This window comes from Halichoerus grypus, chromosome 9, assembly GCF_964656455.1.
Source record: "Halichoerus grypus chromosome 9, mHalGry1.hap1.1, whole genome shotgun sequence".
NCBI lineage: Eukaryota > Metazoa > Chordata > Mammalia > Carnivora > Phocidae > Halichoerus > Halichoerus grypus.
Genome location: NC_135720.1, coordinates 45,133,927 through 45,253,169, shown reverse-complemented (window position 1 = coordinate 45,253,169; position 119,243 = coordinate 45,133,927). Strand labels below are relative to the sequence as shown.

General features: G+C 39.3%; 1 protein-coding gene across 3 annotated transcripts; it reads left to right on the top strand.

Annotated features, from left to right (window-relative positions):
* The first annotated feature begins 40,494 nt into the window (after positions 1-40,494).
* DSE (dermatan sulfate epimerase) lies at positions 40,495-118,519 on the top strand. 3 transcript variants are annotated; one of them, XM_036082237.2, is made up of 6 exons: positions 40,495-40,709; positions 66,925-67,393; positions 107,063-107,316; positions 110,928-111,167; positions 114,455-114,662; positions 116,737-118,519. In XM_036082237.2, exons 2-6 carry the CDS (start codon positions 66,978-66,980, stop codon positions 118,493-118,495), a joined length of 2,877 nt encoding a protein of 958 aa, XP_035938130.1. In that variant the 5' UTR covers positions 40,495-40,709; positions 66,925-66,977; the 3' UTR covers positions 118,496-118,519. The 3 variants fall into 3 exon arrangements, with proteins under 3 accessions (XP_035938130.1, XP_035938129.1, XP_035938132.1); XM_036082236.2 differs by lacking the exon at positions 40,495-40,709 and adding an exon at positions 63,440-63,526; XM_036082239.2 differs by lacking the exon at positions 40,495-40,709 and having other exon boundaries at positions 67,258-67,389.
* The last annotated feature ends 724 nt before the right edge of the window (positions 118,520-119,243 follow it).

The window sequence follows — 119,243 nt, the reverse complement described above, 5'->3', positions numbered from 1 at the left end:
AACATGGCCTGTAAGGCTCTGCATGATCTGGCCCTTACCTTACAACCTCAACTTTTGATTCTTTCCTTTTCAGCTGCTTCACACAGACATGTTGGGGAACTCTTAGCTTCTTGAAAATGTCCTTCTCTTTCCTGTTCACAGGCCTTTGCACTTGATGTTCAGTTCCTACCTTCCCATAGAGCTAACTCCTACTCTACCTTCTCATCTCAGTTTAACCATGATTTATTCTGGGTAACTGTCCCTGACTCTCCAGTAAGAGTTACCCTGTGTACGAACTCAGTAGTCAATAGATTCCCCTTCCACTCCTCACCTCCAATCCTCAAAGGGATTTTCTTATATACAGGAAACACGGGTCCTAAAGCCATGTCTGCTGTTGGCCTTCCCAACTAATTCCACCATCAGTTCAATGTGACTTTATTTATGTCTTACTTAATCATCTTGCCAGTGGTAAATGGGCAGATTTTGGCCTGACTCCAAGGTACAGCAGTAGGCACAATCAGGGAAATAAAGATATTTTGCCTATTTTCCCTAGACTGCTTTAATAGCTTAGAATAAGTAACCTGCTAGGAGGTGATGGCTTGAATTTGTGGCAAGAATATGAGCTTGGGAGTCAAACTCAGGTTATAATCCTAACTCCACCCCTGATGAGCTGTCTGAGTTGACTCTGTGAGTCTCAAGATTTCATCAGCAAGAGACACCTGGGTGGCTCAGTCTGTTAAGCATCTGCCTTTGGCTCAGATCGTGATCCTGGGGTCCCTGTATCGGGTTCCCTGCTCATCGGGGAGTCTGCTTCGCCCTCTCCCTCTCCCTCTGTGCTTTCTCTCTCTCTTCCTCTCAAATTAAAAAAATAAATAAATAAAAATAAAAAAGATTTCATCAGCCAAAAGGGCAGGGAAATCAGGGTGGTTGCAGGCCTGTAGCTTTGGAACCTTCATGAGATTGTGAGGATTGAGGATTACATGCAGTGACATAAATATATGTAAAGCACAAAAAGAATCTGGCTTTGTTGGACACCTGCCAATTTGTAGCTCAATCATCCTGAGCTCAAGGAAATAATAAGCTGATAATTCAACTAGGTCCTTACATAGATGTTCCCTATCAATGGGTGGTAGATTATAGGGGCCAATGCCATCCCTTCTGAGGGTGCATGCAGTCCTTGTATGCCTGACCCAAATTGTGGGTAATGAAGGCTCAGGCGATTGTGTATGCTCTCCTATTTGTCTGCTTTTAAGTTTTCTCTTAATTCATTCTATTTCATATTTGCACCATGAGGCAATGAGTGCCCATTACCTCTTTGCATAACAGTTGGAGACTAAGTAGGGACACATACCACCTATTCCAGTGTTATGTGGTTTTGTAAACAGCAGAGTTTAACTGGCCCACCTAGGGCGGGAAACAACCCTCTTTGGGGGGCCAGTCACCTGACAGTCTAGGGCTACGTGTTGCTAGCCCATGATGATGTTCGGTGGCATCAGAGGAATCTTCAGACACCAAAGCTCCCAAACTCACAAGTCACTGGAAAGAGGTGAGTTTTCTGCAAAAAGAAAACCCAGAAGACTGAGACACTAGTTGCATGACTTCTGCTAAGTCCCAAGGCCTCACTCTTAGACATTATTTTACCAGGTCTGGAGTAAGGCCAGGTGTATTTCTGAAAATGTCTCTCACAAGTTGTAATGTGTCTCCCTAGATAAGGACTGCTAGAACAAGCCATCTCCAAAGTTCCATTAGCTTTTAGTTCCAGAGGCAGGCTGAATTGTCAACATATGGGTTTTCTCTCTTGTTTTATTGGGTAAATTGTATAAAATAATTTGTACGTTCTACCTTGCCTTCAACCTCAAATGTCTGGTACCTTTTATAATTTTCATAGAACCTAGTTGCATGTTTAGCAACAGGATAGGTAGATGGTCTCCTGCAAAGTTAAGATGTTTATACAACTTTTGTTTGTCACATTGTGATGCTCTGATGTATGTTGCGTAATTTTCTTCTGCTTTCTATGTAAGGACCACTACTCTCTGGTTTACAATTCTGCCTTTTTACATCAATAGCCCATTTATAATTTACTGACTAATTTTGCAGCATGCATTCAGATATTTTCCTGACCCATCACTATAGTAACAGGGAGAGAGGCCTCATCTTGGAGGAGATGAAAGCTGAAGCCTGAGGAATAAGAGCCTACGGGGAAAAAAGGAAAATCTGAGGTAAAGGTTCCCTTCAGCTTTTTCTTTGAAAGAAAGACCTTTATGTTTGAAATATCGTAGGGGCAGCTTGTGCCAAGAGTGATGAAATCTTTTGGAAGTTACTGTGTTCTTCATGCCAGGTTACCTATTTAGATCTTGCTGATAATATGTAAATGATGCCAACATAACACCATCTGACCATTGTCCCTCTTCATTGGCATGTACTTTCATCCAGGGCTGTGGCACTCGCTGTCTTCTAGCTGATGCTGAGGAGGCCAAATCCTGACTCACGACAGTCACTCCATGTCTCTTTTACTTGGCCAAGAAAACTGTTACATTCTCTCTTTATTTGTCAAAGATATTGGGTCCTCCCTAAAACTTACTGCTGAGCTGCAGAGCATGAACACTTCAAGGAAAGAAAAGTAAAATATATCGAAATCTAAATGAGGAAAATAATGTATAAGAGCAAAATGAAGCAGAAAAATCTCTGAAGAGATGAGAAAATAATTTCCTAAATTCATTCCATTGGAATAGTCTACAAAGAGGGAAAGCCCAAATCAAATTATTACTATAAGTAAACTTTGCAAAATGACTACAGTCAGGCAGTTAGATTTTCATGACATTTCATATTTACTAAACTGCAGCCTTGAGATTGATGTTGGGGGTCATTTGTGTGATCTTCAAATATGCAGGCTTTCTGCATAGGCCTCATAACTCCCAGGAAAATGGATAGGTTTCCCCAAAAGGGAAATTAGTGGATTCTAAAGGGATTTACAGTGTAGACTGTCAGGAAAAAGAAAGAACAGGGAAAAGTCAGGGGACGGTCTCTTTAGCTGATATAGCGCCATCCTTCTCCAGAACAGACTCCATTTTTCTCAGTTACTTAGTTACCCAGCATATCACAAAATCTATTGGCCCTTAGGTACAAAGAGGGGTGAGTCAGAGACTTTACAGGATTATTTCCTAGTAGAAAATTATAATAAATGTATCATGGATTTCTCTCTCTCTTCCATCACAAAGTGAACAAATACATAAGGGAAAAGAAGGGTTAGGTTAAGGGACAAGATTAAAATGAGCTTTTGAGCTCTCAGATGTGCCTTAGGGAGGTCATAACTGACTCTGAACTGCCTCTTATCATGTTGGGGCTCCAGAAAATGTAGAGTTGAAGGAGGATGGATTTTCTTGTAAAGATCTCAGGCAAATGATTTGCTAGAACCATAGCTGGCATCCAAGGGATAGAAATCATTGGGATTGTAGTGTATTTAAAGTTCAAAACTTTATTTTTTTTTTAAAGATTTTATTTATTTATTTGACAGAGACACAGCGAGAGAGGGAACACGAGCAGGGGGAGTGGGAGAGGGAATGAGGGAAGCTAAAAAGAAACATCCATTTCCTTTTAACCAGCAGGCCAAAGAGTCTTCTGGAATTAAGAGATTCCAGGTAATTATAAGAATAATGAAGTGGCTTGTTGATTTATTTCTGGAAATATTCATTAAAAATACAAATTACATTCTCTTTTGCTCCTTCACTAGGCTTGTTCAAGTCATTACAATGTGCCTCATTTTTGCTTATCTGCTATCACTGGCAGTGAAGTAAAAGAACTCGCTCTGATGTAATGGAGTGGATAACCAACTGATATACCAAGATTAAAAATTTTGGTAAGGCAAATAAACCTCTGAAGTACCATTTGAGATATTTCCTGGCCGTATCTGACACGTTTAGCACCTTATCATAAAGTGAAGGGAGGCAAAGTTATTCTGTTCAATAAATGTGCATCCTCATGGATCTGGAAAGAAAATATCTGAGAATTTAACTAAGGTCTAAGTGAATCATAACGTGAATCTTAAAAGGTTGCAGCAAATGTTAAGTTTCTTGTTCACAGTTTAAAAAGGGAAAAAATGACTCCAGATATGGTAAAATTCCAACATCCTAAGAATGTAGTATTGCATAAATCGTAGTAAGTAAAATAACTGGAAAGCAGCATTACATCTTCTTGAAATCAGAGTCTAAACTAACTAAAATGACTACATCTTCTATGTTTTCTGTGCTTTTTTGACAAATCTGGTTGAATGAAATAAACTTCATCTTTCCTAACAGACACAAAATAAATAGGAGAAATGCCCATTTGGTGTTTCCTGTTTGGTTCTGCTGATCGACTAATGTTTCCTCCTGCTGTAGCAATTGAGGATGTTTGTATTCTTGAGCCCTCCACAGGGAAGCAGGAAAAAATCTGAACTCTGATGACTGTGTACTCTGGCTTTGATGCGCTGCTCTGTGCACTGGGCAGAGGAACTGCGCTGAACTAGCATTAAAAGCAGCGAAAATGCCAATTAAGAGTCTGATGTTTAGCAGCTGCATCTGTAAGTTTACTTGGGTAAGAACATAATTTCTGTAGTAACACACATAATAGCTTCAACTGCTTTCAAAATTAGGCAGATGAAATATACAATAAGTCATTTTCTAGAAGATATGTAAAACGGCCAATGAAGTAGGAAGCATACAGCAATAATGGGCCCATTGGTAACAAACAGAATAGTTCCAGGGAACACTTTAGAGTCGACTATTATTACAATGCTTTAAAGTTTTGAACTTTAGGGGCGCCTGGGTGGCTCAGTCTTTAAGCGTCTGCCTTCAGTTCAGGTCATGATCCCAGGGTCCTGGAATCGAGCTCCCCATCGGGCTCCCTGCTCCGCGGGGAGCCTGCTTCTCTCTCTCCCGCTCCCCCTGCTTGTGTTCCCTCTCTCGCTGTGTCTCTCTCTGTCAAATAAATGAATAAAATCTTTAAAAAAATTTAAAAAAAAGAAAAGATAATTTAAAAGGAATAAAATAAAATAATAGTAAAATCAGTCTGCTTTTTATTATCACTATACACTGACAATTCTAAGCAATGGCAATGATTCTACTCCTCTCTGAAAAAAACAATCTTTTGTTGGTCTAAGTTCTAAACAACTGCTGCAGTTACTGAAATTTAATAATACATATGTAAGCTGAAAATTACCATGTTTTCCTATCACTTATTCTTTAATAAACATTGTATTGCACACAGAAGTAATTCCAGCTCCCCTACAGGTGGACTCAGCTACACATATTTATTTCAAGAATAAGCAACCGACTTCTGTTTTTTCGTTTTCATAATTGCTCTAGTATAATTATTTATTCTGAATCTGTGTTTAAACACAGTATTACGTAGTACCTCAGGGGCTAAAGATATGAAATGAGCCTGAAGCAAGCTCAAATAATTCGCAACCATTACAAGCTTTGAGAATTTTACCAAATAAAATAAAAATTTATGAGGAATTTTCTGGTGAAGGTATTCTTGTGGAAAATTTCAACTGCAGAAACATATGAAAGCTGCTATAATGAATCCCAGAGAACAAAGACATGGACAGTATTGCAATTTCTCAAATCTACTATGAAATGGGATATTTATGAATCTCTGATACACATCCTTACTTTAAAGCTTTCTATTTGTATATCTGTTTCTTAATGTGAGAGAAACATTTGAAATTAAAATAAAAAGTGTTCCTTAGTCAGCTATGAGTCAGGATAGATTGACAAATCTGATATGTACTATATACTGATTCTGTTGACCATGAGTATATGAAGATCAGGTTGACAAAACCATTGGCAAATTTGCAGAAGTGAAGTTTCAAAGCCAGAAACTGCAGTGGAATTATTCATCACTGTGGCAGACCATTATGTAGGCATAAATATTTTTCTCCTTTTTTCAAAAAAAAATTAAAGTATTTTAAAAAGTATTAGAACCTTATTTCTCGTATTTTATTATTTTTTTAAAAGATTTTCTTTATTTGAGAGCGAGAGAGAGAGAGCATGAGCAGAGGGAGGGACAGAGGGAGAAGCAGGCTCCCTGCTGATTGAAGAACCTGACTAGGGACTTGATTCCAGGACGCTGGGATCATGACCTGAGCCGAAGGCAGGTGCTTAACCGACTGAGTCACCCAAGTGCCCCACATTTTATTAATTTTTTACTAGCAATATTTTATATGCAAAATTTAATAAAGGAAAATTGTCACTGTCTGAATTGCTTTTCTGGACATAGTAATTGTTATTTGTTGCACTTCATGATTGTTGCTGAAAATACTTTTGTCTGTAAGAGAAAGAAGTTAAAATGGTCCCTTTCAGGTGTCAACTCACTAGGTATGCCTAGTTTAACTCAAAACAAATAAAACACATTCTGTCTTTTTAGTTCAACTCCGTTTTTGAAAATTATGCTAATAGCAATTCATTTTAATAAGGCAGACTCTTAATAATCAAGAAATAGAAGAACTACCCTTAAATACAGCTCTCATGTACCATAGATTTTACTTATATATAGTTATTAATTTTAATTAATAATTATTATTAATTACATATTATATATGCTATATATTACCAAAATATATGCCAACAATAAATATATGCTTTGTGTCTTAACTAGTTTGAATAAGCTTAGTAGGATGAAAAAAACACAAAAAAATACAGCCTGCTGAAATTTAGACATGAAGAAACAGATTATGAAGATCTCATAATAGCTAAAAAAGATGAATCTCTAATTTAAAACCTTCCACTGTAGGTGATAGTTTCACTATTGAACTCTAGAAAATGTTTAAGGAATAAATATCTTTATGACTTTATAGAAAACAGAAAAAGAGGGAAGGCTCTCCAATATAATTTACGAGGCCAGCATAACCTTGATATCAAAACAAAAATAGGAAATTATGAGGAAAAAATTAGGGGGCAACTTCAATCATGAACACAAATAACAAAATTCTTAATTTCAGCTAACCAAACAATATGTACAAATGATAATATGTCACATATAAGTTAAGTTTGCTGTAATGATGAAATATTAACATAAGAAAACCAAATCAGAATTTACCACATAAACAGAATAAAGGGAAGAAGTTGTATCAAAATCTTTCTGGAAAAGCAGTTGATTCAAGTCAGCATTTGTCTATGATTAAAATACATCTTTTGGCAAACTAAGAATAGAAAAGAATTTCTTTCATAGAGGATATCTATAAAACACCAATAGCAGTCACCATAGACATATTGAAAGCTTTCCTTCTGAGATTAAGAATAAGACACATATGAGAATTATCACCACTTCTAGTCAGCCTTATACTGGAGGTCCTATTCAACGTGGTAAGGAAAGAAAAGAAATTTTTTAAAAAACCATAAAACTGATATTATTTAATGTGACTTGTCTATGTGGAAAATCCCAAAGATTCTACAGATAGGTAATTAGAATTAGATGAGTTTAGCAACTATATATTTTTTAAATTGCACTTCTGTGACAGGTTAACAACAGAAAATAAAACAAAAAAAATTTACAATAGTATAAGAAATATTTAAACCTAGGAATAAATATCTAAAAATTGTGAAAGAAACATAAAACATTTCTGTGAGACATTAAGAGACATAAATTAATGCAAGCTGATACCACATTCATATACATTGGAAGACTCAACATTTAAAATGTTCATTTTTTTGAAACTGAGCTATAGATTCAATAAAATTACAGTCAAAATCCTACTAGGTTTATATGTGTGCTTAAATGTGTGTGTGTATTTGTATGTATCTGTGTATGAGAGAGAAAGGAACTTGAAAGCAATTATGAAGAAATTATGAAATATATATGTAATATTTTCAAGTTCACTTCTTTGCTATGTTGTTCTCCATCCCAGCTGGTTGGTTTTAACTTGTTTTACTTTAGTGAACATTAGTGTACTAATCTGTTTACACATTTGTCTCTCACTTTTAGATTCCAGTGTTTTAGAGGGCTAGCTCTTATATTTGTGTCTGTGTTATTCCCAGTATATCATATCACACACATGTCTGTTGAATGAATGAATGAGCTTTTCTACTCAACATCTTGACTCAGTGGGTAAGTTCCCGTTTTAACCTTTTTAAAGAAAGCTTGAAATCACTCTGCTACCTTCCAGCAGAATTAAAGCCAAATCACATTCTTTTTTTTTAAGATTTTATCTATTTAGAGAGCACGAGCCCAGGAGGAGGGCAGCAGAAGGAGAGGGAGAAGCGGACTCCCCACTGAGCAGGGAGCCCGATGTGGGGCTCGATCTCAGGACCCTGAGATCATGACCTGAGCGAAGGCAGACGTTTAACCAACTGAGCCACCCAGGCGCCCCGCCAAATCACGTTCCGAAAGGTAAAGGATTCTACTTTATTTTTCCATTTAAAGTAATTCACAGTTTCATTTCCTGTGGCTCTCTTAATGCACACACTGCCCAAGTTTCACAAACTATATCCAGAGAATAAGGCTCTCTTTGCTGATATTGTTTTCTGTTTTCTCTGTGTGTACTTAATCATAAACATCTCTCTCAGAATTATGTTCACGATACGAACATCCCTGCTGTACATTTATATTTAGATGTCAACTTCTTTGGAATCTGAGGGTAATTTTATTTAATAATAAATCTGTGTTTTATAGAAGAAAAATTTAAAAGTATATATCTTGCAGTATATCAACAGAAAATGCACCCTCTTGAAAAGGATCATGATGACCTAGACAGAATCTAAAAAGTTGTATGAAAGAATGGTATACAAGCCTGCAAGATGCTAAATAATGTGATAGAGTTAATTTTAGCTAAAGACTTGCTCATCTGAATGTTAGTTATAATTTCTAAAACATGTTTTAAAAAATACACATTTATTTTATTTATTTATTTTTTTAAAGATTTTATTTATTTATTTGACAGAGAGACACAGCGAGAGAGGGAACACAAACAGGGGGAGACACAAGCAGGGGGAGTGGGAGGGGGAGAAGCAGGCTTCCCGCTGAACAGGGAGCCCGATGTGGGGCTCGATCCAAGGACCCTGGGATCATGACCTGAGCTGAAGGCAGATGCTTAACGACTGAGCCACCCAGGCACCCCAAAAATACACATTATTTTAAAAATAATACAGAATGTCACCTACCTGAATGACATGTGGTCTGTTGTGTTTGTTTGCATGTTTTGAAGAAAAACAATAACATTGAATTATTTTAATGTAATTATCTTGTGCCCAAAATATCTATATATATATATTTTAGGCTAAGTTCATAGTCTCTGTTGCAAAATATTAATGACTGATATATATGTATTAATATTTATGACTATAAGGAGAATAGCTAATAATAGTGATATACTGATAATGCCCATGTTTACACTTTATCTTTTTAAAAGCAATAACCTTGTGAGTTATAAGTACTATAACTACCCCTGTTTTACAGATAAGGAAACTAAGGCACAGAGAATACATATTTGCTCAATGTGACACAGTTGGTAAGTGGTAGAGCTAGTACATAAATCTAAATGATCTGGCTTCTGAACCCTTGCTCCTCACTGCCATCCTATAGTACCTTGTACATATGAGGAAAACATATATAAGAAAAGTTGTTTTGTGCAAGATTTCCTTTAGCTAAATTTTGCAATGGTATTCATCATTTAAAATTAGAAAATCCTAATTGCAGAATTAATCTGCATTAGTATTGAAAAACATTAGTATTACTGGTGATTACAGAGGGTCCTGAGGTCAAATAAAGACAAAAGATTTAGAAAAATTATGTTCTGATGAAGTCTGAGATTTCAGAAATATAGAGTAAAACAGTTTGACATACTTCTTAATGACTACTAGCAAAAATGACCTGTGTGATTTGGTTTTTTAGAAATGACTCTGAGAACCTCGAATATAAGTTAAGTCTGCTCTGATTTATTTTATTTTATTTTTTTAAAGATTTTATTTATTTTTTGATAGAGAGAAGGAGAGATAGCAAGAGAGGGAATACAAGCAGGGGGAGTGGGAGAGGGAGAAGCAGGCTTCCTGCGGAGCAGGGAGCCCGATGTGGGGCTCGATCCCAGGACCCTGGGATCATGACCTGAGCCAAAGGCAGACGCTTAACGACTGAGCCACCCAGGCGCCCAAGTTTGCTCTGATTTATATAGACTTTTTACTCCTCTATTGAATAACACTTCTGGCAGTTTTGTAGAACATTCTTAAATTTGGTATAACTACGAAGATTACACCTTCAGAAACTCCAGCAGAAATTTTGCAATTACCATGATTCTGTCAGGTAAGAGAAACGACAAAAACCACAAAAAATAAACTTCATCAGTTCTTTCCTATAACAAGAGCTTTGTTATTCTTCACAACTCTGTTTGGTGTCCTGATTAACCTTATTTTTTTTGGCTCTACTTATCTTTAATTAATATGCATCCTTTCATAGTGAAATGTTTTAAATTTGGATCATATGAATTTAGAAATTATTATAATTAATAGACTGAACCAAAGATTACCTTTGGCATAAATTCAGAGAGAGTGGAAAGCTCAGCTAAACAATTCGACCCACACCCAAGCAGCATCTGCAGAGTTTTGTTACCTAATTTGCAAAATCTGTGCAGCTTATTCCATTCACAAAGCTGTAGAGTGATAGAAAGCTTTTTCCATTTTCCAGCAAAATACTGTTCAGGCAGCAACATGTTTATAAAAACAAAGCAGCTTCATGCCAGTTCATCAAGATTCTCCAGCTTCTGTAGTCAAGGGTCTCTGGACCTCTGAGGGCTTGCCCAGACATCCTTGCTCAGGACCATCTGGAACTACTGTGGTTCCAAATAGCAAAACTGAGTATTTCAGAAATGTTTGCTGTAATCTTTGTTTTATTTTTCTCATGCATCCTGTGCTAGAATCTCTATTCGTCTGTATCCATTTACTAGTAACATGGTTTTTCTCAGTAGATAAAGTAGTTTGTCTTCTTCTTGTCTTTAACTGGCTGAAAAAGTCCAGAGTGGGATCTCCTTCACCCCAATCCTGTCCATCTGCTTACCATATTCCATGGCCACGTGTCCTGAATTTTTCATCTCCCAAAGCTGATGTGGCCACTCTACACTTCCAAGAACTTACATAATGTTAAATCTAAGAACATTTACAAGTTGTCAGGGAACATGTAACGCCCACAAGTAATTATCTTTTTTTCCATTTTTTCCTTTTCTTTCTTCTTTTTATTTTTTTTTTTTTATTTGAGAGAAAGAGAATGAGAGAGAGCAAGCACATGAGAGGGGGGAGGGTCAGAGGGAGAAGCAGACTCCCTGCCGAGCAGGGAGCCCGATGCGGGACTCGATCCAGGGACTCCAGGATCATGACCTGAGCCGAAGGCAGTCGCTTAACCAACTGAGCCACCCAGGCGCCCATTCTTTCTTTCTTCTTTTTAGAACTTACTTCAATTGACGAAAGTCTCTAAATTTTTTCATGACTAGAATTTTAGGTTGATGAAAGGAAGTGCTAAATATAGTTTAAAAAGCAATGTTCTGGGGGCACCTGGGTGGCTCAGTCGTTAAGCGTCTGCTTTCGGCTCAGGTAATGATCCCAGGGTCCTGGGATTGAGCCCCACATCGGGCTCCCTGCTCAGCGGGAAAGCCTGCTTTTCCCTCTCCCACTCCCCCTGCTTGTGTTCCCTCTCTTGCTGTGTCTTTCTCTGTCAAATAAATAAATAAAATCTTAAAAAAAAAAAAAAGCAATGTTCTGCTAACAAACTCAGATTTTATTTTTCGAGCCATGGGAAACTATCATTTTGTTGTTGTTTTAAAAGGGACTGTAATGATCAGAGCTAAGTTTTAAGAATATTAATCTGAATACTATGTTTTGGACGGATTAAAGAGAGAAGAGGACAAGGTCATGAAAACCAGTTATTGCTGTAAGATCAATCTGGGTGAGAAAGTAATGAAATCCTGAGCTAGGGAAGTAGTAGTGGAAATAAATAGGAAGGAGAAAAGGAGGAAGGCAACTGAGGTTTCAGGTTGCCTATTTCCCTGTTTCCTACTCTTAGTGCTAATACTATTATGGAAATAGGGAACAACAGAAGAAGAATTGTTCTTCTGCTGTTAGTGGGCTAGTGAAATAAATATCCAAGAAGAGGTATTGAACCAAACAACCTAGTTATAAAATTTGAAAGTCTTTTTACTGATAGTCTGTGAAAATGAATGGAATTTCTACGTGAGAGTATGTGGTATAAAAGATAAGAGTTCCATGGGATTTTAAAATATACTCACTGGGAAAAAAGGGATTGAGAAAGAAAAGTATACAAGGAAGGAACAGTCATGGAGGTGTGAGGGGACACATGAGAGTACACAATCACAGAAAGCCAGGAAGGAGAGTTTCATGCACGTTTATCTATTTGGGGTTCATTGAGTCTCTTGGATAAGCAGATTAATGTTTTTAATCAAATTTGGCAAGTTTTCAGTCATCATTTTTTCAAATATTTTTTCTGCCTCCTCATGCTTTTCTTGGGTAACTCCCATTAAATGGATACTGGTACATTTGATGTTGTTTCACGGTCTCTGTTCTTCAGCTTGGATCATTTCTACTGATTTGTCTTCAAGTTCACTGATTTTTAATTGTCATCTTGAATCTGATTTTGAGCCCTTCTAGTGAATTTTTCATTTTGGTTTTCAAATCCAGAATATACATTTGTTTCTTTTTTCTAATTTCTACCACCTTACTGAGAATTTCTGTTTCTTGATTCATTATTATAATGCTTTCCTTTAATTCTTAAAACATGGTTTACTTTTGGGACGCCTGGGTGGCTCAGTCGGTTGAACATCTGCCTTCAGCTTGGGTTGTGATCCTGGGGTCCTGGGATCGAGTCCCACATCAGGTTCCTTGCTCAGCGGGGAGCCTGTTTCTCCCTCTGTCTGCCTCTCCCCCTGCTTGTGCTCAATCTCTTTCTTTCTCTCTCACAAATAAATAAATAAAATCTTTAAAAAAAAAACAACATGGTTTACTTTAGTTCTTTGAACTAAATAGCCAATTTTTAAAATAAGTGCTTTGTATTTTTTGTCTACAGAATTCAACTTTTGGGATTTAGGAACAACCGGAGACTTTTTTTTAAAACCAGAGACTATTTATATTGACTGCTTTATGTTCTGAATATAGGTCACACATTCTTGTTTCTTTGCCTACCTCATAATTATTTAGTTGAAAACTGGTTAGACATACTAGATGCATATTGTAATGAGTCCAGATTTATTTATTTACTTACTTACTTATTTTTACTTCTGAAGGTTATTGCTGCTGTTGATTCTTGTTTGATAATTTGATAACTTGCCTGGACTAAATTTGTAAAATTTTTCTCTCCTGCCATTTGCATGTGCTGATGTCCCCACATATGTGCATAGATCTATATGTATTATATATGTCATATATGTGTATATCTCTATTTCTTAAACTGAGCGAAGTTTTATTTATGTACATATATACATGTATATCTGTATATAAATAAATATATGTATATATACAGATACACACGTATTTCTGTATATAAATAAATATACATATATAAATAAATATATACAGATATACATGTATATATAGTATATCTACATACACACACATATACACATACGGTGTTTTTTTTTTAAGATTTTATTTATTTATTTGACAGAGAGAGACACAGCGAGAGAGGGAACACAAGCAGGGGGAGTGGGAGAGGGAGAAGCAGGCTCCCCACTGAGCAGAGAGCCCGATGCGGGGCTCGATCCCAGGACCCTGGGATCATGACCTGAGCCGAGGGCAGACGCTCAACGACTGAGCCACCCAGGCGCCCCCACACACATGGTTATTTTTATTTTGTTTCCCTGTGTCTGCATGACTTAGTGATTTGACAGGTTGTGCTCAACACATTGAGCCAGTAAGTTCTCTGTCCTCTGCCAGTGAATCTCTGTGAATATGGGAGCTCATTGAAAGTTCAGGCTATTTTTTCTTAAGTGTGCTCCAATTTCAACTTTTACTTTCCAGTGGGCCTTTTCATATTTCCCCTATGCATGCACATAGCTCCAGGGTTGGCCTGGAATGGGTGACTAGCTTTGGCTCCCTCTCGTCTCCACATATACACAGACAGGAATATGCCTCAACCATGACCACAACCTCGGACTAGTAGAGCTGTTGGCTCTCTCTGTTCACCCACCTAAGAGTGCATTACTTCCACTAAAAATGTTGGGAGTGGTTGTCTCCCACCACTCCAAACCGAGTGAGCTCACACTTACCATGACAGAGAAGCTGCCAGTTTTTATAGCCTACCCTACCTCTACCAAACCTCTGTCCTTACTGAAGAGGCAACAGGGGGTAGAGAGCAGCTCCAGGCCAGAATGCCACAGTCTCTTTATTCTTACTCAAAATTCAACAGTTTTTCAAGCCTAAACACTTCTCAGATTGTTGTATACCTTTGGTCGATTTTCAGAGTATTGAAATTATTGGTTTTGTCAATTTTATCTAACTTTATAACTGCATTTTAGAAAGAGGTTTTACACTTTACTTTCAAATTTTATACTTTATTTTTTCTCTATTTCAAAGTGATTTGTATGTCATAAAGGAATAGGATAATAAGAAAATTGAAAGTGATCAGGCCATTTCAAATGCCTTAATAAAAACTGTTCAAGAGGATACGGTGGAGGAATGATATAGAAAGTCAATGTACTATCCTTCTACATTATTCTAGGATCTACTTACTTCCTCACAGAATAGAAATCTTTGACTCTCTAACTCCTGTGGCAATAAACTTCATTTAAAGAAGCATACTTACAGGGGCGCCTGGGTGGCTCAGTCGTTAAGCGTCTGCCTTTGGCTCAGGTCATGATCCCAGGGTCCTGGGATCGAGCCCCGCATCAGGCTCCCTGCTCTGCGGGGAGCCTGCTTCTCCCTCTCCCCCTGCTTGTGTTTCCTCTCTCGCTGGTCTCTCTCTGTCAAATAAATAAATAAAATCTTTAAAAAAAAAGAAGCATACTTACATTAGAACTCATTCTTCAGGGGCATCTGGGTGGCTCAGTTGGTTGGGTGTCTGCCCTCGCTTGAGTTGTGGTCTCAGGGTCCTGGGATCAAGCCCCAAGTCGGGCTCCCTGCTCAGTGGGGAGTCTGCTTCTCCCTCTCCCTCTGCCCTTCCGCCTGCTTGTGCTCTCTTTCTTTATCTCTCTCTCTCTCAGATAAATAAATAAAATCCTTTAAAAAAAACAAAAAAACCTCATTCTTCAGAGAAAGGAATTTACATCTCTCCTTTTCATATCAGAAAAGTTTATGCCAGAGAACTCAGGATAAGCCAATCTGAAAATTACATTTTGAGCTTCCATCCAAATTTTCTCAGGGACAAACCCCTGACACAATTGTTTATTCTTTGAGGGTGCAAAAAATTCAGTGAAGCATTGTGTTCTATTCAGTTGATCATTATGATATTTAAAACTATTCCTTAAAGAGCAAAGTATATGGTTCTCTAAACATCAGGCAGGTCCTCACTGCTTTGATGGTATTCTCAAAGAGGAGTTATGTGCCAAACATGTATTTTCACTAAACCTGTATACTGCATGTACACATATAATCGGCTTCCAAGCAAGGAAAAAAGCTAGAGCAATTTTGGGGGGAGGGTTTAATGAAATTATACATGATGAAGATAGATTTTCATTGTATAACAATTTCCCTGGCACATGTTCCTTTCAGAAAAAAAAAAGTCTTGAAAGTCACTCTGTTTGATGAAACATTCCAGTCACTGTTCTGCATTGTATTATTTTACACAGAACTTAGAGTCTTAGAAAAGAATGTTTATTTGTTAAAAGCTACTGAAATTGGCTAATATTATTGATACTATAGTTTGTTTTTACATAGAGTTTAGTAGAAAATTTATTGTGATTAAGTACAAATGTCTACCTTTCACCTTTTCCTCGAAATAGTCAACACCGTTAATAACTTTCCTACAGTAGAGATGTGAATGTTTTTCCTCTTGCTGAGTCCCCAGTCTCATGAATCCATAATCTAGAATGCTTATTTTATTTTATTTTTTTAAAGATTGATTTTATTTATTTATTTATTTATTTATTTATTTATTTGACAGAGAGAGACACAGTGAGAGAGGGAACACAAGCAGGGGGAGTGGGAGAGGGAGAAGCAGGCTTCCCACAGAGCAAGGAGCCTGATGCGGGGCTCGATCCCAGGACCCTGGGATCATGACCTGAGCTGAAGGTAGACGCTTAACGACTGAGCCACCCAGGCACACCTAGAATGCTTATTTTAACAGAACAGTCATCTGATCTCAGTTTGGCTATCCCATACCCAGATCTCCTGGCAGCCACAGAATAACCCTTGCTGGTACCCATGAGAGAAAACAGAGGTTCTGTTTGGGTATGGTAGAAGATAAAAAAAGGAACCTGGTACTTCATTTCACATCTTAAAATTTTTGGTTTTTATTTAAGGAAATTGGTAACCTTATTAACATTTAAAGTCTTAGGAACTATTTTTGTAGCTAATTATAATATTACATTCTTAATGACTAAATATATCACAACTACATTCTATTATAGTGGTATTTGTCATTATTAATAACTCATTATTTTTACCTCATAAAATAGCTATATATATATATATATATATATATATCCTGCAGTTTTTAATAACATTCCATAAAAAGAGAGAAAGAATAAGGTATTTGACCATCTTGGATTGTTTTTCATAAATCCAGTGCCCTCAAGTATATAATTTTAGAAACTCAGGTTTTATCAGTTTAATTCAAATGATCAGTCTTTGCTGATTAGAATAGTATTCTCTATCATCCAGTGTATTACAACTCTAATTTTAGGATATTTAGGAATTTGAGTTTGTAATCAGAAAGCTCCCTGGTGCTATGAATGGAGACAAAGGTCTTGAGGAATGTTTATCTCAACTCAGGTAGAACCTGGAGAGTTGTCTCTCATGTTTTATAATACATCTTTCTAGTGGCCTCAGTTCTCTCATCTCAGAGTGCTACTTTTTAGCTTATGAGAACTTTAAATCCCATCATTAAACCTTTACTAATTGTGTGTAACCTCCTTGGTTACACTTAGTTCCCACTGGGCTATAACCAAAATTCATTCCAGTCTCTCCCATCATCTGGAAAAAGTTAGTTAAAATCTCCAGACCTCAATTCTGTCTGTAAATATGTAAAATAAAAGAGTTAAACTAGATGCCCAGCTACAACATTTTATGATTTTAGGTGTTTATATATTCTTGGAATCAGTATCAATACATAGTGATACCTTACTGAATGTTAAGTGAGTGAACCTACTATTATCTGTCTACACATAGTTTCCTTGGACAACCAGTCCTTTCAGACTTAGCTTATCCTGTTACGATGTCTAATGATTAGTTCAACTAATATGACCAGTCAGAACCATTTCTTTTCTCAATCACAAGGGCTCACCAAACACAGCACTATTTCAAATGATTAAGTACCTGCCCTGGAAGAATCTCTCAATATGGTGCTGAATTGGTATGGGTCATTGATCTTAATTTCTACACTCTGCATGGAGATAGATGTGTTTGGGATGGTTGTTCTTAAAAGCAAAAGACTTAACATCTGGGACGCCTGGGTGGCTCAGTCATTAAGCATCTGCCTTCGGCTCAGGTCATGATCCCAGGGTCCTGGGATCGAGCCCCACATCGGGCTCCCTGCTCAGCGGGGAGTCTGCTTCTCCCTCTGCCTGCTGTTCCCCCTGCTTGTGCTCAATCTGTCTCTCTCTCTGTCTGACAAATAAATAAATAAAATCTTTAAAATATATATTTTTACAAAAAGGGTTATCCATAGTGTTAGCATTAGGTAGAGCAGAGGTCCATAGCTCTTGAATGGGTTAGTAAATACCAAAGAATTGAGAAATATAAAGCAGGAACTTTGGGATGCTTTGAGGAGCACACATCAAACCACCACAGCCTCAGACGTTGTGCTACAGAAGTAAGAGGGCCAAGAAGAAAGCATTAGTCAGGTCTGGAACTCCACTCATCCCAATAATATGCCTGGCAGAGAAATTACTACCTGTTTTGCAACATAGCCTTAGGGCAAGTCTGGGCAAGCTTTGGGTGGGCAAAAAATTGGCTTCCCAAAACTGACCTGGTTTGCCAAGCCAACCCACGTACATGCCTCACACATGGAATCTTCCTTTTTCCCTCTTCTCTTTCCTTTTTTCCTTCCCACTTCCTTCCTTCCTTCTTCATTTCCTGCCTCTCTTCCTCCTCCTCCAACCTCTTCCTTCTACTTCTCTCCCCTACCCCTGCCCTATCTGTCTGTTCTTCTCTTTCTTTCTTTTTCAGAACAATTTGTGGAAATGTGGAATGTGTTTGTCAGACAACTGCATCAGGGACAGTTAAGCGGAAGCCAGAGGCATGAGTGTTGTGGTCATCATAAGTGCTTGGGCTTCCCCACCTCCTCATTTGTTTATGTTAGCTAAGTACTAAAATCAAGGTCTTTACTAATTTATAGTTCAAGTACACATGTGAGTAAATGTGTTTGTGTGTATGTGTGTACGTGGAAGTATATATGTGTATGAGTCTGAGTTTGTTTAAACACTAACGGATGTTTTTCCAAATGAACTGATGATGACCTCTAAGTTGTGGTTTAACAGAAGGAACTTTATGTCCTACTTTTTCTCTGGAGAAATTAAAAGATTACTAAGGGTGGTGGTGGGGCAGCACTGTGCATATTTGTGTGTGAGTGTGTGAGTGTTAGGTAATATTGGGTGGAAAATTTAGGGATATTTTCCTTTGTAGTATTCCAAATAAATCTGTTTATGTCGTGGATAGTTACTGGGAATAAATATCTTTCTTCATGAAGGCCTTCTTAATTTCCAGAAAATCTTATAACTGTTTATCAGTAAGGTCTTTAAATAGACTTTGTTTCATTAACAGTAATAGCTACCTTTGCGCATTTACTCTGTCTGGCATTGCCCAACACTTTACATTCTCATATTTAATTCTATAGATGGGCATTAATATCCCCAGAAAAGATGACATTTGGGGAGGCTAAGCAATTTGCCTGATGTAATAGAGCAAATAAGTTGTACTGCTGTTACTTGAATATAGAGCTGTCTCTAGCCACAGGACACCCGCCATTGTGCCATAAAGGGACTCAGATAAATATGGCATGGCTTATTTTAGAATTTTTCTCCTTTGAGGAGAGCTTGTCTGTAAAGATGCCTGCTTTTTGTGAACTTTAAGCTAATGTAAAATAATTTGATAATTATTAGTTTAAATTTTAAAAAATCTTTGGGCGCCTGGTGTGGCTCAGTCATTAAGCATCTGCCTTCGGCTCAGGTCATGATCCCAGGGTCCTGGGATGGAGCCCCACATTGGGCTCCCTCCTCTGCGGGAAGCCTGCTTCTCCCTCTCCCACTCCCCCTGCTTGTGTTCCCTCTCTCGTTGTCTCTCTCTCTCTGTCAAATAAAATTTAAAAAAAAATCTTTAAAAAATAAAATAAATTTTAAAAAATCTTATAGTCAGTCTAAACATACTCATATGCCATGTATAGAAATTCTTAGAAAATGTTTTAAAATAGATGTAAGCAGGGGCACCTGGGTGGCTCAGATGGTTAAGCGTCTGCCTTCGGCTCAGGTCATGATCCCAGGGTCCTGGGATCGAGCCCCACATCGGGCTCCCTGCTCAGCGGGGAGTCTGCTTCTCCCTCTCCCTCTGCCTCTCCCCCTGCTCATGCTCTCTCTCTCTCTCTGTATCTCTCTGTCTCAAATGAATAAATAAAAAATCTTTAAAAAAAAAAAAAATAAATAAATAAATAAAATAGATGTAAGCAGCCTTCAGATGCTGAATCATAATCATAATGGTTATCTGCTTTTAAAGTGATGTAGCATCATTTTCTAGACTTAAGAGAACTTTCAAATATACACCTAAACCTGCAGCAATATTTGGAGGTAATATTTCCTGATATATAGTCCTCTTAAAGAGAATGAAGGTAATAGTGTAGGCTACACAGGAACAGAGTCTCCTTGGGATGCCTGGGTGGCTCAGTCAGGTTAAGCATCTGCCTTCGGCTCAGGTCATGATCCCAGGCTCCTGGGATCCAGTCCCGCATCAGGTTCCCTGCTCCGTAAGGAGCCTGCTTCTCCCTCTCCCTCTGCCTGCCACTCCCCTTACTGTGCTCTCTCTCTCTCTCTGAGAAATAAATAAATGAAATCTTTAAAAAAAAAAAAAGGAGCAGAGTCTCCTTCCTCACATTTGTCTTTGAGATGTAAGGCGAGGATTAGGGGACTCACTGAGTAAACGTTGACCCAAACTGTATGAATTTAATGATCAAAATCCTTTTAAAAAAATGTTTAAGGTTGGAAAACATTTTTATTTCCAACCAATAAATAAAGTTTTATCTGTTGAAAGCCTGTTGTGTGCTATGTGCTGCTTAGGTCTTGTATCACACAAACCTGATGCAAATCTTAACAACCACTCTAGGGACTGGCCTTTATTCTCGTCAGGTTCTGTTGGTTGCGAGAAACAGAGTTCCTCCTTTCATGCTGTCTCAAAAGTGGTGAGTTATTTTAAGGGTAGATGGGGGGTTTGTACATTAAGGGAACCAAGAAACTCATGGTATTGCTGTACAGTAAAGCCTTACAAGAACTGCAGTTAGAACTTTGTCAGAATGCAAAGCAGTGATTCCAGAAAATCACTCTTTCCACTCCAGGAAAGAATGATATTTTGCTGGCATTAATTTTTCTTTAAATGTTTGGTAGCATTCACCAACGAAACAAACTGGCTCTGGGTTTTTCTTTGTTGAGAGGTTTTTGATTGCTGATTTAAACTCCTTACTCATATTGGTTTATTCAGATTTTCTATTTCTTCATGATTCAGTCTTGGTAAGTTGTAAGTTTCTAGGAATTTATCCATTTCTTCTAGGTTATCTAATTTGTTGGCCTATAATTGTTCATAGTTGCCTTATGATCCTCTCTATTTCTGTTGTATCAGTAGTAATATTTCCTATTTCATTTCTGACTTTATTCATTTGAGCTTGATCTCTCTCTCTCTCTCTCTCTCTTTCTCTCTTTCCTTTTCCCCCTCCCTCCCTCTTCCTACTTAATCTAGTTTGTTGGACTGGTTTCTTAATCTAGTTCTTAGTTTGTCAATTTTATCTTTTCAGAAAACAATTCAGTGTCATTGATCTTTTCTATTGTTTTTCTGATCTCTATTTCATTTATTTCTGCTCTTTGCTATTTCCTTCGTCTTACTAATTTTGGGCTTAGTTTGTTTTCCTAGTCTTTGAGATATAAAGTTCGCTTGTTTATTTAAGATCTTTTTTCTTAATGTAGGTTAAAACTACTTTGGCAGTATCCCTATAGGTTTTGATATATTGTATTTCCATGTTTGTTTCAAGATTTTTTTTTTTCTCTTTTGATTTCTTCTTTGACCCATTGGTTGTTCAGGAGTGAGTTATTTAATTTCCACAAATTTGTGAATTTTCCAGCTTTTCTCCTGTTATTCATTTCAAAACCATTATGGTTGGAAAAGATACTTGGCATGATTTCAGATTTCTGAAATTCACTAAGACTCTTGTGACCTATCGTATAATCTATCCTGGAGAAGCTCCTGTGTGCATTTCAGAAGAATGTGTGTTCTGATGCTATTGGATGGAATGTTCTGTATATGTTATTAGGTCCATTTGGTCAGAATTATGGTTCTAGTCTAATGTTTCCTTGTTGATTTTCCATCTTTAATTTATCTATTGTTGAAATTGGGGTATTAAAGTCCCCTACTGTTACTGTGTTATTGTCTACTTCTCCCTTCAGATCTGTTAGTATTTCCTTAATACATTTTAGTGCTTCAATGTTGGGTGCATATATATTTATGATTGTTATATCTACTTGATGAATTAACCCCTTTATCAGTATATAATGATCTTGTCTCTTGTTACTATTTTTGGCTTAAAGTCTTTTTTGTCTTGCGTAAGTATAGCTGAGCTACCCCTGCTTTGTTTTGGTTTCCATTTGCATGAAATATCTCTGTCCCTTCCCTTTGAACCTACATGTATTCTTAAAGCAGCTGAGTCTGTTGTAGGCAGCAAATAATTGAGTCTTTTTTTTTCTTAATCCATCCAGATTTTGTATGTCTTTTTAAATTTTGTTATGTTTTATTTATTTATTTTATTTATTTTCTTTTTTTAAAGTAGTCTCCATGCCCAGTGTGAAGCCCAACACAGGGCTTGAACTCACGACCCTGAGATCAAGAGCTGAGCTGAGACAAAAGTCAGACGTTTAACTGAGAGCCACCCAGGCACCCCTGGACAGTTTTATTATAATGTGCCTTGGAGAAGACTGTTTTAGATTTAAATTTTTGGGGTGACCTGTTAGCTTCATGAGCTTGGATGTGCAAATCTCTTTCCAGGTTTGGGATGTTCTCAGCCACTATTCCTTTAAATAAGCTTTCTACCCCTTGCTTCCTTTCTTCTTCTGGGACTCCAGTGATGCAAACATTATTTCTTAGAATAGTTCTCTATAAGGCCCATAGGATTTCTTCATTCCTTTCTTTCTTTTTTTATTCTCTGATTAAATCATTTGATTGATCTGTTTTCTAGATCATTGATTCTCTCTTCTGGATTAACTCTGCTGTTGAAGCTCTCTATTCAGTTCTTCAGCTCAGTCATGTATTCTTCACCTCCAAAATTTGGGTTTTTTTTTTTTTTTTAATGTTTTCTATATCTTTTTTGAACTTCTCATTTTATTCTTGTATTGTTTCCTGATATTGTTAAATTTTCTGTTGGTGTTCTCTTGTAGCTCTCTGAGCATCCTTAGGACAATTATTTTAAATTCTTTGTTGGGAAATTCTTTAGGGCCAGTTACTAAGGTTTTTTGGTTTTTTAAAATATTTTATTTATTTTTTGACAGAGAGAGAGAGAGAGACAGTGTAGAGGGAACATAAGCGGGGGAGTGGGAGAGGGAGTACCAGGCTTCCCGCTGAGCAGGAAACCTGATGCGATGTGGGACTTGATCCCAGGATCCTGGGATCATGACCTGAGCGGAAGGCAGACCACTTAACGACTGAGCCACCCAGGCGCCCCACTAAGGGTTTTACTGTATTCCTTTGGTAGAGTCCTGTTTCCCTGATTCTTTGTGATCTCTGTAGCCTTGTGTAGGTGTCTGTGCATTTGAAAAAAGTCACCTCTTCCAGATTTTATGGACTGACTTCACTAATGAAGACTTTCACCTATGGGTGGGGCACAGTAGAGCATACTATGACCCCAGGTCTGGGGTACTGGGCACCGACTGTGAAGGCATGTGGCAGCACCAGGCTGGGGATGGGAAGGACATGATATCTTTTTGGCTCAGGCTACTGGGATGAATAGCATTGACAACTGTGTGGTACCTGGTGAGCACAGTGGGGGTCCATAGTGGCTGCAAGGGCTGTTGGGGTTCTCAGTGGCCTCCAGATCCAATGGCTATGGAGCAGGGCAGGCAACAGTGGCAGCTGGAGCTGGTGATATGCACGTACTGTGCTACTGGGGCCAGCTGCAGGTGCCTGTGTAATGGCAGGAACTGGTTGCACTATACTTAGTGGGGGGGCGGGGAAGGAGGGACAGGCAACATTGGCTGGGGCATCTGCAGGGGCCCTGGCTATTGGCATGTTCTTCCATGGCTGCACAATTGCCCCATAGGCTTGTGCATGCAGGGGCATACAGGTGTATAGCTGTAGGGACTAGTGGCAGGTAAACACAGTGGTGCAGGCTAGGACGAAGGACAGGGCCTGATCTGGGCCCACAAGCAGGTGGGGAGACCCTGGCTGTCAGTTTATCCTCCTGTGGCTCCACAGTCTCTCCCTGGGTATGCACACTGCCGTTGAGGTCAGGGACAGTTGTCAGGCCATTGGGTGCAAGTGCACAGAGCGGCTAACTTTGCATATGCACACAGCAGTGGGGGTCAACTGTGGGGCTTTGTGCTGGTGTCTTGCACTCTTGCAGCTGCAGAGGCCTGGGCTGGTTGCTGGTGAAGTTCCAGTCTCTGATGGGGGGTAAGGCGGTGGGCGGTGGGTGGGGGTGGGCAGAGGGACTCAGGTGGCTGGCATCACCAAATGAGAATACCTGTGGGGTAAAAGTTGGTGAAATCTGCAGGGGTTCTGTTGCATCTGTGCTGACCACTCTGCTGAATTAGTCTGGGGATCAGGCCCCTATGAGCCGTGATCGGCCCGGCTGCATGGCTGCGGTTGGTAGCACCTGCATTCCCAGCTGCCTCTGTCTCTGCTGTGCTGGTCTGGGGAGCGTGAAACCAAAGCAGGACCTTTGTGTAGTATCCCCAAATGCTGGGTACACTGATTGCTCACCCCACTATTCTTTTCCCGTCAAAGGGAACTCTTTCTACCTGTGAAGTTCCCTCTTGGCTAGAACAGTGCCGGCTGGGGATGGGATGATACAGGAAAATGAAGCTGTCTTCACTCCCTTCTGGTGAGATTTCAGGTGTTTTGTTCCATTGTGTTGCTAAAGTTTCTTAAGTGGATGCCAGAACTCTGCTGGAGCTCATTTTGTTTGTGAATAGCTGTCTAATTTGTTGATCTTTGTTGCAGGAGGAAGGAGGCCGCATTCTCCTATGTCACCATTTTGGGCTCATCTGTTGTTTTGTGGCTGATACTTTTCAGCCTTCTACTCCAGTTAAGCCACAAATACCCTCATCTACATTTAAGACTCCTTTCTTTTCCCTTTGGGATAACACTGGCTAGAGCTTAATCAACCTAATTTCAACATATCTGTTTTTTGAAAATTCCCTAGTAGCCTCTTTTGTCCATGCTTAAATGATTATGGAAGTCTAGAGACTTCTAATACATTTACCCATTCTTTTCATGTCAGTAAAATGAAAGTATTATGGGGCTCTTCCCTTTAAACGTTTTTTCAGGGGCGTCTGGGTGGCTCAGTCGTTGGGCGTCTGCCTTCGGCTCAGGTCATGATCCCAGGGTCCTGGGATCGAGCCCCGCATCAGACTCCCTGCTCCGCGGGAAGCCTGCTTCTCCCTCTCCCACTCCCCCTGCTTGTGTTCCTGCTCTCGCTATGTCTCTCTCTGTCAAATAAATAAGTAAAATATTAAATAAATAAATAAATAAATAAATAAATAAATAAATAAAAGTTTTTTCAACTGCTCTGTTACCACTCTACTAAGGACATCCGAAGGTGAGAATCAGTCCTAGATTGAGGGCAACTAGTGTACACAGAAATGTTAAACAGGCTCAGAAATAGATTCATAGTTACAGCTGCAGCTCCAAGTCACCAGCTGGATGTGTCCCGGCAGAGTAGAATCTGGCCTTTTTTGTTTTGCAACATCAGCTAATTGTTCTTTAATACCTTTTAACTTGAAAAAGTTAGTCTTCAATAACTGAAAGCACCCTATGCTCTCAGGATTAGTGTTGAAATCTTCCAGCCCACTGAGTAGACAGCAGATAGTCCTTTGATAACTATCTGGGGGCGGGGGGGGGGGGTGGGGGGAGGACTAACCGCATGACCACTGCTTCCCTTATTTCACTCACCTCTCGAACAGCATGAAGGCTTAATTCGGTCAGTAAAAAGACTTTCAAACACTTCCCTGCAGATTGGTATGAACTGGCTGCTCATCAGATTTATCTGGTGAGATTTTTCTAAGATATGACCCATGCCCGAGGAACTGGGAGTGTTCAGAAATAGATATATTTTTAAGTTCCTCCAGTAATTTTGGTGACTAGCCAGGCTTTGGAACCATGGCCCAGAGCACCAAAGAGAGATGTAGCTCCTGCTTTTATCTTACGAACTTTACACTAGAGCAGTGCTGTCCAGTTTGGTAGATGGTAGCCACTAGCTGTGGATGGCCATCAAGCGCTTGAAGTGTGAGTAGCTGCTTGAGATTTCAAAGACACCTTGACACACAGTATTTTGAACATATTGGGTCATGCAGAAATTTTATAAAACCTTATTTTTTTTTTAAAGATTTTATTTATTTATTTGACAGAGAGAGACACAGCAAGAGCGGGAACACAAGCAGGGGGAGTGGGAGAGGGAGAAGCAGGCTTCCCGCGGAGCAGGGAGTCTGATGCGGGGCTCGATCCCAGGACCCTGGGATCATGACCTGAGCCGAAGGCAGACGCTTAACGACTGAGCCACCCAGGCACCCCTATAAAACCTTATTTTACCTGTTTCCTTGTACATATTTATTTGTTGTATATAGATGATGACGTCACAAAAGTGTTGTGATCTTTTTTTTTTAAGATTTTAAGTAATCTCTACCCAGTGTGGGGCTCAAACTTACAACCCTAAGATCAAGAGTCACATGCTCTACTGACTGAGCCAGCCAGGTGCCCCCCCTTTTATATATTTTAATGTAGCTACTAAACATTTAAAATTACATATGCAGCTTGCATTATATTTCAGCTGGACAGTTCTGACCTGGAAGGCATTTGTTCCATGGGTCAAGAATTTTGAGTCATAAAGTTCTAAAGTTCAAGGAATCTTGTAGATGATACAACCCTTTCATTTCATATATGAGGATACTGGCACCCAGGTGGGTGAAATAACTTATTTTCACAGGAATTGATGGCAGAGCCAAGATGTCCCTGAATCGCATATACTTGGATCCCCATCCAGTGCTAGCCTCTCTCGCGCATGCTGCCTGCGTTTGGCTGCAGTAGCTGTACTGAGTGTTTCAGGGTTCCTACAAGTCTGGGGCATAGAAAGTTTCATCACCTACAGCCCCTACTGCAGTTTCTGCTCACGGGCTCCTGTCTGCATAGCTGGTGCTTCCAAAATTCATTACTAAAGAGCCATCTTTGGGCCTTAAGCTGCTGTCTTCCCTTTTCACCATCTCACACTAATTACTAGCTTTGACTCCGCACAGAGCTGTGGTTTTAGTGAAGTCTTGGTATTTTTCCAAAGCATGGCTCAAAAAACTAACAAACAAAAACTGTCTAGCTAATTAAGAAGTGTGAGCCTTAGAAATTCCTTAATAATGCCCCTCCCCAGAATAATGCCAGAAAAAAATTCTGGTTTTCTCTGGCATCTACCAAACAGTGTTCTTTCTCTTCCCTTTTCAGAGTACTAGCTCACTCTTCAGAAGGATCAAGTGCTGATGGGTAGCGAGCCACTCCCTGGCTCCTGCCCTTTAACCATAAAAACAAGTTTGTTTGTTTTTTTTACATGGCATCAGCAGAGACTTGCTTATATCAGACTTTTTTTTGTTGTTTTTAAGATTTTATTTATTTATTTGAGAGAGAGAGAGCGAGAGAGGGAACACAAGCAGGGGGAGTGGGAGAGGGAGAAGCAGGCTTCCTGCCGAGCAGGGAGCCCAATGAGGGGCTCGATTCCAGGACCCTGGGATCATGACCTGAGCCGAAGGCAGACGCTTAACGACTGAGCCACCCAGGCACCCCATCAGACTTTTTTAAAAACCAAAAAATATTTTTCCTTCTCTCTCATCCTTTAATAAACCATTTGAGATTTTTTATAGATTTTATTTATTTATTTATTTATTCATTCATTCATTCATTCATTCATTTACTTGCTTATTTAGAAAGTGCGTGAGCAGGGGGAGGGGCAGTGGGAGAGGAAGAGAGAGAGAATCCCAAGCAGACTCAACGCTGAGCTTGAGCCAATGCAAGGCTCAATTTCAGGACCCTGTGATCATGACCTGAGCAAAAATCAAGAGTTGGACATTTAACAGACTGAGCCACCCAGGTGCCCCAAACTCTGTGAGAATTTTAAGAAAATAATGTTATCAGTAGCATCCAAAATATTTCTAGAATCCTCTCCCTACCTCCATAGGAATATTTGCTATTCTAAATGGTGCATTCCAGGAATCTACTTCCCTGGATGATTCCAAGTCTGTTAAGATCCATGTATGTACGTGTCTAAAATGTATGAAAATCCATTTATGTGTGTCAAAGTCAGTGAAGACACAGAAATATCAGGCCAATGTCTTTGCATTTTGATGTATATCCTTCTGGATTCCTTAGATTTAATCTGTCTTTTTAAATGAAATAGACTAAAATGGAAAATGTAAATATCGTTTTCTGAAACTGTCTTAATGTATCTATTTCTGTATCTTTCTCATCTATCGATTATCTGTTGTCTGTCACCTATATACCCATGTTAGTTTTTAGTTTTAAAAAAGTTTGAAGAAAATATGCTTTAGGGGAACTGTCAGAAACAGATCATTAGACTTTGTAGCAATTTTTACGATTTCATTTTTTTTTTTTTAAGATTTTATTTATTTATTTGACAGAGAGAGACAACGAGAGCAGGAACACAAGCAAGGGGCAGTGGGAGAGGGAGAAGCAAGCTTCCCCCGGAGCAGGGAGCCCGACGCGGGGCTCGATCCCAAGACCCTGGGATCATGAACCAAACCGAAGACAGACGCTCAATGACTGAGCCACCCAGGCACCCCACAGTTCTTACGATTTCTTGGTATACTGAATAGGGAACACTTCCTCTAAGTTTGCAGATGTGATGACATCCTTCTTTCACAACTTCTTTTTCCCACAACTCCCATATTGTTTTCTTGCCTTTTAAAACTGTGGGTAGAGACATAAAAAAATGGGGAGGGGGATGATACTAAGTCTTATGGACATCTTGATAAATTATCAGAGGCCTTTGCTTGGATGGCTCCAAGCTCTCTGGGCCAGACCTAGCTGACGTTCCTCCTCACTGATGCCATTCAGCAGAAGAGGCAGATGGAATGTCAGCTCCTCAAAGGGCTTGCCTTGATGGGACCAGACTATCAAGGGTGCATTAAATGAAGGAGGTTGTAGAAAAGTTTGGGCACCTGTTCAGACACATGTCTTCCATGCGTTATGCCTCAAGCACGTACTTGGAGGTCCGTAGCCAATGAGACTTGTTTATACTTCTGAGCCGTAGGACTACCAAACCAGTAACTGAAATTTAAAATGAAAACTTTACAGTGATATATAAAAGCAGAACACAATTCTGAAGGAGAAGGTATCGTGAGAAATATTGCTTCCCTATACAATTCTGACACTTTAGTCACCCAGGATATAGAATGTGGCACTTTTAAATTGCTGATCCAGAATAATTGAGCCACCATTTGCCATTTCAATGTCAAAGCAACAAAAGTCACCTGCAAAGATTGAGGCCAAAAATAATTTACATTTTCTGATTTATCCTTCATTATACCTATTCTGCTTATTGGGGAAAGAAGGACATGGACATATTCTGCTTCAGTTTTTGGTAAAGCTGGCAAATAAGACTTGCTTATATATTTCTGAACTAAGAAAATACAGATAGTTCTAGTTCTGATAATGCTTCTTGCAACAAAAACAAAATTTTATGTTTAGAATGGTATTTCAGCAATTTCCTGACTGAAAGTGAACAGTGTATTTTGTCCAGCTTCTTAATAGTAAAATGCAATTAAAAAATAACCATTGTTATCATTGTTTATGGATTTCAGTAGTCATTGTCAACCATTATGATCAAATTTAAATTAAATATATCTTTCTTCCTATTTATAATTTTAGCTCAGCTACTATAGTCATATGTCTTGTTTCCTATATGTACTAAATAGTGTTTTCATATTAGAAGAATTCAGAAGCTTCTTAGCTTTCAGAGAATGACATCTGATTGATCAGGGACATGCGAAATTCAATGCTATTCTTTCACTCTCAAAATAGAAACTGTAATACGGATCTTTCATTTCAATACAGTATATATAACAGGTGTTGTGGTTAAGTGGAAACAGCTGGGAGTTTTACAGTATTATTACAAATCAGAATTCTATAATATTTCCTTTTCCCTTCAAGCATTTGTTAATCTCAGTTCATCTGTGGTTCTAACTATTGACATAGCTTGCTTTCCTCATAAAATGGTATCGTTGACTTGTGAAGCAAGATCTCTTAGGTTAAATTGCTAGGCCATGGTCATTCTTAGTGGCATCCAACAGAAGCAAAATTCATATGGCAACATCATTTTCAAACAATTCCCCACCAAGTTATGTTTTACTTATAAACTTGCTTACAGAGAAGAAGTATTATCCTATATCTGCATATGGAAAGAAAGTCACATCTTTTTTTAAAAAAATGATTTTATTTTTTTGTCAGAGAGAGAGCACAAGCAGGGGGAGCAGTGGGCAAAGCGGCAGGGGAAGAAGCAGGCTCCCCGCTGAGCAGGGAGCTCCATGTGGGATTCGATCCCAGGACCCCAGGATCATGACCTGAGCCGAAGGCAGACGCTTAATTGACTGAGCCACCCAGGTGTCCCAGAGTATGGATTTTTGAGTAGATGTACCAATTTGATGTTAATTCTCCCATTGCTTTGTGACCCCTAGTATGGATATTTAGCATGTTCGTATGTTTGAAAATGTTGCCACCTTGGCCTCATTAGAACAGAATTCTAATTAAGCCAACTGCTCAGATACTATTCTTAATAACTCTATTAAACCCCAGGACTATTAAGGAGATTGTTAGTTTTTTCGTTTTTGTTTTTTTAAAGATTTTATTTATTTGACAGAGAGAGACATAGCGAGAGAGGGAACACAAGCAGGGAGAGTGGGAGAGGGAGAAGCAGGCTTCCCGCCGAGCAGGGAGCCCGATGCAGGGCTCGATCCCAGGACCCTGGGATCATGACCTGAGCCGAAGGCAGATGCTTAACGACTGAGCCACCCAGGTGCCCCAGATTGTTAGTTTTGATTTGTTAGTTACTTGTTCCTCTCTGATGAGTTCGAGGTTTTTTAATTGTTGAGTTTTTAACTGTTTCATGTGCCTGGGAGAGAAAAGAAAAAATATCAAGGGGTTGTGTTTTCTACTCTCATGTGCTAACTTTTGTGCTGACAGTATTACAATTAAATTCACTGGTCAGACCTCTGGTAATTTGAGATGTTTTAAAATTTCATTTATATACAACTGTTATATTTGGGTGAAGTGGCATCTACAGTTTTTATCCTAGAGTGATTTATATTCCTGGTATTGAAAGAGATTTTGAAATTATGTAACTTAGAACATAAGTTTTAATACTAAGAAATACTAGAAATACTTCTTTTATTTATATGGTTGAATGGCATTTTTGAGATTTACAAAGTAATCATATTATGTTTGTCTTTTAGAATTACCCCTGGACTGTAAATTTATAAGATTCTTCTTTTTTTTTTAAGATTTTATTTATTTATTTGAGACAGAGACAGAGCACAAGCAGGGCGAGGGGCAGAGGGAAAGGGACAAGCAGACTCCACACTGAGTGCAGAGCCTTTACGTGGGGCTCGATCCCCAGACCCTGAGATCATGACCTGAGTCGAAGTCAGAAGCTCAACTGACTGAGCCACCCAGGCACCCCTGTAAGATTCTTTTAAAATATCTCATAAGCATCTGGCTACTATTCAAATCCTCATTTAGTCTTATACAGTGGAAAGACACTGACCATCAAATAAATCTTTAATTTTTATGAAGAAAAGAGAACCATGTATCTAGCAAATGTATTCTCAAAATAACAATTCTAAAAAAAAAAAAAATCCCTATTTAATGCACTACATCACCCGATTAATGAAAGGGATTAACAAATGTGTTTGTATCTAAAACTATAAAATAGAGCTATCCTATCACTTTCCTTTTGATGTACATTATCTAGATTATGTACACTATATTAAAATCCATACTGTTTTAGGACTGAAAGACCCTTTAGTGATCTTCTACACTAGTGCTTCTCAGATTGGATTTACCTGCAGCACTTTAAAACTTGCTTAGCATGAGCATCCTGTAACAAATGGAAATCTCTAAAATTGGACCCCAGGCATCAAAGGTTTAAAAATTCCCCAGGTGATTCAATGGGCAGCCTAGTGTAACAATAAGTGGCCTAGGCCAGTGATCCTCAAATTTGTACATAAGAACCACCTATAGAATTTGTTACAACATGGACTCTTAGTCCTTACTTCCAGAGGATCTAATTCAATACATCCGGGTTTGGGTCTGAAGGGTTTCAAAATCCCAAGCTATAAGGACTGAACCAAACCCCACCCCCCATTCATATGTTAAAGATAGGGCTTTCAGGAGGTAAAGTTACTTGAGGTCATAAAGGTGGGGTCATAATCCTGTAGGACAGGAGGCCTTATAAGAAGAGAGAAAGATCCTTCTCTTTCTACACATGCGTGCCCAAGGAAAGGCCATGTGAGGACACAGTGAGAAAACAGGAAGAGAGCTCCCCCAGAAACCGAATTTGCCAGCACCTTGATCTTGGACTTTCTAGCCTCCACTATTGTGAGAAATAAATTTCTGTTGTGTAAGACACTCAGTGTATGGTATTTTGTTGTGGCAGCCCAAGCTGACTAATATGCCAAGTAATGCTGATGCTGGTGGTCCATAGACCACATTCTGAGTACACTAGCCTAAGCCACATCCCCCAGGAATTCTGTTTCAATTTGTCTGAGGGTAAATGCAGGGCATCATTATTTTTTAATGTTTCCCGGGTGATGTTGATGTATAACCAGGACTGAGAACCACTGATCAAGGGCAATTGCTTCAACTTATAGCTAAGGACACTGAGACTCAAGGAGGTTAAGTGGTTTGCCCTAGTTATCATGTATGCTATTGCTGAATTTTCCAAATTTATAGGAGGAGAAAAAAATTCTCCTGGGGCCACACACTAGTATGTGAAAGATTTAGTCCTAGAACCCAGCACTCTCCATTTCTAGGATTGACCCATTCATTTCTCCCCAAACAACATTAATTTGTTTAATTCAGGTAGATTCACTTTAAGTGGCTTTTTCACTATAGTACAATCCAAGAATATTGTATTCTGTGTTCTAGGTCTGCTCCAGAATTGTTGCTATTTGTTGTCACATGCTTAATGACTGATCATAAAGTGAGATTATACACACACACACACACACACGTATATGTATATATGTGCATGCGTGTGGCTGATCTTCACACTGTAATAGTAATGTGCCCACTATGAATAGAAACACTGCCATCTAGCATTATCCTTTTTTTTTAATTTAAATATTTTTATTTATTTATTTATTTGAGAGAGAGAGAGAGCACAAGTGGGGAGGAGGGGCAGAGGCAGAAAGAGAGGGAGAAGCAGGCTCCCCACTGAGCAGGGAGCCTGATGTGGGACTCGATCCCAAGACCCTGGGATCAAGACCTGAGCCGAAGGCAGAGCTTAACCGACTGAGCCACCCAGGTGCCCTAGCATTATCCTTTTTGCAAGTAGCAGGAAATGTAGAAAATTGATTCATGCAATAAAAATGTGAAAATTTGTTGAAACTTTTGAATGCCTTAAAAATCCCAGGTATAATGAGGATAAATGACTCAAGGAAGGTAAAAGTTTATTGAGGATTTCACCTCAAGGACAGGAGCTTGGTTAGGTGGCAATTGTTAAATATGTAGTGATGAGCATACTTTGCCCACATGTCAGTGGAAAATTATATGTAGCATTTACTATCGAGTTTAACAATGCTAAATGAAGGGTGCCATCAATTTACATTTTGAGTAGGCATTTGATTTCCTTCCAAAAATAAAGCTTACTTCTCCTTACGCATTGATATTTTGTTAATGGAAAGAATGCAGATTTACATTTTTAAATAAATTACCACAGTTCATGTAAAATACGAGAACCTCAAAAGGAGAAGTTAGTTAGACTTTTTTGGTCAATGATGCAGCATGGAGAAGTGGGAAAAAGAACATGTAGCTAGGACCCAGTCTTCCCGTCTCTACCAGTAATTAGCAGCAGGAACTGGCCATCACCACCTAGGCTAACCTCAGTTTCATAGGAAAATGAAAGGGGTTGGCATATGATTATTCCAAGGTTTCTTCTTTCTTCTTTCTTCTTTCTTGCATAGATGAGAAGTGCTTCTAAGAAACGCTGTTTTTCTGTTAGACTGTAGTTGGGTTTTTATATTTTGCTGCTTTAGCATTTCTTTTTTTCCTTTTTTAGCATTTTTAAAAACACCAGTGTTTTCCATTTGGCCACGAAGAGCAAAAATGGCCACCCCAAAATGGAATTATTTATAAAAATCATAAAAGCCAGAACGCAGAAAAAGCAATCTGTATTCTTTGGAGCTAGTTTAGAAAAATGGCATTGGGTTACATACTTAGGTTTAACATCAGCAAACTAGCAGTTATTCCTATCTTCCAAAAGATCATCTAAAAGACAATATCAATGCAAAACAGCCAATATTTTCTTTGCTTAATACAGTTGATCTCATTGGCAGAAGAAAAAGTCCTGAGTAGCCTAGCTGTTAAATGTTTCATTGGAGTTTATTATTTATAATACTTGGGCAGCAGAAATTTGAAGTGAAACATTAACTACTGAAACAACTTCACTAGTTCACCTAATACTAAAATCAAGTATTACTTCCCCAAACTGCATATCCAACAATAGTACTTAGAAATAAATATATTAGTGAACTGGTGTAAATGAAAAGCAATCTTCACAATATTGTATATAATTATTAAACCAGTACAAACATGGTAAATTAACATATTATCTAAATCCAATGCTTCATTTGGTTCAAGTGCCCATTTAGTAACACTTCTACAGATGTTGGTTCCCAAACTTTCTGTATATTGGAATCACAGGGCTTTAAACACCCCAGTCATATGCTTTGATTGGCATAGGCCGCCAGAAGCTGGCCACCAGAAGCTCTGAAAGCTCCCTAGATTGTTCTAATACTATGGACCATTGGTTCTAACTATGGCTGCACACTGGAACCATCTGGTATCTTTAACAACATATGGGATGCCAAGACTCATTTTAGAAAGAATTAAATCAGAATTTCTGAGAGTGAGCCTAAGCATTGCTGTGTTTTAGGTACTCCCCCCAGGTGATGCTAATACGGGATTAGAATTACTACTACAGAATATTGCCAAAGCAACTCCTTATCCTCCTAAATACATTAGCATAAAGTCCCATAAGGCTTGGCTTCCAGACTAATGCAAACCTGACCTAATCTCAACTACTTTTAGCAGCATTGTGAGTGAGTAGGGTGCATGAAGACAGAAGTTGGGCTATTTCTTGGAATAACACACCATAACAGGACATGGACATTGAGCAGTCAGATTCCTGGGCCATGAACCTGTCCTCAGAATCTTCTTAAGGCAATTCTTCCTTAACTGCACTTTTCTGGAAGAAGCCAGAATTTGGTAAAAAGACGAGGATTAAGTACTATCCAAGCACCTGTCATAAGGAATCACTAAATTAAATCACACCTCAATGAACATCCATTTCTTTTCTTTTCTTTTTTTAAAGATTTTTTATTTAAACATTTGACAGAGAGAATCACAGCGAGAGAGGGAACACAAGCAGGGGGAGTGGGAGAGGGAGAAGCAGGCCTCCCGCTGAGCAGGGAGCTCGATGCGGGGCTTGATCTGAGGACCCTGGGATCATGACCTGAGCCAAAGGCAGATGCTTAACGACTGAGCCACCCAGGCGCTCCAATGAACATCCATTTCTTAACTCCTCAGTGATGTTGACAGTTCTTTACAGTTCTCAAAAGCCAGATTTAAGAAAAATATTAATATTAATATTAAACATGTTTAAACTACTCTCGGTTCCTTTCATGACTCAAAAGAACAAACAGTATCAGTCATTCATGTTGGAAATATCAATAATCATTTGTTTAATTTCAGAGAATAGTGCTGTCACTTGGTAGGTGTATGGGACACCTTGGATAGTTTATTTTATTTTATTTTGTTTTGTTTTCTCAAGAGGGGGAGGCAGGGGGAAGTGGCAGAGGAAGAGGGAGAGAGAGAATCTTAAGCAGGCTCCACGCCCAGTGCAGAGCCCGACACAGAGCTCCATCTCACGACCTTCACGGCCCTGAGATCACAACCTGAGCCAAAATCAAGAGTCGGATGCTTAACACACTGAGCCACCCAGGCGCCCCCACCTTGGGTAGTTTTAAAATAAACCAGTGATATAAAAAGCATCTATTTCAAAAGTCAATTGAGAATAGAGAATAACTTTCACCTGAGGACACTCAAACTGAAAGTGGGGGTTTTAGATATGAAGTTAGTATAGACCAAGTGATTTAGTGGAAAGAGCCTGGATTTGATATCAGAAAACGTAATCCTATGTGGTCTGAGCCACTTATACCTTGGGAAATTCACTTCACCTTTCTGAGCCTGTTTCCAGTCAAATGAGCATAGTAATGCTGACATCAGTGCCCGGCATACTTGATCTGTTAGAAGACTGTAAGGCCAGGAAATATGTACCTGAAAAAGAATTATATAAAAAGCCTTAAATTGTGGGCGCCTGGGTGGCTCAGACGGTTGAGCGTCTGCCTTCGGCTCAGGTCATGATCCCAGGGTCCTGGGATCGAGTCCCGCATCGGGCTCCCTGCTCCTTGGGAGCCTGCTTCTCCCTCTGCTTCTCTCTCTCTCTGTCTCTCATGAATAAATAAATAAACTCTTTAAAAAAAAAAAAAAAAAGCCTTAAATTGTGACTGAGAATGGAGAGGGTACAATTCAATTATGATTAATAATATAGGTAAATGTTTTCTTTTGTTTTAATGATGAAAACTAAGTTCAGAAAGCTTGAGTCATCTGGAGATGAAGCAATAGCAACAGAACAGTCTGGGCAATGGAGAGGGGCCGGTCGGTGCTAGACAAGTCAGGGAGGCTGCGGGTCTGAGTCAGGGGTTGGAGAAGCCTGTGGTGAATGTCTGAGCAGGGCTGAATGCTCAGAAATGTAAGGGAAACTGAAGACTATCACTGAGTAAGTACAACTCAAGTGAAATCAGGCTTGAGCAAACCAAAATATCATACCTCTTCAGTGACTCAAGGATGAATCTTTTAGGTGTAGGGTAAAGCAGTTTTACAAATAGACTATTTGGCCTGAGGTAGACAAAGAAAAAAAACATTTCAAGGATGGAGGCAGTTGTACGGTCATGGACCAACTGGCTGGTTAGTAAAACCTAAAGGGCAAATTTGAGTTTAATGAATTAAACAAGAGAACAGAAACCATGCACTTTTAACAGCCCTATAAAGTTGGGGTCCATTAGGCTAGAGCCAAGAATAAACCAGAAGGACAACTAGATAGATAGATAGATAGATAGATGATATAGATATATAGTTTGTTTTATTTATATATACATACATATTTTTTTGTTTTGTTCAGACCAAAAGAGCATAGAAGGGATGCTTCTATTTGAGATAGATGACAAACAGAACTCATTCCTTTTTTCTCCCTTATCATGAAAAATAACCCTTCAACTGAAAGCGTAAAATGAAATTTGCAAGAGCTAATTGCAAACTTAGGTGAAGAATTTGGAAGAAAATAACCTAGCTCTCTAAAGCTTAACTTCTCTTATCTACAAAACTTACATCTCAGCAAGGAGAGTTTGCAAGTAAGGACTTTCATCTCAAATCAGCATAGAGAGAGATGAACACTAAAAGACCAGAGATGGACAAGTAGAGTTCCAATTTTCAAAAAAGCAGCACCTAGATTCCTGAAACCAAGACAGAGGGCTTTTTACAGATCCTGAGCAAAATCAATAAACCTATTCTTACAGTAATATCTGGGTACTTAGAAAAGGAAGAAATCCAGAGATTAACAAGAATTCACTAAGTAGTCATTTCCTTTCTTTGACAACGTTGCTACCCAGTAGAGCAAGGACCTCTCATAGACAACACGTTTGTTGTTTAAGCTGTATCTGGGAGGAAGAAGTTGCTTTTTCCTAATCCCTTGGCCTGGGTATGGGTGGGTAACTTTTTCTCATTTCCACAAAGATGCCAAGTACACATGCACTTTAGCTGCTACTCTGGGACAAGAAAAGAAAATATGACTAAGTAACACGTGAGTCCTTCGTTGATGAGAATATTCATCAACAGTGTGCTAATTCAGTGTCAGTTGGCAGTGGAAAGTGCCTGAGAATGAGGACTTGAATGATGACATGGCATACAGACCAAATTTGCAGAAGACATAAAATTGGGAGGTAGAATTACCCAATTAATTATATCAGTGACATTCAACATGTCAATGAGCTAAAAGAAGAGGCGTGACAGCACAATCAAACTTAATAGAATCATGTTAAGGGATGAACACCAACTAGAATGAGTGTAGGCTGGGAAGGTGTGTTTCGGAGTAGTTATGAAAAACACTTGACTACTTCAGAGTTTTAGGAGATTGTAATCCAGGAGTCATTAGGGTAATACTGCTGCCGTAATAGCTCACAGGATTTACTTGAGGAAATACAGTAATTAGAACAAAGCAATTAAACATCTTTTTACTCTGTTATTTGGATGAAACCTTGAGTTTATTACTGGGGTCAGATTGTAAGAGGGACAATGGCAAAGGAAACTGCCTTCTAAGAGCTTTTCAGAAAGGATGAAGGAAAGCTGATAGAGTTGGTAAGTACGGAGACAAACTGAAGCACTCTTCAGTGGAATTAAGGTGCCAGATGCTTCCTGGAAGACTCCAGAGGTCAAAGTTGCCGATCTTTGAGGCCTTTTGTATATAGGGCTTTTGCAAGATGTAGATGTTATCCAACAGCAGATTCTAGATCAATTGAAGGCAAAACTGGGGATGAAGGGAAGCAAATGACAATGGGTATGTCACCTTTGAAGAGTTCTAAATCCCGCTGCACATTATGATCACCTGGGAAGAGATTTTAAATGCTAATGCTTAGACTCTAGCCCTACAGATTCTGATTTATTGGTCTGGTGTGGGGCCCTTATTAAAAAGTATTTTATCAAAGTCCCTCTGCTGATTTACTGTTCTAGGTTGGAAAATCACTGAGCTAGATGCCTACTTGTTGAAAAGTTAAATCAAACCAGATGCTTTTTCTAAGGTGTCTTCCAAATTCGAGAAGATCAATGGAAATTAACACTTCTGGATTACCTTCTATAGCTAGGCACTTTCACAATTAATCCTCTCTAATAATTGAATTAATACATGTAAATCCCTTAGCACAGTGTCTGGCATGTAGTAACTCTCAAATATTAGCTATTTTTATTGTATAACCATTCAATGGAGGTACTGTATCTCTACATTACCAATGAGGGAACTGAGACTCTGCAGTTAGTTTTCCAAGTCCTCTAGTAATAAATTGCAAAATAGGGGGCGCCTGGGTGGCTCAGTTGTTAAGCGTCTGCCTTGGGCTCAGGTCATGATCCCTCGAGCCCCCCATCGGGATCCCTGCTCAGCGAAGAGCCTGCTTCTCCCTCTCCCTCTGCCTACTGCTCTGCCTACTTGTGCTCTATCTCTCTGTCAAATAAATAAAATCTTTAAAAAATATATAAATAAATAAATTGCAAAATAGGGATTTAAACCAGATTAAAGCCAGTTCTAAATTAGAGAGCCCTTTCTTCTCTGCTCCACAGGTCAGTGGTTTACCTGAGTGAACATTTAAAAAATTTAATAAAACCACTTCCTGTTGACCTGTTTGTAAGGAATCTCTCTTCAAATGCATTTTTTTGAAAAAGAGAAGCAAAAAAGTAGACATCCACATTTTTTTCCTAATGTGGCCTAACGTGGAAGGTCTTGAGAACCTCTGAAGACAAGGGAAATGCATGGAGGTGGCCCTTTAGAACTCCCAACAAAGCACTTTGAAGCAAAACGAAGAAAAACTCTGCTCTCTGGTAAAACATCTCCAATTCTAATGAATGGGTAAACATCTGTCACTTTTGTACCTCTAGCTCTGGTAGGTTTGATTACACGCTAACACGGAGGGAGGCGAAGTCAGGCCTCAGGTGATGGCCTGGTCATATAGGACACCTCCCTGGAGTCAGGATGGACCAGGCTGCGTGCAGTGGCTGCTTTAAGAAAAGGGAGGAAATCTCTCCGAAGGGGTTGTGACTACTAAGGTTGTAAATCCTCCACCTGGAAAACTTTGAGGGATCAGAGGTCTCCTCTCCCTCCTCCTCCCTCACCCTTCTCCCTACACGGGCCTAGGAGCTAAGGTAAATGAAATTTCCTCTTGAAAGTCGCATACACCAAATGTTCTGTCCCTGGCCCCTTTACCTTTGATGATTAAAATCCGTTGAGTTTGCAGGGTTCAGGGCTTTTGGATTTAGTGATCTCCTTAGTGCAGTTAAGGGGAGAACTGCTTCTAAGTAGGTGATTTCCTCCCTCCTCTCTGAGAGTACAATCGAACACAGGAGAAAAAGAGGAGTAACTATTGTGGAGAAGGGGAGGGGAGTGGGCAACAGCCTCGGGAGCAAGGTTCTCAGCGTTTTCCTCGATTTCCTTCCCCAGGCTGTACGGAAGCATCAGCTCCTCCCCCCCGGGCCTCCAAAAGTATCTTTCAGAGTCGAACCCTAAGGGTGTGGGTCACTTAGAAACCAAAGCAACTCGGAGCCAGAGAGGCCTGGCAAGGCAGGGGTTCGTGGAGGGGAAGGGTGCGTGGGGCCCCAGTGGAGGGGAAGGCCGAACGCAGCGCTGAGCCGGGGAGCCCCCGGAGAGGAGGCGGCGGAGAAGGCGGGGCGGGCCGGAGGTCGGGGTCCGGCGTCGGGGGGGTCCCCGTTTCCCCCTCCCCATTCTCGCCTCCCCGGGCTCTGGTGACGTTGCGGTTTCCTCCTCCCTCCACCGAGCCTCAGCGCCGGCCGCGTCCCGCCCTCCTCCCCCCTTCGCCCACACCCCTCACCCACCCGCCCGCCCGCCCGGCTCGCAGTAGCGCCGCCCGAGGCTGCAGCGGCGCATCCCGTGGCGCGGCGCCCACCGGCACCCAAGGCGCGGCGGGCGCGCTGAGGGCTCGGCTCTGAGGGCGCCGGGGGTCCGGGCGCCCTGGAGTGAGGGGTCCGAGAGGAGGCTCCGGAGCCTGGGCCGAAGCTGGGGAGACAACGCCCGAGAGGCCGAAGCCGCGGCGGGGAGCGGTAAGCGGAGGGGCGCGCGGCGGGCGCCGTTCTGGGCCCCGCGCGGCGCAACTTTCTTCCGGGGTCTCGGGCGGGTCTCTGGGCGCCGGCGGAGGCGGAGAGCCACGTCCCCTACAGGGCGCGGAGCGCCGCGGGCTGCTCGCCCGGGCCCGGCGCGGCTGGGCTGCTGGAGGGCGCGCGAGGCGTGGAGCCCGAGCCGTGGGCTTGCCGGGGCAGCTCCTCGCCCCTTCCCGCCCCTTGAGCGCCCGGCGCAGAGTCGGCGCACCGTAAGGTCCCGGAGATCGCTTTCGGTGCCTCGGCTCCGGCCGGCCGCGCCGCGATTTCCCGGCCCGCCCGCGGGGCTCCCGCTTCCCCTCTGACGGGTCGGGTGGCACAGCCTCGCGCCCTTCTTTCCCTGCGTGCCCCGCTAGTTGGGGAGGGGGTGGTGATGGTCGTGTGTGCGGACCCCTCTGTGCGCTGGCATCCCCTCCGTGCGGCTGCGGAAGCCGGGGAAGCACGTCCCGAGCCTCCCCCAGATGCTGGATTCCAGCGCCGCTTGGCTCCGCCGACGCTCGGAGAAATTGTGGGTAAACCTCACTCGCAGGCAGCTCCTGGTGGTGGTGGTGGTGGGACGCTTGACTCACAGGCTGGGAAGCTCTGTAAGCAATGCCACATGGGCTGGAGATCTGTCGGGGCTGGAATCTGAGCTAAGTCTGTGACCCGGGAACTTTCTCGTTTTCATCGCTCATTTGAGGCAGCAGCCTCGGCTTAGGCTGGCTGCCATTGAAGGTTGAAACCAACTCCATTGCTTAAATGCAGGAGGGGAGCCTCATTTACCTGGAATTCCTTAGGTCAGGAAATGACACTTTTAGTGTCTAGAGATCTTCATGTAATAAAGTTCTTTAAAATATTTTTCGTTAGTCGTGGTTAATGAGACATTAAATTTGAGAATGGACGTTCTCTCTTAGAAATCGTTTCAAAACAGGCTTTTCAGCATTTTTGACAATTTAATCTTTCAGGAACTCCCTTTTCTTCAGCTTTTTAAAAAATTTCTCGGGGCACCTGAGTGGCTCAGTCGTTAAGCGTCTGCCTTCGGCTCAGGTCATGATCCCAGTGTCCTGGGATCGAGCCCCGCATCGGGCTCCCTGCTCAGCGGGAAGCCTGCTTCTCCCTCTCCCACTCCCTCTGCTTTTGTTCCCTCTTTCATTTTGTCTCTCTCTGTCAAATAAATAAATAAAATCTTTAAAAAATTTTTTTTTCTCAATAAATGATAACTTCTGAAATGATATATGTGCACTATTTGGTAGAGTATTCAGACAATGCCACCAAAATGGATCATAAAAATGTAATGCCCTTGGAAGAATAGACTACAGGATTATCTGAGTATTTGTCTATCATGTGTTAACTTTTTTCTTTTAAGGTCACCATATAGGCACAAGTCCTTTTATGAAGTGTGTAGGTTAGATGTATTTTAGTAAAAATGAGAAAAGATGAAATTTAATGCCTCCATCATCTACTGACCCCTCTGTGTGGGTACAGCAAGAAGTGCAAGACCGTGCTGGTAATTGAGGAGATATACAGAGGTATATAAGAAACTGCCCTAGTTCTCCTGGAGTTGTCAACGTAGGGAGAAAATATAAAGAAGAAGCACCTGAGAGTTTGAGCCTGACAAGTGTCATTTTCCATTGATTGGTATATCATGTCGGTGTCAGTTTCATCAATTTTTGGTTAATAAAGACAGTGGCCTGCAAAGTACATTTTTACATTCAGGTTAATATATTGATAGTACAGTCATCTCTGAGGTTAGGGGCCTAGTGTGGGATGACACTGGTAGGAAGTTAGCTAGGTTGGCCACATGAGGTCAGGACCATTACAGTGATTAACATTTTGTGTGAGTATCGACTTTAGTATTTATAAAATTAGTTCACAAATTAAGCTAATACAGGTTTTCAAATGAGATTTGTGGTCTGGCTAGTCCAATTATCTTGCAGTGCTGCCTCGAGGGGACATGGTGGTCATCCATAAAGTTCTTAACTTCACAGATGCTGTCCTATCTACCTTCACCGGTGCTTCTTTTTAAAGATTATTTAATCTCTGAAAAAGGGTTTATGATCATAGGTGAAAATGCATTCTGCAATTACATAATAAAGTACTTATACATATTTTCATGTTCTTTGTGGTAGATTATTTTGGTATTTATTTGTACTGCCTCGGATTCACACTGTGTTGTGTGAAAGAAACTACATTATTCCCATTCAGTATTATGGTTGCAGCAAATGATTGGAAAGGAATAAAGGATAAAATATTTAAACTTGGGTTTTAATGTATCAGTAATCTAAGTTTTCAAAAGGGGTTAAGAAACTAGTAAAAGACCAGCATTTTGTCATTGCAGTGTATATGATGTATTACTTAACCATTAGCATGTTTGAGTCTAAAATATAGTATTCTTATTGTTTTCTCAGCCCCCCCACCTCCTCAAAAAAGAGAAATAGTGTTATTGCCCTGAGATGTGTTTGTGACAGGCCTTGGAGGAGGTGAGGAGCCTGTGGTAGAGGGAACTTCAACATCATAGTGGATTTTGGTATTTCATTTACTGAGAGGGGCTGGGCCTTTACTATTCTGAAGGAGTGGGTAAGGCATTCCACGAGGTTCAATGGGCAGCAGCCTTCTGAAAGAATGTGTCCAAGCAGAGGACAGGACAGTTCTTGTTACTGATGCCTGAGGGTTTCCTCATCTTGGAATTACACTATCTTCCTCTAATTGGGGGTCACCCAATTACCAGCAGATGTTTGGATGACACAATAAAATTCTCTAAACCTAGAATCAGTGCCCAACATGGGAATTAGGCAAATGTATAAGCCCAGAGTACCAAAAAGAGAAAATTTTTTCCCATGCAATTCATTTGGTGACTTAGTGGCAGATTAGGAACTAGAGAGTAAAATCCCAGATTATTGAGGCACTGATCCATGCGTGCATTTGGTGACAGCGATAATTAGAAATGGATGAATTTCTAATTATCTTGCCAACTCTAATGCCCAATTCTAATAGGAAATTCCCTTTTAAAAATTAAACTTTGGGGGCGCCTGGGTAGCTCAGTCGGTTAAGCATCTGCCTTTGGCTCAGGTCATGATCCCAAGGTCCTGGGATTGAGCCCCACATGGGGCTCCCTCTTCCTCTGCTGCTCCCCCTTCTTGTGCTCTCTGTCAAATAAATAAAATCTTTAAAAAAAATTAAACTCTGCATTAAGTGGATAATATTTTTAATTGAAATAATTGTTCTTTAAAGAAAATCTCTCTGTTAGTGAATAAACTTAGTCCCATGTTCTGATCCATCTACACTTAGTGTTTCACAATTTCTAGTCACATATAGAAGAGTGGTTTGGTTAGCTGTCGGTGGGGAAGTGTTACGAAAAGATTCAAACTAGTAGAAAGTATTATGGGTGGGGTAAAGAGGTGCCATTAGGTGTAAAAAACTCTTGCTTACAAATTCATATGTTTAGATAATTGAAGGAAAGGAAAAGTCCCTGATAGATCATATGGCTACATGAATACTTGCATTTTAAAATCACCTAGTACTTCTAAGTTTTTTTTCAAATCTAGTATTTTCATATTTTGGCCTAGTGGAAATGGAGAGTGATAACAGAGGAGGTGTCTTATCCTCATTTTAGGGGTGTGGAAATGGAAATATTGTGAAGGTAAGAGATTTGTCTGTCATTTTTACAAATAGTTAGTGGCCTACCTTAAATACGAGGTGAACCCACATTGCACATTTAATTCGACTTTTCTCCTTCATGACTCCAAGTTCATGTGATTAAAGACTCTTAAATTTCATTTTCCTACAGATGTAGTTTATTATCCCTTTTACTACTCACTACTGTCCAGGGACTGTCAGCTCCGTCAAATGCTTATGTGCTTCCCAGACTTCTGTAAACTGGCTCTTTACAGACCCCCTTCCCACAGCTCCCTCTGCTTCCACTCTGGGCCTTATAAGGATTCCATTGTGGGGCCTCTTCGAATTCCCGAATTCCTGCAGAGTCCTAGGCTCATCGCTAAGTTCTCCTTAGCTGCCTTCAGGTCTTTGAGTGCTTTACCACTTGTGTGGCTTGCTTCTGCCTATCCAGGCAAGCTCCAGCCTGTTGGGGGTGTGGAATCCAGATCCTTTTTCAGATGCCCAGAAGAGTATAAACCTGCAGGAGGCAGAATGAGCGTTTGCAGAGCCTGTTGGAGATCACAAAGAAGAAAAGGGAATGACTTTAATTTGGCAAGAGAAGAAAAGACAGTTGAGGCCATCTGTTTCTTTCTTTTTTTTTAATCTTTTTTTTTTAAGATTTTATTTATTTGTCAGAGAAAGGGAGAGAGAGAACAAGCAGGGGGAGCGGCAGGCAGAGGGAGAACCAGGCTCCCCGCCGAGCAAGGAGCCTGATACGGGACTCGATCCCAGGACCCTGGGATCATGACCTGAGCCGAAGGCAGACGCCCAACCAACTGAACCACCCAGGCGTCCCCCCATCTGTTTATTTCTTGGGGTAGTTTGTAATTCAGTAATTCAGAAGAACACTATGAATTTTTAATGTGTGTGAAGATTACCAGTGGATTTCCTTCTAGTTGTTTCAGCTCCCTAGGGATATTCCATAAGCATGAACGTGGTAAGTGTTGTCATCAAATGTTAGTAAACAATTCCTGAAAGAACAGAATTTGCCTCTTCAGTAATATCTAGAAGCTATAACATACTGATAATAAGCGTGGTTTGTTTTGACATTTCATATTTGGGAATGGTTATGGCCATTAGATAAGTATGGTCCTGTTTTTAAAAATATAACAAGACATATATGCAGTTAACTCTCAATGGCTTGTACGTGACATATGTATTGTAGGTTATTTGTGTCCATCTGCTTTGTCCTAGACAGGGTCAGAGAGAGTTTGCGAGTGAGTGTATATTTCTACATGCCAAAAAAATTTTTTGGTATTATTTATGGAATTAATATTGCCTCTCTTCTCCCCAGTTAATATGAAAAAATAGCGGGATAATCATAGTAAAATTTCCTGTGTGTGTTTAAATTAGTATACACTGCTCTTTTAGTAGAAATCGAATAGGTCCACAATCAGTTAAAGAACTGTCATTGAAATCTTTCCCTTTGAAATATTCATTGCATACACAGATGCCTTAGAGTTGTAAATTTCTATTTGTTGATTAAATCAAGGCTTCTGCATTCTTCTTGCATGTAACAAACTTAGCTACTAAGCAACAGGCACTTGATGCATGCAGATGTTATACCACAGCAAAGTTGAATCAGCATTTCATAACTCTTAAAAGGAATTTGTAAAGGAAATGGGCTTACCAAACTTGTGGGTCTATAATATTTTTATTGATGGAGTACACAGGCCATATACTGGCTTTACTATTGGAGTCTAATGGCTAGTGCAAGAAAAATGGGGATATTAGTTAGCAATTCATGAAGTGGGAGGTAACAACGTTAGGCTGGTTACATACATTTCAGTGTATAATGTAGTAATCTGCACATTATGTTGTGATGCTAGCAGGGATTACTCATTTCCAGATGTCACAGTCGACACATTGACACTTAGATTTAGAAGATTCCCTTAGATTGAAGTATGGAAAGGGTTATTGCATTGCTAAAGTTCGTTTGCATCCAGAAAGTTGCGTCACTGACAAGCAACTCAAGAATTGCATGATGAAAATCACCAAGTAGTTTAAAAGTGTTCCCATGCCAAGGTACGCTCAACAGCCTGGCAGGCCCAGGAGAGGGGCGGGGAAGACTGCCTGGCTGCGGGACAGTCCTGCTTACCTTCTTTACAGCTCTGCCTGTAATTCTTTCTTCTTGAAGCAGCACTGTTTTTGTTGTTTGAGCCTACTGAGGACAGACTATAAGTCACGGATTTCTAGAATTCTGCAAATTCTGGTGAAGAACTCTTCTTGGGGCCTTGGCCGTTTCATGATAGCATTCTAGGAGGTACAAATGGGGCAGAGTCACCAACAGTGTGGATAATCAGGCTTGGGCCAGCTGCATTTTGGAATCACCTGCAGTGTTTACACTTCTCCCTTGGGGGGGATGGGTCTGGCAGGAAGGAAAAAGTAGCCTGAAAGGGAATGTTGAACAGCTGTTTTCCATCTTCCCTGAAGAAAAAGAAGAGGAAATCGACTTACTGCAAGTATCAGGAGGGATTTATGCTAAATACAGGGAAGTTTTTCTGAATATTTTAACCTTTAGAATGGCTTTCTGAAGGAGGCCTTGGAGTTCTTCTGTGTTTAAAAAGGTTTAACTGAGGCTGTCCTGGAGGGATGTTAGCATCTGTCTTCTCGGGCTCTAATTTTATGACTTCGGCTCATCTGGATATGAAAATCTTAGGAATTAAAAAGGACTTAATTATATGAATATAGAAGAAATGGTCAGTTTTAGTGTTTGAAACATAAGTTATCTTTATGGTTTCTACTTAGCATTTTTGTTATTAGAACAAAGTATTTGCTCACTGACTAAATACTGATTATGTGTAAAAGTCCTTTAATAACCTTTCATTCAGGTACACATTATAATATCTGAAAATTCCTCTTCTCTATACTTAATCTGTTTTCTCCCCCAAACAGGTCGCTTTTCTCCACATTTCTTTTTTATTCAAGAAAACCTTTAAAAAAGGTTTTGGCACCAGACTATAGTATTCCATTTGGGCTTTTCAGTAATATCTTTTATGTTTTTCTGCTCTGTTTTTTTTATAGTATAACTAGACTGGCAGTAGTGGCCACAAGAACATATGGGGCATTCATCAGTCATGTGGTCAAAATACAGAGGTTGCCTATGTCAGAAAGAGTCTGGAAACTTCTCTCATTTACTAAACTTCTTATAGCAGTATTTATGGTTAAAAATTAATTATGGTATTTATAAAAATGGAAAGTGAACTTTGTTTCATTTTTGTTTAAGAAAATAGAATCTCCAAGAGAATTGAGAGTTTCAGGCCAGTGGTTCTGTTTTTTCTCAATATTAAAATTAGACAGTACTTGAGGTGTAATTCTCTTAAAAGCAGGTTCATTTTGATGCAACAGCAAGTGTTGGAAAAAGCACTCTCAGCCAGTGTCAGTGGGCAAGAAGTGGAGCCCAGCAAAGTCAGTGTCTTAGGCAGTTGGAATTCGGTGTTTTCAACTTAGTTTTGCAGTCCATGGTTTTAAAGCAGTTTTGAAATGACCTTTCTCAAAGGAAATTCTGATTCTTGGAGGCACTGAAAAACCTGCAGACTTATCTTAGGTAAGAGTGTCTTTTGCTGGCCCCTTTGGTGGTAAGCTTAATTTCTTCTTTCCCTCCTTTATCTTTACCTTAAGTCTTCCACAAGTTAGAGGCTATCAGTTCTACTGAGAACCCAGTAGAAGTAGAGAGCAAAATAAGAACCTGTTAGGGTGCCTGGCCAGCTCAGATGGAAGAACCAGTGACTCTTGATCTCAGAGTCGAGTTCCAGCCCCACATTGGGTTATAGAGATTACTTAAATAAATGAACATATAAAAATCTTAAGCTTCACCGTTTCTTCTAAGGAAACCGAGCATTGTTCAGATTGGATTCCACGTTAACCATGTGCTATGTTATGGTTCTAAGGCTCTCACCATTAAAATTTTTAGACTTACTGTGACTTGTATAGAATTATTCCATATTAAATTCAAATTAACAAATAGTTAATTTTGAGTATCTGCTGCAGGAACTTGGGAGCTTTACAAATTCAATTTCATTTCTAGTTGTTGAATTTCATCTTGCCAGTTTCAGGTTAAGTTGGACCACGTTCAGTATCTCTTTCTTGGGGAAGAAATGTGTGTAGCATTTATACTACTAAATTGCCATAAAATGATAAATCCCGTGCCTAAAGAAGGTGAATTGAGCTAGCAGTGTTAGGGCAGATACGTAACAGATCCTTCTTTGTGTGCTTACACCTTTTTTTCTTGTTGGTGAAGCCACTGAAGTTTGGTTCAGTGATTGCAAGTTTTAGAAAAGATAAATCCGTGTTACTTGGGAATGAATGCTTTGATATATAACTTTTTCCACTGTACTTTTGAACCTGGAGAGTTAGATGAAAGAACGTTATACTTCAGCGATAGAAATACTGAAAGGATTTAGTCATTCTGCAAGTATTTGCCAGGTACTTCTGTGTTTGAAGGGACGTCTGTGTGGAGGCTAAGAGGGGAAGCATACAAAATAAATAGGACGTGGTTTCCAGGCTTGGGGAGCTATAAAATCTGGTGGGGGAAGGATAACCAAGTATGAAACTTTATGAGAACAACTAAGTGCTGACCAGAGCCGAATGCATGCAGTAGAATGGCAGGAAGGAGGAGATCCGTAGGATTACCCCGGCAGAGAATACCCAGCTAGGAGGGGAGAACGAACTGGGCCTCAGAGGACTTTATCCCAGAAAGGGGAAGGAAAAAAGCATCACAAGCAGGGCAGCTGAGCCAAGGTACAGGAAGCAGAGAAAGGGAGTGGCTGCTAGGTCGAGGAGAACTTGGGAAAACCATGGGAATTCACTTCTCTCCTGTAACGTTCTCTTTCCTTTCTTCCCTTCATTATGCATCTGTTCTTCAAGTGTTTCTTGAAGGTCTGATTGCATGTAATCAGCTGTGTATGACACTTTAAGAAAGACCAGACCAAGACCCCAGCCTCACAACAGCTTATACCTCAGTGGGTAAGATTCACCTCCAATCCCTTTTGGATCCAGAGAAGACTGAAACCATAAATATGGGAAAGGAAGATAACATATACCTTCAAACAACTCAGTGTGCATGTAATTAGTACTAAATGCATACATTAGTAAATGCATATAAAGCTATAAACATTTTTATCGACCTCTTTTTAGGCCCAATTCAGGCAGCACCTCCTCAGTACATCTTTCTCCACCCCAGCTGGTGGTAACTTCTGTAAATTTCCATAGTAATTTGTCATTCTCAGGCAAACATCCTTCTTTTTATTTTAGTGGTTTGTGTAAAAATTTCATTTCTTTTGCCATCTTATAAGATGATGTAAGCACCTTCTTGGCTGGCATTATTCCTGAATTCTGAAGGAATATTGAACAATGCATATACGAGGCCACAGGGGAGACCACTTATGGATGGAGCTGCCAGGGAAGGCTTCATAAAGAACGTTGTATTCTTTGAGAAAGATAAGAGTTTGGGTGTGGAGCAGCACGGAGGGGGAATGCCATGAACGAGAATAACAGTGGGAATAAAGGACAAAAATGTGAGTTGTGCTGAAGTAAGGAAGAGCAGGTAAGTACAAAGGGAGAATTTGTGTAGGGAGGAAATGAGTGATAAAATGAAGGTAGGCAGGTGCTAGATTGTGGAAGCTCTTGGATGAGAAATTTGTTCGTTTTATTGTGGGAAATAGAGGCTCTTGGATAGAAAAGTGATATTATAATCGTGATTGTTTAATTTGTGAGGAATTTTGTGGTTTACAAAGATAGTTGTGTCATGGGTAGTATGGTCAGACTGCGTGGGTTTCTCTCTTGGCTCTTCACTATATATGTGACCTTGGGTAACTTACTCAGTCCACCTATGCCTCAGTTTCCTCATCTGTAAAAAGGGGATGATACTAATATCTACATTATGGGCCTGTGGTGAAGATTAAATGAGTTAATCCGTGTGAAGTACTTAACACCGTTCCTGGCACTTGGTAAGCACTATATGTATTTATTGTTTATAGCAATAAGAATTACGATCTCTGCTTTTGAAATGAGAAAATTGTAGAGCTAGGACTGCATTTGCTAGAGCTGCTGTAACAAAGTACCTCTCACTGTGTGGCTTAAACAACAGAAATTTATTCTCACAGTTCTAGAGGTTAGAAGTCCAGAATCAAGGTGTTGATGGGGTTGGTTCCTTCTAAGGCCATGAAGGAGAATCTGTTCCATGCCTCTCTGCTAGCTTCCGGTGGTGTCTGTCAGTCTTTGGCATTCCTAGGCTTGGCAATACTTCACCCTGATCTCTACCTTCATCATCACATGGCATTCTCCCTGTGTGTCTCTCTGTCTCCAAATGTCCTCTTTTTATAAACATACCATGTTGGATTAGGGACCCATCCTACTCCAATATGAGCTTTTCTTAATCAATTATATCTTACAACCCTGTTTCTAAGTAAGGTCACATTCTGAGATATGGGTGATTCGGACTTCTACATGATGAACTTTTATCAGACACAATTCAACCCGTAACAGACTCCAAGTCAGATCTTTTGAGTCTATCACACTATGGCCATGGTGTGCCAGAAGGATTGCGGAAGAGGGGAGGTAGGTCTGTATGAGAGACAGTTAGTGAGCTCTCCTTGGCTTTTCTGTCTCCTATTTGCCCGGACCTGCACCATTCCCTGAATGGCTGCAGTGATGGACATGTCACAGAGACTCTTGAGATAAGGATATCTCCCTGTCTCCTGAAGGGATCTTTTGCATTTCTTTCTTCTTTCCAGCATAGCAGTCTCTTGCTTCTTTCCATTTGGGGATTGGAGAGAAAAGTATTCAGATAAGTTTAGGGATATTAAACTTGCACTGGATAATTTCAGTCTTCTCTATAAATTTGGACGATTTATCACTGTCCCAAAGTATAGGTGAGAAAGGAAGAATTGAATACTTTTGGAAAGAGGCAAAAATCCAAAGTATCAACAGTAAGGATTTTATTAAAGAGTCTATTGGAGATGAGTAAGTGGGTCAATATGCTGAAGTCAGAAGTTGATGCCTCTCGGGTTTATTGTTGGAATTGAGGTGGAATGGGCAAATATGATTGAGGTTTGTAAGTCACTGAGGAAGTTAAAAATATCCCCAAACAATAGAAATTGCCTGCGGTGGTTAAAAAGAGTACATCCACAAGTGGTGATTTCAAGTGGCAAAGGTACTAGGAGAGTCACAGAGAGAGCTAAGGGGTGGCCCCAGGAATCGAAAAGGCTCACTCCACCTTCCTTGTGGGTTGGGAAGAATGAGATGTGACCTCCCAGAGAGCATAGCAGAGGATAGGGTGTCATTGGAAGGAGCCTAAGTGACATCTGCTCCCCCTCCCCTGCCTCATTTAACTCAGGAATTGCCTGACAGGTGGTCCTCTTACCTCCACATTCATTTAGGACGATACATGAGAAGAAAGTTTAGAAAATAAGATTAGTACAAAAGGAGTTTTCTCCAGCATCCAGCTCATGAAGAGAACACCATCAGATTTGACAAAAGAAATAGCTAGGTGGAATCTGGTTGTGAGCAGAGAGGTTGGGTGAAATGTGTAGAATGGAGATGAGAAGTGTATGCCTAGATTAGGAGATGTGGAAAACAGAGCTACCATTCCCAGAGTAGGATGCTAAAGACAGTATGAAATAGAAACAGTTGATTCACCAAGACATCCAGTTAAGCGTGTATGACCTTGGACATACAGACACAAACATTATTCTTTTGTTATTCTTTTGTTCTGCACAGTGATCATAGTCTTCAGCAGTCTAGTAAAGCTTTTCCTTAGTTTCCTGGCTAGTAACACTTTATAGATCTATAAAAACTCACCATAATAAGATATTTAGCACAAAATAATAGGAGTGGCATAGGTGTACGAGAAATAATTCATTAGAAAGCATCCTGATTCTTTTGAATTCTCTAGCTAAAAGAAATGTTATCAGTAGAGGAAGGTTTGTTTTTTTTTTTTTTTTAATTTGCAGATAGCACTAATAAAGCTCTTATACCAAACCATTAAATAATAATAATAATCTTTGGGAATACAGTTAAAAGTGGGGACATGAAGGGAATCACTCTAAATTTCAAAACAGAACAACTTTAATAAAAGTCTTAGCACCAGACAACCAACCATCCAGCAGAAAGAGAGGCCTGGGCAGGAGTAGATGGGAAAAGTGGCGGGATGTCTAATCCAATGTGAAATGGGCTGAAAGTTTTACGGTGGCATTTAGAGAAAGACCTGGAGAAAAACCCATGAAAACCATTTGTGGACTGTTGGGAAACAAAATGGGATGCTCAGGGCATGGAGTGTGATATGAGGTGGGCCAGGCACATTAACGAAGGTGTGACAAGACTTGGGGGCACAGCAAGCCACCTGCAGCCTGGGGCAGATGCGGTGCGAGCTTTGTGCCCCAGGGAGGGTTGAGAGGGCAGTGAGTATGGGGGCCGCTGTCAGTAAACTGTAATAATCGCCCTGAGTAACCTTGACAGGGTCAAACATTGTAGTCCATTTTACCTCCAGATGGTTTGTCTTGGTACACAAAGATTTTTATTGCTTCTTTTTATGTAGTTATATAATTATATGTATAGTTATCTCTGAGTTTTTAAAGGTTTACATCTTGACACATTAGTTAATCCATTCAGTAAATAATCTCTGCATGTTTATTAAGTGCTGGGCACTCTTCTAGGTGTTGGGGATATAGCAGAAAGCAAAGTGCCCTTATGGAGCTTGCATTCTAGAGGGGGCAGCCAAGCAGACAAAAGAAATAAGTAAATTATATAGTAGATTAGAAGGTTATAAGTGTTCTGAAGAAAAGTAAAATCCAGAAGGGAGTTAGGGAATGGTGGTGATTGATTTAAATAACGTGGTCCCAGCCAGCCTCGCCGAGGAAGTCACATTTGAACAAAAGCTTAAAGGAGGTGAGGGAGCAAGCCATGTAGATGTCTGGGGGGAAGCATTCTAGGCAGGAAGAACACAGGTGCTGAGGAAGGAGCATGCCCCATGAGTACAAGGAGAGCAAGCGGGCCACATGGCTAGAATGGGAAAAGACACAGAGAGGCAACAGGGGCAGGCCACGTAGTGCCTTGAGAATGATTGTGAGCACTTTGGTTCTTACTCTGAACAATGGGAAGCCACTGAAGGATTTTAAACAGAGCAGTGACATAACCTGAATTGTGATTGAACAAGGACAGGTCTGGCTGCTGTGTTGAGAACGGCCATGGGGAAGTAAGGGTGAAGGCAAGCAGACTAGTTTGGGACCTTTGCAATAATTCTGGCAAGACATGCTGTGGCTTAGGCGTAATGGCAGGGGCGAAAGTGTCTGGATTCTGGATGTATTTTGAGGATGGAGTCAACGGAATTGGCTGACGGTTTAGACCTGGAGACAGAGTGGGCAAGGGAAGGAGGGGGAGTTTCGGCCTCAGTTGCTGGCAGTATTGATTGCCGGTAACTGAGATGGGCAAGTCCTGAGAATACAGTGCCTGTGTCTTTCGGTTAATTACATATATGTATCATTGTTTTACAAACCAAGGCTGTGGTATTCTGAGTTTTGATTATGATTCATAAAAGGACATTTGGAAAGTACTCAGAGATTTCAGTGCCAAAGGACTGTGATCTGTGAGACAAAAATGAGAATCAAAAAAAGTGCATATAAAAATGTTTGAGAATGTGAAAGGCAGCAAAAAAGGTTCAATGTTGTCATTGGTGAGTATTTGAAGATTGGAAAAATGGAAGAATGCTTGAATATAAGTAAGAAATAAAAACGAGCTTCATGTATAGTGAGAAAAGCATCACTCTCCAATATATACTCTGTATACATACTCATGAGTGTATATACTCATCCAATAAATGAAATTTTTATTTTGATTGAGTAAGCTGGAATTGTAGGTTTAATGCCAGCAAATTACTTTCCCATGAAATTCTTTTAAGCCTTTTGCCTAACATCTGTGTATTTCATTTTTTGGATAATACCTATAGCTTTTAGGCAGTCTCTAAGTCCGGTACTGTAAATTCTGCTGTGTCTTTTGCTTCAACAGCAGTATCCTTGGACAGAATCATTTTTCTGGGGATAAATCATAGAAAAAAAGCAAAAGTTGAGTACAAGAAAAAGATTTGGTAAATATTATGCCAGTACTTTCTAATGGGGCAAATTATGTGGCAAGACTCATACTTCTCACAGGAATTAAGATGATTGGACTAAGAAACAGACTGGGGAGGGGGTTCCCCAAGACCACCATCAGACCCAGTGATCCACTAGAAGCCACTCACAAAAAGGTGTTTTAATCATGAATATAGTTTGACACAGCCAAGGGTACAGATTAAAATCAGCAAAGGGAAAAGTTGCGTGGGGGAGAGTTCGGGAGAAAGCAGGCACAGGTTTCCAGGTCTCCTCTCTCAGTGGAGTGGCACTCCTGACCACAGTACATGGCAGCAGGGGCCAAGCGTTGCCAGCCAGGGAAGCTCATCCCAGCCTTGGTGTCCAGAGCTTTCACTGGGGTCCCCACGTGTAGACGCGCAGCACCTGCATGACTGACTTTAGCTATTCAGAGTCTTGCCCCTCAGAGCAAAGATAGGAGTTTGTCATGAATCAGTGTTAGTATAAACTATCTGGTCATGCTGGTACTACATGGCCCGAGGCCTCAGGTATACAAAAATCGTGTATCTGGCAGAATATTACAAGGGCTCAGAGCTCCTCTTGAGCCAGTCCTGAAAACAGGCCTTTCTTAGAAATTTTGCAGGGTTTGAGCAGTAGGCCTACTGGGTTAACCCTTTACTGCATAGCGTGGTTAGCATGCTAGGGCCTTGAGGATGCTATTAGTGTTTCTTAGAGTCATTGTGAGAGGCTAAACCTATAGGACCTGATCCTGGAGGAGAATGATATCAGGACATACCCCAAATATACACAGTTTTAGCTAAATTCATAAATGAGTGAAACTGAGTAGATTACATATCAGAGGTTAAGTGTGTTTTGTGGTACTTAGCCTGAGGATCTATAATTGATGTCATGACTCATTCCACAGAGGTTTGCAGATACCGGGCTAGAGGAGCAGAGGACCTGACCTGCAGGGACATGTGGTGTTGACTGAAATCAGGAAAGAGGTGGAAAGGAGGAAAGGAGGCCTCAAGGTGACATTGAGGCAGAGGAATTGGTTCATTCGACTCTGGAGGCTGAGAAGTCCCATGATCTGCTGTCTGTAGGCTGGAGCCCAGGAAAGCTGGTGGTATAACCCTAGTCCAAGGGCAGGAGAAGACTGATGGCCCAGCTCAGGCAGGCAGGCAGACAGGCAGAGTGCGCCCAGAGTGTGAGTGCGCATGAATGAGAATGAAATCTCCTTCTGCCTTTTGTTCTGTTCAGACCCTCAGTGGATTGAATGGCTCACCCATATCAAAGAGAACAATCTCCTTTACTTTTACTTGGTCTGCTGATTCAAATGCTAACCTCTTGCTGAAACCCCTTTGGAGACACATCCAGAAATACTACTTAACCAGATATCTGGTACCCATAGCCCGGCAAGTTGACACATAAAATTAACCATCACACCTGGTAAGAAAGAAAGTCACATATCTAAAAATCCAAGGGGGAGAATTGGTTATAGAATTAAAGATAGTTTTATCCACAAATTCAAGGAGTTACATTACCAACTGGAAGTTAATATGTATTGCCATTTATTTATTTTTAAAGATTTTATTTATTTATTTGAGAGGGAGAGAATGAGAGAGAGCACATGAGAGGGGGGAGGGTCAGAGGGAGAAGCAGACTCCCCGCCGAGTAGGGAGCCCGATGCAGGACTCGATCCAGGGACTCCAGGATCATAACCTGAGCCGAAGGCAGTCGCTTAACCAACTGAGCCACCCAGGCGCCCCAATGTGTATTGCCATTTTGGGGAAGTAGAAAATTATTTAAATCAAACATAAGATTTTTTGAAGTCAAACTTAGGTTCAGAAGTGATTTTTTTCATCTTTTAAATTTCATCTAGACTGGTGTTTCTATGTGTAGGATGTTTTTCTGGGTGTAAACACATGTGTCATTGTGGTATATCAGAAAGCTTTATCTCTCTATATAAATATTGGTTGATGAAGAAATAGTATTAGATTGAAGATTTCTTCTCAGACGTGTTGAGTTACTTGGAATATGTAGTCTGAAGGTTATAAATGTGTCATTGAGCTGGAAGAAGGAGAAACCTCTTGGCCTACTTTATATTTGTCAAAATATTTGATATTTTTAGGCTCCTGATGACTCTGCAAGGTTCTGAGCACACAATGCATTGTACCTATTTTAAAAATAACATTCTGCGTGTGATAGTTTTATGAGCGCTTCCTCCTGGTGTCATGGCACACTTCCTCTCCATTGGACCGACCTTGGTCTCATTGAGAAGATGATGATGACTGCTAGCACTTAGGTATATCAGCTAATTGAAGATCACAGAGACCCTATGAGGAAGGTATTATTTTATCCAGTCTCTGGAGGGGAAAACAGGGACATAGCTAGGGCCGTGGTGGTGCTGGGATTCAAACTTTGGAAGTCTGGCTCCAGCTTACGGTTACAGCCACTAATCATGTTCTGAGGTGAACAATGATGACTAGCATTTTGGGGGAACTCTTACCAGAAAGTGTTAAGTGCTTTATAGGTGTTATCTCATTTATTCTCCTAACCGTTATATGAGACAAATAATATTTTCATCTTCATTTGAAATAAGGGACTAGGTTTCGATAGTTTGCTTGTCCAAAGTCAGAGCAGTAAACAAAAGCCACTCTGATCCCCCTGTGAGCTCTCTTAGCCACCTTTCCAGTCTGCCCTTGTCAGTCTATGGCAGGAAGAAAAATTGTACTTTAGCTTTTTAATGATTATTTATGGTTTTGTTTAACTGTTGTTATTTGAAATTGTATGAAGTTATATTTAGCCACTAGCTTCATTCTCTTTATCTTCTTTTCTATGCTTTATATTTTTAGCCAGTAATGCCAGAAAAGTGTTTTCGTGGTTAAAGATATTGCTGAGAAAGCTATAGCTGGTTTTGTAGAACCTTCCAGAGAATCTTTGGTTACTTACTGTTCAGAAAAATTTTGGAGAAAAAAATGATTGTTAATTTTCTTTTGGGTCTGTTAAATAAATTATGTTGGATTAAGGGAGAATTCCTTTTTATTTTTATTGTCAGAGTAATACAAGTTCTGCAGTTTAAAATAAACCAATTCAGGGGTGGCTCAGTCGGTTGAGAGACTGACTCTTGATTTCAGCTTAGGTCGTGATCTCAGGGTCACGGGATCAAGCCTGGAGTGGGGCTCTACTCCACTCTTGGCAGGGAGTCTGCCTGAGATTCTCTCTCTCTGCTCCCCTCCCTCTGCTCCTCCCCCTGCTCGCGCTCCAATGCATGCACGCTTGCTCGCTCTCTCTCAAATAAATAAATCTTAAAAAAAAAACAAAACCTCAGAAACATCATTTTCGTAGATTTTTATCCTATAATTATTAAGGGCAGAGCATAATGTTTCTTGTTTACTTTTTATCCCTGTGCCTAGCACGGTTCCTGGATTTAATAGCTGCTCAATATGTAGCTGAATTAATTAATTAATATTTACAAGAAATTCTTACCTCCGACATGGATGGGAAATTGATCTTCCAGTTCTGGAAAACAATGCATTGGAAAACTTAATGTGCATAAATTACTACTTTTTAAACACTTTGGAATACCAAAAAGAAATACACTTAATTATATTCAACATTATATTATCTGAAAATAGTATCAGAATAAAAAAATATTTTTAAACAATTTTATTTATTTATTTTTAAGATTTTATTTATTTATTTGACAGGGAGAGGGAGAAGCAGGCTTCTTGCAGAGCAGGGAGCTCAACGCCAGGCTCGATCCCAGGACCCTGAGATCATGACCTGAGCCGAAGGCAGATGCTTAACTGACTGAGCCACCCATGTGCCCCCAGAATAAAAAATTTTGAAAATACTTTAGCATATTTTATTTTAATACCATCATTAAGAAAATCAATTATAATTGTAGTAAAGAGGTACCAATTAGAAGGTGTCCAATTGTTAGACTGCTAGATAAACTAGAACTTACTTATAGCTTAGAAAGTATAACCATTTCATTTCCTCTTTTAGACTTTTTGTAAGCAAAATTAGCTGCTTCATTGATCTCCTCAGTGACTTTGTAAATCTTCCACCATACCTCTACCCTGCTTTCTCTTTGCCCCCATGAAAGTATAGATTTTACTTCCTTTCTATTTTCTGACAGCCATGCTCTCAAAAACTGGGTCTAATTTGTTTTTAGGTAATACCTTCATTTATTTATTTTTTAAAGTAAGCTCTATGCCAAACGTGGGGCTTGAACTCATGACCCCGAGACCAAGAGTTGCATGCTCTACCTACTAAGCCAGGCAGGCACCCCAAAAGCTGGATCTTAATGGTTCTTAGTTTTGTAGTAATGTGCACCAGGCAGAACTCTACCACTAAATGATGCCTTCAGTTTGATAGCCACTAAATTACGTATTCAAGTAGTCCTCTGGTGAATGGGAGATGGAGCCTTCATTTTATTTTTATTTATTTTTTTAAAGATTTTATTTATTTATTTGAAAGAGAGAGACACAGCGAGAGAGGGAACACAAGCAGGGGGAGTGGGAGAAGGAGAAGCAGGCTTCCCGCCGAGCAGGGAGCGCGACGCGGGGCTCGATCCCAGGACCCCGGGATTATGACGAGCCGAAGGCAGATGCATAATGACTGAACCACCCAGACGCCCCAGGAGCCTTCATTTTAAACATAATTTAGGTTAACCATTCTTCTTCTTCTTTTTTTTTATTTTTTTAAAAAATTTATTTTTTAAAAAAATTTATTTATTTTATTTTATTTTATTTATTTATTTAAAAAAAATTTTTATTTATTTGATAGCCTTCGGCTCAGGTCATGATCTCAGGGTCCTGGGATCGAGCCTGGCGTTGAGCTCCCTACAAGAGGGGGTAGGGTCAGAGGGAGAAGCAGACTCCCCGCTGAGCAGGGATCCCAATGCGGGACTCAATCTCGGGACTCCGGGATCATGACCTGAGCCGAAGGCAGTCGCTTAACCAACTGAGCCACCCAGGCGCCCAGGTTAACCATTCTTCTTATAGAAGGAAGTTACATAGTTACCATTGTTGGTCTAGGAAAGAAGTGAGCTTCAGATTACATTGTGAGAAAATGTGTTATCTTCACAAAAAACTTTCCCAGAAACAATATAGAAATGGTCTTGGACCGCACAGAGCTGCACTCAACTTACAAACCCAACTTAAAGTTTCTCCAATGTTGAGTATGAAGGTGGTGAGCACCATTATTATACACAGTGTGGTTTTGCTGTGTGGGTTCAGGGTTATAATGACTCCCTCAGTAGTGGGTGGAAATTCTTGGGGGTTCCATGTGCTATAATTTCATATTATGGATTTTTGTTTGGAAATGACTTTTTGGGGAGATATATTTCATTTCACCCGAAATAAGGAAAACAATAAACCCTCAGTAAAAGGAACTTTCATTTTGATTAAGAGCCCTTGGTTTTTAAAATATTCTTTTTTGGCTGAGTCTACAGGCTTTACACATCAGGGAGTATAATTTTAGCAAATGATTGTGTAGTACCAAAACCATATGTTTTCTTAGGATTTGATGTATGTAAGAATAATGTTAGATTTATTTCACTACAGAAATTTACCAAGGGCATAAAAGGTTTTCTTTTGATACTGAGGTAAAATTATTTTTCAAAAAAGTATCCTAATTGTACATTTAATAAAATTGAAATAGTAAAGAAAGGAGAACTTTAAAAATGTGTACATTTTGAAGTAGTATGTGAGACCACAGCAAGATGTTTCTCAAATACTTGGAAATAGATTTCTCTGAGAGTTAAATCCTAAAATAGATCAGAGAAGGAAATGTGCAGTTCTGTTAAGATATGTTAGTGCTCTCAGGGCATCAGAATTTGCCTGAAACCTGATTGGAGGCCTAAATATGAGGAAACTTGGGTTTCAATGGAGTCGTAGTTGCTAACTTCTACAGTGCCTATACATTTTCCAGGGAAGAGGATCTGAAGTCAGGGGCATTTTGTTGTCCGGTTTGCAGGACTGTTTTGTGTTTTAGCCCTTCATGGATGTGGGCACATCCGGTTCTAGTGTGAGAAGTATTTAACTATCCTCATCAGGTAACTGACTACTGGGTCTCTCCATTGGCTGGGGCAAACAGGAACAGGTACTCTTGAGCTAAACCTGGTGGGGGTGGTGGCAGGAGCTGTGGGGTATGTACATTTTGCTCTTCTTTCCTAAATATCATTACAATTCAATTTAAAAATTTTTGTTTTTAATGACATCCCCAGGGCATCTGTGACAGATGCTGACAACACAGCTTCCTTTCAAAGGAGTTACGGTGGTGATCTTGACTGGTTGAGTTGCCCCAAGCCCAAGGCCCCTCACCGGGCAATTATCAAATAATTTTACTACCTGTGTGGTTTTCTGATGAAGCCAGAAAATATTTCCCAATCTGCCTGATAGTTGTATTTCTTGTAAATGAATGCAGTGACATTCTGGTTTTATATATGTTGGGGGAGGAGGATTTTGGTTTTATTAACATCAGATAGCACATCCAGGACGATCAGCTGAGATACTGATGACATTGCCTGAGCTAACTCCAGACCCTTGAGGTTACTTTATCAGCTCAGGCAGGGGCAGCAGATATCTCCCAAGTACTCATGTACCCCTTCAGTCATATAAATTTATTACTAGGAAACACTCTGCAGCCAGAGGTTTTATTTTCCAGGCCCTGTTGTATCACTGGGCCTTTTGAAAGAATACAGCAAGAAGCAGTCCACCTTTTACACACCAAGAATTATGGGCCTTGGGAGGCAATCAAACTCAGATATCGTTTATTTAATAATTGTTCTTTTCTTTGAGGACAAAACCCCTGATAAATACTTGAAAAGTCTCAATGGTTATATGCTTTCTTTTCCAGTGAGTGTTGAGCTTACTAATGAATGATGTGTTAAAGAGTCAGGAGCAGGGGTGGCCTGGGTGGCTCAGTCGTTAAGCGTCTTAAGCGTCTGCCTTCAGCTCGGGTCATGATCCCAGGGTCCTGGGATCGAGCCCCGCATCGAGCTCCCTGCTCCACGGGAAGCCTGCTTCTCCCTCTACCCCACCCCCTGCTTGTGTTCCCTCTCTCGCTGTGTCTCTTTCTGTCAAATGAATAAATAAAATCTTAAAAAAAAAAAAAAGAGAGGAACATTCTGTTTGAGTTTCAGCTGAGTTTCTAAAAAGTGGCATGACCTTGCCCAGTCACTTACCATCTGTGATTTCCTTATTTTGCTTATAATATTTAGTTTTTTTCAAGAAAATATTTTATGAATAGGTTAATATAATTGTGCATGTCTGAAAAGTCTTCCCTTTTATTAAAAATATTTATAGAGCTCTTCATGTCAGGGTCTATGCTCGGTGCATCACATAATATTTAATCACCCCGTGAAGTTGGGATCGTTTTATGCATGAGAGAATGGAGACTCTGAGAGCAGGAGTCGTTGATCAAAACTAGCAGACAGCAGAGCAGGGATTTTTTTCTTCTCTCCATGCCCAGTGTTAATCATAATGCTGTGCTCCTTAGACTTGACACATGCTGAAGGAGCGTTTTTAATCCATCTTCATTTGGGACATCTTTTACTTTCTACAGGGTGATATCACTCTTCGATCCTTATACTTTCTATATTTTCTAAAGCCAGGGAAATTGAAAGAACTTTTGTGCTACCATGTGACCATTTGGAAACCTACTTCATTTCTGAAACTTGATGTTACTAGTCTAGTTTTCAGTTCTTTTCCTCCTGAGCATATTCTTTCTGTGCTTTCTTTGTGTAAGGATGGCGAAAATGGGAACTTTAATGTCACTGAATATTGTTAAAAATTTGGTTAAAGAAAAGAATGTTGGCTTAGGATTTAAGAGATCGGGTTCTAGTTCTGCCTCTAAGATACTGTTAGAGTATCAGTAGACACTAACTCTTAATACTGTTTGTCACATCAAGTTATTATAAAGTAAAAGATCAAATATGTGAAAAGCATTTCACCAAAATTTCTGTGTCAGCAGTCATAATCGCTGCAGTGGATTGTTGGAACCAGGATTAAAGGAAAATAATTTTAGGCTTATTGTTGCTTTGTGAGGACCTACTTAATTAGAATTCAGGCATCTTGTTAAATGCTTTTTGTATTATTTGGCTTGGCCTAAGCATACTGTCAGATTTGGACTGCTGCCGATACAGCTAGGCATTCAGGCAGGGGGATGATCAAATTGCTATCTCAATTATCTGGTAGTGACAGGTAATTCTTAAATGACTATATTATACTTATTGATTAGGTGAAAACTTAGGAACGTTTTGCTTTCTGGGCTGTGTAGAGTGAGACAGAAGAATGGGAAAGAAAACTAGATAAGGAAAGTTAGTGTATTATAGTGGAAGAGAAGAGGAAAGGCTTTTAGGGGAAATGAGGCTCCATAGAGTCATTCAAAAACATCCTGAGAATTGATTTATGAGTAAACTGAAATATTCATGGCAGCTGCCGGGGATTGCCCATGATGTTGCCATATTGAAAATGCCATGCTCTTGAGCTGGGCCAAGTGCAACCTAAAGATTTAAGGGAGTCGTCAGTGCTCTGCTGTGTCTGTAACACATGAACTAGGGGGAGAGTGGCTTGAGAGATCACCCACAGACATCTGAAAGTAGACTTGTTCAACGTGTGTGTGTGTGTGTGTGTGTGTGTGTGTGTGTATGTGGTGGGGCAGTGGGAGAGTCAGAGTTGGCCCTTCTGGTATAAACTCAGTGGTCATTGTTTCACTTAGCATTTCAGCATCTCCCAAACTTTAGTCATTCAGCTACCACTTTCAGCAGTTTTTGCCCTATCCATTTACTTTTTTTTTTTTTTTAACTTTTAAATGTAAATGTGTTTTGAACAGGAACTTTATATCTCTGTTGAAATCTCCAGTTAGATGTCCCAGTGATAGTTTTCCCATTGAGATGAGTTGGCATAAAACCTGTCCATCTGTGGTCCACCTAAAATGATCATGAGAAACACTCCTTTCATGTAATTTCAGCTCTTCTCTCTACAGAGTGGTATGCAGAATGCTGAGGGTAGAAGTTTCAAGGGGAAACCCAAAGACTGGAAATGGGGGCTTTTCAAGGTAATTTTCTGGATAGATTTAAGATGGTAGATGTCTCCCTTTAGGTTATCAGCCTAAAGTAAGTTTGAGTTAGACTTTAATTAAGTTTAATTCTTTCTTTTCTTTTCTTTGAAATTTGTTTTTAGGCTATAGAAGTTTCTCGGCCTTGTGAGTAGTTTCCTAGCAGAAATATTTTTCTGAAAAATTCAGAACTTGCTTTGGCTTCAAATAAGAGGGAATAAAGTTTCTCCTTGCTCATTGTAGTGATGCTATCTACTCTGCCAACACCTAAGTCCAAGGGTTAATTCAGTTTAGCCAGCATCTATGAGCTGCCTTTTCCTTGTCGAGCACAGTGCTAAGTCCTGTTGTGAGGCACGGCATGGAAACAGTTCCATGTGATACTGGTATGTGCCAGATACAGAACAAATGAACTCTTTGGATAGATCAACGAAGGCCTTAATCGCGGGAGAGCAGTGGAGGCTGGGTGAGTCGAGTGCAGTATAATAGGAAGGCAACACACTCTGTGACATGATGAATGCTACGGCCCTTTCTTCCCAGGCGGCCTGTGTGCGTGATTGTTCTGTAGAATTTCTGTGGGTTCTGCACTGGCCCACATGGTATCCCAATAAGAATTTATGTTTTAAATGTGTGGTAGGTAGCTCACAGCCTTGCTGCCCAGACACCCTCACGTGAATTTGAAGCAATAACGAGGGAACCTTCAATAACAGTTGGCATATTGAGGTGGCATGATTCCCAAATCAACATGTTAATGAGGTTCTGTGCTTCAGGAGCAACTCTTCTTGTTTAAACATACTCAGGCATGACCTACGTAACGGGAAGCGATGTGGCAGAAGTGGCTGGGATCACAGCATGAGTCCTCTCTGCAGCAGCCCCCAGTACCTCAGTGACTCTGGATCTGGGTAGGAGGACAGGATGCATAGGGAGGAGGGAGAGAATAAAACAAATCAGGCTTTAGCTACCTGTAGGGAATGTTGGTATAGGATCTGAGATAGAGAAATTCTAGTCTCCCTGTGGGTTCTCACCCATTCCCCCAAAATCCAGCCTCCCACAAATACCTAGAACGTGAGCTACAGATTCAAAAACCAGTAGTTGAGAGTTCTTCAATACTATCCATTTGGGGTCAATTAAAGGAGAAACTTCCAATTCATCCTCACTTTAGATGCCTAAAAAACCTCCACAGTGTTAATTCCATTGATAACTGCATCCAATCTTAGACTTTGGGGGATTTAATATAGGCAGGTTTTTTTTTTTTTAATTGTTTGCGTGAATGTCCAATGAAAAGAGCAAAATAATAAACTTCGGGGTGGAGGTGGGGGTGGTGGGGACTCAGCATTACTTTAGACCCAGCCATGTCTCCGTGTTGCCAGAGACCACACCCCTCCTCAGACATAACCACAGAGGACTATTTCTTTTGGCCAGGTCTCTGACCTTGAAGGGTCTAGCCAGCCGCCTTGAAGCTTTGGGTGCTAGACATAATATGAGTAGAGTCCAAGAGTTATTTCTATTTCATGTATTTTATTTAGCGTGGCTATACCAATTTTTTTTATTAATCACAAGTTTGACTCTTGAAATACATCTACAGTGCTTTGCAAATTTGCTACCCTTGAGTTTCATATATATATATAGTCTAAAACACGTTCAGAAATATGAAGAATACTAGAATTAATGGCAGAGTATCCATAAGTGATGCCTTATTGCCTTTCTCTTGGAGATAGAGCAAGTTGAGAATATGGACTGATCTCCAGTGTATGTTAAATCTTTGGTTTTCTTTCTTATGAATGTGACGAGGCAGCTTTTCCTTAGAAAAATAGTTTGTGTTCAGCTGGGGAGGTTGATTTTTCTCCATCAGTTTCTCTCTTTAATAATTGAAAACTACTGTTCATTATTTACATAAAACTGTCTTTTTCTGGTCTGTTTTCTATAACCTTTCCCCTCTGAAGAATTTTAAGAATTCCCTGACTTTCCTCTGGGGGATTTTATGCCTGCTTCATCCCAGATGTGGGACACAGACTAGGCTGAGGTTTTTTGTTTTTTTTCTTTTTTCTTTTTTAAAAATATTGTATTTGAAAGATGTTCTTTTAACCTGTGCCACTGAAAAAAGGATTTTTAAGAAAGTTAAGCAGTCAAGAAAATATGAGTTTGGTTTCAATGCCTGACTTACTGAATGACACCAAAATCCCATATGCAAAATGAAAAAGTAGGCAGCAGTTTCAAATAATAAGGGGAAAATGCACACATGTTATTTCAGCCTTTTGATTCTGGGATTTTATTTTCTGAATGAAGGCCTGTCCGTTTCTAATCCCTGCAGCCCCTTGTCTGGCCTTTCAGTACACACCTGCTGATGTCAGCCCAGGGAATGCATGGGCTTGGCCGTCGGTTACCCTGCTTTTGTCTTCTCTGTCCCCACCTTCTGCTGACACAAAGAGGATATAGCTTTACTCATAATATTTTGTCTGCTTACACTCTTACAGATGTATTGATCCTAATCCCTGCTTCAGAATGTAGAATGTTAGGAAGCCGGGAGAAGCCAGAGTAATGGAAGCCTATAATTAAGAAAGACAGGATTTTCTCTTTTTTCCTAATGTCCATTCAGATTCCCAGACAAATTTCACCACCAGCTTTTGGTTATTGTGGTTTTCATGTTAATGTCTAAAAAAATACCATAAGATTTAAACTTTTTTGAGTTCTAAAATATGAGAAAAATGCCAAGGAGGGTTTGTCTTCCCTACTTGAGCAAATATTATATGGTTTCCCTAAATCCAAAGTTCTGTTTTCCTCAATGAGTACATGTCTGAAGTATCATGTTTACTTGATTAAGTAATGAATAAAATTATTAGATTTTTTGAGTATAGTTTTTTTTTTTTTAAGATTTTATTTATTAGAGAGAGAACATGAGCGAGGGTGGGGGGAGAGGCAGAGGGAGAGGGAGAAGCAGCCTCCTCACTGAGCGGGGAGCCCCATGCGGGACTCGATCCCAGGACCCTGAGATCGTGACCTAAGCCGAAGGCAGACGCTTAACCGACTGAGCCACCCAGGCGCCCCTATTTGAGTATAGTTGACATACGATGTTAAATTAGTTTCAGGTGTACAACTTAGTGATCTGGCAAGTTTGTACATTATGCTGTATTCACCTTAAGTACAGCTACTGTCACCGTACAATGCTATTATAATAATATCATTGACCGTATTCCTTATGTTGTGCCTTTTATTCCTGTGACTAAATTATTAGGTTTTAGTAAGTCTCTTCCTAGCTCAAATTTTTATTGTATTTTTTTTTTAAATCTAAATTCCTAAGCTTTAGTTTTTAATATTTAGACCCTCTCCCAGTAAGCAAGGTTGTCTTTCCTACTTTGTTATGTCCCCCTGGTTGACATCCCCTTTTCTTTTTCCTCCTATAGGATCTTTCGAAGATGGTTTGGCTGCCTTGGAGATTTGGAGATCTGATGCCACGATGAGGACTCACACACGGGGGGCTCCCAGTGTGTTTTTCATATGTTTGTTTTGCTTGGTGTCAGCTTCCATCACCGACGAGAACCCAGAAGTCATGATTCCCTTCGCCAATGCCGACTACGACAGCCACCCGATGCTGTACTTCTCCAGGGCAGAGGTGGCGGAGCTCCGGCTGCAGGCGGCCAGCTCCCACGAGCACATCGCCGCCCGGCTCACCGAGGCCGTGCACGCCATGCTGTCCAGCCCCTTGGAATACCTCCCTCCCTGGGACCCCAAGGACTACAGCGCCCGCTGGAATGAAATTTACGGCAACAACTTGGGCGCCTTGGCCATGTTTTGCGTGCTGTACCCTGAGAACATGGAAGCTCGAGACATGGCCAAAGACTACATGGAGCGGATGGCTGCTCAGCCTAGTTGGTAGATTTTTGTCTTTTTCTTCTTACTGTATCAACTCTGCAATTTATTTATTTATTTATTTTTAATTTTTTTTTTAGATTTTATTTATCTATCTGACAGAGAGAGACACAGCGAGAGAGGGAACACAAGCAGGGGGAGTGGGAGAGGGAGAAGCAGGCCTCCCGCGGAGCAGGGAGCCCGATGCGGGCTCGATCCCAGGACCCTGGGATCATGACCTGAGCCGAAGGCAGACGCTTAATAACTGAGCCACCCAGGTGCCCGACTCTGCAATTTAAAGAAACTGAATTTATACACACTGAAATCTTAGAGGCCAGATTCTCATATACGTGTATGAGTGAAGGGGTGGGATTCCTTGTTATCTGCGGGGTTAGTGGCTTATGAATGGCTCATAGTTTCAAAAGACTCAGTAATGTCCGTGTTTAAAGTTAGCAGGAGAATATTTAGATATAACCTAGCCAAAGAAAACAATTTGCTGCATTGAGTAAATACTATTATCTGGATTGTTGAGAATTCTTTCCTCCATGGTTAACAAGCATGTATTACGGTCATCTGGCTTTAGGTTCTTATTGACCCCCAAGTGGTTAAAACCTTCTGCCAGCAAGAGATTTTAGCTAATTAAGATTTATTTAAATTTTATGACAATTAGGAGCTAAAAAGGATTGGAATAGGATTAACTGCCAATTTATAAACAAGAGCTTATCCAATAACTACCGAGCTGCCCAAACCTGTAGGAAAATGTGAGGGATTCTAACTATATAATAGTTTATCTTCAGATGTTCCAGGGTTTGGAAACAAACTTGCTGTCCCTTTTTGATTAGCTTAAATTTATTTTGTTTATAATGAATATGTCTACCTAATTCCAAAAAGATATGGGGTAGGATGATTAGGGATTCTGTAGGTATTCTTATCCAAATTGTGTTTTAATACATATTCATGGTACAGTTGCACCAAAAAAATTACAAACTATATGAAATATCCTTTTAAAATTAGAGAAGCTTCTTTTTTTATAGGGCTATAGAGAGCTCATTTTTAAATGCTTAGAAAATCAGTGAATGCGTTTAATGCTGTGATGAATTATATATCACATGTCATAGGAGTGAAGAATGGTAATTTGAACCTTCCTGAATTCTGTCAATATGGTAATGAAATTTAATTTTTCCTAAATTTCTGCCAAACTGATAATGCTATTTGCTCATAGAGTTTGAAGGATTTTCTGGAATTTCTTAATGAAGAAAATTATGGAAGAATTGGCATTAAATCCATATCAGAGCTGAATTTTTAAGACTTACTGTGGGGTGCCTGGGTGACTCAGATGGTTAAGCATCTGCCTTTGGCTCAGGTCATGATCTCTAGGTTCTGGGATCGAGCACCGCATTGGGCTCCCAGCTCAGCGGGGAGTCTGCTTCTGCCTCTCCCCCTGCTTGTGCTCTCTCTCTCTCTTTCTCAAATAAATAAATAAAATCTTTAAAAAAAAAAAGACTTGCTGTTAGGTATGTATAATAATTTGAAGTTTATAATATTTTAGGTTGAAAAGAACCTTTTTATTTGGTTTGTATGCAGTACTTTCTGAGCCATGTATGCAGTACTTTCTGATTTTGATTCTAATTAACTGATTTTACTCTATTCCTGACACCAAGAAAGATAATAAAAGATGTATGAGAATTTATTTGATATTTGAACTACAAGATTATATTATCAAATGTTATAATTACTTGACATTGTGTAATTGGTTAAAAATGGCAACCATTACATATTTGAGGAAAAAAACCTCCATTGCCTATAAAGCTACTTTTTCTTTTAAAATCCTTTTTTAGATAGAGAAGTTAAATTTGTCAGAGTAAGATACTGATGAAAATATTCCAGAGAATAGTTACTGTATAAAGCCATCTGTTTCACTTCATAGCTAACTGTGAAGTACCATTGTTTCATGGAGATTTTTTTTTAACACAAATACAATAACATTAAGAGAATTACACAAAACCCGTGCAAACATTATAAAGCATTCAGAAGTATAAATACCAACTTGAATGAATGCTGTTATTAGAGAGGATTAGACTCCTAGGATAAAAGAAGGGAAAATTAAACAACCTCAAACAAAAATGGTGGTTTCCATATTGTTTCTACAAGTTGAGGTTTACTGGTTATTGGAGGTTTGTATAAATTTGTCAGAAGACTAGTACTTTATTCATGGCAGTATTGATAAAAATAGGTATAACTCTATGTTATTATCTGGTCACCAAAAAGTCAGTCTGTGATTTAATAGAGCTGAACAGTTGACTTCTTTCTCTTGACCTCCTTGAAGCTGAAGGTCAGAAATGGAAAATTTACCTTTACATCTGGTTTCTAGTGCCAGAAGTGATCTTAGCAGAAAAAGTGAAGCTACTGGAACATTTTATCTCGGCAAGTACTGTTACTAGGTTCTACTTCTAAATAATTTTATGGAAATTTTAACTTTTTTTTTTTTTTAAGATTTTATTTATTTGAGAGAGAGAGCACGAGTGGTGGGGAGGGGCAGAGGAAGAGGGAGAAGCAGACTCCCTGCTGAGCAGGGAGCCTGACACGGGACTTGATTCCAGGACCCTGGGATTGTGACCTGAGCCAGAGGCAGACGCTTAACTGAGCCACCCAAGTGCCCTGGAAATTTTAACTTTTTAAAAGCTACCACACCCAACCCCTAGACTCTTGTATTTTCATTTAGATTTGTAGTTGAACGTAATCACATTTTGACAACTTAAATGTTTTTATTCAGCCATCCCTGTTTAAATCAACTAAATCATATGTTCCCACGATGCACAGAGAAGTATATTGTGGATGTTGTCACTGTCTTAGGATAGAGTTCACCTCTATTGGTTTCAGAGAAAAAACAGAACTAGCTCTTATTTACCAAAGAGATCAATAATTAATATCATAGATTTGTTTTTTAGAAAGCTTCCTACAGTGGCTTTATCAGACTGAATACGTTTGCCATTGTCCTTGAAGGGCATTTCTGCTCCTTTTAAAACCAATGACTAAATTGTGTTCACTCACTTATTCAATCAACTAACTTTTACTGAGTATCTATTGTGTGTCATGAACTAGGCTGGGTACCGGGGATTCAAAGATGCAGTGATAGTCCAGAAATTGTACAAGTCGCCCCTAGAGTGAGGAGTGCTGCAAACCTCGGGTATTTGAAACCTAAACTAGGGCTGTGCCCTCTTCTCAGAAATGAGTGTAAGGATCACTTAATGAGAGGTTTCCTCAGTTTCATTCATGACTTAAAGGTTTGTATTGTGCTGCACTCTGATGCGATAGAAAAGTACTAACTCCAGAGTCTCACTGCCTGGATTTGAATCTCAGCTTTCCACTCTTCAGCTGTGTTACATCAGACAGACGTTCTTAATTTGTCTGTGCCTTAGCGTCCTGATATGTAAAGTGGCAATAGCAGCAATATCTCCCTCACAGCCTCGTTAGGATTAAACAAGATGATGGGAAGTACTCAGCGCAGTTCCTGTCACCTAGTAAGCTTTGGTATATAAGAATAATGACATTAATGATAAGTATTGTTACTATTATTTACTCAGTACTTAGACCCTGTTTGGCTTATAATTTAATATACGTAGGCTCTGAGGAAATAGTATTTGGGATTTATTTGGAGATTTTACTCATCTTTGTTCAAATGCCTCTCTAAACTAGAACATCTGTTTAACTCACAGAATTTCCCTTTTGGCTTTGTTCCATTAAAATGCTCAGTGATGCTCCTGAGGGCCCTTTTTTAATGCATACAAGAATCTGATGGTAATGCCAATGAAGAAGGCTTAGTGGAATGTAACAGTGATGTGTCTTGTCTGGTATTAAAAAGAAGTCCATCTGGGATTATACATGCATACAAATGTATTAATATGGTTCATTTTTCATTTGAGTATTTTGTAAGTAAAGAGCTAAAAGGTAACATCTATATATTCACTTATTTAAGGCTCTTGGGCCATTGTAAAAGAAAAGTTAAAGGAAAATGTTGTCTAATATACTGATCCTGTTATATGTCCATTTTATGTGACACGTACTGCAAAGTAGAAAGGGAATCTGGAAGATTGATCACGAGGATGGTAGTGATTGAAAAACAATAGCATGCAAAACTTCTTTCTTCTTTTAGCATTATACTTGCGTGTATCTCCCAGCACCCCGATGATTGGGCACCACAGAAAGATGGGTCCTGTCTGTGTGCTGTGTCTGCCTTTGCAGGATGCCACATTCTCGCTCACACACTCCTTTGTTCTTCTGACTTCTGCTAAGGCTCATATGTTCATAAAGTAAAATTAACAGTAATTTAAGTTTGTTCTTAACTTAGTTCTAAAAATCAAATTTAAAAAGATAATCATTTTAACTTATATATAGTGGCAAATCATTTTCAGCATCACCAAAAATGTCTTTAACCTCTGAATGAATAGCCTTTTTTTGGTCCCCTATAGATCTCATCTTCCAAATGAGAACTAGGATTTGGCTGCAGTTGGCTCTCTATTTTATATAAAGACTTGATTAGAACTTAATATGCAGCCACTTGAAGAAAGCTTAATGAGCTGAGACCATAAGTCTAGAGCTGGTAAAAATAGAAGATGCATTTTAATTCACTTAAAGTGAATTCACTTTTTATATAATGTCACTTTGTCACTAGAGCAGGTCTGTATGTCAATTGGCATATGGGGATATTCTCATGTGTAAATGGTTGATTTCTGCCTTCAAACCTTACACAGTTAAAAAAGAACACAGCTAGATTCCAAATAAATGTTCTCCATTAGTCCCCCCCCCCCAAAGCTTAAACTTTAAGGTAGGAAAATAATAAAAGCAGTTCTTAGTAGAGATTTAAAAGATATCTAAAAAGTCAATTTTTGGAGTTTTGGGACTCAGCACATATTACTCTACTTTCCTAAAAATTTCATATGTATATTTTTATTTACTTATTTCTACTATACTTTCCCCCAGAAGATTAAGGAAACAAAATACAAGATTCAAATTAAAAGTAGCTGAAAAAGAAAAGGGAAGGAAAAGGTTGGGGACGTCAGCTGAATTAGGAATGAGACAGTTGCTAAAATGTTGCATCTCACAGACCATGAGTGGCCAAAGGGGGCCCTCCATTGTTTAGCTCTAAAGAGAGTAGGCTTGGGGTGCCTGGGTGACTCAGTCGTTAAGTGTCTGCCTTTGGCTCAGGTCATGATCCCAGAGTCCTGGGATCGAGTCCCGCATCGGGCTCCCTGCTCGGCAGGAAGCCTGCCTGCTTCTCCCTCTCCCACTCCCCCTGTTTGTGTTCCCTCTCTCGCTGTGTCTCTGTCAAATAAATAAATAAAATCTTTAAAAAAAAAAAAGAGAGAATAGGCTCAGTAAGTTTTGAAATGTAGAGTGTCCATGGGATCAAAAACAGATCAGTTATTCTATAGAACTACTACTCTTGACCCAAGTAACAGACAGAAATATCTCCTGGGTTTTTTGTGAAGAACCTTCACAGCAGTCTCATGAACATCCCTACAGCACATATGTGATGGGTTGCACGAGGCTGTTTTTTTTCCTTTTAAGATTTTATTTATTAGAGAGAGTGCGCATGCACAAGCGGGGGGGAGGGGCAGAGGCAGAGGGAGAAGCAGACTCCCCGCTGAGCAGGGAGCCTGATGCGGGACTCGATCCCAGGACCCTGGAATCATTACCTAAAAACAGAAGGCAGATACTTAACCGACTGAGCCACCCAGGCGCCCAATGAGTCTGTTTTTTGTGCCAGACCAGGCTAAAGGCAAGGTTGTAGCTTTAGCTCACGCATGTGTCCTCCACCTCTTAGCATGGCATTAAGTAGACTTCTGTCCAGTGAATGAATGAATGAACACTATAGCATCCCTGGGCAAAGCATCTCCAAAGTGAAGTTCATTGAAATACAGGTGGAGGTGGAAGGGATGGATCTATGGTTTGGCCTCAGGCCACTTTTTCCCCCTAGTCTAGCTTAATCTTTCAGTAGAATCTTGCATACGTATCAGGAAGCCTCCCTGTACATTGTGTATCTCACTCAAGCTCGTGATGGATGCCATTATACTCCTCAGGAAGTTCTTGCTGTGATCTAGAACTAAAAACAAGCAAAAGAAGCAGAAAACTCAAATGATTATTGGAAAACACTACGGATCCTGAATCACTTAAGAAAGGCTCAGTTGAGTCTATTTTACTTAATAATATGAAGAGATGAATGCATTTACAAGAGACTGAAGATAGGATTGTAACAAAAAGGATATATTCAGCTCTAGTTGATAGCGTCTAGTTATCCTGTGTGCATTTCCAGGCAACAGGCTTTTGTCCAAGCATTGTAAACCCTGGGGAATGGGCCTCGAATAATGGTCTTTGGAGGCTGAGCAGCGCTTGAGCCTTGACTCTGCCATTTTATTAGCCATGCATCCTTTGGCAGGTTTTTTAACCTCTGTAAACGTCAGTGTCTTCATCTATAAAATGTGGATGATCCTTCCCGTGCAGTGAGATAATGCATGTGAAGCTCTTAGCATTATGTACCTGGCATGACACAGAAATAGGTATGAACGTGGAGCTTGATTCTCAAGTTTCTTGATACACAGTACTCTGTTTTACCTGCTCTGTCACTCTGGAGTTGTGTTTTTGAGAAGGATTCATTGTGAATCATGCTTTCCTCCTTTCTTTATAGTAGTTTTCCTTACTGATTGTCAGAAAATAAATCACAGAGGAAAGAAATTACTTCACTCTCGCATTGGAGCCAGTCAGCTACAGGAAATCAGCACTGGTGGGGGAAACAAAGAAAGCTGAACTTTCGGACAGAGAAGTAATTGTACTTTCATTTGCAGCTGACTGAGTACTAAATCCTTGCCTGTGGATTGCAGACTTCTGGAGAGTGACATCTGAGAGTGTATTTGGAAAATAAAATAAAATAAAATAATAAGGTAAAACGAAGGAGAGAGAAAAAGAAAAAAAAAAGGAAAAGCCTCTGGCATATGGAAATGAACCAATCCGTTTCATTCCTGTACATTCCAAAATGAAGTGTGTGCCTGTCTTTCTCAGCATGCCCTTGCTGGGCTCCAAGTACAGTTCCCTACAGCTGTTTCTCAGACTTTTTACTTTTCTGAATTGTTCGTTAAGGCTGGGAATCAAAGGAAGGGGGAGGTGTAGCTGGGTCCCAACATGTGGAGCCCCAGCACCGTGAGTGAAAAGATCAGGTTTTCCTCTCATGACCTTACAGTGGTGAAGACTGGGAGGCTTAGCCCAGAATGCACCTGGAAACCATTGGATTCCAGGAAACACATCCAGTGAACCTGGGGAGACAAATGCTGGGCTCTCAGAAAACCCAGCCCCCAATTCCCCTAACATTTTCTCATTCCTGTTTCTCCTTCCTTTTACCCTTCCCCTGCCTCTCTTTTTGCCTTTTTCTCCTCTTTTCATTCTGTAATCTAAAAGAAGTGACCCCCTTTTACCCTACTTCAGATCCTTGGAAATAGAAGACTGAAACTGATGACTACAAAGCTTTTAGGAGGTCAGATTTTTTTTTTTTAAAAAGAGATCCTACATTTATTTTATTTATTTTTTTTAGTAACCTCTACCCCCAATGTGGGGCTCAAACTCACAACCCCAAGACTGAGAGTCTCATGCTCTATTGAGCTAGCCAGGCTGATGATCATTATGGAAACACATATTAGGAACCTAGCCACTGGGAATTCTCTTCTTGAAGGCTATTTAATAGGCAGATTGTTGCCGTATAATAATAAATGGAGCCATTGGGTGAAAATTGAGGTCAGGTGACCCATAGCTGGAGGAAGCTTGTGAAAAGTTGCTAATTGAGAGACAACATCAGGTGTGTGGGTTAGCTGAGCATCTCCTTTAGAGTATGATTGTTCAATACATGACAAGCAAAGTGTTCTCCATCTATTTCAAATGCAAGTGAAGATAAAGTAGTTTTAACAATGCTTCTTTCTAACAACAAATTTAAGATATTTTACAGCAGCTATAATCATACACAAGTGAGCAGAAATCCAAAGTTAATTTTCTTTGTGGGATCTGTTTGTTGTTTGATTCTGAGAGTCAATATTGGTGATGAGTGACCCTCTCTCTCCTACCTCCTGCCCTTTTAGTGTCATTTTGCCTTTTTAAGTATAACATGGGCTTTCAGAGTGGCCAAAGAGAGCTGTGCTTAAGGCCAGGGGAATCTTTGTCCCTCTTTTGATAGGGTTCTAAGTCAGAGTCCCTCACCCCATATATACAAACAAGGGTAACACAAATGTTCCACATAGTCTTAACAATCTGGCTCTTAAATGTTTCTAATATGAAAAACTTACCAAGCATGAGGTTTGAATTTTGTTCATTTCTTGCCCCTTATCTTGAGGGAAGATATTAATTGTATTCTATTCCAATGATGCTTCATGGTCATTTTTTTTTAAAGTTGGCTTTATCTATTAGGTAAAATAACTATTCAGTTTTTTGGGTTTTTTTTAAGATTTTATTCATTTGAGAGAAGAGAGAGAGAGAGCACAAGCTGGGGGAAAGGGGCAGAGGGAGACTCCCCACCGAGCAGGGAGCCCGACATGACTCGGGGCTCGACCCCAGGACCCTGAGATCATGACCTGAGCCGAAGGCAAATGCTTAATTGACTGAGCCACCCAGGTGCCCAATAACTGTTGAGTTCTAATACTACTTAAGATGTAGGGTCTTGCTGACATTAGGTTCTTCCTAAGAAGATACATGCTATGCAAATATATGCTATGCAAATATTTATAACTCCTAGAGAGTGATAATGACATGAGTATGCCCATGGGGTCTCTTAGAAGCCTGGTAGTTCATTTTACCTTAGTTATCTTCAGAATGGCTTTTTATTTCTTCATCTCCTTCTGCCATATCCATTAAGGGAACTCGTCTTAGCCATGCTTACCGCAGACTTTCTCATCCGTCTTGCCTTTTCCTTTCCAGTGTCAGTACGCTGCATTAGGACAGCAGGAGGAGACACTGTCAGGGGCCGCCGAATCATCGCTTATCCCACATTAGCCGGTGGTTTAGAAGCTTTGTGTGTGGGACGGCTTGGAAGGAGAGGAATCAGGAGGAGGGGAACGAGGTAGAAGCTTAGAATATTAGTCCAGGAAGGAAGTGAAGACCACAGTTAAGACCGTGAGGGTGGAGAGAAAAAGGAATGACTTAGGACAGAGAATCTGCACGGAGATTGATTGGATTTGAGACACTTTGTCTCACAGTGTGATTCTTTCATCAGAATTCTTTAGGTATCCTTTTTTGGGCAGGGGAAGTTAAAAATTTTCTTTTTTTCCTCTTAATCGCGAGTTTGGGCACCACATTGGGCATGGAGCCTACTAAAATAAATAATAAAAATTTAAAAAATTGTCTTTATTTCATATCTGCAAAAATCATACTACAAGTCCAATTCATTTATAACAAGTATGGTTACCAATAGGTTAGGAGTTTTTTTTAATTGAAGTATAGTTGACATACAATAATAGTTTCAGGTGTACAACATAATGATTCAATAATTATATCAATTATAAAATGCTCACCATGATGAGTGTAGTTATCACCTGTTACTATACAAAGTTATTCCAATATTATTGACTATATTCCCTATGCTGTACTTTTCATCCCTGTGACTTATTTTTTCTTACTTCTAGAAGTTTATACCTCTTAATCCCCTTCACCTATTTTGCCCATTCCCCCACACCCCCACCTCTGGCACTTAGCAATTCTCTGTATTTATGAATCTGTTTCTGTTTTTTTGTGTATATGCTTATTCATTTGTGGTGGTGGTGTTTTTTAGATTACCCATATAAGTGAAATCATATGGTATTTGTCTTTTTCTCTCTGACTTATTTCACTTAGCATAATGCCCTCTAGGTCCATCCATGTTGTCAAGAATGGCAACATTCATTCTATTTGATGGTTGAGGAATAATCCATGTAAATATATATATATATATATATATATATATATATACACACACACCACATCTTCTTTATTCATTCATCTATCAATGGATACTTGCTTGCTTCCAGATCTTGGCTGTTGTAAATAATTCTGGAATAAACATGGGGTACATATATCTTTTTGAATAAATGTTTTTGGGTTTTTTTGGGTAAATACCCAAAAGTAGAATTACTGGGTCCTGTGGTATTTCTATTTTTAATTTTTTTGAGGAGCCTCTATACTGTTTTCCATAGTGGCTACACCAAATTACATTCCCACCAGAAGTGCATGAGGATTGTCTTTTCTCCATATCCTCACCAACATTTATTATGTCTTGTCTCTTTGTTATTGGCCATTCTGACTGATGTGAGGTAACATTCCTAAAAAGACGGATTCCTGGGCCCTCCACAGACTCAGTGAATCACCATCTTTTGGAGTGAGCCAAGGAACCTGTCCTTTTAACAAGTCCCCCATGTGATTCTGAGACACACTAAAACTTAAAAAGGAAAGGAGTTAAGCATCTGCCTTCGGCTCAGGCCATGATCCCAGGGTCCTGGGATCGAGCCCCGCATCGGGCTCCCTGCTCAGCGGGGGGCCTGCTTCTCCCTCTCCCACTCCCCGTGCTGTGTTCCTGCTCTCACTAACTCTCTCTATCAAATAAATAAAATTTTTAAAAAATTTAAAAAAAAAAAAAAAGGAAAGGAGAGGGAGGTTTTAAAAAATGGTACTTGGTTTTGTTCTTGGGTGAACTGGTTGCACAGTGATGCCCAGATGTGGGAGGGAATATAGGAGAGAGAAGATAGTTCACTTTTTACATGTCTTTTGGTGTCATTATTTCTTCTGTCCACTTTATCTGTCTCATTTTGTTGATATCAACCAACCGTGCGGACAGATGAATTTCAAAGCCCTCCGCCCCTGTTGTCATCACAGAGGCTCAGAGATACCCGCGGTAGGTATCTTGGTGGGTATTTACTACTGTACGTACTTGGGCCTCCTGGCCGTATCTGTCACTCTTGTAAGTTCACTGTCTCCCACTTTCACCCGTTCCGCGGCTTCTGCACTGTTGATACTGTGTGTTAACCTCCAGCTATTTTTCTCCTTCCTCCCCTTTATTCTGTTCTTCACTCTTGCTGTTCTGTGAATGCATCTTGCTCTTATCGTTTGTGTCAGTGTTGAATGTGGGTGAGCGCTTCAGGAAAAAGTATTTTTAGGAGTCAAGAAAAAGATCAGCCTGTTGCCATCATCATCATAAAACATGCCCTTATCCAGAGCTTACAGATTTTATTAAAGTCTTATTTTTCCTAGAATTTTGTGTTTTCAGGGTTTTAAGCTTTTCACTGATAGGCATTGATATGCATGTCCCCCGTGGTCCACTTGGACCACGCGTACTGGCATTTTCAACTCTGCCCTGAGTCTTGCGGCAGTAAGTTTACAGAGCAGCGCTGAGTTGGCCTTTCTGCTTGCAGGAATCCCGGATGTATCTGTCCCTTTCTTTCCTCCTTTCCCTCCAATCCTACCCAGACTTCAGGATCCAGTTTGACTTCTCCTTCCTCTATAAGATTTTCTCTAGCCTGTTACCCTTCTCAATTTCCACAATTATTTTTCATGTGATTTGTCAGTTTGCAGTAGTAACTGGGTTATTTACTACTTGGTTCTCTAATCAGGAGTACATATCTTCAAGATGGAGCCCCCCCAAAAATGTTTTTCTAGAAACATCGTGGACTCTAGCTTCTACCCATACCTTGTCCAGTGTGATTCAGATATGCCAAGGGAACCATGCAGACTTCTTATAGGATGTCTTGTCTGTACTAGAATTCTCAGTCTGTTTGTTTGCCTACCCCACATAAGCTTATTGAGGGTAGCACCATCATGTTTTACTTTTGAGTCCTGAGAGCCACATATGGTTACAAAGATGCTAATAAATTATATTGAATGAATGCATGTATTTATTTTGATTGAAAGAGCTGAAGTCCTGGATCTGTTCATAACTTTGCATCAGATTTGGTACCTTGTGCACCGTGGACACTCATATTTGTTTGCCTCACTGTTGCTCCGAAGGCCTGCCTGTCGTCAGCCTATAATCACAGAGGTATTATTCCTTTGCCCGGTTGGAGGCCAGTAAAAGGTATGTCAGGATTTGACATCTCAGTGCAGAGTTTCCCGGGAGAGTCAGATTACCTGCTCTTTGAAGTGCCCTTGCACCTGGTATTCTCTCCTTCCCAGGTCCTCAAATTTGGGCATTGAGCATCTTGATATGTATATCATATTCGTGGGTATTCCCTATCAGGTAACCTCAATAGAATTTTGTTCTGTTTTATTTTTTCCCATTAAAGCCACTTGTTTCAATCTTTGAAATGTATGGTAGTGATGTTAGTTGGGCAGTGGAGGTGATGGTTTATTGGAACTAGAGCAAGGTCGGTGGAGGCAGACTGCCTGCGTTCTAATCCCATTTATGGGTTCTGTGACCTGGAGCGTGTTAGTTGGCTTCTTCATGGCTCGGTTTCCTCACGTATGAATTGGTGATAAATATAATACTGATGTCGTAATGTTGTTAGAGCATTAAATGAGTTAATGAAAGAGTATATAGCATAATGTTACTGTTATCTTTATTAGTTTGCTTATATTGTGTTATAAATTGATGCCAACAAAGGTAATTTTCATTTATAATAAATGGATGTGCATATTCATTTTATTTATGTTTATTGTGTACTTACTCTGTTCTAGGCATTTTGCTAGGAGCTGGGGATATGAAAATTTGAGGGCAAGTTATACATCTTGCCTTGTTGACCTACGGAAGATATCCACTAATAAATATGAATGCAGATGATAAATGCTGTGATTTGCAAAGTACAGTGTGTAATGGGTAGGTGGAAGGGTACTTGACCCAACATTAAAGCATCGGGGAAGACTTTCCCACTGCGGCCTGAAGGGCGAATAGGAATCAGCCATCTGAAGGGGAAAGAGAGTGCATTTGATTGTTCTAAGCAGAAGTAACTTACGTTCAAAGGCCATGACATAAGAAAGCACAGTATTTTTGAGGAACTGAAAATGTAATGTAGGGAGGACACTAGCAATCATTGAGGCTTTGAGTAGAGAGCCAGGTGCCTCAAGGCCTTATCTAACCATGTGAAGGAAGGAGCTTGTACTTTTCCTTACAAGCACTGTGAGACCACTGAGGGTTTTAACAGGGCAGTGATATGATCCGATTTGTGTGTGTGTGTGTGTGTGTTCTAACCTTTTCAATGCAAAATGAAACAATACCATATGAACAAGCGTGTAGCTTAATAAAGCAACTAAAGGAAACTCCCTGGTAACCACAGCACAGACCAAGAAATAGCGCTTTGCCTGCCATCCTGAGAAGCCCCTCCATGGGCCCCCATTGCAATCCTAGCTCCATCTGTCCTCACGCAGCCTACCCTGGCTTCGGTCATTCTGCCCTTGTGTTTCTTTATAGTTCATTCAGGTGTGCATCCCTAGGTACAAGTTCAGTCTGGCTCGTTTTGAAAGGTTAACTAAGCCTTTTTGTTTTTTATATGCTACGCCTCCTCCATCTATTTTTGTTACAGTTTATCTATGGAAGAACCTGGGACCTTTGGCCTGTGCAGCTCCCCACGGTCTGGAGGTTGCTGACTGTAGCTCGTGGCGCTCTGGGGGCGCCTTGGCCCTTGCTGTTCCCTGCACGCTGACGAGCCTTAGCCAACTGTTGTGACCGCGCTGACGCAGGCGTAGGCAGCAGCTGTGTTCTCATCAGGAGACATAAAATGGCTGGTGTTTTCTCCATGTGACAGCTTTGTGTTTTAGGAAGTCCCTGCTCACATGTGGAGAGTAGATTGCAGAGGTCAAACCAGAAAGACCAGTTAGGCCCTTTGTGTTTATCCAGATGAGAGCCCGGAATAGGGGCTCTGAGAATGGAAAGAAATGCTGGGTTCCAGAAAGTCTTAAGAATTTGTGTGTATAAGACTTGACAACTGTATTGGAGGACAGAGAGGACGAAGGAATTTCTTCATGGGATGCTGAGAGAATGATGAGACCTTTCAGTGAGATGGCAACACTTGGAACTGTTGGGGAGTGCTAATAAAGGGTTTGGTTTTGGATGTACTGAGTACGAAGTGCCTATGAACCCAAGAGGAGATAACTGAGTTCACAATTCTCAAGGGTTATTTTTAGCTACTTCCTGTTTGCCATGAGTGTATTGTGACTTTAAAAAAAAAAGTCACCACAAAAAAGATTTTATCAAATATAAAATAGGCTTTCAAGTCCAATATACGTAACTTCTGTTGATGATACAAAAATGTAGAAGGAAAGTTCAAAGAAGGTCACATTTAATTAAAGTAGGCCTACCACAGTAAATAAATGAATAGCAATCACAGGAGTGAAAAGAAAAAGCAAGGGCCTGACAGAGCTTTATAGCCACATGGGTGTCTTCACGTTACTTTGTGGAACTGAAGCCAAAATGAAACTTCGGGAAGGCAGCACTCCAGGAGGAAAGCATCAGCTTGAGAGAATCCTCCTGTTTCTCTAAAGTTAGAAAAAGAGAAAAGATTCTTGAGGAAGCGTGGGTAACCATTCGGGCTTGTAACAATGGAGTGAGCAATTTTGAGTTCATATCTGCGATTCATTTACAGGAAATTCACTCTTAGAAGAAAAAAATCTGGGGAAAGGAGAAGATAAGAATAAACCCACAGATATTGTGAAAACTTTATAATAACTTTAGTATCTTCCTGCCCTAAACTTTTGGCCATGATTTTGAAAAACCAAATGGAGTTTGCTGTTTTACCTTCTTTGGAGAACTTGTTGACATGGGAGAGATATTGAATATTTACTGAATCCAGTTTGAATCTTTTCCTCTTGGTTTTTTACCGTGGCCTTTCATTGGTCAGAAAAGATGCAGAGGCTGGGATTGCATTCAGTTTTGGGGGTGGGAGTCAACTTTTATTTTCAAAACAACATAACTCTAGATTTAAACTTGGGAGTGTTTAATGCACATGGCATATTGATGATAGCTTGCAAGGTTGGCTCATAATTGAAACTTAGTTTATTCATTAATTTTGTTTTCTGGCAACATGTGAGGTAACACATCCTGCAATTTTTTTTATGATTCACAAAGAAAAATCCTAAACTGACTTTTCTGCTTTACAAATTGTTTTTTAAGAAGTACTCTGAAACTATGTCCCAAGGACATTAAATAAACATTATTGGTACAGACCACTGTTCATAGGCATTACTTTATTGTCTCTCTTGAATGTAATTGGCTTCAAAGCCAAACAGAATCACTTTGGGGAGGATGAGAGATGCTTTTCTGAAGAGTGATAAATTATTTTTCATTCCTCAATTAACTGCCTGGGCCTATTTGGTGTTTTCTGTCTGCCTTTATCATACAGTACCTTCTGCCCTCTACTTTCAACCAGACTGAACTCATGCTCTGGGTTCCTTCCTGGTGATCTCACAGTGGGATTTCCCCACAGCATTGGCTCTGCCCTGTGCTGGAAAGTGCTCTGGGTGGCCGGGTCTCAACCAAGCTCCACCCGCTAAAGCAGGCCCTGGGCCCAGGTCCTCTCTGCCTGCAGGATGCATCTGGCTGGCTGCTTGTTTGGTGTCCAGTTTACCCTCTAAGACCTTTTCAAACCTTTTTGAATGTGACCCATAGTAAGAAACAAAGTTTGCATCACAACTCAATACACGGTGACTTTAATGTGTGTGTGTGTGTGTGTGTGTGTGTAATATATAAATATAATATATAATATACAGATACATAATATATAAGATAAATATATGAGTGAAAGTTGCATGAATCAGCCCTTGCATATGTCATGTTTTGCACCCCACAATTTTCTATTCTATTCCATTTCATTAAATTCCACTAAAAATATACTAGTCAGGGACGCCTGGGTGGCTCAGTCGTTAAGCGTCTGCCTTCGGCTCAGGTCATGATCCCAGGGTCCTGGGATCGAGTCCCACATCAGGCTCCTTGCTCAGCAGGAAGCCTGCTTCTCCCTCTGCCTGCCGCTCCCCCTGCTAGTGCTTGCTTGCTCTCTCTCTCTGACAAATAAATAAATAAAATCTTTAAAAATATATATATATACTAGTCATAACCCATTATATTTATTTCACAATCTATTTATAGCTTGTGATTTAAAATTTGAAAACTCTGCCTAACATTCTAATAAACACATGATTCCTTTTCAGAGAACCCTTTCTTAATATCCCTCTTAAATCTTGCCAGTGAAGGGACTGCTTTACTCTTTGAGGTGGCCTCTTTCTTCCATAATTTGAGTGTTTAGAGTACTTGTTCCTAAAATATATTAGGAAGCATCTTTTTTTTCATTAAGAAAGAGTGCAAGTCTGTGATTGATGATTGCATTTCAGGTTTTCAGGGCTGAATGGAATAAATTCTGCAGCACATTATTTCCTCTTGGTGCCTAGAATAAAATCAGCCACATCTCATTTCACTGTTTCAAAAAGGCAATTTCAGTAAAACCCTTAGAAAGCATATTGTAAAAGAGAACAATTTTGATAAAACATTAAAAAATGGGAATCTTGAGTAAATATTAACCTTACTGAGGAGATTATAAGAGAAAGTAAAATATCTTTTCATGTATCCTAGCACTTTAAAGTCTGCCTCATTTTGGTTTTGATACTTTCCTACCATTAGGGTGGTAAGATTTAGCAAATTGAGTACAGTTTTTGCTTTGTTAAGGTGTCCTTCACTTTTTAAACTTTCTATTGCAGGTAATTCTTTGCTCTTTTGCATGTTGTGTTGTCAGAATATTGGGGGATTGCTCTTTAAAATAAATGGGAGTGGGGCACCTGGGTGGCTCAGTCGGTTAAGCGTCTGCCTTCAGCTCAGGTCATGATCCAGGGTCCTGGGATCGAGCCCCACGTCAGTCTCCCTGCTCAGCGGGGAGTCTGCTTCTCCCTCTCCCTTTGCCCCTCCCCCTGCTTGTGCTCTCTTCCTCTCTGTCTCAAATAAATAAATAAAATCTTTTAAAAAAAATAAATGGGAGTAAACTCATGTTCAAGTAGCGGTGGGAAGATGGGTGCAGGATGGCAGTGATGGCTGGTCGGACTCTTTAAGGTCAGTGTATTCATTGCTGGGGCAGCTATATAACAAAGTACACAGACTGGGTGGCTTAAAACAAATAAATGGAGGCTAGGAGCCTGAAATCAAGTTGTCGGTGGGGTTGGTTCCTTCCGGAGGCTCCAAGGGAGGAACTGGCCCATGCCACTCTCCTAGCTTCAGGTGGTTGTAGGCAACCCTTGGCATTTCTTGGCTTGTAGATACATCACTCATCTGTCTCTCACACATACCATCCACCACCCACACATGTCTACTTCTTATCCCTCCATCCTTCCTATATAGATATGTTGTAATTTTAGTTAGATGGATTTTAAGTGTTTGCATATTTTAACAAGGCACAAGTTATTGACACCTAAACCCTATTGTATACTAGGATCTCTTTTCAATTTGTGTACAACTTTTGTTTTCTTTAGGATTAGTAACAGCTTTCTTGTTTTATCTAGTTAGTTTCCTATATATTTATCCCTAATTATCAACCAGACTCTCACTCAGTTACATAAATCTTCTCTCAGTCAATTCACACAAGACGTTCTTAAGGACATTTTAGGTTTCCCCCGCTATTCAAAAATAGAGCTTTCCTATAAAAACCTACGTAAGCTGAAATGGCATAAAGCAAAGAACCAGTTACCATTAATTTATATGGAAATATTTTTTAGTGTGCCCAGACCCCAAAAATAACCTGTCTTAGGCTGTTCTGATAACTTAGGACACATCTTGCTAACGATGCACGAAATAAATCCAAATAAAGTGCAGATGCTCAGACACAGTTTTGGCAGCCTGATGCTGAGACACCTAGTGTAGTTCCCCGGGAAGGAGCCTGGTGGCGTCACTGTCACTGCTTGGCTGTTTGCTGCCTCCCAACTGCTTACTACAATACAAATGCTGAATGCTATTTTCGCTTTTCTACTTCTTTTGTCAAAAGGAAAATCCTCTTCAGATTTCTTTCAGTTAGCAAAAAATGCGTACTAATGTAGGTCTTTCATAAAAGTGACGTTGTATAATTCAAAGTTTGGGAAGGCGGGAGACACCTGTATTCTTTTTTTTTTTTTTTTCAATTATTTAAGACCTTTATTAGCGGGTGCTTGCCGTTTGTTGATTTTTTTGAAAAAATCAAGTTGTAAACTTTTTATTACAAATTAAAAATGAGGTTCTTAAAAATCTCAACTTGGCCAGATATGAAACAATTTAAAAACCTTTAAAGGTGGGGCGCCTGGATGGCCCAGTTGGTTAAGCAACTGCCTTCGGCTCAGGTCATGATCCCGGAGTCCTGGGATCGAGTCCCGCATCGGGCTCCCGGCTCAGTGGGGAGCCTGCTTCTCCCTCTGACCCTCTCCCCTCTCATGCTGTTTCTCTCTCTCTTGCTCTCTAATAAATAAATAAATAAAATCTTAAAAAAAAAAAAACCCAAAAAACCTTTAAAGGCGTATTGAGAAAAACCAGGTTTTTTGTTGTTTTTTTAAACACGTTTGTCATTACCAAAAAGAGATGTCTTTAGGTAAAAATACACCTGTATTCTTAACGGTTCATCTTCGTGAAGAAGGAACTGCCAGAGCCTTTTGACTTACTGTGATCTAGATCTGCTGTACAGCTGTTGACTCGTTCTCCTTTTCTATCTTGTGTTGGGTTCCCTGTGCTGTGAGAATCATGTTGTCCTCTTCCTAATTTGGTGGGGAAATTCTCCATTGGTTTCCAGAGAAAGTGTCCCTGAGAGGTGAATTTCAAAACCTTGGGTGTCTGCATGTGTTTATTCTGCCCTCGAGCTTGAATGTAGCTTGGCTGGGTATGGAATTATAATCTGGAAATTGTCTCCCTGCGTTTGGAAGGTGTTGTTCCACGTCTTCTAGCTTCCAGCGTGCTGTTGAGATGTCTGATCCCACTCTGATTCTTGATGCTTTTAATAAAACCTGATTTTTCTCTCTGAAGCTTTTTTGGGTCTTTTCTGTCACCAGTGTGGTTAAATTCTGGGTCTTGGTTTGAGATGGGTCTCTTTTCAACCACGTCATATGCATCCGATGGACTCTTTAGGTCTTGAACTCCTGCACTGTAGTTCTAGGAGATTTTCTTGATATATTTGATTTCTTCCCCTTTGTTTTTCTTTGTTTTCATTTTTGCTTCTCTTCTTATTCAGATAGTCAATCTCTGGGGCCAATCCTCTAATTTTCTTTTCCATTTTCTGTTTCATTGTCTCATATCTCTCTTTCTTGATATTTCTTCAACTTGCATTCAGCCCTTCTCTGGAGCTTGTCTTCCTGTTATTTTTCATTTTCAAGAGTTCCTTTTTGTTTTCAAATTTTTTTCCCCAAGCTGCATTTATCATTTTGTTAATCTGGGCCTCTTCTTTCCTATTATGGGATTTCCTTAAATCTCTGGTAGTCATTAATTGCCTATTCATATATGTAGAATTTTATATTAGTTTCCTCTTGTAGCTGAAACAAATTACCACAGACAGAGTGACTAAAACAATACATACAGGCTTATCTTACACAAGATAAGATGTAAGATTAGAACTCCAACATGGGTCTCACTGAGATAAAATTATGTTGTTAGTAGGACTGCATTTCTTTTCAGAGGCTCTGGTAAGAGCTTTATCTGGCTTCTAGAGGCCACATAAATTCCTTTGCTCGTGGCTTCCTTCCTACACCATCTAAACAAGTAACATGGAATTTCTTTGATTTTTCCTCTGTAGTCACATCTCTTTATGACCACAGCCAGCCAAGAGTTGATGTGCAACCACTTGACCAGATGCCCCTTAGATCATTGTTTTTATACTTTTTTCTTTTCTTTTCTCTTCTCTCTCACTCTTTTTTTTTTTTTTTTACAGATTTTATTTAGTTATTTGAGAGAGACAAAGAGAGTGTACATGTGGGGGGAGAGGGGAGGGGCAGTGGGAGAGGGAGAAGCAGACTCCCTGCCGACTAGGGAGCCCAGGACCCCCAAGATCACAACCTGAGCCAAAGGCAGACACTTAACTGACTGAGCCACCCAGGCACCACTTTTCTTTTTTTAAAGAGAGAGAGAGCGCACAAGCATGCACCTGCGTGCACACGCAAGGGTGGAGGGAGGGTACAGAGGGAGAAGGAAAGAAAATCTTAAGCAGGCTCCATGACCAGTGCAGAGCCCGACCCTGAGATCATGACCTGAGCCAAAATCAAGAGTCGGACACAACCGACTGAGCCACCCAGGCACCCCTCCTTTTTCTTTCTTCTAAGGACTGCATTAGCTGCATCCCACAAATTCAGACATGTTATATTCTCATTATCATTTGCAGTAATTTGTATTTGTTTGTAATTTGTTCTTTGACCTGTGAGTTATTTAGAAGTGAGTTGCTTTTATATATATTCAACTTTTCTAGGTATCTTCCCCTTATTACTATTTTAATGCCTTTGTTACAAAAGCATACTTAAAATGATTTCAGTCCTTTGATATTTACTGAGACTTGTTTTAGAGCCCAGCATTAAGTAGGCTTTGGTGAATATTCCATGTGCCCTTAAAATAACGTGTGTGCTTAAAAAACTACTAGAACTGATAAATGAACTCAGTAAAGTCACAGGGTACAAAATCCATGTTCAGAAATCTGTTGCATTTCTATACACTAATAATGAAGCAGTAGAAAGAGAAATTAAGAAAACAGTCCCATTTACAGTTGCACCAAAAATAGTAAAATACCTAGGAATAGACTTAACCAAAGAGGTGAAAGACCTGTACTCTGAAAATTATAAAACATTAATGAAAGAAATTGAAGACAGCACAAAGAAATGGAAAGATATTCCATGCTCATGGATTGGAAGAACAAGTATTGTTAAAATGTCTAAACTACCCAAAGCAATCTACACATGTAATGCAATCCCCTTCAAAATATCAGCAGCATTTTTTACAGAACTAGAACAAATAATCCTAAAATTCGTATGGAACCACAAAAGACCCTAAATAGCCAAAGCAATCTGGAGAAAGAAAAGCAAGGCTGGAGGCATAACAATTCTGGACTACAAGTTTTACTGCAAAACTGTAGTAATCGGGGCACCTGGCTGGCTCAGTCAGAGGAGCATGCGACTCTTGATCTCAGGATCCTGAGTTCAGCCCCACATTGGGTGTAGAGATTACTTGAATGAAAAAAACAAAAACCTGTAGTAATCGAAACAGTGTAGTACTGGGGCAAAAATAGACACATAGATCAGTGGAACAGAATAGAAAACCCAGAAATAAACCCACAATTATATGTCCAATTAATCTTCAACAAAGGAGGAATGAATATCCAATGGGGAAAAAAATGGTATTGGGAGAGTCACATGTAAAAGAATGAAACTGGGCCACTTTCTTTCACCATACACAAAAATAAACTCAAAATTGATCATGGACCTAAATGTGAGACCTGAAGAACTGATACAACTCAACACCAAAAAAACACAATCCAATTAAAAAATGGGCAGAAGACACGAACATTTCTCCAAAGAAGACTTCCAGATAGCCAACAGACACATGAAAAGATGTTCAACATTGCTCTTCATCAGGGAAATGCAAATCAAAACTACAATGAGATATCACCTCACACCTGTTGAAATGGCTAAAATCAAAAACATAAACAAGTGTTGGGGAGGATGTGGAGGAAAAGGAACCCTTCTGCACTGTGGGAATGCAAACTGATGCAGCCACTGTGGAAAACAGTATGGAGGTTCCTCAAAAAGTTGAAAATAGAACTATTCTATGACTCAAGAACTATCCTGTGACTCAGTGATCACACTACTGGGTATTTACCCCCCAAATTTAAAAACACTAATTCATGCACCGTTTTTTTATTGAAGCATTATTTACAATAGCTAATTTATGGAAGCAGCCTAAGTGTGCATTGATGGATGAGTGGATGGGGAGGATGTGATATGTATAAATGGAATATTATTCAGCCATGAAGAAGTGGGGTCTTGCCATTTGCAACAACATGGACGGAGCTAGAGAGTATAATGCTAAATGAAATAACTCAGAGAAAGACAAATAGCATATGATTTCAGTCATATGTGGAATTTAAGAAACCAAACAAATGAGCAAAGAGGAAAAAGAGAAACCAAGAAACAGATTCTTAACTATAGAGAACAACCTGATGGTTACCAGAGGGATGGTGGGAAAGAAGATGGAAGAAATAGGTAAAGGGGATTAAGATTACACTTATGATGAGCACTGAGTAATGTACAGAATTATTGAATCACTGTATTGTACACCTGAAACTGATACAACACTACATGTTAACTATAGTGGAATTAAAAAATAAAAAAATGTGTGTGCTTTCTACAGTTGTTGGATGTAGTGTTTTATAAAGGTCAATTGAGTTGAGCTGGTTGATAGTACTGTTCAAATCTTTTATATCCTTACTAATTTTTTTCTTTTTCTATCAGTCTATAGGAGAAGGGTATTAAAATCTCCAACCAGAGTTGCAGATCTGTTTTTTTTCTTTCTTTAGTTTCTTTTTTAAGATTTTATTTATTTGAGAGAGAGGACATGAGAGAGAGAGAAAGAGAGAGAGTGTGCACAGAGGGGAGGGGCAGAGGGAGAGGGAGAAGGAGACTCCCTGCTGAGCAGAGAGCCTGACGGTGCACACTCGATCCCAGGGCCCTGGGATCATGACCTGAGCCAAAGGCAGACGCCTAACCAGCTGAGCCACCCAGGTGCCCTCTTTCTTTAGTTTTGCCGATTTTTGCTTTATATATTTCTGAAGGCCAATTAGGAGGGTGCACAAACATTTAGGATTGTTATATTTTCATGGTGAATCAACATGTTTTCATTATAAAACTTACCTTTTTATTTCTGGTATATTCCTATCTTAAAGCCTATATTGATATTAATATAACCCTTCCCACTTTTTTAAATGTTTATCTTTTCTTATCTTTTACTTAAAACCTGTTTGTTGTGTCTATATGTTTAAAGTATGTCTTTGTAAATTTATTTCCATTTTGCTTTTTTTACATACAGCCTGGCAATCTCTTTACATGGTGGGTTTGTCTGTTTACATTTATTACAATTAGCGATGATTGGGTTCAAATGTACTAACTTGGTATTTTCTATTTATCTCTTCTCTTTTTGTTCCTCTGTTTTTCCCCTCCTGCCCTCATTTATGTTAATCAGGCATTTTTTAGTATTTCATTCTATTGTTTCTGTTAGCTTTTAGCTATACTTTGAGTTACCCTAGTAGTTGCTATGAATTACATTATTTACAAGATATAAATTATACCTCTTCAGAAAAGATGCAGAAACCTTACAGCAGTGTAATTCTATTTACTTATGCCCTTTATGCTCTTATACTTCTACATTTGTTATAAACCTCACAATACATTGTTACTTGTATTTCTTTAAAGAGACACTCATCTTTCTTAAAAGTTTAGAATGAATGAGTACTCATACACACATATAAATATAAATATTAGAGGAAAACGTCTTTTTATATTTGCCCACATGATTATCCTTTTTGGTGTTCTTGATTCCTCTGTATAGAGTCCAGTTTTCATTTGTTAACATTTCCATCAGCTTGAAGGAAATCTTTTAGCATTTCATGTAGCACAAGTTTGCTGGTAACAAAGTTTCTCAGCTTTTAATTTATCTTAAAATTAAAGCTTTATTTCACGCTCATTTCTTTCACCTTTTATTTAGGTATAATTGACAAGTAAAATTGTAATGTATTTAAGGTTTATAACATGATGATTTGACATACATATACATTGTGGAAGAATACCCATCATCGTTAATTAACACACCCATCACCTCACATATTTACCATTTTAAAATGAGAACACTTGAGTTCTTTACTCTTAGCAAATTTCAATTATACAACATGGTAGTATCAACCATGGCCACTATGTTACACTTTATAGATTATCAGACCTTATTTATCTTAAAGCTGAAAGTTTGTACCTGTTTCTCAGCCTCTCCCTGTTTCACCTACTCCCTAGACCCTGGCAACAGTCATTCTGTTTCTAGGAGTTTGACTTTTTAAAAAAGATTTTACATATACTGTGCAGTATTTGTCTTTTGCTGTGTGAATTATTTCACTTAGCTTAGTATCTTCCAGGTTAATCCATCTTGTCACAAATAATAGGATTTCCTTCTCTTTTTATGGCTGAATAATTTGTGTGTGTCTACGCACATGTGTGTGACATTTTCTTTATCCGTTCATTTGTTAACAGACACGGGTTGTTTCCACACTTGGGTATTGTAAATAATGCTACAGGGAACATGGGAGTACAGATATCTCTTCAAGATAACTGATTTAGTTTCCTTGGCATGTATACCCAGAAGTGGGATTGGTTGATCATAGGGTATTTCTGTTTTTAAATTTTTGAGGAAACTCCATTCCATTTTCCATAGTGTCTGTTCCAGTTTATGTTCCCACCAACAGTGTATGAGAGTTCCCTTTTTTCTACATCTTCACCAGTATTTTTCTCTTGTCTTTTTGGTAATACCCATTCTAATAGGTTTGAGGTGATCATCTCATTGTGGTTTTGATTTGTATTTCCCTGGTGATTAATGATTTGAGTACCTTTTCATTTACTTGTTATATATATTATTTGGAAAAATGTATATATTATTTTGGAAAAATGTTCAGTTCCTTGCCCATTTTTTAATTGTTTTTTTGTTTTGTTTGTTTTGTTTTTGTTTGTTTTGCATTGAGTTGTGTGAGTTCCTTGTATATTTTGGATATTAACCCATTATCAGGTATATGTTTTGCAAATATTTTCTTGAATTCCATAGGTTGCCTTTTCATTTTGCTGATGGTTTCCTTTACTGTGCTCCCTCCCCCCGCCAAAGTGTTTTAGTTTTGATGTTGTCCTACTTGCCTGTGCTTTTGGGGTCAAATCCAAAAATCCTTCCCAAGACCAGAATCAAGGAGTTTTTTTGCTGTGTTTTTTTCTAGAAGCTTTATGATATTAGTTCTTATGTTCAAGTTTGGTCCATTTTTAGTTGATTTTTGTGTATAGTATAAGATAGGGGTCCAGTTTCGTTCTTTCTCATGAGGCTATCCAATTTTCTCAACACCATTTATGAAGACACTATCCTTTTCCTGTCGTATATTTTTGGCTCTTCTGTCAGAAATTAATTTGCCATATATGCATGAATTTATTTATTTTTATTTTTTATTTTTTTAAAAGATTTTATTTATTTATCTGACAGAGAGAGACACAGCGAGAGAGGGAACACAAGCAGGGGGAGTGGGAGAGGGAGAAGCAGGCTTCCCGCCAAGCAGGGAGCCCGATGTGGGACTCGATCCCAGGACCCTGGGATCATGACCTGAGCCGAAGGCAGATGCTTAATGACTGAGCCACCCAGGCCGTCCTATGCATGAATTTATTTCTGGGCTCTCTATTCTTCATTGATCTACATGTCTGTTCTTATGCCAATGCTATACTGTTTGATTACTCTGGCTTTGTAATACTGTTTGCCGTCAGCAAGTGTGACACCTCCAGCTTTGTTCTTCTTTCTCAAGATTACTTTGGCTTTTCAGAGTCTTCTGTGGTTCCACATGAATTTTAATACTTTTTTTCTATTTCTGTGAAAAATGCCTTTGGAATTTTGATAGGGATTGCATTGAACCCATGGATGGCTTTGAATAGTATGGACAGTGAGGACACCAGCAAAGAGTGCAGCCTCTCCACCCAGATGTTACCTCTGATGAAGTACTCTGGGCAGATTTCCAGACTCTGCTTCCCCTACCTCCCAGTCAACGACTCGCCTCTCTCCACTAGCCCCTGCCCAGGAGCACTGGTGTTAGCTACCTCATGGGAACTGTCCGGCCGGCTGGTCAGCCAGCCTGAGCCCTGACCCCTTCCTCAAAGTATTTTTGAAGTGGTTGAATTGCAGAGATGGGTATCTGGAGGGCTGGAGGGGTGGTGGGAATGGGGAGAAGGTGAGGAAGGTTCACTGGCTGGTACCTCATATCTTCACAGAGAAGCCATTGATGGCCACTCAGCCTTATAAAGCAGGGTTTGGTTTCTAACTTAAAAAAAAAAACAAAAATTAGTTCTTTCAATTCATGAGCATGGGATATCTCCCCATTTACATTTATGTTCTTCAATTTCTTTCATCAATGTTTTATAATTTTCAGTGTCGAGATCACTTACTCCCTTGATTAAATTTATTCGTAAGTATTTTTATGCTATTATAAATGGAATTTTTTCTTAATTTCTCTTTCTGATAGTTCATTGTTAGTATATAGAAACACAACTAATTTTTATTTTTTATTTTATTTATTCATTTGAGAGAGAGACAGAGAGAGCACAAGCAGGGGGAGCGGCAGAGGGAGAGGCAGAAGCAGATTCCCTGCTGAGCAGGGAGCCCGATGTGGAACTCGATCCCAGGACCTGGAGATCATGACCTGAGCTAAAGGCAGACACTTAACCATCTAAGCCACCCAGGCACCCCACAACTAATTTTTATATATTGACTTTGTATCCTGAAGCTTTACTGAATTCATTTATGAGTTCTAATAGTTTTTTGTTTTTTGTTTTGTTTTGTTTTGTTGGTGGAATCTTTAGGGTTTTCTATTTATAATATCATGTTATATTTAAATAGAGGCAGTTTTACTTCCTCCTTTCTGATTTGGATACGCTTTCTTTTTTCTTTTTTGCTTAATTGCTCTGGCTACTACTTCTGGTATCATGCTGAATAAAAATGGTGAGAGTCAGCATCCTTCTTTTGTACCTGATCTTAGAGGAAAAGCTTTTCGCTTTTCCTGTTGAGTATGATGTGAGCTGTGGGCTTGTCATATATGGCTCTTATTATGTTGAGGTATGTTCCTTCTATACCCAGTTTGCTGAGTTTTTATGATGAAAGGATATTGAACTTTGTCAGATGCTTTTTCTGCATCTGTTGAGGTGATCATATTATTTTTATCCTTCATTTTATTAATGTGAATATATCACATTGATTGCTTTATCTTAGTTTCATTGATCTTTTCTATTGTCTTTTTAGTCTGTTTTATTTATTCCTGCCTCATTTTCATTATTTCCTTCCTTTTACTAACTTTGGGCTTAATTTGTTCTTTTTCTAGTTCCTTGGATATGAAGTTAGCTTGTTTATTTGGGATCTTTCTTTTTTCTTAGTGTAGGCTTTTATTGTTATGAACTTCCCTCTTAGAACAGTTTTTGCTGCATGTATTGTGTTTCCATTTTCATTTGTCTCAAGATATTTTTTGATTTCCCTTTTGTTTTCATCTTTGACTCACTGGTTACTTAGGAGCGTATTGTTTAATGTTCACATATTTGTGAATTTTCATATAATTGATTTCTAGTTTCATGCCATTGTGGTTGGAAAATATGCTTACTACGATTTTAATTTTCTTAAATTTATTAAGAGTTGTTTTATACTTAACATATGATCTATGCTGGAGAATGTTCCACATGGGCTTGAGAAGAGTGTGTATTCTGCTACTATTGGATGAAATGTTTTCTATATATATATATATATGTGGTCTATGTGTATATATATCTTTATGTATATCTGGTCTAATGTGTAGTTTTGTTTTTGTTTTTGTTTTGGTCTAATGTGTAGTGTAAGTACAATTTTCCTTATTGATTTTTTTTGTCTGGATGATCTATTCATTATTGAAAGTGGGGTATTGAAATTTCCTACTATTATTGTATTGCTCTATTTCTTCCTTCAGAACTGTTAATATTTGCTTTATATATTTAGGTCTTCCTATGTTGGGTGCATAAATATTTACAAATGTTATATCCTCTTGATAAATTGACCCCTTTATCATTATGTAATGACCTTTTTTGGCTCTTGTTACCATTTGGCTTAAAGTTTATTTTGTGTGATCTGAGTGTAGCTACTCCTCTCTTTTGCTTTCCATTTGCATGGAATATCTTTTCCCATAACTTCAATCTGTATGTCCTTAAAGCTGAAGTGAGTCTCTTGTAGGCAGCATACAGATGGGTCTTTTTTTTAAATCCATTTAGCTTCTCTATTTTTTTGATTGGAGAATTTAATCCATTTATAATTTAAAGTATTTATTGATAGGTATGGACTTAGTTGTTAATTGTTTTCTGGCTGTTTTTTAGTTCTTTTGTTCCTTTCTTCTTCTCTTACTTTCTGATTCAATTTTTTTAGTTCTTTTGTTCCTTTCTTCTTCTCTTACTTTCTGATTCAATGATTTTCTGGTGATTCCTTTCTCTTTTGGTTATCTGCTATAGGTTTTCTGCTTTGTGGTCAACATAAGGCTTACATCTTATAGTTTTAACAGACTGTTTTAAGTTGATAACTTTACTTGCAACACATATAAAAATTCTACATTTTTACACTCCTTTCCACCACATTTTATGTTTTCAGTGTCACAATTTACGTTTTTTAATATTGTGTATCCATTAACAAATTATTATAGTTATTTTTAATATTCTTTTAAAATTTATACTAAAGTTATAAGTGATTTACTTACCACCATTACAATATTAGAATATTCTGAATTTAAGTATATATTTATTTTTACCTGTGAGTTTTATACATGTTACTAGTTAGCATCCTTTCATTTTAGCTTGAAGAAGTTCCTTTAACACTTCCCGTAAGTCTGGTTAATGGTGACGAACTCCAGCTTTTGTTTGTCTGGAAGACTCTTTATCTCGCCTTCATTTCTGAAGGACAACTTTGCTGGGTAGCGTATTCTTGATTGGAAGTTTTTTATTACAACACTTTGAATATATCATCCCACTTCCTTCTGGCCTGAAAGGTTTCTGTGGAGAAATCTGCTCATAGTCTTATGAGGGTTCCTTTGTATGTTAACAAGTTACTTTTGTTTTGCTACTTTTGAGATTCTTTATCTTTAATTTTGGACAATTTAAATGTATCTTGTGAGTCTCTTTTGATTCATCTTTTTGTAACTCTTTGGGCTACCTGTATCTGGATGTCTGTTTATTTCTCCCCACTTTAGCCATTATTTCTTTGAATAAACTTCTGGCCCTTTCTCTCTCTTTTCTTTCTGAGACCCCTATAATGTTTATATAGGTCCTCTTGATACTGTCCTATAAGTCCCTTAAGCTATCTTTATTATTTTTTATCCTTTTTTCTTTTTGTTCCTCTGATTGGATGAATTCCACTGCCCTGTCTATAAGTTTACTGGTCCTTCTTTCCACTTGATATAGTCTGCTGATGAATCTCTCTTTGAATTTTCCAGTTGTATTGTTATATTCTTTAGCTCTATGATTTCCATTTAGTACTTTTTAATATTTTCTCCCTTTTTGTTGAAATTCTTACTTTTTCCATACATTGCTCTCCTGACTTTGGCAAGCATCTTTATGATGATTATTTTAAACTCTCTATCAGGTAATCATTCATCTTCATTTCATTGAGATTGCTTCCTAGAGATTTATCTTGTTCTTTTTTGGGAGCATTTGCCCTATTTGTTCATTTTATTTTGAATCAAATCCCAAACATTCATTTCATTTCAGTATTTATTTCTGACATATTTAATTTTAAATATTTGAAACATTTACATAGTTCACAATGTGCCATGTCAGAATCATATTACAAATATTACAAATAATTCCATGATAAACAACCTTATGCATATGTGCTTTTGTATTTGTGGAGGTATATCTTTGGGGTAAATTTCTGTAAGTGATATAACCAGGTCAAAAGATAAAATGCTTATAAAATTGTGTTAAATTATTGCCAAACTGTATCCTATGGGAATTGTACTATTTTGCACCCCTAACAGCATTTTAAGAGTGTCCCTGTTTCTCTACAGCTTTTACTAGAGTGTTTGTCGTACTTTGATATTTTTACTAATCTGGACGTTACCTTGTTCTTGATTTAATTTACATTTCTTTTATTATAAGTGGAGATGAGAATTTGGGAGGGGAGATATTTGCCTTTCTTTTTTGTTAACTGTCTTCTTTGTCTTTTGTTCATTTTCCTAATGAGATTTTGATCTTTTCCTTAAATTTTAAGAGTATTTTGTATGTTTGGGTAACTAACTGTATTCAGGATATATGGTGCAAATATTTTTTACCAATTTGTTATTTGTGTTTGATTCTGGTGTTTTTTTCCTCTTATGCAAAAGTTGTTTTAAAATTTTTCTATGTCCAAAATGATCACTTTCTTTTTCTTTTTTTTTTTTTGAATCATAGCTGGAAAGTCTTTCCCTTCTCCAGGTCACAAAGGAATTCATGTTTTCTTCTAATAGTAGTTGAGATGCCTTATTTATTTAGAGTTTATTTTGTTGTATTCTGCGAGGTGTGGATTCAACTTTATCTTTTTTCAAATGACTGTCCAGTTGTTCCAGTATAACTTGTTTAAAGTTACTTCTTTTTCCCTGTTTATTTTCGATGCTGCCTTTATCACACGTACCAAATTTCCATGTGTTTTACACCTTTTTCTGTTTTGCTTCATTAGTGTGTTTGTCTCTTCATATGTCAGTCCACTCGGTTTTGATTGGTGAAATTTTACAGCATGTTTTCTTCTCTGGCAGAGCTAATCACCCTCCATCATTGTTCTTTTTAATTGACTTCCCTGGCTATTCTTGCATGCTTAATTTTTTTCTTACAATCAAATTGACTATTTCCAGGCATTGTTTCTTCTTTTTTTCCCCCAGGTATTGTTTCTTACATGGTCGGTGGATGCTTGCATAGTCTTTGACTAAAGCAATGACAGCAATAAGTTGTCCTACTAAACTCTTTGAAACATATTTTACATTGTACACATCTAAATGTAAAGTATGTTAAACTTATAGAATACCAAGATACTTTTTTAAATGGGCAAAAATCATTTGATTTAGCTTTGTGAACAATATGGGCAAATCTGTGTTATTCTCTCCTATTCTTTGTAGGTTTCAGGATTTTTCCATTATAATGGGTTCTTTGATAATTTTTCATTAGATTTTGATAGGTAAGGACTAACCCTAATCCTTTGAGCTCTGTCATTCCAATGACACAGAGGTCTTGTTATCAAATTTGAATCATCTTGCCTATCATGTTTCTCCTTCTTATCTTTTCAGGCTGGACACTAGCCCAGGCTGGACACTAGCCCACTGGTCAGTTAAAAGGGATTACAATTATAAATGCTGTTTGATTCTATTTAAATATATTATGCTTGGATGGCATACTTGGATATTTGGTTAAGACTTTGTGTCAGTGAATTACACATTGGAATAATGACATAGCAGTGCCTTTTCCCATTTAACAACACTGCTCTACATTTTATTCACATTAGCTTGGTATATTTTGCCATTCACATTAATTCATTTTCTCTACACATTATTTAGAATACCTTTTTTAAGTAAAAAAGAATATTCTCTTTAGTTTCTGCCTTTGTATAATTGATTCCTCAGTATTCTGCTTGAGTGGAACCAACCTGACGTAAATTTTTGTATTTTAGAATTTAATACTTAGGATATTGAATTCTAAGCTTTCAAATGAAATTAAGTGGTAGTATTCTGCTATCCTAAATCTAGTAATTTAATGAATATAGAAATATGGATAGTGGGAGAAAGTGTTTTTATATTTTAGGGCTGATAATTTATTTTTCCTGAAGATTTTTTTTTTTTTAAGATTTATTTATTTTGGAGAGAGAACAAGCAAGAGCATGGGAGGTAGGGGGAGAGGGAGAGAGAATCTTAAGCTCTGAGTGCAGAGCCTGACGTGGGGCTCAGTCTCATGACCCTGAGATCACGACCTGAGCCGAAACCAAGAGTCAGACCTTAACCAACTATGCCATTCAGGTGCCCCGATTTCTTAATATACTGTTAATTTCCAATCTATCATACTGTTATCCTTCCAGCACTACTTTTACCAAGTAGGGAATAAAGTAGATGTTGAAAAAAGAAAGCTCATTGTCCATTTCTGTTAATTGTAGCCCTGTCCAGCTTAAGGAGCTGATGGTTCTGAGTGTGCAAGTTCAGGCCCACTAGCCCCTGTACCAACTATACTTGGAGTAGTACGTTAGGAGCCCCAGGCTGAGCAGACATCGGTGGGGAGAGGAAGAGTTGTTCCATGCATTCTGGATGATTGTTATCTCATGTTCCTTGAGTGGGTCTTGAGCAACCATATGAACACGGAGTCCTGATATCTCTTCTTCTAATGTCTGCCTCTTTTCTCACATTTCTTGCCTTTATCTCTCTTGATGTCGTGGACGTGGCAGGGCTTGGAACCCCGGATTGTATTTCTGCCTGGCTCTTGGTAGGTCTGCTAACTCTAGCAATTTCTTCTGGATGGGTTCCTATTGCAAACTTGGTGACTTTCTTTGAAAGCACTGTGCTTTCCCTCACCAAGAAGTAAAAAACAATTCTAGATTCAGATAGTCTTGGATTCCATTGTTGGCTTCACCATTTAATTTAACTTTGTGATCTTAAACATGGAATTTTCCTATCTAAATACCAGTTTTACAATTTATAAAATGGGCATGTAATAACCTAATACGAGTTTTGAAGATTAGATGAAATAAAGTATATAAAGGGCTTGGCACATACTATGTGCTTACTTAATATGAAGTACAACTTCTCTCTTTCCTCTCAGCTATAAATAGTGAATTTTGCTTGATGATGCAAATGCCACCCTTAGCCACCTGATCAAACACTTGGAATATGGACACCAAACCAGGCCAGAATTTAGCTGCATATGCCCCTTGGCTACCTGGCCACCCACTCAGAGGTCCCTGCATCAAGTCTCTCTGAATTCCAGGCTTACTCTGCTCTTGGCAAATCACTGTCGAGGCCCCGATGTGCTTCACAGGCGAGGCCACACAGCTTAGAAATCCACTTCCTTTGGCTAAATTTTACGGGAATAACTTACAAAATTTACCATATTACTGACATTTAACATTCATGGTTAATTTTCACGTTTAACTTACAGAGGGGAAAAAGATGAATCACAACTGCCATTAGTCATGTTTTTAAAAACAGTAGTAATACGGGACTCTCCTAACTATTGGAAGTCCAAACACACAAAGACATTTGGTCAGAAAATCGAATGACTTTCTATCAGATTACTGTCTTCCCAACACTTTTAGAATGAATAGACTAATTTACATTTTAAGATAGAAGTGACCTTATTTTGGCATATTTGGGTCATGTGACCAAGTGCACCCTGTAGGCAGAGGTGTGGCTTATTTACGTAGACACAGTTGCAGTGAAGCTGGCAAAAGTGAAGTTGCCCTGCTCTAGACCTCTTTCATTTTCTCTTACATTTGTATTGATATAAATATCTATTGTCTCAAATAAACCAGATTTTTTAACATTAATCTTCTACTTTATGAATTTACTGAGTAAATATGTTATGGGCTTATAAAACTATGTTGTCTCAAAATGAGAAAAAAAAAAAAAAAGATTGTCTTGAGTTCTGCTTTTTGTAAAGGTTAAACAAAGAGTAGAGCCTCATTTAAACATAAAAGTACATAAATTTGCCTATACCATGGATCACATCATGATCTTCACAATATAGTCACATATGGAAAAGCCTGACATAAAATTGTTTGGCTGTAAAAAGTGCTAGGAAGCAGGACTAATAACCATAATAACATTATAAAGGGTGTTACGAGTTGCCCCATTGTTTCTAGTATTTATTTTTTGTATACTATTGATTCATTTAAATAAATATCAGTGATTTCTTGACCCCTCTTAGATTTTAAATACCAAACTTCTGTTACTCCACATATTTACTTTAACAGTATTTGTGTAAATGAAATTAATATATAAAAAGTTAAACAAGATTATGTAAAGAGTATTCTGTGAATCTTGTAATCCTAAATGTTAATCTTTTCAGAGATGGTTATTTTCTAAAGACTACATATCTATTAAAACTATATGAAAAAAATTTAATCATTTGATCATTCTTAAATCTATACAAATAAAAATAGATGCCAACATTATTATTAGACTCCTTTTTATTAGTTTTTTTTAATCAAATAAGCTGTCCAGTTTTTAGTAACAGAGACTTAGATTGCCTGTTGCACTCTATACATAATGGATAGTTCAAAAGGCATTTATGATAATGGAGGCAGTCTGTTCATATAAAACTGGCATAAAAATTTGAATCAGTGAAGCTATTACATTTTGGAAAGATTTTTATGCCTCTTTTCTTCCCTTGACAGCATGATTCATGGAACAGCACATCTTGATAAGCTCTATGCCTTTCCCCACCAACGCCATAGCCCTCAACTTAGGCAATTAATAGTTCATTTTCGTGCTCACATCATTCTGTGTCACACAAATTCATTTAAATTCATCTTTGAAAGTATTATAGGCAGCAGTTTTTAAACTTTTTGGAGTCAGAACTCTTTTACATTCTTAAAAATTAATGAAGACATCGGGGCGCCTGGGTGGCTCAGTTGGTTAAGCGACTGCCTTCGGCTCAGGTCATGATCCTGGAGTCCCGGGATCGAGTCCCGCATCGGGTTCCCTGCTCAGCGGGGAGTCTGCTTCTCCCTCTGACTCTCCTCCCTCTCATGCTCTCTGTCTCTCATTCTCTCTCTCTCAAATAAATAAATAAAATCTTTAAAAAAAAAAAAAATTAATGAAGACATCAAAAGGCTTTCTCTGGACTGTATCGATATTTAAGTATCAATATTTACCATATTAAAAATTAAAGCCAGGAATATTTAAAATATGTATGTGTTCACTGGAAAAGTCCATTTCTTTTTTTTTTTTCCTTTAGGGTGAAAAGTCCATTTCATAGTAATATTAAATAACATATTTTTAGGAAGAAATAACTGTATTTTTTAAAACAAAGTACTTAGTGTGAAGAAGGTCATTGTTTTGCATTTTGCCTGTCTGCTGTATTCGGTCTGTTTCGGTTGACTTATATGAAGAAAATACAGCTACTTCACATCAATATGTGAAGAATACAAGACTCTAAGGATCTATTCTAATATTCTAAGGAGTACTTTAAGAATCTTTTCAGATAATTATGGATACTCTTTTTTTTTTTAAAGATTTTATAGTATTTGGGACGCCTGGGTGGCTTAGTTGGTTAAGCGTCTGCCTTCGGCTCAGGTCATGATCCCAGGGTCCTGGGATCAAGTCCCACATCGGGCTCCCTGCTCCGTGGGAAGCCTGCTTCTCCCTCTCCCTCCCTCTGCCTGCTGCTCCCCCTGCTTGTGCTCTCTCTCTCTGACAAAAAAATAAATAAAATCTTTAAAAAAAAAAAAGATTTTATATATTTATTTGAGAGAGAGAGAACATGAGCGGAGTGGAGGGGAGGGGAGGGGCAGAGGGAGAAGCAGACTCCCCACTGAGCAGGGAGCCCAACAGGGGGCTCGATCCCAGGACCCTGGGGTCATGACCTGAGCCGAAGGCAGACGCTCAACCGACTGAGCCACCCAGGCGCCCTTGGATACTCTTTAATATTATACTAGAACTTGACAAGTGGTAGTTTCATAGAAGTTAATTTTATATGGACTCTGGATCATAAAATTTAGTAAAATTTAGTAGAATCTGAAACCATGTTATCCTTTAATTGGTAGAAAAATCCATTGGTATATTTTGCACTTAGAGTGGATCTTTTATCTATGTATGGTTTTGTAATATCTTGCCTTTTTTATTTTGAATATTTGTTTGCTGAGTTATTCAAGTTTTCCAAGTGTTGACATATTTAATAATACAATATAAAAATAAATCACATTTGTTATCACTGACCTCACCAGAAAAATTTGTAAGTATTGGTAAACTCTTAAACACATGGCAGCAGCTACAAGTTTTCTAAAACTTTTATTTTCTCTTGAAAAAGCTCAAATTTTATCATGGGCAACAAAGGCTTTCGATTTTCTTTAAACTGTCAGGCTTCCTTGTTCATTTTCAAGAAAAATTCCACTTAAATACGTAGTTCTAAATAACTAGAATTTGTCAGTTCAGCATTCTCGCATATAAAAATGATGTTTCATGAAAAAAAAGGAGCTAGTTCAGCTCTTAATGCACAATTTCTTTTCATCGTGGCAGTTCCCACACTTTGGCATCCACTGTGCTTTTTTATACATACTTCCCATTTCATTACACAGAATATGGAAGAGAGATCTACTCAAAGGGTTGAGATTTTATAAAATTATCATTTTACCACTTTACTAAGGATATCCTTAAGTGAAACTGGCTTTTTTTTTTTTTTTTTTTTTGTAACTTAGAGTGCATGGCCGCATGCGGAATCACACAAGGATTGCTAGAGTTGGTGCCCCTGCCTGGATTCTTGCTTAAGGTGCCAGCATTTTTAACCCTGTTTGTGCTTTGGCCTCATCAGTGCAACTGTCAACATGTAACATCTTTATATTATTAGGAAAATAATTTTTACTTGAGGATTCCTTCAAAGAGTCTCAGAGACCCCGGGGGTCCATAGACCTTACTTTAAGAATGGCTCTTAAGGGGAGAAGGTATAGGTTATAAAAAGAGGACTACAGTAAAAATGTACCTAACCCTCCTCTTAACTGACTTGCCAGTGAAATTCACCTTCCTTGCTTATGTAATCTGGCAACAACTCCCATAGAATGCGCAATGTCGAGGCCAGTTGGCTGCCCTCTGCTATGTCCATTCATCTCTGTTCCCACTAGTAGAATAATGTGCTTTGCAAATACCAGTTGTATTTGTTCTCAAACAAGTTTATGCCAATTTCATTAATACATGTAATTATACAATTTTAATAATATGTAAATAGAGTGTGAGTTCAAAAAGAAAAAGAATGTATGTTTCTAAAACTAACTTAAATGCTTTAGAATGACTTACTGTAAAAGATTGCTATCATAATTTAGTGTGCATGAGATTTGTAAAAGTTTAGGGGAAAACATAAAAATCTGGAAGGATTCTACATTCCTTCACAAGTATCTTTAATTCCTATCTTTTAGAGAAACTAAGGCTTGAAATTGTGATGATGTGTTACGTGTGTTCTTTGCAGGAAAGAACAATGAACTGATCTGTAGACCCACTTTCAAAGAAAAGGCTTTTAGTTCACCTTCAAAAGATTGGTGAATGTGTATACATATAGGTATTTTAAGCTGAAATAAAATTCATAAATTAATATCTGTTTCTTTTTTTTTTAATGATTAACCTACTCAACCAGCTTTTCCAGTAGATGTATTAGCCAGTAGTCAGGATCACATTGAATCAGTTTCTTTGCTGCCATCCATGAGCTAGAAGCAAATTTCCTTTGGTTTCCATGGCCATAAAATATGCTCTCTTCCATCATTACACTTAGTATCTACAGCTGGGTCAGATTGTATTGGTAAAGGATTTAGATAACCTTTTAGAAATGTAACTATTATAGGTCAGATTTCATAATGATATAGTGTGAGCCTGATGGTATAAGCTCTTTTTTAAATTGGTGTACTAGCATTTTATTGGATTGGAAACTGGGGGAGCTTGGAGATTTTCACAGAAGTTGCATAGTAATGCTTCCGAAGGATGAGAATTATAATAAATGTTCTTTGATCTATAAAAATAAGTTCACTGTTAAAAAAAGCAACAAGTTCACGGGTTAATCAGATGTGTCAGAGTTGGGCAGATGGTAGCGGTTCATTGATGTCAGTTCTGCCATGGTTAGGTGGACAGGCGTCATTTATAGATGCATCATGACATGGCACAAAGACACAGGCTGGGAAGCAGATGACTCAGATTCTGTGCTTGGCTCACCAACCACCAGGAGTCACTGAAGACTGTGTTCCTAATTCCCTGGCAGTGAGCTTGCAGGAGAAGTTGTTTTTTTCCCTAGAAGTGGGGAATGCATTCACACTCTTCATAGTCTATTTCCAGCCAGTCCACGCTAGCAAGCTGACTTGCAGGGTGGCTTTGTGACCAAATAGTTAAAAAACTCATCAACCTTAGTTATGTTAGCACCAGGCCATATCACCACAGCTAACCCAAACACTGGAATTATTATTATTATTATTTTTTTTTTCCAAACACTGGAATTATTATTAAGTATCAAGAGATTCCTCCAAATTCCTGAGTTCATGATGATCATATATTCACTGTTAATAGTGTGGCCTAGTTTTACAGGCCTGTTCCTTCATTTTTTTCTTGCTTTCCAGAAATGTTTACTAAGCATCTACTATGTGTCAGACACTGTTATAGGATTAGGGATCCAACAGTGAATAAAATAGAGGAAAAAATAAAACCGTGCACTTGCAGAACTTAAAATCTAGTAGAGGATGCATATACATATACATATACATATACACACATAAACACTAAGAGGACAAAAAAGTGAGAAAGGGAAATGAGATACGGTCAGTTGGAGAGCAATGTTGAAATTCTGCAGAGTGACCACAGAAGGTATCACTAAGATCACATCTTTCATATAAAACTCCTAAAAGAAGAATATAATCTAGAGGAGGTAGTCTCTTAGAACATTTTTGAGTATTCTTGTCCTGGAATCTATGGTGTTTTATGGGAGAAACACTGCATCTTAATTTTCATTGACTCTAAGTGAAATTTAGCCTTTCTTCCAAATCATGAACATAGGTGACCCCTATAGTGATGTTGGGAGAACTTGTAACTTTGTCATAGGTAGGTATCATGGGTATTTTCATATCCCATTATAGTTATTATAGATACTATTGTTTATGCTCATCACTACTTACAAATTATAGTAGTTACTATCTCTGCTATTAAATCTTGTTTTTTAGTGCTGTAATAAAGGACAGAGATCACAATTTTTTAAAAAATCTGTATTGATAGCTACATGTCAAAGTAACAGATTTCTTTATATCCCTTCGTATTCTATCTTATGAATTTTAAAGCACTGAGAAAGAGGCTGAGGCTTCACCAGATTGCCCAGAGGTCAAGAGGTTCATGGCATAGAAATACTAAGCTTTCATTTAATCCCTAATTGTGTTTTCTTATACCTCCCATCTGTACAGCACACTTTTCACTGGAGTCACTGTCCTAGAGATTACTCAAATATCTCTCCAGCACATGGGGAGGGTTTTCTGGATAGTTCCATAGAATTGTGATTGTGAAAGATCCTTTCTAAGCTTCCTGTATAACGAAGGCCACACACTGTTAAACCACTTGCAGAATAATGTAGCCAGCCAAGCAGAAACTTGGCTTCCTAGAAAATGATGGTTTCATGCTTCACAGGTCGCTTTTACACTTGTCTGCAAGATACTCAAAGGACCTTAAAGGCAGTGCAGTTCATCTTATGAGAAAGAACAAGATGTAGAAATCTGAGTTAGAATCAGCTCATTTCACTCACACCAGATTTTTAGTCACCCTCCTCATCATGGCCTTGACCAAGTGGGTCTGTCCAGATTGAGAGGTCATAAACTCTAGACCAGGATACCTGCACCTTGACCAGCCTGTGGGAAGTAAGGTGAGGTGGGATAGAAGTGTTCCACTGGTTTGCCAAGGCAGCCATAAGAACAGAACTGAGACCCTCTTACTGTGTGTAAAAAGGGGAGGGTGAGTACCAGTTAGATGGATGCTCCTGAGAATTTCGCCCTGGTTATATGCTTTAGATCTATTTGAGCATAGTCTTCTACCTCTCATCAAGAGTAAAAGTCAAAAGGAAAAACTCTCAACGAGAGAAAAGCATTCATTCCGTAATTTCCCCATGAGACAAATTTTGTGCTTGTGTCTGATGTGGGAGGCAGCTAATTCGGAGGCATTCAGCCTCTCGGATTGTATCTTCAGTTGTGCCCTTTCCTTCTGAGAAACAGACACTCGAAAAGTGTGCTGAACGCTGTGGGACGTTGCACTCATTCACACGGTCGATTTTCCTCTGCAGGCTGGTGAAGGATGCTCCTTGGGATGAGGTCCCGCTTGCTCACTCCCTGGTTGGTTTTGCCACTGCCTACGACTTCTTGTACAACTACTTGAGCAAGACACAACAGGAGAAGTTTCTTGAAGTGATTGCCAACGTCTCGGGATATATGTATGAAACTTCATACAGGAGAGGATGGGGATTTCAGTACCTGCACAACCACCAGCCCACCAACTGCATGGCCTTGCTCACAGGAAGCCTGGTTCTGATGAATCAAGGTGCGTTGTGGACACAGCCGAGGGAACGCCGAAGCCAGCGTCAGCCGTAGTTGCCTTGTGAGCAGAGCGTTTTTATAACTAGCCTGAGTACATGTTCATATCCTAACTGAGCTCCTGAGATGAAGTAATACCCAGGGCATCTCTTAGACAATTGAGAGGCATCGCTTCCTCATTGCAGCTACTTATATTAGCCTGCAGGTTATTTAAGTAAGGCTTTGAATGGCCCCGAGCCATATGCTCACGGCACTCCATCAGTGGCGGATATTCATTTCCCCAGAGAATTTTGACAGTGAAGACAGCTATCCTGGGTAAATGGAGTTTTTAAAAGCTAAATGGGTGGTTTGTTATTTGAAATGAATGTTCTCTGCACACGGATGTCTATCATTACAACACTCTATTTTTTTTCTCTAAGGACTTAAAACCAATCTAGATCATTTAGGTCAAATTTGGAAGTGACTTTTGTGAATCACATAGCTACTTTCCCTTAATGTATTACATAATTGCTGATACTACATTTTCTCTGTTCTTATAATTCTGACTTAATTACAACACCTGTGAAAGTCTATACATGATTAATTTAGACTGTATTTAAGAAAAGCAGCCCTAAGATCATAGTGACTTATTAGGATATTAAACATATACTTGGAGCTGGCAAATCTAACAGAACTCTTGACTACTTCCCCACAAGAATTAGTATGCATTTTATAGATTATCCAGCATCAGATTTCCTCAAGTCTAGCTTTCTCCCTTGTCTTATCAACCAGCCATCACTTTTAATTAGTCTTAGAGGAAAAGAAACTAATATTAACTGAGCATATGGCATGTGTCCATTGCTCCTTGTCCCTATTTGATTTGTCACATCAACCATATAATGTAGCTGGGATTTGGATCCAGTTCTGGCCAAACTCAAAGTTCATTCTCTTTCCACTGTATTTTGTTGCCTCTCTTAGAATAGAGATTCAAAGTAATTTAAGGAAAGCTTTAAGAGGGCCAGGTTTCATTTTGGCTCCCTTTGCCCCCGACTCTCACAAAAACAAACAAGATTTAAAAGATCAAAATACAAAATGCAAAAAAAAAAAATTTTTTTTTAAATAAAAGATCAAAATGCAAATCTTCAAACTATTGATAAATAAATCCCAAGGCCTGTGAAAAGACATCCTCGTGAAATGGTGGAAGGAGCCCAGGACAAGCTAGCTCTCAGCCTGGGGCCTTGGGTTTTAGCCTAGTAGAGTCTTACTTCTTTACATAAATGTTTAGTTCTTTAGTAGCAGGAATAGAGCTTATTTCTTCATTCTTTGTGGGAGATAAGATTGCTCCAGATACTTGCAGGCATCGAAAATACCAATTCAGTTTGGACCAAAATGTGTAGTTCTCCTCTTGCAGGAGTTTGTGTGTGCATTTATTTTCTGATTACAGTAATGGGTTGCTCAGGGAGATAGTGTTCCAGAACCCCCACGTCGGCAGTGGACAGAAGAAGAGGTGAAATCTCTGGCCCTGCGCATCTCAGTTAATAATCAGGCTTACTGTCCTGGCTTTCTTGGCACACTCACCACCTTTAGGAGCCACTTCACAGGCTGTTTTGACAATCCCATGTTCTCCAGACCAGCCTCACAGAAACTAGGCTAGTTTAGTGTACCGGTAGTTCCCATCGGAAGTGGGAGAATCAAAATGTTCTCTCTGTTCTGCTAACTCTGTCTAAGGCTCGGTGCACAGGGACCACAGGATCACACATTAGCCACAATTAGTTTACAAATCAGTTGGAAGGAAGACATGTGAAATGTTTAAATGAATACGCAGTAGTTACCATAGCACCAGAGAACGGAATAAGAGGTGTCATGAAGCTATGGTTAAATCTCGATCGAGTGTATTAAGTTTGAATTCAGGAGAACAGTGTGAGAAGGTTCATAGAACTTTGAAATATAGATAGGATCTGGGTAAGTGAAAATAATGAAGAACATTCCAGACAAGGTGTATGGATGGTGGAAAAGCACAGGGCATAGCATCAATAACAGTATCAGCTCCTAAAACCAAGATGCACTATATGTTAACTAAAGCTTAAATAAAATACCAGTATCAGTGCCTTGTATTGACAGATTTGAAGTTTAGGAAGGCAGACATTACCTCATATCTCCCGAACAGGATTGTTGTAGGGAAAAAAAGAAGGGAAAACCAGGTCATGTGATATCAGGGAGCAGTAAGTAGCAGGCCTGATTTTAAGTATCCCGTTGGAGTCTGGTTAGAGATGGAGGATACAGAGAAGAAAAAGAGGAAGATGACTAGAACTTGAAACCCTAATGATTACAGAAAGGAAGCTAAAAACTCTCCAGAAGACTGGCCTGGCAGGTGGACAGCCGGATAGGAGGAGATGGGGTACAATCCACAGTCACCTCTGTGCCCTCAGGAGACGGGAGCCAGATCTTACAGAGCCTGGCACCTTGGATTTAGGCTGGGATCTTGTGGTCCCAGGGCCCCTGGAAGCCCTCACACCCAGCACATGTGGTAGGCCGTGGTAGTGTTAAGTGCTGGTGATCACACACGTCTTCTGGAGCGAAGCAACAAGACTCTATCCACATCAGGAGGCAATGAGCTTACTTTCATCCTCACTGATTGTATGTTTTAAATATGTAAGCAAACAAAACAAAACTGAAATCTAAAGACCTAGGTTCAGATCAAAGTTCTGTTCATTTTTAGTCATGTGTCAGAGGTCTTGAACAATCAAGCTTTTCTGTAATTTTGGAGTAACAATGCCTAATTGAATTGGTAAAAGGATTAAGGAAGATTGTGTTCAGTGCTGTGTAAATTACAAATGTTTTAGAAATGCGAGTTGTGATTGTTACCTAAATGCTAGTCTTGCAAGAATTATAGGAAGCTAGCATTTTTGAGTCAAAAGTGTTTCATAAAAATTTTAAGGCCTTTAATTTTCAGTTGCAGAAGTAGAAAAATGTGACAGGTTGAAGTGCTTGAACAAAATTTTAGCTCATTTTTGGTAGATTCAGGACTCCCAGTTGGTATTTTTCACCATTAGATTGTCACTCCAGTGGTGCTCTGACCCGCTGCGTTGCCTTTTGAGATCCTATGGCATCTAAAAGCACATAAAGGATGAGAGATTGTCTTCTAATGACAGAACAAACTGAAGACTATCTGTGGCTTAGCCTTTATAGTATTAGCAGCTTATTAAAAATCCTATGAAATAATGGTGCAAGTTTTATGAAGATAAGAGCTTTAAAAATATTTTCAAGTAGTAGTTTTTAGAAAAATTGAATGAAAGTCTTAATACACAGATCTTTTCTGGTAGCCTAAAGTTATGTGCAGTTTGTAATTTTGGTGTGATGCGGTTTCAAATGTATTAAAGATTGGAAACTGATACTCATTTCACGGTTTATCTTCACTTAATTAATAAATGACTTGTATTCGAGAACTTCGTACCTTACATCATGGACCCGACACAAACCTGGATTAGCAGAATGTTACTTATAATGTTGGTCAGTGAGAGTTTTACAGAATGCTATTTGACCTGTAGTCAGATAACTCAGGGGATTTTATTTGGTCATAATTTTGTTTATGCTTCATTATAGCCCTCGTCAGTGTTTCCATGTGTTTTCATTCTTCAGGGTATCTTCAAGAAGCCTACCTATGGACCAAACAAGTTCTGACCATCATGGAGAAGTCTCTGGTCTTGCTCCGAGAGGTGACAGACGGTTCCCTCTACGAAGGAGTCGCCTACGGCAGCTACACCACTAGATCCCTCTTCCAGTATATGTTTCTCGTTCAGAGGCACTTTGACATCAACCACTTTGGTCACCCATGGCTTAAACGACACTTTGCATTTATGTATAGAACCATCCTACCAGGTATAGTGAGGAATCAGAAATGGGAAAACATTAACTATGATCGTTTTTTCTGATTATGAAAATGGGCTAGACTAGGAAAAGAAATGTGGGGTTCGAGTCATATTGAAATTAAAGGGATTTTTTTTTTTTAAATAAAAAATCAAAGAAGAATTCAAGAGTTGCATATAACCAGAACGTTTGGGAAGTTATTGTGAGGATTTGTGATTTATGTACTGTAAAGCTCGGAGCATAATGGATCAAATATAATTCGTAGCCCCCACAGTACTTTTATTTTTGTAGATGTAAAACTTGGGTACATATGCAAATTCCTTTTCATGAATCTTTTTTTTTAATTTTCAAAGTATTATTCGTTTATTTTTGTATATTTGAAATAGCTCACAAAACAAAAAACTTTATATGTTTCTAATTCATCTGCAAAAATAACATTTCCTTTTCACAAATCTTAACAAAATATAAACATTTATGGTTACATGTTAATTTTCCTTTACATGCAATCTCAAATTGATCCTCTTTTGTTTTTTAGTTTTTATTTCCAAACTATATAGATATTCAAAATGAAAGACTATACCTACATATTTGTTGGAGCTTTAGTATTTTCTTTGAATATTTTACTGAAATAAATAGTGTAAAATATAAAAGATAAAAAAAATGAATTGCTACAAAACTTCTAATTCCTTGTTGCCATGTAGCTCAGTCTTCTAAGAGAACTAGCTCTAAAAAAAGATGTATATGATTTAAGAACACTTTCATTTCTAGGACAGCCTTATTACTCTCCTTGTTTCAAAACAGGACTAAGATGTTAGAAAAAGTTTAGGAGGTAGATTTTCATCAGGATGGGGATTTTTTTAACACCCAAAAAACAAATAATCCAGTTAAGAAATGGGGGAGAAGACATGAATAGGAATTTTTCCAAAGAAGACATTCAGATGGCTAACAGACACATGAAAACATCACTCAATACAAAATACAAAAGTATGAGATCTCACCTCATACCTGTCAGAATGGCTAAAATTAACAACACAAGAAACAACAGGTGTTGGCGAGAATGCAGAGAAAGGGGAACCTTCTTGTACTGTTGGTAGGAATGCAAACTGGTGCAGCCACTCTGAAGGACAGTATTCTAAGGGGCGCACGCATACTGATGTTTATAGCAGCATTATCAACAATAGCCAAACTATGGAAAGAGCCCAAAGTCCGTTGACTGATGAACAGATAAAGAAGATGTGGTGTATATATATAATGGAATACTATTCAGCCATCAAAAAGAATGAAATCTTGCCACTTGCAACGACATGGATGGAGCTAGAGTGTATTATGCTAAGCGAAATAAGTCAGAGAAAGACAAATATCATATATTTCACTCATATGTGGAATGTAAGGAACAAAAACAGATGAACATATGGGGGGGGGGAAGGAGAAAAAAGAGAGGGAAACAAGCCATAAAAGACTCTTAATGATAGAGAACAAACTGAGGGTTGATGGAGGGAGGGAGGTGCGGGATGGGCTGGATAGGTGATGGGTATTAAGGAGGGCACTTGCTGTGATGAGCACTGAGTGTTGTATGTAAGTGATGAATCACTGAATTCTACTCCTGAAATCAGTATTGCACTGTAGGTTAACTAAGTAGAATTTAAATAAAAATTTGAAAAAAAAAAAAAAAAAAAAAAGGATGGGTATTTTTTTTCCCCAGTGAAATGTAATTTTTAGCTGGTGATTCTAGACCTACAGTAAAGAATCCAGTCTTTAAATCTTTTTGCTCTGGTTGTGTACACATGGACTGAATAGAATCTCCATTATTTGATTAGTTATCCAAAAAATACTGCAGAGCAAAAGAATGATAAGATTCTTAAAGTTTAGTTGAGAATTAACTTCCAGAACACTATTGTTTTATTGCTTATTCCTAGATATGCAGGAGAGGCTTGTTTTTAATTATCTTGATAAACAAAGGCCATCTAAGGCCAGGGACCTTGAAGAGGACTCAGTGCTTTGTAATTTGATCTGAGATCTAACAGCCGGCCTATTTTGCAGATGCGTCTGTGACTGCATCCTAAACTGGGAAAGACAAGATGAACACCTCTAAGAGGAGGATTCAATGTATTTATGTCAATTAATCCAACAAACCATTATTGAACATCTGTGTGCCAGGCACTGTACCAGGCAGGGGATTCAAAGAGAAATAAAACACATCACCTTTCAGGGAATTCACAGATGAATAGAAGATTCAGGAAATCACATTTTATCGTAAGATTCACTTGGAATAGCATTTACTAAAATGGTAGAAGCAAAAACATTAGCTGTAAATTATGTAAATATGGTCATGGTATCATTTTAGAAGGGATTATGTGTTAAAAGTCAATTTATTCTCAACAACATTTCTCTCTTTTTTTTTTTTCCTCCACAATGGCTGTTCTAGTAATGATTATTCCTGTCTGGCTCAGAGTTGTCTCCCATTCTTTTTCAAGAACACCTGGAGCATATCCAGTCTTACCTGCTTTTGTTTTGCTGACCTATTCCAGTATGATCTTTGCATTTTCTCTCTTGAACTTCCAGCAGTACATATTAGCAGGATCTTCTATGGGAATTACGTTTTCTTCCTGTATGGGGGCGCCTGGCTCAGTTGGTTAAACAGCTGCCTTCGGCTCAGGTCATGATCCCAGGGTCCTGGGATCGAGCCCCGCATCGGGCTCCCTGCTCAGCAGGGAGCCTGCTTCTCCCTCCCCCTCTGCCTGCCGCTCCCCCTGCTTGTGCTTGCTCTGTGTCAAACAAATAAAATCTTAAAAAAAAGTTTTCTTCCTACAGAAATGCAGTGTCTCCCTTAAGCCTTATAACTTCCACTTTATTGGATGCCAAATTGCAGCACCTTATGTCATCCTGTTGGTGTAGAATGTGGGACAAGTTGGTAAGAGATCTAGTGCTCAGTCCAGGTTTGGGAGCTCCCCGTGTTCCAGAGGAGAGCCTATGTGTCTCTGCAGATATGATGACACCTAGCATGGGCACTGGGAAATGCGGCAGGTGGGCAGTGTTCAGGAGCATTAAGAAGTGTGGCACTTCCATTACCAGTGATAGGTTGCCACATAACAAATACAAACTTGCACACTTGTGGAAGACCTTCAGAGGTCTCATTAACTGGTCTGGGGTGAAGCGTGGACATCATGCTTTTGGTTTTTTTTAATCCAAGGTACACAGTCGATTCTAATTTGCAACCAGGATTGGAAATCGTTGTTTAGGTCTTTATAGGAGCATGCCGTTTTAAATGTATCTTCATTCTGTCAAACTTCTTTCCCCAGGGTTTCAAAGAACCGTGGCTATTGCAGACTCAAATTACAACTGGTTTTATGGTCCAGAAAGCCAATTAGTGTTCCTGGATAAATTTGTCATGCGTAACGGCAGTGGTAACTGGCTCGCTGACCAGATCAGGAGGAACCGGGTGACCGAAGGTCCGGGGACACCGTCCAAAGGGCAGCGCTGGTGTACTCTTCACACGGAATTTCTCTGGTAGGACATGTTGGGCTGCCTTTAAAAAGAAATTGTACCCAGGGCTAGAGTGTGCTAGATTTCTGCATTTAAACAGAAAAACTACGTAAAGCACTTTGTAACCCCTTCTCCATATGCCGGCTCAGCTTCGGTTCCTGTTGCAGCGCTGGAGGCTCTGCTAGAAACATTTCCTTCCATGTAGGATCTCATTACTGTTGGCAGTTTTTGGTTTTCTTGTGTCAGAGATGTCCTGGGCTCACACTGTTTCATAGATGGGCATGTTTTGATTTACATCATTTTTGAAATCATATAAAGAGAAAACCACAAAATTTAGACTGGGTTACTCTGACAATCACAGCAAAGAAAGAAATAAAGGTAGGAAAATGTTTTGTTTTAGTAAATGGAGCATTATAATCTTCTAATAGCAAAGCTGTTACTGAATTTCCAAAACTGTTTAAAAGTGTTTGACAGTATTTGACAGTTTCACTTTGATAATAAAAGAACCATGTAATTTTTTCTGCCTTAATCTTTTAAGCCCAGAAAGAGAAGCCAGGTCTCCTTTTTAAAGTACTGCCAAGTATATTGTTGGCATCCAATAAATTAAAATAAAAATTACAGGGAACTGGTTGATCATTAATCCTTGATGTCTTTTCAAGCTATTGAAATGGGTATTCAATTCCAAAATAAGCTTCTGTGGTTTGATTTTCTTCTCTTCATTATTATTTTTTTTTTTTTTTAGTTTAAACAAGTAAGAGGGAAAAAAAATATTAATAAAGTTATAACTGGTGGTAATTTAACCAGCATTTTAAAAAACTATTGTCACAGATGAAGTAGATATATTAATATGTAACCATTCCTGTTTCAGGGGTGTGAAGTAATTATTTAGTAGTGATTTCACTTATCCTAAATAAACAACCAGGAGAGTTCTATAAAGCTGACTTTAGGAGTCAAAATAATGCTAAGTCTAACTTGGTTCAAAATCTGCCATTTATAGGAATATGCAGACCAAAATCAGAGAAGTATGGCCAATTCATCTTGTGTCTAGATTTGTTAAGTCACGGTAATTAAGCCAACATTATTAACTAGACCTAAGTAGAGACACAGTTTCTGATGGCCTGAAACTCTAGAACAACAGACGAAACAGCCAAAATCAAACACCAGTAAGATTAACCATAGGTGATCGATTCATTTTAGAGAAGTATCTAAGAGCTAATAGTATAGGCCTGCCTTACTTGCCTTGGGCAGGAAATCATCTAAACCTGTCAGAAATGTTATCTCAGATCATCAAAAGCAAATAATCATGTTTATGATTACTTCGGGGGCCCTCTCTGATTCAGAAACCTGTGTTCTTGATCACTGTGGAAGTTTAATGTTAATTATTGTATTGATTTGATAATAAACATTTGTCATAAATGAAAATGAGAGGCCATTTTTTGTCCAAAATCCATGATGTCATCTGCAGAGCAAAACAAAACCCATGGCTCTTGGTAGGCAGTGCTAGCCACAGTTATAAATCTCCCAGTACTAATAGTTTCTTGAATTTTGTCCACTTATATTCTTAGATGTGATATTGGCAGTAAATTTTATCTAACACGTAAAGTTTGACTCTATTAAAACTTATTTTTTTAGAGGGTGAAAAGTACTCTAACAAACTTTCAATAATATTGGTTGTCGCAGAACAAAACTTGCTCACAACTGGAGGCTTGTTAAGAGTCTAGATCCTAACACGGGGTTCTCTAGAATAGGAGCCCTGGGACTAGAAGTTTGCAAGTGTAATTCTGTGAGCCCCGATGGTTCGGAGGGCAGCTCTGAAATCATTCAGTGAAGAAGGTCCGTGTAGCGATTAGCAGGCTCAAACCCAAGGATCATAGGTTATGAAGATAGACTCGTCTCCCCTTCAGTAAGGGTGTTCCCCTGTGCAAGCTCATCCATGGGTGTTTCCAGAAGTGCCTCTCCTCCAGAAGACACTGCCGGCCCTCTGGGTACCATGTGTGCTGGTTCCTGCAGCCACATTACAAAGCGGCATCACGGTTCTGATGGGTTATTTTAACTTCCACCAGAAAACCATTTAATTTTGAACAATTCATCCTTTCAGGTATGATGCCAGCTTGAAATCTGTGCCTCCCCCAGATTTTGGCACCCCCACATTGCATTATTTTGAAGACTGGGGTGTTGTGACTTACGGAAGTGCACTGCCCGCAGAAATCAATAGATCTTTTCTTTCCTTCAAGTCCGGAAAACTCGGGGGCCGTGCAATATATGACATTGTGCACAGAAACAAATACAAAGAGTGGATCAAAGGATGGAGGAATTTTAATGCAGGGCATGAACATCCTGATCAAAACTCATTTACTTTTGCTCCCAATGGTGTGCCTTTCATTACGGAGGCTCTCTATGGGCCAAAGTACACCTTCTTCAACAACGTTTTGATGTTCTCGCCGGCTGTGTCCAAGAGCTGCTTTTCTCCCTGGGAGGGTCAGGTCACAGAAGACTGCTCTTCAAAATGGTCTAAGTACAAGCAGGACCTGGCGGCCAGCTGTCAGGGGAGAGTGGTTGCAGCAGAGGAGAAAAACGGAGTGGTTTTCATCCGAGGAGAAGGGGTGGGAGCTTATAACCCCCGGCTGGATCTCAAGAGCGTTCAGAGGAATCTGATCCTCCTGCACCCCCAGCTGCTGCTCCTCGTGGACCAGATCCACCTGGGAGAGGAGAGCCCGTTGGAGAGCGCGGCAAGCTTCTTCCACAACGTGGACGTTCCCTTCGAGGAAACAGTGGTAGATGGGGTCCACGGGGCTTTCATCCGGCAGCGGGACGGTCTCTACAAAATGTACTGGATGGACGATACCGGCTACAGTGAGAAAGCAACCTTTGCTTCCGCGACGTACCCTCGGGGCTACCCCTACAACGGGACGAACTACGTGAACGTCACTGTGCACCTGCGGAGTCCCACCACCAGGACAGCTTACCTCTTCATAGGGCCGTCTGTCGACGTCCAGAGCTTCAGCGTCCACGGAGACTCGCAGCAGCTGGGCGTGTTCATCGCCACCAGCCAGCATGCCTACGCCGCTTACCTCTGGAGCGGAGAGAGCGCGGCGCAGCCCGCCTTTGCACAGGTCATTGCCGATCGGAGGAGGATCCTGTTCGACCGGAGCTCGGCCATCAAGAGCACCTCGGTGGCCGAGGTGAAGGACTACGCCGCTGTCGTGGACCAGAACCTGCAGCGTTTCAAGCCAGTGTTCCAGCAGCTGGAGAAGCAGATCCTGTCCCGGGTCCGGAACACAGCTAGCTTTAGGAAGACCGCCGAGCGCCTGCTGAGGTTTTCAGACAAGAGGCAGACGGAGGAGGCCATCGATAGGATTTTTGCCATATCACAGCAGCAGCAACAGCAAAGCAAGTCGAAGAGAAACCGGAGGGTAGGCAAACGCTATAAATTTGTGGACGCCGTCCCCGATATTTTTGCACAGATCGAAGTCAATGAAAAAAAGATTCGACAGAAGGCTCAGATTTTGGCACAGAAAGAACTGCCCATCGATGAAGATGAAGAAATGAAAGACCTTTTAGATTTTGCAGATGTGACGTATGAGAAACACAAAAACGGTGGCTCCCTGAAAGGCCGGTTTGGACAGGCCCGGATGATGACGACAACTCGCAGCAGGGCCCCGTCACTGTCGTCTTCCTATACCCGACTGTTCCTGATCCTGAACATTGCTATTTTCTTTGTCATGTTGGCAATGCAACTGACTTATTTCCAGAGGGCCCAGAGCCTGCATGGCCAAAGATGTCTTTATGCAGTCCTTCTAATAGATAGCTGTATTTTATTGTGGTTGTACTCTTCTTGTTCCCAATCACAGTGTTAGCATTAAAGCTATCCATTGTTTGATCGTTTTGTGGTCACAAGAGTCTATGCAAAAAAAAAAACAAAAAACAAAAAACAAAAACAAAACTTGCCCCAGTTTGTTATTGGTCTTTTTATCTCAGTTTCCTTTTAAACAAATTAAGGGGAACATATTTTCACACAAGAAGGCAGGGATATGGAGAAATCAGAATTGGAAAGGCAAAGATTTATCAGAGGAATAAGAGTGGCTTGGTTGTCCCATGGTGTTTCTGGAAGTATTTGGCTTGGCTAATTTAGCAGTCCATATAATATTACCCTGAGAAGAAACAGCAAGTCTGGTTTTAAGAAAAAGATTTAGATAGATTTGGATTTTATTAATATTAATTTAATGCTATTAGCAATTTCCAGATACTATTTTATGGAAAAGACTGAAGCACGCGATTCTGAGAAAATCAGAAAAATTTTTTTCATGTAGTCATGTTGAAAAGTAAGTATTATTAAGTCCTGGTATGGTGGTGTTAACTTCCTTGGAGAGTTGTTCATTAGTTAAACGGAAGCAGGATCTCCATATTGGATTCCTGTTCAGACAAGAAAATGATGGCAGATGATCATTAAAAATTTAAAATATGTTTTCAGTAGAAAAACATGTATCAGTGAATGAATATTTCCTTGACGATGTTGGTCTCTGCACACACATAATGCCTCCATTGGTTGTTTAACCAATAAGACAATTACAAGTAACTTAATTTTCTCTTTTCCTTATATGGAAA

Excerpts from the sequence above, each read along its gene's own strand:
- DSE (XM_036082236.2), top strand. Across the intron at positions 67,394-107,062 it reads ATGGCTGCTCAGCCTAGTTG|GCTGGTGAAGGATGCTCCTT; the intron begins GTAGATTTTTGT and ends TTTCCTCTGCAG. Across the intron at positions 111,168-114,454 it reads GTATAGAACCATCCTACCAG|GGTTTCAAAGAACCGTGGCT; the intron begins GTATAGTGAGGA and ends TTCTTTCCCCAG.